Below are 138,752 nucleotides of genomic sequence, written 5' to 3'. Positions count from 1 at the left end.
ACGTGGCTGCGGGCAGGGAGGTGGCCGGAGAGGAGGCGGCTGGTGAGGTGGCGGCGGGCGAGGTGGCAGTGGGTGAGGTGGTGCCTGGTGAGGAGATGGATGGCGAGGAGGCGGCAGGCGCTGAGGCGGCGGGCGAGGTGGCTGCTGGCGAGGAGGCAGCCGGCGAGGTGGCGGCTGGAGAGGTGGCAGCTGGAGAGGAGGGGGTGGGCGAGGTGGCGGTGGGCGAGGAGGCGGCCGGCAAGGTGGCGGCGGGGGACGTGTCGGTGGGCAGCGAGGAGGCTGGAGAGGAGGCGGCGGGAGAGGAGGCGGCCGGTGAGGTGGCTGCCGGCGAGGTGGCTGCCGGCGAGGAGGCAGCCGGCAAGGTGGTGGCCAGAGAGGTGGCAGCCGGAGAGGAGGGGGCGGGCGAGGTGGCGGTGGGCGAGGAGGCAACTGGTGAGGTGGCAGCCGGAGAGGAGGGGGCGGGCGAGGTGGCGGTGGGCGAGGAGGCTGCCGGCGAGGTGGCGGCGGGGGACGTGTCGGCGGGCAGCGAAGCGGCCAGAGAGGAGGCGGCGGGCGAGGAGGCAACCGGCGAGGTGGCGGCTGGAGAGGTGGCAGCCGGAGAGGAGGGGGCGGGCGAGGTGGGGGTGGGCGAGGAGGTGGCTGGTGAGGTGGCAGCTGGAGAGGAGGGGGCGGGTGAGGTGGCGGTGGGCGAGGAGGCGTCCGGCGAGGTGGCAGCGGGGGACGTGGCGGCTGGCAGCGAGGCGGCCGGAGAGGAGGCAGCCGGCGAGGAGGCGGCAGGCGAAGTGGCAGTGGGAGAGGTGGTGCCTGGTGAGGAGACGGATGGCGAGGAGGAGGCAGGGGACGAGGCGGCCGGCGAGGTGGCGGCGGGGGACGTGTCAGCGGGCAGCGAGGCGGCCGGAGAGGAGGGGGCGGGCGAGGAGGTGGCCAGCGAGGAGGCGGCCAGCGAGGTGGCGGCGGGGAACGTGTCAGCGGGCAGTGAGGCAGCCGGAGAGGTGGCGGCAGGCGAGGAGGCTGTGGGCGAGGAGGCGGCCGGCGAGGTGGCAGTGGGGGACGTGGCTGCGGGCAGCGAGGCGGCCGGAGAGGAGGCGGCCTGCGAGGAGGCGGCGGGCGAGGTGGCAGTGGGTGTGGTGGTGCCTGGTGAGGAGACGGATGGCGAGGAGGCGGCAGGCGACGAGGCGGCCAGCGAGGTGGCTGCTGGCGAGGAGGCAGCCGGCGAGGTGGTGGCTGGAGAGGTGGCAGCCGGAGAGGAGGGGGTGGGCGAGGTGGCGGTGAGCGAGGAGGCGGCCGGCGAGGTGGAGGCGGGGGACGTGTCGGCGGGCAGCGAGGCGGCTGGAGAAGAGGCAGCGGGCGAGGAGGCGGCCAGCGACGTGGCGGCGGGGGACGTGTCGGCGGGCAGGGAGGTGGCCGGAGAGGAGGGGGCGGGCGAGGAGGCAGCCGGTGAGGTGGCTGCCGGCGAGGTGGCTGCCGGCGAGGAGGCAGCCGGCAAGGTGGTGGCCAGAGAGGTGGCAGCCGGAGAGGAGGGGGCGGGTGAGGTGGCGGTGGGCGAGGAGGTGGCCTGCGAGGAGGTGGCCTGCGAGGTGGCGGCGGGCGAGGAGGCGGCGGGCGAGGAGGCATCTAGCGAGGTGGCGTCGGGCGAGGAGGCGTCCGGCGAGGTGGCGGCCAATGAGGTGGCAGCCGGCGTGGAGACGGCCGGCGAGGAGGTGTCCGGCGAGGTGGCGTCCGGCGAGGAGGCGTCCGGCAAGGTGGTGTCCGGCAAGGAGACGGCCGGCGAGGAGGTGTCCGGCGAGGTGGCGTCCAGCGAGGAGGTGTCTAGCGAGGAGGCGTCTAGCAAGGTGGCGTCCGGCAAGGTGGTGTCCAGCAAGGAGGCGTCCGGCGAGGTGGCGGCCAACGAGGTGGCAGCCGGCGAGGAGGCAGCAGGGGACGAGGTGGCCGGCGAGGTGGTGGTGGGGGACGAGGCGGCGGGTGACAAAGTGGCCGGAGAGGAGGAAGCTGGCAAGGAGGTGGCGGGAGACGAGTCAGTGGAGGACGAGGCGTCCAGCAAGAAGGCGGCCAGCAAGGAGGCGGCCAGCGAGGTGGTGGCCGGAGAGGAGGCGGCTGGTGAGGAGGCGGCCAGTGAGCTCGCAGCAGGTGAGGAGGCGGCCAGCGAGATGCTGGCCAGCAAGGAGTTGCCTGTTTTGGCAAATGAAGTCTCAGAGGCCTTGGTATGTCCACCCTTGTGGTAATTGTTGGCCGAACGGCCACTGTCTTGGGTGGTGGAGGCCATAAAGGTCATAGCATTTATTGATGTTCCTTTTTTTTCTGGTGAAGACTCCACATGGATGTGTCCCTGATCTGTTACATTTGAAGGCAGCAATCTGTTTACGTAAGTTAGCTTTGCCACCTTTCTGTATTCTTCCATATTGGTTTTTGACACTGTTTTTGTTTGCATTGAGAAAATGTCCTCAAAAACTTGTTTTGAAGAATTTCCTTTCTTTGCATAATTTATTGTCTTCAATGTTTTTCTGTGTAGTGATCCTGTGTGTAGAGGAATGTTTGTGTCAGAATTCATTTTTAGACGTGTCCTGTAAATGGGTATCTACCTGCTAGGCTGATATAAGCCCAAATAATGTGGGTCCCTTCCATCCCCGAAGCATCTTTAAAGAGTTGGAACTGAAGGACTGTTGCACATAATGTGGTTCCCTGTTTCCCTCGCCCAGCTGTCATCCTTGTCATTTTGCAGAAGAGCCCCTTGCAGTAATCCCCAGGGTGCTATTGCCTCACCTGTAGAATTGCTCTCCGACCGCTGATCGCCCTGGGCATCTCGTTGGTCCTCTCTGGGGTCACACTCTCCCCCATCCCAAGTACACCTGTCCTCACTGAGGCCTGCAAGAGAGAAAGAGGGTTATTCTCCCACCTCCATGACTCTCCTTCCCACTCTGGGGCCTCTTCATTCTCTAAACCTCTGTGAGTTCCTGCTGGTTTCACAGCCCTGCCTGGAAAGGGCCTCTGCTCCTGAATGGTGTTTCTATTTCACTGGAAGCCGGGCATCAGGATCAAGTTCTCCATACAGAAGCCGGAAACCTGGGAGGTACGGCCTGAGGTCCTGCCAGTCTTGGGGGAGGAGTGGGGGGTATGTCAAATTGTGCTGGTGTCAGAATGGGGGCTCCTGTTCCATTTCAGGGCTCCCATTTTAGGACAGTACAGATTTACATGCCACTAAGTCCTCTCCAATGGAATGTGAACACAATTAAGGGTTGCCACTTCCACAGCTGGTCCATGAAACTTCCCTCGTGGTTATGTTCACTCTTCTCTTGTACTGTTGAAGGCAGAAGGGAAGAAGTCCCAAGGGTTTCAGTGAAGCTTCAAGAAGCTTCAGGAATGAAGAAACCTAGATCCCTGATATTCTAGTTTGCTAGCTGCCAGAATGCAACACACTGGATTGGCTTTTAATAAAAGGGGATTTATTTTGTTAGTTCTTCAGAGGAAAGGCACAGGGTCGTCTCTGCTTCAGAGGTTCTTTCTTACGTGGGAAGGCACAGGGTGGTCCCTGCTGGCCTTCTGTCCAGGCCTCTGGGTTCCAACAACTTTCCCCAGGGTGATTTCTTTCTGCATCTCCAAAGGCCTGGGCTGAGCTGCGAGTGCTGAGATGAGATAGGCTGAGCTGCTTGGGCTGTGCTACGTTGGGCTCTCTCATTTAAGCACCAGCTAATTAATTCAAACATCATTCATTGCAGCAGGCACGCTTCCTAGCTGACTGCAGATGTAATTAGCAACAGATGAGGTTCACGTACCATTGTCTCATGTCCACAGCAACAGAACTAGGTGCCTTCACCTGGCCGAGTTGACAACTGAATCTAACTACTACACCTGAGTCATCACTTGGAGGAAAATACCTTCCAACCAGGAACAAATTTGCCTGAACACTTAACACAACTTCTGTTGTGTTTGAGCCATTATACATTTTGTACCAACTTGTTGTAGCAGATATAAATATGCCCTAACTAACACAGTGGGAGCTTCAGTTAACACCAGCACTATGTAGAATTACTCCTGTCATCTTTAAGAAATTCAAACGAATATGATTCATAATTTTGAATTAAAGAATCTTTTCATATTGGTACGTACTATATTTGAGTTATTCAAGAAAATTTTACTTTTTAGACTAACATGCCAACCTTGTAGTTCTAATTTAAAATATATCATTGAATAATTGGTTTAGACTTGTGATTTCCCACAGAAATCTTGCTACGGTTGTAACAGTTGTAGAACACTTAAGAGAACTTAAGATTCACTACACTTACACATTTAATTAATTAGATTTATAGAATTACTTAGGATCCTGAAAAACTTCTTAAAAATGCCTTTATTTTATTAAATTCGTGGAGGGCTTTTTAGGTACTTGGAAAAGTTTTGTTTCTTACTCAGACAACCAAAGTCCTTAAACAGGAAATATAAATAATCTAATTTATAAATGTAGCTCAAAATGTTTATATGAATTTAATTAACCAAGTATGTAAACTAGATTAAACACTCATCAAAAGCCCTCATACACGTGAATGCTAGTAAAAAAAAGGGAATGTTGGACCTCTCCTTCCACTTGAGATGGAGTCACATGGTTCAGATTTCTCCCTTCTATCTGAAATAAAGCAACAGCAGCAGCAGCAGCAAAACACAACCACATAACCATACAAAAGATATGAAACAATGATTTTTTAATACGCTGGTTATCAGGCAATGAAGGACAGCGAGTCCTGAGAGATGGGAAATGAAGGAGATGAGCCCTCTCCCAGCTCCCAGTTTACTGACTTGAGTTTCAAGGTAGCAGTGCAGGGAGGGCAAACCCCGGAGAAGACCAGACGATTACCTGAGTTGATGAGGTGGAACTGAGAGTCTGGGGAGACCAAGGCAGCTAAAACTCACAGAAACAGAGTTTCTGGAGAGGAGAGAGGTGCACAGAGTTCCCCAGAAATCTGCAAAGGATCCTCTGTGAATATTAAGTATAGGAGTCATCAGGGCATGTTTATGAGAAAACTACGCAAGGCCAAGGAGAGACCATCTGAAGCTATTAGAGGGAACAGGGCATGACTTTCCCACAGGAATGGCAGCAGGGCCTATTCCTACCATCCAAACTGAAAAAACGCATAATTCACAGGTCATTGGGTAGAGTACCATAGTGGCTTGGAGCTGTGTACCCCAGAAAATACGTTCTTAAACTTAGTCCATTCCTCTGAGTATAAACACATTGTAAGTAGGATCTTTTGATGATGTTACTTTGGTTAAGGTGTGGCCCAACTCAGTCAGATGGGTCTAAGTCTTATTACTGGAGTCCTTGTAAGTAGAATGGAATTCAGGCAAATAGAGAGAAAGTCATGGGAAGCTAGATGCTGAAGGGCAGTGGAACTCAGAAGAGAAGGGAGAGGCCAGGAGAGGCCACCATGTGCATTTCCATGTGGCAGAGGAACCCAGGGCCAAGATCACCAGCAGGCAGCCCCAGAATGCCAGCCTTCAGGGAGACAGTGTTGCCTTGATGATGCCACAGTGTGGAATTCTCCTAGCCTCAGAACTGTGAATTAGTCAAGTCCCATTGTTTATGATGACCCATTGGTGGTATTTGACAGAGCAGCTATGGAAATTAAAACAAATACTCAGGAAGGTCTCATTTCAGTAGTGTCCTAGACTGAGCCTTTCCCTACCCCCCATCCAAGAAGTCATAAAAGAAAGACTGTTTTCGAGTAACCTAACGGCACCTCAGAACAAGGCTCGAGAAGATTTATGGGAATACAAAAATATCCAGCACCCACCAGAATAAAATTCTTCATGTGTAATTACAATCAAAGATTACCAATCAAAAAGAGGAAAGAAAACATGATCTGAAATTAGGAGAATAATCAATCAGTTAAAATCAACCCAGAACTGACACAGATATTAGAATTATTAAAGAAAGACATTAGAACAGCAATTATAATTGTATTCCATATATGGAAGAAGTTAAGTAGCATCGTGAAAGATATTCTAAAAGACCTAAATTGAACACCTAGAAAAAGAAAACACTAGAGGGGGTTAAGGACAAATTAGGCACTGAAAAAGAGAAAAATGATGAATTTCATGGCATAGCAATAGAAATTATCCTAACTGAAATGCAGAGAGAAGAAACTAAAAAAATAATAAAAAGATCATCAGTGAGCTTTGAGACAATATTAAGCAGCTTAATGTAAGGGCAACTATAGTCTCCAAAGGCAAGGAAAGAAGGGAAGCCAAAAATACACGAAAAAATAACGCCCCAAATTTTCCAAAAGATTAAACCTATCAATCTGCAGATTCAAGAAATTCAACAAACCCCAAACCTGAAAAGAAACTATAAGAAACCTGAAAAAAACTATACCAAACATAATATCAATGCTCAAATCCAGTGATAAAAAGAAAATCTTGAGACAGCCAGAGAAAAATATGTTCCATACAAAGGTACAAAGACAAAGATGGTGTGGTAGTTTGATTCAGTTGTCAACTTGGCCAGGTGAAGGCACCTAGTTCTGTTGCTGCGGATATGAGCCAATGGTACGTGGACCTCATCTGTTGCTAATAACGTCTGCAGTCGGCTAGGAGGTGTGCCTGCTGCAATGAATGAAGTTTGACATAATTGGCTGGTGCTTAAATGAGAGAGCTCAACGTAGCACAGCCTAAGCAGCTCCACATTCCTCATCTCAGCACTTGCAGCTCAGCCCAGGCTTTTGGAGATGCAGAAAGGAATCACCCTGGAGAAAGTCGTTGGAACCCAGAGGCCTGGAGAGAAGGCCAGCAGAGACCACCCTGTGCCTTCCCACATAAGAAAGAACCTCAGTGGAAAGTTAGCTGCCTTTCCTCTAAGGAACTAACAAAATAAATCCCCTTTTATTAAAAGCCAATCCATTTCTGGTCTGTTGCATTCTGGAAGCTAGCAAACTAGAACAGATTGTATCAAACTTCTTGTCAGAAACAATGAAAATGAGAAGACATCAGAGAAACTTAAAGTACTGAAGGCAAAAAAAAAAGCATAGAAAATGACCAGCAAAAATATTTTTTGAAACTTAAGGTGAAATAAATGTTTTCAAACATGCCAAAAGCTGAAAGAACACATCACCCACAATTTGAGAAATGATAAAGGAATACTTTCAGGCAGAAAGAAATTGAAAATGATGGAGATCAGGAGCAAACAAAGGAAGGAAGAACAGCAAAATTAATACCTATCTGGAAAATATACGAGATGTTTTTCTTATTTAAAACTTTTAAAAGGGGAATTGATTGTTTAAATGGAAATAATATATTATGGGATTTATTATGTATGTAAAATGCATGACTCAGCAATGGTATAAAGGCCAGAAGGGACAAGTGAAAGTGCACTATTTTAATGTTCTTATATTATTCATGAACTGGTTTAATACTACCTGAAGGTAGAATATGATTAGTTAAATGTGTTTACTATAAACTTGAAAGTAATTACTAATGTAGCAAAACAGTTTATATCTAATAATCCAATAAAGGAGATAAAATGGAATGATAAAAATACTCTATTAATCTAAACAGGGAAAATTCAACTTCCCCAAGTGGAGAATTCTTGATATTCTCACAAGCAGTGGGGACAACCAAAGCCTCAGTGGGGGCTGAGCCCCCAGTCTTGGGGTTTGTTCATATGAAACTTAAACCCACAAAGGATAGGTCAAGCCTACTTAAAATTAGGCCTAAGAGTCACCCCCAAGAGAACCTCATTTGTTGCTCAGATGTGGCCTCTCTCTCCAGCCAACACAACAAGCAACTCACCACCCTCCCCCTCTCTATGTGGGACATGACTCCCAGGGGTGTGGACCTTCCTGGCAACGTGGGACAGAAATCCTAGAATGAGCTTGGACTCAGCATCAAGGGATTGAGAAAAACTTCTCGACCAAAAGGGGGAAGAGACAAATGAGACAAAATAAAGTGTCAATGGCTGAGAGATTCCAGAGTCGAGAGGTTATCCTGAAGGTTATTCTTACACATTAAATAGATATCACCTTGTTATTCAAGATGTAATGGAGAGGCTGGAGGGAACTGCCTGGAAATGTAGAGCTGTGTTCCAGTGGCCATGTTTCTTGAAGATGATTGTATAATGATATAGCTTTCACAATGTGACTATGTGATTGTGAAAACCTTGTGTATGATGCTTGTCATGGTTAGGGACATGTGTCGACTTGGCCAAATTGTGGTAGCTGTTTATCTGATTGGGCAAGTACTGGCCTGTCTGTTGCAATGAGGACATTTCATAGGATTAGGCCATGATCACGTCAGCTGCATCCACAGCTGATTCCACTTGTAATCAGCCAAAGGGGAGTGTCTTCTACAATTACTGATGCTAAATCTAATCACCGGAAGCCTTTTAAGGAGGACTCAGAGGAGACAGGCCCCATTCCTGCTTGGGCTGATGAGCCTCTCCTGCGGCATTCATACAGACCCTCCATTGGAGTCGTTGGCTTCACAGCCTACCCTGTGGATTTGGACTCTGCGTTCCTGCAGTCACGTGAGACACTTTTATAAATTTTATATTTGCACGTGTTCCCTTTTGATTCTGTTTCTCTAGAGAACCCTAACTAATACAATGCTCCTTTTATCTACCTTATCAACAGACCAGTAAAGCATACGGAATAAAAATAAATAATGGGGGAACAAATGTTAAAATAAATTTAGATTGAAAAGCTAGTGATCAATGAAAGGAAGGGGTAAGGGGTATGGCATGTATGACTGTTTTTCTATTGTCTTTTTATTTCTTTTTCTGAATTGAAGCAGATCTTCTGGGAGGTGATCATGATGATGAATATGCAACTATGTGATGATATTGTGAATTACTGATTATATATGTAGAACAGAATGATCATAAGTTAAGAATGTTTGTGTTTGTTGTTATATTTTTAAAAAAAAAACGTATTTGAAAAGTCCCTCGAAGAATGGAAGAAACAGTATGGAACTATTAAACTTTACCAGTGGAGAAACCCCAGATACTGTGTCAAACATTAGGGACTCCCAAGTTAATAGGCCAAGCCCTTGATCTTGAGGCTTGCTCTCGTGAAGCTTATGTGCATAGCAGAGAAGCTTAGCCTACCTATAGGTATCTCTAACAGTCACCTGTGGAGGACCTCTTTTGTTGCTCAGATGTGGCCTCTCTCTCTCTAAACCCAACACTGCAAGTGAAACCATTGCCACCCCCCCCATATGGGCATGACGCCCAGGGGTGAAGGTCTCCCTGGTGGTGTGGGAGATGACCTGCAGGGATAAGTCTGCCCTGGCACCGTGGGATCAATAATGCCATCCTGACCAAAAAAGTATACCAAATAAGGTGTCAGTGGCTAAGAAAGTTCCAATAGAGTCAAGAGGCTACTCTGGAGGTGACTCTTACTCAAGCTTCAGTTAGACATTGCTATTATCATAACTTGCCAAACCTCAACCAAAACCATTCCTGCCAATCCTAAAGAATATCTAGGGCACTTTATAAGAGTCTACAAAGGCTCCATGCACTTGGGTAACTTTCCAGAAATCTACAACCTCCAGATGGGTCCCTGGACCAGATAAGTCCTGAAGTGCAGAGCGGCCAGCCTTTCAGAACATCAACTAGCTCCATTCCCCTATCCCATGTTGTTGACAGCCCCTTCCAATATGAAAAAGTTAGAATGGACATAGCCAAAAAAACCCCTAAAGAGTGAAAGAAAGATCAAAGATGATGGTGGAGTTACACAGAGATCAGATTTAACAAATGAGTATGAGTGCTGAATCAGTATATTGATATTTCTTTTAATCTCCAGAATGTTAGAGCACTTAGAAATAAAAACCTAAAATTGAGCAATTGTGACCCATACCAAGCTCTGAAATCTGTTCTACAACTACTTGTTGTGATGTACTTTGAAATTTATTGCTTTTTTGCATATATCTTATTTTTTCACAAAAAAGAAGAGTATAATAAAGAAGATAGAAATTAACAAATGAATATGACTACTGAATCAATATATTGATATTTCTTTTGGTCTCCAGTGTCTCAGAGCAGCTAGAAGAAAAACAAAAAATCATGGAATTGTAACCCACACCAAACTTAAAATCTGTTGTATAACTACTTGTTTAAAATGTACTTGGAAATTTATTGCTTTTTTGTACATATGTTATTTTTCACAATGAAAAAAGCTGAAAGGAAAAAAAAATACTCTATTAATCTAATAGAAGGTAGAAGAAGAAAATGGAGAACAAAAAACAGATGGAACGGGGGACTTCCGGGAAGACGGCCGACAAGAGTAGTTCGAGATTAGCCCTGCTCCACAGAAAAGTTAGAGAAGGGACAGAAGGGCGACTGAGGTGGCACCTCGGAAGTGCAACTGACCTGGGAGAGCCTTCTGCACCACAGCGGGCAGCCCTGGTTGCAGAGGCTGAGGAACTGAGAGGTAGAGAGGTAGGAAGTTGGAGCCTGGCACAGAGGCCTCAGGACTGCACGGACTGGAACACGGGACTAGGAAGTAAGCCAGGCCATGCTCCCTGGGCGTGCTACCCTCACCAGTGCAGCCGGTGACCGGCGATTCACCCCACACCCTACGCCCCTGAATCCCCTCACCCGCTCCCTTTCTCCATGCTCCAGGCGTCCCCACCCCACCAGCCCCCAGTGCACGTACCTGCCCCCCACCCCAACCCACCTCTCCTGTACCCTTCCCTGTTCCCTGCAGGCTGTTGGCGGCGCATAAAGGTTGCAGGCAGTAACCTCCATACCTAGGCTACCCCTGCCCCCGGCCTCTGCCTATAGAGTCTCACAACCTCACCCCACTCCCCACCCTTGGCTCTGCCCTTCCATTTACGGCACTCCCAGGCCCATGCATGCGCACAGACCCCAATCACATCATTCGGCTCTGGGAACCACACTTTACAGCAGTCCTAGAACCACGCATGCGCACGGAAGTGTTGACCTACGCAGCTGGGTCACATCAGCCCCCAATCCACGAAGGCATAACTCTGACCTGCTGCCACAGCTCTACACATGCGCACAGAGGGCCCCAAGCCTCAGAGCAGCGCACCCCAAGGTTATGGCCCCCAGACCGGTGCACTTGCACAGCTACATCCTCCCTGGCTGCTGGGTGCCCATGTTCACAAGCATCAGCGAAACATCCCCAACATGCACCTATACATGCCCTGAAACAAATCACCCTACTGAGTGCTCCACCCCATGCCCTGCTCTCTGTTTTACAACCATCCTGCAAACATAAGGCCTTAGACTACTGAAAGAACTTGACTCCCAAAGTAAATCAATCAAGATATTTATATTCTATGAAGACAGCAGAAGATCACTAAGCATATCACAATGAGACAGATATAGCCCTGCTAATGACCAAATTAAAACACCAGAGGAGACACAGGCATTGGAACAACTAATCAAAGGTGTTCATACAACTCTACTTGATAAAATAAGTGGCATAGCAAATGACATAAAGGAGATCAAAAAGAGCACAAAGAGGAATTTGAAAGAATAAATAGAAAAATAGTGGATATCACAGAGATTAAAGACTCTGTTGACCAAATAAAAAACATACTAGAGGCACACAACACCAGATTTGAAGAGACAGAAGAAAGAATAAGTGGTATAGAGGATAGGATAGTTGACTTCAAAACAGCAAATGGCAAAAAAGATGGGAAAAGTTGAATAGGAACTCAGGGAAATGATATGCAAAACAAAGCACATAAATATAAGAATCGCTGGTGTCCCAGAAGGAGAAGAGAGGAATAAAGGGCTAGGAAAAGTACTTGAGGATATAATAGGGGAAAACGTCCTAACCCACATAAAGGACATAAATATACAAGTCAAAGAAGCCAAACAAACTCAAAAGCAGCAAGAGAAAAACAATCTACTACATACAAGGGAAACCAAATAAGACTGAGTTCAGACTAATCAACTAACATGGGATGATATATTCAGTGGTATGATATATTCAAGATCCTGAAAGAGAAAGACTTCCACCAAGAATTCTGTACCCAGCTAAACTGTCCTTCAAAACTGAGGGAGAGGATAAAGTTGTCACAGGCAAAGAAGTCCTGAAAGAATTTGTCAACAAGAGACTGACCCTACAAGAAATACTGAAAGGAGTTCTGATGGCTGAAAAAAGAAAAAAAAAAAAAAAGACAGGAGAGGGAGGTCTAGAGGATGGCACAGAATTGAAGAGTACCCTATAGATATGACAAATAAAATTAAAAAGATAAGATGGTGGATTCAAGAAACACCTTTTCAGCAATAACACTAAATGTTAACAGACTAATTTTACCAATTAAAAGATACAGGTTGGCAGGATAGATTAAGAAACATAATCCAGCTATATGCTGCTTACAAGACTCATCTTAGACCCAAGGATACAAATAGATTGAAAGTGAAAGGATGGAAAAAGATTTTCCATGCAAGTGGTAACCAAAAGAAAGCAGGAGTAGCTATATATATCAGAAAAGATGGACTTTAAATGTAAAGACATCATAAGAGACAAAGAAGGACACTCTATACTAATTAAAGGGTCAATTCATCAAGAAGATATAACAATCATAAATGTGCATGCTCCAACCAAGGAGCTCCAGAGTTCATGAAACTGAAGGGAATGATAGATGCTTCAACAATAGTAGTAGGAGACTTCAATACATCATTCTCCTCTATAGATAGAACAACCAGACAGAAGATCAACAAGGAAATAAAGAAGTTAAATAACTTGGTAAATGAATTAGACCTAACAGACATATATATGTCATTGCATCCCAAAGCACAAGAATACACATTCTTTTCTAGTGCTCATGGAACATTCTCCAGGATGGATCATATGTTGGGGCACAGAACAGGTCTTTAAAAATTTAAAAACATTGAAATTATTCAAACCACTTTCTCTGATCACATGGGATGAAGCTAGATCTCAATAACCACCAAAGAATAATAACACTCACAAATATATGGAGATTAAATAACACAATCTTAAACAACCAGTGGGTCAAAGAATAAATTGGTAGAGAAATCAGTAGCTATCTGGAGATGAATGAAAATGAGAATACAACTTATCAGAACTTATGGGATGCAGCAAAGGCTGTGCTGAGAGGGAAATTTATTGCCCTAAATGCCTATATTAAAAAACCAGAAAGAGCAAAAATCGAGGCCTTAACAGCACACCTGGAGGAACTTGAGAAAGAACAGTAAACTAACCCCAAAGCAAATAGGAAAAAAAAAATAACAAAGATTAAAGCAGAGATAAATGAATGCTAGAACAATAGAAAGAATCAATAAAACCAAAAGATGGTTCTTTGAGAAAATCAATAAAATTTATGGGCCACTGGCAACAATGACAAAGAAAAAAGAGAGAGGATGCAAATAAACAAAATCAGAAATGAGAAGGGGTGTGTTACCACAGACCCTGAAGAAATAAAAGAAATCATAAGAAGATACTATGAACAACTGTATGCCAACAAACTAGACAACTTCAATGAAATGTACAAATTCCTGGAAACACACAAACAAGCTACACTGACTCAGGAAGAAATAGATCTCAACAAACCAATCACAAGTAAAGAGATTTAATCAGTCATTAAAAATCTTCCTACAAAGAAAAGCCCAGGGCCAGATGGCTTCACAGGGGAATTTTATCAAGCATTCCATAAAGAACTAACACCAATCCTGCTCAGGCTTTTCAAAAAAAAAAATGACGAAAAAGGAAATCTACCTAATTTATTTTATGAAGCTAATATCATTTTAATACCAAAACCGGGTAAAGATGCTGTAAGAAAGGAAAACTACAGGCCAATCTCCCTAATGAATATAGATGTGAAAATTACCAATAAAATATTAGCAAATCGAATCCAACAGCACATTAAAAGAATTATACACCATGACCAAGTGGAGTTTATACCAGGAATGCAAGGATGGTTCAGCACAAATAAATCAATTAATGTAATACAGCACATTAACAAATCGAAAAGGAAAAATCACATGATCATTTTAATTGATGCTGAAGAAGCATTCGACAAAATTTAGCATCCTTTTCTGATAAACACACTCCAAAAGGTAGGAACCAAAGGTAACTACCTCAATATGATAAAGTGAATAAATGAAAAACCGGTAGCCATATAGTATCATATCATCTGCAAACAATGAGAGTTTTACTTCTTCCTTTCCAATTTTGATGCCTTGTATTTCTTTTTCTTGTCTAATTGCTCTGGCTAGAACTTCCAACACAAACGTTGAATAAGAATGGTGATGGGGACATCCTTGTCTTGTTCCTGATGTTAGGGGGACAGTTTTCAGTTTTTCCCTATTGAGGATGATGCTAACTGTGGGTTTTTCATATATTCCCTTTATCATGTTGAGGAAGTTCCCTTCTAGTCCTATCCTTTGAAGTGTTTTCAACAGGAAAGGATGTTGAATTTTGTCAAATGCCCTTTCTGCATCAATCCAGCTGATCATGCAGTTTTCCTGCTTTGATTTCTTGATATGATGTATTACATTAATTGATTTTCTTATGTTGAACCCCCCCCTTGCATACCTGGGATGAATCCTACTTAGTAAAAGAATCCTTACTTCTTTTATCTACCTTTTGGACAGATAAGTAAAACATATGGATTAAAAATAAATAAATAATGGGGGAAACAAATGTTAAAATAAATTTAGTAGACTGAAATGCTAGTGATCAATGAAAGGAGGGATAAGGGGTATGGATGTATGAATTTTTTTCTGTTTTCTTTTTATTTTTGTTCTGAATTGAAGCAAATGTTCTAAGAAATGATCATGATGATGAATATACAACTATGTGATGGGGGAAAATTAAATAAAAAGCACCTGGATTGATAGAAAGCAAAAACCGATAACCAGCATTGTACCCAATGGAGAGAGACTGAAAGCTTTCCGCCTAAGATCAGGTACAAGACAAGGAGGCCCACTGCCACTACTATTATTCAACATTGTGCTAGAAGTTCTAGCTAGAGCAATTAGGCAGGAGAAAGAAATAAAAGGCATCCAAACTGGAAAGGAAGAAGTAAAACTCTCATTATTTGCAAATGATATGAGACTATACTTGGAAGATCCTGAGAAATCTACAGCAAAGTTACCTGAGCTAATAAACAAATTCAACAAGGTGACAGGATACAAGATTAATGTGCAAAAATCAGTAACACTTCTATTCATAAACAATGACCTCGCTGAGGAGTCAGTTAAGGAAAAAAATGCATTCAAAATAGCAACTAAAGGAATCAAGTACTTAGGAATGAAGTTAACTAGGGACATAAAGAACTTCTACATAGAAAATTGCATAGCATTGCTTTAAAGAAATCAAAGGAGATCCAAATAGGTGGAACGACATTCCTTGCTTATGGATAAGAAGGCTAAATATAGTTAAGATGTCAATTCTCCCCAAATTGATATACAGATTCAACACAGTAACAATCAAAATTCCAACAACCAACTTTGAAAATTTGGAAAAGCTAACTACCAAACTCATCTGGAAGGGAAAGAGACTCTAAATAGCTAAAAGCATCCTAAAAAAGAAGAACAAAGCGGGAGGATTAACACTCCTTGACTTTAAAACCTATTATAAAGCCACAGTGGTCAAAACACCATGGTATTACCACAAAGATAGAAGCATTGACCAATGGAATCAAATCAAGAGTGCAGAAATAGACTACCAAATCTATGGTCAACTGAATTTTGACAAGGCCTCCAAATCCTCTGAACTGGCACAAAATAGTCTTCTCAATAATTGGGCATGGAAGAACTGGATATCAATAGCCAAAAGAATGAATGAGGACCCCTATCTTACATCCTACACAAAAATTAACTCAAAGTGAATCAAACACCTAAATATAAAAACTGGCACCATAAAGTTTCTGGAAGAAAATGTAGGGAAGCATCTTCAAGACTTAGTAATAGGAGGTAGCTTCCTAAACTTTACACCCAAAGCACAAGCAATAACAACAACAAAAAAATAGATAAATGAGGGTGCACGGATAGTTCAGTGGTTAGAATGCGCACCTTTCATGCAGGAGACCCAGGTTCAATTCCTGGACCATGCACCACCACCACCCCCAAAAAATAGATAAATGAGAACTCCTCAAAATCAAATGCTTCTGCACTTCAAAAGACTTTGTTAAAAAGGTGAAAGAGGCAGTCAACTCAATGGGAGAAAATTTTTGGAAATCACATATTGGACAAAGGTTTGATTTCCTGTATATACAAAGAAATCATACAACTCAACAACAAAAGGACAAACATCTCAATTATAAAATGGGCTAAAAATATGAATAGGCATTTTTCTGAAGAGCAAATACAGATGGCTCAAAAGCACATAAAGAGATGCTCATTTTCACTGGCTATAAGGAAAATGTAGATCAAGACTACAATGAGATACCACCTCACACCTACAAGAAACTATAAATGTTGGAGAGGATGTGGAGAAATTAAGACACTTATGCGCTGCTGGTGGGAATATATAATGGTGCAGCCACTGTGGAAGATTGTTTGGCGGTTCCTCCGGAAACTAAGTATCAAGTTGCCCTATGACCCAGCCATAGCACTACTTGGTATATACCCAGAAGAGCTGAAAGCAATGACACAAACAGACATTTGCACACCAATGTTCATAGCAGCATTATCCACAATCGCCAAAAGATGGAAACAAACCAAATGCCCATCAACAGATGAGTGGATCAACAAAATGTGTTATATACATATGATGGAATATTATGCAGCAATGAGACAAAATGATGTCCTGAAGCACATGACAAAATGGATGAGCCTTGAGGACACAGTGCTGAGTGAAATTAGGCAGACCCAAAAGGGTAGATAGTGTGTGATTCCACTTTTATGACCAGCATAAAGGCATAATCAGAGGCTTATCATATAAGAGATGATATATAGAGATATATAGAAGCTAGAGATGGGTGAACCATTAGCTGATGAGGTTGAACTCCAATGTACAGGAATAGATAGGAGCAAAGGTGATTCTCTAGTAGGTCTGTAAGTAATAATACCACATTGAAGAGGAACAAGACTGAAAGAGGTTGAATAGATCTATGTGTCCCACTGATTAACACTAGAAATAGGAATTAGTTCTTGCAAGAATTACTTCAAAGATATGATTCTTATATAAAGAGTGTTTAAGTCCAGGGTACAAGGGGGAAAATTGCTATTGCATGCTATGAGCTATATTCAAAAGGAAACCATCAGCACTACCATAGCAACAGCAGAGGTAAATAATGGGGGAGGGACAAGAGTTAAGAGGAGGTTTAGACTTCCTATTTGGTGAGGGTGTGTTTATTGATTTTCTTTCTCTTGGGAACAATGAAATCATCTAACATTGAGAATGTTGATGGGCTGTGGACTTTGGACCCTCTACATGATGCCCGATGAATGCAGGTGGCTGAAGGATGCACTGTTGGAGAATTGGATTGGCCAACGATGGTGTATACTCATGAACAAAGGCTGGGCTGCTACAAAAAGGAACAAAGTCATGAGGCATGCAACGATGTGAATGAACATGTGAGACATTTGGTGAGACAACAAAAGCCAGAAACAAAAGAACAAGAATGGTATGATCACCTTTAGAAAATGCTTATAAGAAAACAGGGGCCTAGACTGTAAGCTTTTAGAGCAGACATATTAAGTCCACAGTGGTGATTATTATTTCTGGATTTTGAGCGGCTGTTTTATAAATATAGCCTGATATTTAGAGATAAGAATAAAACAGAACAGGTTGGGGTTAAAATAATTCAGAACATAGGGGTAAGGAAGACAGTGTCTATATTTTAGAACCACGCATAGTCTTTGAGACCAATGAAAGAAAGGTTTATTTGGTCTGGAACTGAAATTTTCTGTAGTCCATAATCTCATTCAATCTGTCTGTATAGCTAATTTGAACAATTGAAACACATTGAGCACAGAACAAGAAAGAGGTCCTTTAATACTGTATGGATTATTGTAATATGTGGATACATCCTAGAGTATATTAAGTAGATAATCAAAAAGTATTGGCAAAGTCCCCTGAGGGATGGGAGAAAAATATGGAACAATTAAACCTTACCATTAGGGAATCCCCTGATACTGTATCAAAATTTAGGGACACCCAAATCAATAGGCCATGCCCTCAATCAGGAAGCTTACTCTTGTAAAGCTTATGTAGGTAGCGAAGAAGTACCTAAGAGTTACTTCTGGAGGACCTCTTTTGTTGCTCAGATGTGGCCTCAGGCTCTCTAAGCCCAACTCTGCAAGTGAAATCATTTTCCTCCCCCCTACGTGGGATATGACATAGCTGCAAGAGATGACTCCCAGGGATGAGTCGAGACCTGGCACCATGGAATCAACAATTCCATCCTGACCAAAAAGGGGGAAAGAAGTGTAATTAATAAAGTATCAGTGGCAGAGAGAGTTCAAATAGAGTTGAGAGGCTACTCTGGAGTTTGCTCTTACACAAGCTTCAGGTAGACCTTGCTATCTATCATAACCTGAAAACCCCCAATCAGGACCATCCCAGCCAATCCTAAAGAACACTAGGGCAATATATAAGATTCCACAAGGGTTCCATGCACTAGAGTAACTTTCCAGAAACCTACAACCTCCAGATGGGTCCCTGGTCCAGATAAGTCCTGAACCTAGCCCAGCCTCTCCAGAACATCAGCTAGTTCCATCTCCCTACCCTATATTAGTGAAAGAACCTTCCAATATGAGAAATTTAGAATTGCTAGAGCCCAAACACCCCTAAAGAAAGGGATGGAAAGATCAAAGGTGACAATGGAGTTATACAGAAATGATAGGATTTAACAAATGAATATGAATGCTGAATCATTAATTCTTTTAGTCTCCAGTATTTTAGAGCAGCTAGAATTAAAAATCTAAAATTGTGGGATTGTAATCCACGTCAAATTCTGAAATATGTTCTACAACTGATTGTGGTGCTGTGCTTTGAAATTTATACCTTTTCTTGTATTTATGCTATTTTTCACAAAAAAAGAAGGAAAAAAAGTCAATTGTCATGATAAAAAATTACTTACACCCTCTAGCCTTCTATACTATGGAGCAGCTAGAAGGAAAAATATGAGAAGATCGTATGGCAGCCCATGACAAACTCTGGGATCTGTCCTCTAACTACTTGTTGGAGAGTGCTTTGAAAGCTATTGCTTTTTTTTTCTTTGCTTTGTATATATGTTCCTAGACAATAGGAAAAAAAAAAGGAACCACCTAGCTATTTCCCAGAGTAGCTATACGTAACCTGCTTTTTAAACTTAACAATATGTTGTCAACTATTTTCCTCACTGTTAGGCATTCCCTGTGTCATTAAATATTCTTCTAAGACATAAAAAAAGAAGAATGATGGAACAAAGAGAATATAAATAGTAAGATGACAAACTCAAGCTAAGCATATGAATAACCACATTAAATGTAAATGACTAAATACACCAAATAAAAGGCAGAGATTGTTGGACTGGATTTAAAAAGCAAGATCCAATATTATGCTACCTACAAGAAATGCACTTTAAATACAAGTACACAAATAGATTAAAAATATAAGAATGGGGAAAGATATACCATGCTAACAAAAATCAAAAGAAAGCTGGAGTGGCTATATTAATATAAGACAAAGTACATGTTAGAGTAAAGAATGTTAGTATTGCTAGAGAAGGTCATTTTATAATGATAGAGGAATCAATTCATCAAAAGAGTATACAAATCCCAAATATTTATACACCTAAAAGCAGAGCTTCAAAATAGATGCAGAAAAAATTGATAAAACTGAAAGGAGAAATAGACAAATACACAATTGTAGTAGGAGACTTCAATACCTCTCTCAATAACTGATAGAACAATTAGATAATCAGCAAAGATGTAGTAGACTTGAACAAGACCTATTTGACATTTGCAACAACAAAATAGACATTCTTCTTAAGTGCATATGGAACTTTCACCAAGATAGACCATATTCTAAACATAAAACAAGTTCTGAATAAATTTAAAATAATTAAGTCATACCAAGTGTGCTCCCAGACTACAGTGGATTTAAATTAAAAGTCAATAACAAATATCCCTGGAAAAACTCAAAAGAGTTGGAAACTAAATAACACACTTCTAAATAAGCCATAAACCAAAGAAGAAATAAGAAGAAAAATTAGGAAGCATTTTGAACTGAATAAAAATAAAAACCAGGGCCAGGACTAAAATGAGGCAAGACAGGTACCTAGGCTGCAAAATTTAAGGAGGCACTCACTCTCAGATCCCAACCCTGCACTAGCACAACCCTGAGAGTGTGTGTCTCCTTAAGAGTGAGATACTTTGGGCTAAAATTTAAGAAGGCATTCACTCTCAGGCCCTGATGGAATAAAAAAAAAGCCAAAATCTGTGAGATATTGCTAAAGCAGTACTTAGGGGAAATTTTATAGTACTAAATACCTGTATTAGAAAAGGAAAACACATCTCAATCAATGATCTGGGCTTCCATCTTAAGAAACCAGAAAAAAAAGAGCAAATCAAACCTAAATTCAGCAGAAGAAAGAAAATAAGACCAAAACAGAAATGAATGCACTGGAAAACCAAAAAAACAACAGAGAAACCAATAAAACCAAAAACTGTTCTTTGAGAAGATTACCCTCTAGCCAAACCTTCGAACAAGAAAGAGAGACAACACAAATGACCAGTCTCAGGAATTAAGGAGATAGCATCGATACAGGTTCTATAGATATTAAAGGAAATTTTATAACAACTTTTATCCAGTGAATCTGACAACTCTGATGAAATTAACAAATTCCCAAAAAGACACAAACTACCAAAGTTCTACTCAAAAAGAAATAGACTATCCAAACAACACTGTATTAAAGAAATTGAAATTGGAATCTAAAAATCTTCCCACATGTAATATTAGTCATCCCTAAGAGCAAATGAAGTTCTAATATATGCTTCAACGTAAATAAAACCTTCAAGACTTTATACTAAGTGAAATAAGCCAGTCATATAGGAATAAACATTGTCTGATTCTACTAATATGAAATAGCAAGAATACGTAAATTCAAAGAGGCAGAGAGTAGATTGTAATTACCAGGGGCTGGGGGGGAGGGAAATGGGGAGTTATTGCTTAGACAGATGAGTAAAGCATGTAGATTAAAAATAAATAAAAGTAGGGGGAACAAATGTTAAAATAAATTTAGTAGATTGGGAAAAAGAAAACCTTAGTGCATGAAACCTTTATAAAGTCTCAGTTCGAGCTCTAGGTATTCTTAAGAATCAACAGAAGCAATGTTGGTTGGGGTTTAGCAAGTTATGGCAATTAGTTCTATCTAACTGAAGTTGCATAAATGTAGCCTCCAGAGTAGCCTCTTGACTCCATTTGATCTCTCTTGGCCACTAATGCCTTATTTTATTACACTTCTTTTGCCTCTTTTGGTCCAGAAGGCATTGTCAACCTCACAGTGCTACGGCCAGACTCATCCTAAGGAGCCACGCCCCACACCACCAAGGAGACTTTCACCCCTGAAAGTCAAAGAACAGTTGATTTTTGAGTAAAGTACAAAAGGCAATGCAATGGCCAAGGGATAGATTTTTTAACAAATGGTGTGGGAATAACTAAATATCCACAGCAAAAACACACAAAAAAGAGTGAGTCATTATTTAGATCTGTACATAAAAACTAACTCAAAAAGGATCATAGACCTAAAAATAAGAGCGAGAATTATAAACATTTTTTTTCTTTCTTTTTTTTTTGCATGGGCAGGAACTGGGAATTGAACCTGGCTCTCCGGCATGGCAGGCGAGAACTCTGCCACTGAGCCGCCATGACCCGCCCTACTGTAAATATTTTAAAAGAAAACAGGAGAAAAATTTTGTGACCTTAGGTTACACAAATATTTCTAAAACGATAATGCATAACAGAACATATTGAGAAATTGGATTTTATCAAAACTTAAACCTTCTGCTCTTCAGAAGACACTGTTAAGAAGATGAAAAAACAAGCCACAGACAAGGAACTATCTTTGCAAAGCAGGTATCTAATAAAGGAGAGCTATATAAAGAGCTCTCAAAACTCAGCAATAAGGTGGTGCAACGGTGGCTCAGTGGCAGAATTCTCACCTGCAATGCTGGAGGCCTGGGTTCAATTTCCAGAGCCTGCCCATGAAAAAAAAAAAAAAAGCCTCAACAATAAGAAAACAAATATCTCATTTATTTTTTTAATGCTCAAAAGATTTGAAGAGACACTTGACCAAAATAGGTAAAACAATGGATGCTAAGTCCATGAAAAGATGCTCTACATCATTAGTCATTAGGGAAATGCAAATTAAAACCACAATAAGATACCACAATATGCCTATTAGAATGGTTAAAATAAAATAGACTGATCATACAAGCATTGATGAGGATTTGGAGAAATTGGAATTCTCATCCCACGCTTAGAGCTGGGTCAAATTTTTTTCAATTATGTAAACATCGAAAATGTCTTAGGTAAGTAATTTTTAAAAGTCCTTTTCTTGCAACTTTTTGGTAGTTTGACATTTTTCTAAGTAAAAAGTTGAAAAAAATTTAAATGTGCAAATAAAAACGGTAAAAGAAAGTCCCTCAACATCCCATGATTTTGACAGATAAAACTACTTAAACCGGTTTGATTCCAGGACCATGCACCCCCCAAAAAACAAACAAACAAATAAACAAAAAGCTGCTCAAAGGCACATTTAGCCATTTGCAAAGGTCCTTTCGTGGTGCACCCAAATGACCATCCAGTAGCGAAAAACCTATGGTCAGGAATGTATTTTTGGATCAATTTTGGAGGATTGCATTTAAAAGATCCAATTTGTTTTCAATCAAGTCCCTAGAGCCAGGGCCTGGTGCTCAGGAGGACTGCTTGCTCTGGTTTAAGGCTCTGCCCTTGTCTGGAAATTCTCAATCATCTCTGAGTAGGGATTCGTTTCGTTTTGCACCAGGCCCTGCGAATTAGGTAGCCCTGGAACGGGTGAGGAGGCTCCTGGCCTATCGTCTGGGCTGTTTTTTGTGGCCTGAGGTCGCTCGTTCGCGAGGCATGGGTGGCAGCTGGGGCAAAGCCGAGGGACAGAGCCCGGGAGTGCACCCAGAAGGACGCGGCAAGGACAGGCTTGTCCCGGGTTGCGCGCTTTCCTGCACCAGCCCAGCCCCGAGCACACCCGGCTCCAGGATGTAAATCGGGGCAGTTCTGGGAGTCCAAAGGGTTAAAGTCATCTGAACCAGAAAGTTCTACCCAGTGGGCCCTGCAGGACTGCAGGCAGGACGGGGCTATTTGTCCAAGTCCCCGAACCCCCTCCTCACCAGCTGGTCAACAGTCGCTGCCCCTCACTGCCCGCCCCTGCCGTCTCCTCTTGTACCCCCTGCACCTACCCATGTCCCAACAATAAAAGGGCCAGTGACCGGCCCAGCAGGGCCCCCATTCCCCGCACTGGCTCTCAGACCGGGTCCATCACCCTGAGACCGTGGTCCTGCTCAAAGGCTGGCGGGAGGTGGCCCCCGGGCCTTGGGACAGCGGGCGGGGCGGAGCAGGCAGGGCCTGGTGCCAGGGTGCGCAAACCACGTGACGTCACCACTGTCTCTAGCGCCGAGGGAGCGGCCGGATCTCTGCGGTGTGCCCCCAGCGCAGGTCAGCAGGAAGGGCGCTGGCACCTTCCTGCCTTGCGGGGTGGGGGTGGGGGGAGAGCCCACTACCCCCCATCCCCTTCTGCTGGAGAGCTCTCGCCCCAGTGGAGAAAGCTGGAAGTCCCACCACACACTCAGCATCCCCAAAGAAATGGCCGGGTCCCACCAACACCAGCAGCCCCCCAACAGGCTCTGGCCCCTCCGGCCCCCCCAGCCCCCCCTTCTCCACCGAGGAGTGGGAGAGGGTGCTTAAGAGTGAGAAGTGGGCTCTGGGGCTCTCCGGCAAGCAAGCCCTTCCGCAAAGTCCACCATGTAGCAAATTTTTCTGACTATTTTAATGATGGTTCTATTTTTTTCCCCACTTAATTTATTTCCCAAAAGAGATCGAAAGAATTCGTCTAGATCACAGAGCATTAGGGCTGTGGGGGGTAAGGAGCTGCCTTCCCACTTATGGCATGGCTCGGGGGTGGGGGGACAGGTAAGGGGGTGAGAAGGAGCAGCTGGGATCTCTTCCCTCCCACTTCTTTCTGGCTGGCAGCAATCACCAGTTTTGAGAAGCGAAGCCCTGCCCCTCCCTGTGGGATCTCCTTTAGGACAGCCCTCGCTTCCTGGTCTCCTGTGGTTGCAGGGGAAGGGAGGGTGCCAGGTGAGACGCTAGGCCCCACGCGGTGGGGGTGGGGGGAAGGGGCTCGCTGGGGGAGGACTTGAGGGGTGTGTTCCTTAGACACTGGGCGGGAGGAAGAGGAGCGTAGGGTGGGGGGAGGGGAGTGGAAAAGTTCCAGGACAGGTGTGTGTGTGTGTGTGTGTGTGTGTGTGTGTGTGGCTGGAGGTGAAAGGGCACAGGGACACATGTTCCAGCAGGTGACAGCTCCCGGGCCGGGGTCGCGTCGGGGCTGAGTGTGAGTGTGAGAGGGCACCAGCCAAGGCCGGGCGGGGCTGGGCAGGGCTGGGTCGCGGGGACACCACGTGCCACTGCTGCAATAGAACCAGGATATGTCGTGGGAGGGGCCCGTGGGCGGGAAAGGGCGGGCCTGCTGGGAAGAGCTGCTGCCCAGGTCGCCCGGCTCGTCCCCCAGGCCGGGGCCCTGGGTACCCGCTGAAGGGACGTGGGAGGGTCAGATGCGCCCCATGACCTCAGGGGCCTGGGGACCAGCCAAGACCAGGGCCGGGTGATGGGGTGACCACACTCCCCCGGGGAGGGACGAGAGTCTCAAACCCTGCACTTTACAGGCTAGAGATGAAGCGAGGCATGTGGTACAGAGCTGCGAGGAGAGAGGGAGAAGGAAGAGGTGGGAGAAGAAGAAAGGGGGATGGATGTGGTGGGTATAAGGGGGAGGGAAAGAGGCAGGACAGAAGGAGGATGAAGAGAGAAGGAGGCAGGAAGACAGAGAGCTGGGAAGACCCGACCCACCCACCCCCATGCTTAGGAAGTGCCTGGGAAGGGGTGTCATAATCAATAGAAATACTATGACCACTCGAGGTGACATCCCAAGTAACGGCAGGGTCGAGGTCAGCAAGCCTTCCCCAGCCCCACCCTTTAGACCTGGCCAGGCCGCCACCCCCGCACCCCTCCGAAGCCCCCGGCCCAAGGCTTAGGCTCAGTTGCAGTTTCCCGGCACACGCCACCCTTTCCCACAACACTTTCGTTCTGGCGTGAGCTGGCCAGGGCCTGGGGCCGAGCTGGGGAGGACAAAGGGCAGGGCATGCAGGCTTGCATGACGCCTGCAGGGCTGGGCAGGAGACCCCCACTCGGCCTCCAAGCCCCACTGCCCTCCCCACCTGGGCCATCCCTGGGCCAGCGTCTCAAGGGGGTGGGATTCCTGAAGGCTGGTGATGGGTTTAGCTTCTGCCTTTTTTCCGCCTCCCTCTTCCTCTGAGCTCGGGGGCAGGTGAGGGGCTGGGGGAGCTCCCGGAGGGCCCCGTCCCTTCCCGACCTGAGCTTGGTCCCCACGGCCGCGCAGCCTGGGCAGCTGAGTGGGAAGGAGCCCCGGGGCCCAGCCCCTGCTCTGACCAAGGCAGAGAAACAGATTCCGGCCACGGCTGGTTTGCAGCGGAATTCGAATCTGGGGCTCCCACAACCCGGTCTTGGTGCTCCAGAGGTGGCCCTTCTCCTGGTTCTGGGGTGCCCTGCGGCCTCTTCGGAGCACAGGGTGGGGCAGATGGCCAAGATGAGACTTAGAAAGGGCAAAGTTTGAGGGCCCTGCATTATTTGAGGCATGTGTCCCCCAGGTCAGAGAGGACCCCTGGGAAGGGGTGGGGGGCAGAGAAGAGGGGGCTGGGCTGGAGCATCCTTGGGGTAAGGACAGACCCACAGTGGGTGAGAGTGGGGGTCCCCCTTAACCCTAACAGCAACTTGGCGTCATTGAAACTGCGGCTGAGAGGCAGGGGGTTGGGGAGCCGGGATCGGAGGAGAAGGTGAGCGGGCACTCGGCTGAGCTCCTCGGTTCCAGGCGGGGGGGGCGGCAGGGGCAGTGGGGCTGGGGGTCACTCACCCCACTGGGCGGCAGCGTGGGGAGGCAGCAGCTGGAGCAGCAGGGCCAGCAGGCACAGCGCCACTGTCCCCGGCCGCGGCATGGATCTCGGAGGGCCGCGCGCCTGCCCTTCACCCTCGTGGCAGCTGGCAAACTGAGCCCCAGCCCAGGAACCCCAGAAATAAATGGGCCCCAGAGCCCTTTGATCCCTGAACTATTGGGGATCTGGGACCGGCCCAGTTCTGAGTCAGTCTGGGAGCTCCACTGCCATCATGGTGTTTAGGGCTTGTCCCAGGACAAAGGGCAGAGGGAACCCACAGCATGCAACCACATTTATCACCCCCATGGGTGGTAGTGGGGGGTGCCTGTGGAGAGGGAGGGGGCGAGAGGAGGTCCGGCCTGAGGGGGCACAGGAGCAGGTCTCCCTGCGTCTGGCCCCAGCCCCTGGCAAGCAGACCCCCCTTCTTCCCTCCTCTCAAGTTCCCCTTCTGGGAACCCTACCAGGATATGCGGTGCAGGGCACAGCCTCATCTGGGCCGTTGCCCGGTCTGGGGTTGGCTGGGGGTTCTTGGGTCGGTAGGCCCAGGGTTCAGTGGGTGCAGGGACCTCAGGCAGGGGCCGGGGGGCTCCGTCGGGGGCGGGGGGCAGGACAGGACGAGAACATCCCGCACCCAGAGCCAGCCCCCACCCCGGGAGGAAGGCACCCCGGAAAGAAGGCTCGGGCCCAGCAGCTGCAGGGGGAGGGGACAAAAGCCGCTGGCTTAGACTCTGTACTTTGACTTGTTCTTTTATTGGTGGGGAGATTCCAGAGCGGGGAGTCACTGCAGAGCACACAAGGATGCTGAGGTGTCGCTGCTCCGGGCCAGGGGGGCCCCCACAAGCCCCCTCGGCAGGCGACCCTCCGGGACAAAGGCAGGGATGTCCCCTGGGCCAGAGCCTGCCAGCCCCGGAGGGCCCTGGCTCGGGTCCCCTCCGGACTCAGGGGCCCACACCGGCTGCTCGCTCTGCCTCCATCCTCTCGCTCAGGTCCGGGTGGGGGAGACGGCTCACTGTGGGGTTGTCACCACGTGGGGCCTCCGAACCTGGAGCTGGGAGACAAGGGTGAGACCACGTCCTGCAAGCCCCAGCCCTGCCCCCTGCCTCGTGGACGCCCCGTGCAGGGGCTGGGACCGGGGGGCCCGCCCCAAGTCACCTGTGCAGCGGGGTCCACATTCTCTAGGGAGGGATGGAAGTGGCTGTAGACGGACTCAAGGCCAAACTTGTCCCCCTTCAGGTTCTGATCTGCAGGGAGAGGCTGGGAGTGAGCGGGCTGGGGCCGCCCTTGTGCTGGGGGACAGTTTTCTGGTCCAAGAAACAGGCTTGAAGAGCCCGTGTGGGATCTGCCCCAAAGGGTTCCCCCTCCGTCTTTCCTTGCCCTGTGGGACCTTCTTCAAGGCGGTCCAGGCCGTTTAGGGTGCCGTGGGAGCCAGGACCCGGCGAGAAGCGCTCGGGGGCCCAGAGTAGCCGCCCCCCGAGAAGCAGCGACCCCGGGATTGGTGGTGGGACCAGGGTGGAGCAGGCTGGCCACTGGGGACAGCCCTGCCCAGAAACCACGTCATGGGGGTGGGCCACGGTGGCTCAGCAGGCAAGAATGCTCACCTGCCATGCCCGAGGACCCGGGTTCGATTCCCGGTGCCTGCCCATGTGAAAAAAAAAAAAAGAAAGAAAAAAGAAACCACGTCGTGGCAACAGTAACCAAAGCAGCCCGGGGCCGGCTCTGCTGGCATTTTCCCTGGCCCGTGTCCCCCGCGGCCCCGGGGCTGCCCCCCGCCCTGCAGAACCCCCGTCCTCAGCCTCCATGGGCCCCCGGGCTCTCTCGGCACCCCCGAGACATCCTGGTCCTGTCTCCTACAGGGCCCGGGGCCTCTGCCCACCCCCCTGCAGCGGCTCCCCCACCCCCACCCCCACCCGACCCTCTACGGGGGGCCCGATTGTGTCCCGCCAAAAGGTATTTCCGAAATACTAGTGGTCAGTGGGAGGGAGGGGTAAGGGGTACGGGATGTATGAGTTTTTTCCTTTTGTTTCTTTTTGTGGAGTGATGCAAATGTTCTAAAAATGATGATGGTGATGAATACAAAATTATGTGATGATAACGTGAGCCACTGATTGTACACCATGAACGTACTGTATGTGTATGAAGATTTGTCAATTAAAAATTTTTTTAAAAAAAGGTATTTCCGAGACCTGAACCCCTGTCCTGTGAATGGGACCTGATTCGGAAACAGGGTGTTTGAAGATGTGATGGGTTTAGATGAGGCCAAACGGGAGGAGAGCGGGAGCTGACCCACAGTGGCGGGCATCCTTTAGAGAAGAGGGGAATCTGGACATCGGACAGACGGACAGGAGGGGCAAGAAGGCCAGGTGACAACAGGGCAGAGATTGGAGGGAGGCGACTGCCAGCCCCCACCAGGAGCTGGGAGGGGCCAGCACGGTTGCAGCCTTAGAGACTGAGAGGGGAGAGGCTGTCCGTGGTTTTAAGCCATCCGGTGTATGGCACTGGGGCACCAGGACCCACCACGCCCCATCTCCTGCGGCCCCCGGTTTGTGGGGAGGCCCCTCTGCTGAGCTGGCTGGGGGCCTCATGGGGCTGGACCTGGGTCTCTGGGTAGGGCCGCGCCCAGCGTGGCTGCCCCATGGGGGTATGGGATGGGGGGACAGAGGTGAACAGGCAAGGCTTGGGGCTTAAGGTTTGTCTAGGGAGAGATGGGATGTAAAGTGGCAATTCTCCAAAGCAGGAAGGACGCAGGGCCTAAGGAGGGCCCCGGGGGGTGGCCTCGGGGAAAGCTCAGAGATGCATAGGCCTGGAAACTAGGGTGCGAGAGGAACATTCCAGACAGTGGCCCCGAGATGTCTCAGAGGTGTGGAGGGGGCGAGGTGGTGAGCCTGGGGGCCCCACTGGGTGCTGAGGCTTGAAGGGGAGGGGCTGAGAAGGGCCTGGAGGGTCAGCGGGGCTGCTTGAAGCGTGGGCGAGGGGTGGGGCTGCAGGCCTGGGACAGTCACCCTGTCGGCCCTGGACACTGGGGCACCTCAGCGGACAGCTAAGCAGAGGGTGGGCTGTCAGGACGCCCGTGTCACCCACGGCGCATTGGGGGCCCAGGCTGCCTTCCCTGCTTCTCCCCACCCTCCAGCTCTGTCCCCCCACTCCCTGTCCCTGGTACCTTCCCATATGCGCGTGTTCTGAAAGCTGCTGGGGATTTCCTCTCCTTGCCACTCACCAGCCAGATCGTACTCTCGCCTGCTGACAGAAACGCCGTGAGACCCACGGGCTGGTGGAGACAGGATGGGCCCCCCAGGAGGGGACCACCTGGACGGGGCGGGGGTGAGGGCCCTGCCCTTGGGGGGCCTCTCCCCTGCACCTCCATTTCCTTTAGCCGGGGCTGGAGGCTCTGGGCTTGGCGCCCACTGAGCGGCTGGGGGTGGGGGTGGGGGGCGGGGGGTGAGAAGCCAATGACTCCTGCCCCGCCATGACAATTTCTGTGGTCACCCAGGCGATGACACATTCTGGGAGGGGCAGCCGGCAGAGACTCCACTATTGCATTACATTACTTTCTGCTTCCATGTCTCCACCAAATGGGTCTGTTAGAGTGCAGGGAAAGGCTGTCCTTGGCTGCACCCAGCTCCAGGAGGGGCCGCCCACCCCGGACTGGCCTGGGCCGGCCTCTCCACCTGGTGAGGGGCGGGGCCTGCTGGGCCACCCGAAGAGGCCACGTGCCCTCTCTGTGCCTTCACCTTGCAGGCCTGGTGTGAGGGCAGCCGAGGGTAAGGAGGGGGATGCACAGGGCTGGGCTGGCACCTGGCAGGGAGGGCGGCCTCTGAGCAGCTCCTCCTCCTCGTGTGCCTCCCCATGTGGTTTCTGGGCTGGGGCAGTTCGCATGTTCCGGCAGGGAGGGGCCTTAGGCCCACCTCGAAATGGGGACTCTTTCCAGGGGCCCGCCTGGGGTCCCCGCTTCCCGCCCCCTCTCTGGGGCCGTGGGGCGGGTGGTCACCTGTGCAGTTGTCTGTGGGATCGGCCCAGGCAGATGGCCAGGGTGGCCAGCACGACCCCCAGCAGCGCGGCCACGGCCCCCAGGCTGCCGTACACCAGCGCCTTGCTGGTGCTCCGCTCACAGGCCTTCCCCCACCTCCAGTGCACGTCCGACCTCGGGCACCTGGGGGCACAGCGAGCTCAGGGCGGGGCCGCGGCAGCCGCTCCCCCCCCCCCCCCCCCCCGCCTCCCGAAGGGCCCCCGGAGCGTCCGAGGCCCAAGGAACCGGCCCTCAGCCGAGGGCAGGCACAGGGAGTCCGGGGCAGGGTCCCTGCCTCCCTAAGGCCAGTGGGGAGGTGGGGAAGCGGAGAGGAACCCCCCAGAGCAGGAATCTGGAATAACAGCGACTCAGAGGGGCCCAAGGGTGCCGGATGCCTCATCCAAGGCACATCGTGTGTGGCTGTTTGGAAACGGGTACCTCGAAGGGTCTCGATGATGGTTCATGTTTTGTATTTGAATTTATTTATGGCCTCCTGAACTTAGTGTCCAGGCTATAATTAGAGGTGATAATGCACTGTGATTGGGGTGACGCAAGGGAAAATAAAGATATGGGCTTAAATATAGAAACAGAGATAAGGAACTAGGTATACATGCAGATGAAGATTTGGAAATTGATGACTCCTTCTCGGGAAGGAGCTGGCTCGGCGCTAGGCTGGGCATGTCTAGTGCGCTGCTGGACTCACACTCGGGGCACCCTTTGGGGGGGCGGGGACACGGGCGATCCAGGGAGAGGAGAGAGGGATGCACGAGACAGACAGAGGACACCTGGACAGGTGTGGGGAGGGGCACGGGGGAGGGGCACCTTCTGAGCTCAGCGAGGAATGAGCACTGGGCTCGGGGGGCGTGGCACTCACAGGCAGTGGGGACCTGTGGTCTGCAGCTGGCACGCCCCGCCGTGACAGTCCAGTTGCGTCTTCGTCCCCGGGGTGCAGTTGTTCACACAGGCCAGCTTCCCCTCCAGCTCGCCCACAAAGTAAAACTGGGCAAAGTCCTTGGCGGCCTTCCTGGTGCATTGCTCTGGGGGGGAGGGGCGGGGAGCTGGTTAAAGCACCCCGGAGCCCCCACACTTCCTCCCCGGCCGCACACTCTGCCGCGTTCCGCGCCCACCAGTCCCCCACCCCCACCCCCACCCCCGACGGTTGCTCACCCTCGGGGTCAAAGCTCAGCGTGGCGCTGACACTCACTCTAAGGTCCTTCTCACTGTAGCAGAGGATGGAGGAGTCAACTGAGAGTGGATGGGAAAGAACAGATCAGAAATGCGTCCCTCGGTCTCCCGGGGTGTGGCCAGGGCCCCCCTTCTAGCCCATGCCCTCCATGATGGCCCAAGACCAGCTCGGCCCATCCTGCCATCAGGAGACCTGGGTGGTGGAGGGGCTGCCGGAGTCTGGGGCAAGGCACCTGGGGCCTGGGTTCTGGGTGCCACCTCCGGAGTTCCAGAAGAGAGGAGGAGACACAGATGAGGGGGCAGAGGAGCCCGAGACCTCCCTCAGGGGCCCTCCATCCCTTCCCACCCACACCAAGGGGTTTGTGGTAGGGGCCTACTTGGGCAGTTTTCTGGATCCAATAGATTTTTTATTTCATTGGTGATCTTGACCTTCACAAGCTTGGTGAGGTTGGCAAATAATTCCCTAAACTCCGGGATGTAGTTCGCCTCCAGGAGCACGTCGTGTTCCACCACCACGCTGCCGTTCCTGGAAAATGAAGAAAAAATGAGGCCGACTCTAGAAATGTAGGATTCCAACCCAGAAGCTTTTTGTCAGCCCACTGAGTCGAGGAAAGTCACATGTCTCGGTCAGAAGGACTCCGGCCAACCCAGTCCTGAGGAGCCCAAAATGGAGAGGGAGATAATGGCACTGAGACTGGGGTGCAGGACGCTGAGCTATGGAAACTTTGCCGGAAGCTCAACATGTCAAAGGACGCTGACAGCTTTGATCGTCCTCCTGCCTGAAGTTTCTCTCCCCCTGGCTAATGGGACATGAACCGCCTGGGTTCCTCTCCCACGTCTCTGTCTACTGCTGTTCACTCTCTTTGGGGGCTCTGTTTCCCCTGCCTACTGCTGAAATGCTGGTACTTCCCATGACCCTTTCCTGGAGCCCCCCATCTTCTGTGCTAGGACGGCTCCCCAAGCCACCTGGGTCCCTCTCTGGGCTTCTATCCATCCAGGGATGCACAGCCCACACCAAACCCATCTTCTTCCCCAGCCCTGCTGCTCCTTATGCTCCTTATCTCAGCCAAGGGATCCCACACACTCAGCAGCCCAGAAATCTGGATGCCATTCTCCTCCCCCCTCTCCCCTCACTTCCAAGGGTTTCCCCATGACTTGCCTCCTAAAGAACTTTTTCTCTCTTCTTTTGCACGGTCACCTCTCTAGTTTTCCATCCAGAGACTGGGAAAGGCTCCTGCATTGTCTCCAGTTTAGACTCCTTCCCACCCACTCTCCACCCTGCAGCCACACTCCCCTGTCGGCAGCACCCATCAGATTGTTGTCCTCATGAGCTGAAAGTGCTGAGATCCTAATGTCTAAACAACCTCGGCGTGGTCGTCTTTCCAACCTCCTCTCCCACAGTGGCCACCAACCCTTCTGAACATCTTTAGGCGTCTGGAATTTGTCCCCCTCTCTCTGGCCTCACTTGTCATGCTCTTCCCTCTGCTATCACCTTCCTCCTCTCCCTTCTCTCTACCTCGTTCATTCCTCCTCATTCTTCAAGCTTTGGCTGTTGTTTCCCCCAGGAAGTATTCTCTCCGCCCCATCAAGTCCACATTAGGGACCTCTCCATTGCATCTTTTTTTTTTTTTTTTTGCTGAATTAAGAGATTATATGTGTCAAAAAGCACCACAAACCAAATTTGAAAGCAAAGCATTTGGGAAGCACACTTGGAGTATTTTTGGACAAAAATAATATTCTTAATACAAGTAATCATAGGGATAGACATACCTATATCAAATAAACAGAAATTTCACAAAGGAAGAAATACAGATGGTCAATAAGCATATGAAAATGCTATTCACTAATAAAGAAGTACAACTTAAAACACTTGAAATATTATTATTTTGCTTATCGAATTGGTTAAGATGAGGTGATAAGACCCAGTGTTAACGAAGATGCAGGAAACAGGACACCCTCGACACTGCAAACAGGAGATGGTTTTGGTACAAACTTTCCAGAAGGCAATTGACAACGTGTATCAAAATTCTTAAAAATAGTCAGGCAATTTTCCTTCTTGGATTTTATTCTAAAGATATAGTCATAGCTGTGTGCAAATATTTAGCTATAAGAATGTCCATTGCAACATTATTTACGATAAAAATTGAGAGCCCAGGAAATAATCACTATTAGAGAATTGGTTACCAAATGAAGGCACATCTTTGTAATGAGGATGTGGCTGAAAAAGTTTGAGACCTGCAGAAAACGTTCATGATAGATTCGGTGAATTAACGGGTGGGGCAATGTGTGTCCAATATGCTACTATTTGCACATATCCATTGCATCTTGTTCATTCCTTTCCCTTACTCCAACCAGATTGTACAGCTGTTTTGCTGTATTTGTTCTCCATGAAGGCAGGCGCCACTGTGTGCCCAGCACCTAGCACAGGGCTGGCACAGGGTAGGCTTTTAAAAACTGTTTGCAGAATGAATGAATGAATGAATGAATGAGTAAATAGTGTCAGAACCCACAGGTGGAACGTCAGGGCTGAGGGCTCCTCTGATTCAGCCAGGCACCGAGAGGCAGGAGAGTAGGAATCCAGAGAGAGTCCTTCAGCCCATCAATCTGTCTTCCAACATACTCACAGCAGATTCCTAATGTTCACGCCTCTGTACTGGGGAAAGTCTTCATTCGCATAAATTTTATCCATCTGAAAGAAATGAGGCAGCTGAGCTATTTCCTCATCCAGGGCTGGAGCTTGGTTTGGGGATAGCCTCAGAATCCCTTCCATGAAACCCATGTATAAGCCCATAAGAAAGAAAGAAGATGCTCTCTCTGCTCAGGGTGTGGGTGAGTGGACTGAAGGACAGAAGGCCTCAGAGGATCACCGCTTGAGACTTGGGGAGATTAAGGGGCCCCTTGAGTTGAAAAACTCAGATGCATAAGCAAGAGGAGATCTGCAACCCCTCTCCCATTTGACGACCTTACTGGGGAATCTGGACTTCCTCTGCTCTCACCTGATGTTTGAATAGTTCAGTGAAATTCCTGTATGCCAGGGAGGATGTGTTTTGCAAGTCTTCTGTGAAAATCCTGTTAGTCACTTTCACTGTCACACCTAATGTGGCATTGATTTTTTCTGGGATGTCTGTGGGAACAGGTCACATTATGCATGAGACAGTGACCTCCCTGGAACGTCTTCAGGGACTGGTCAGCTCTCTGCCTGCTGGTCTCGTGGAGGCAGAGGAAGTGGGTAGGAGGGAGGACGGAAACTCAAGAGGCAGGTGGGCATCACTGAGACCTCTTCCCCTTGTCTCTGAATAATGCAGGCCAAGATCAAGACCTGGCTAAATTGAGGTCTCCAGAAAGGGTTGGGAGAGTGATGCCCCAACGAAGAGGGCCCTGGAAGGTGGGGGGTGGGGGTGGGCAGAAGGTCCATGTTCTCACTGCAGTATGGCTTGGGACAAAGCTCACACCATCTCCTCTAAACAAAACAAGAGGCCAGTACCGGGTGCTCCCTTCCATCACTACCATATTATTTTAAGTGATTAAGGGGCCTGGGGAAGATCCACAGGTCTCAAAAGAGGTCATTACCTATGGAGATGGAGTCCAAGAGGGACTGGCAAGAGTAACCAAAGAAGCCTTGTAGACATTGACACTGTTTTCCATCCCAGGTGCCCCCATTCTGGCACAGCCCTGTGGAGAGGTAGGATTTGCAGTGGTCACCATGGGAGTTCAAGGAACGCAGGCACTGGCTCCTGTTCTGAGTCCCATTATTCAGACAATTGCATTGAAAGAGGGAGGCAGGGGATCATATGGTCATACAGAAAGTAAGGCCCCTGCGCCTCTACCCCAATCCCCAGCAGACAGTGAGGAAAGAGGAGGGAAGGATCAGGGAAAGGAAATATTGAGAGAGAAAACCAAGGCTGTGGATACAAGAGAAGCAAAGATAAAGGAGCCCTACAAATCAAAAGAGGTTACCCATCAGTGTGGATGATGTGCACTGGTGATAAGAGGAAGCAGGAGAGATGGATCTAGAAGGTCCTGCACAGACTGGGGAGGATTAGGCTGCTGAAGAAAGAGGGGAAGGGAAAAGGCCATAAAGTGACATACAAAGAGAACTTACTTGGTGTCACAACTGGAGAGTGTGTCATCGTCACAGTTCTGTGGGTGCTAATGATTGGGGAATGGAGAGATGAAGTAGTATTGAGCCCAAGACCTGGAGAATGGGTAGAGCCAGTTAAAGTGGAGGACAGAGCAGTATAGTTTGTAATGGCCGAAGAAGAGTCATAGACCTCTGAGCTGGTGGCGTAGAAAGTCAATCCTGGAGGAATAGATGTGGTTGTTTCTCCATCACCACCAGAAGTGGTAAAGGAGTCACCAGCCACTGATGTGTGACCAGACAGTCCATCCTCTTTGGTAAAGGTTGTGTGGGAAGTCATTGTAGGATTCGAGGAATCAGGGCTGCCTGTGGAGACAGAGGATCCCTCAGTGATGGGGTCAGGTGTCTTTCCTGATACATCAGGGGTGGAGGAGAACTGGCCGGGACTTGAACGGGACACAACACTTCCATCGTCGCTGGTATAGGATGTGCCAGAGACAACAGTTGGTGTGGGCAAATCAGAAACATTTGCATGGAGAGTTGTCTCTTTTGTGAAAGTTGTAACTGTTTGTTCTGAGACCAGGGGAGTGGTAGTCAGTTCACCAGGACCAGGTGGGGATGAAGGACTTGCATTGTCAGTAGATTGGATAGTGTCAGATGAAACTGTAGGATATGATGAATCTGAGAGGGTGGTAGACAGAGTAGATTCCACAGTGATGGTCATGGCCGAGGTCGCATAACCACCGGAAGTGGAAAAGGATTCACGAGGACTTGATGTGGGACCAGAAAACTCAGGCTCTTGGGTTACGGTGGCTTCCAAGGTGTCTGTAGGTTTGGGTGAATCAGGGCTACCTGAAGAGAGAGTAGACCCTTCGGTGAAGGTGTTGGGTGTCTGTCCTGACACATCAGGGCTGGTATAGAGCTGGCCTTGGCTTGAAGAGGACACAGCACTTCCATCATCGCTGGTATAGGATGTGCCAGAGGAAATGGTTGATTGAGAAAAATCAGAGCCAGTAGCATGGACAGGTAGCTCCCCTGTGTGAGTCATGACTGTTTGCTCTGAGACCACAGTGGTGGTGGGTCCTTCACCAGGTCCTGATGGGGACACAGGACTTGCACTGCCTGTGCCAGAGGACAAATCTGTGCCAAATGTTGATGTGGAAACTTCTGAGCTGGTGGTGTAGAAAGTCAGTCCTGGAGGATTAGATGTGGTTGCTTCTCCATCACCACCAGAAGTGGGAAAGGAGTCACCAGCCACTGATGTGTGACCAGACAGTCCATCCTCTTTGGTAAAGGTTGTGTGGGAAGTCATTGTAGGATTCAAGGAATCAGGGCTGCCTGTGGAGACAGAGGATCCCTCAGTGATGGGGTCAGGTGTCTTTCCTGATACATCAGGGGTGGAGGAGAGCTGGTCAGGACTTGAACGGGACACAGCACTTCCATCGTCACTGGTATAGGAAGTGCCAGAGACAGTGGTTAGTGTGGACAAATCAGAAACATTTGCATGGAGAGTTGTCTCTTTTGTGAAAGTTGTAACTGTTTGTCCTGAGATTAGGGGAGTGGTAGTCAGTTCACCAGGACCAGGTGAGGATGAAGGATTTGCATTGTCAGTAGATTGGATAGTGTCAGATGAAACTGTAGGATATGATGAATCTGAGAGGGTGGTGGACAGAGTAGATTCCACAGTGACGGTCATGGCTGAGGTCACATAACCACTGGAAGTGAAAAAGGATTCACGAGGACTTGATGTGGGACCAGAAAACTCAGGCTCTTGGGTTACGGTGGCTTCCAAGGTGTCTGTAGATTTCAGTGAATTGGGGCTACCTGTGTTGAGAGGAGACACTTCAGTGAAGGTGTTGGGTGTCTGTCCTGACACATCAGGGCTGGTATAGAGCTGGCCTTGGCTTGAAGAGGACACAGCACTTCCATCATCGTTGGTATAGGATGTGCCAGAGGAAATGGTTGATTGAGAAAAATCAGAGCCAGTAGCATGGACAGGTAGCTCCCCTGTGTGAGTCATGACTGTTTGCTCTGAGACCACAGTGTTGGTGTGTCCTTCACCAGGTCCTGATGGGGACACAGGACTTGCACTGCCTGTGCCAGAGGACAAATCTGTGCCAAATATTGATGTGGAAACCTCTGAGCTGGTGGCGTAGAAAGTCAATCCGGGAGGAATAGATGAAGTTGTTTCTCCGTCACCACCAGAAGTGGTAGAGGAGTCACCAGCCACTGATGTGTGACCAGACAGTCCATCCTCTTTGGTAAAGGTTGTGTGGGAAGTCATTGTAGGATTCGAGGAATCAGGGCTGCCTGTGGAGACAGAGGATCCCTCAGTGATGGGGTCAGGTGTCTTTCCTGATACATCAGGGGTGGAGGAGAGCTGGCCGGGACTTGAAAGGGACACAGCACTTCCATTGTCGCTGGTGTAGGAGGTACCAGAGACAACAGGTAGTGTGGACAAATCAGAAACATTTGCATGGAGAGTTGTCTCTTTTGTGAAAGTTGTAACTGTTTGTCCTGAGATTAGGGGAGTGGTAGTCAGTTCACCAGGACCAGGTGGGGATGAAGGACTTGCATTGTCGGGAGCTCGGGTGGTGTTAGATAAAACTGTAGGATATGATGAACCTGAGAGGGTGGTAGACAGAGTAGATTCTACAATGACGGTCATGTCTGAGGTCACATAACCACCGGAAGTGGGAAAGGATTCGCGAGGACTTGATGTGGGACCAGAAAACTCAGGCTCTTGGGTTATGGTGGCTTCCAAGGTGTCTGTAGGTTTTGGTGAATCAGGGCTACCTGAAGAGAGAGTAGACCCTTCGGTGAAGGTGTTGGGTGTCTGTCCTGACACATCAGGGCTGGTATAGAGCTGGCCTTGGCTTGAAGAGGACACAGCACTTCCATCATCACTGGTATAGGATGTGCCAGAGGAAATGGTTGATTGAGAAAACTCAGAGCCAGTAGCATGGACAGGTAGCTCCCCTGTGTGAGTCATGGCTGTTTGCTCTGAGACCACAGTGGTGGTGTGTCCTTCACCAAGTCCTGATGGGGACACAGGACTTGCACTGCCTGTGCCAGAGGATGAATCTGTGCCAAATGTTGATGTGGAAACTTCTGAGCTGGTGGTGTAGAAAGTCAGTCTGGGAGGAATAGATGTGGTTGCTTCTCCATCACCACCAGAAGTGGGAAAGGAGTCACCAGCCACTGATGTGTGACCAGACAGTCCATCCTCTTTGGTAAAGGTTGTGTGGGAAGTCATTGTAGGTTTCAAGGAATCAGGGCTGCCTGTGGAGACAGAGGATCCCTCAGTGATGGGGTCAGGTGTCTTTCCTGATACATCAGGGGTGGAGGAGAGCTGGCCGGGACTTGAAAGGGACACAGCTCTTCCATTGTCGCTGGTGTAGGAGGTACCAGAGACAACAGGTAGTGTGGACAAATCAGAAACATTTGCATGGAGAGTTGTCTCTTTTGTGGAAGTTGTAACTGTTTGTCCTGAGACCAGGGGAGTAGTAGTCAGTTCACCAGGACCAGGTGAGGATGAAGGACTTGCATTGTCAGGAGCTCGGGTGGTGTTAGATAAAACTGTAGGATATGATGAATCTGAGAGGGTGGTGGGCAGAGTGGATCCCACAGTATCAGATGTAGGTGGTTCTTTATAACCACCGGAAGTGGTAGAGGATTCATCAGAGCTTGATGTGTTACCAGGATATTCAGTTCTTTCAGTGAGGCTGGTTTCTGAGGTGCCTAAAGTTTTGAATGAATCACGACTACCTGTGGAAACAGAAGATCCTTCAATCAGGGTTTTGTTTTCTTGTCTCAACACCTCAAGGCTGGTTTAGAGCTCATTATCACTTGGCTTACCCTTTAACTGTTTCCCACTGACCCCGTGGGGAAGGGAGAACTCAGGCAATCACCTTGATATCATGGAGAATTCCTTTCATGTCCTTTCTCTCCAGATACCTTTTCATAAGGGCCAGCCACCCTACCTGAAACACTTGCCCCTCCATTGGCCATCCTGTGGCCCTCACAATCTGCCCGGGGGGGGCTCCTCCTCCACCCTGGGCCCCTCAGCCCATTCAGGGGGCTACAGTTGTCTGGTGATGAGCAGGCTTGAGTCCCTGGGACCGGAGTGCTTAGTCTGTCTTTGATCCTCTCTGCTATTTTGCACAGGTGACTGCAGGTATGTGACACTCCGTGTTCCTAGTGTAAAATGGGAATCTAATCCCTGGCCCCTCTTCATTTTGCCTATGAAAGGAATTGGATCACGTATGAAAAGAATCTTAGTGGTGGCAGTGCTGCCAACGTAGGAGTTACTAGAGATTCTGTCGGATGGTCTATCGGGGTCTTCCTTGAGAGGACAGGACATGGGTCCTCTCATCCAAAGTGTTCTTGAACCCCACCAGTTCTCCTTTCTCGCCCCCAAGAATGCTGCGGGACCACAACTCCTCTCACCTTTCAGGGAGGCCAACTTCTGCCGCTGCCAGAGGGGACCCTCGAAGCCCTGTGGACAGACGCACCCTCCACTGTCCCATATGCCCCCATTTTCACAGGGTTGTGAAAAGAAAAGAATGGTCATGTGGAGAGGCCAGACCAGTGGAGACCAGGGCAGGGGGATGGACAGAAAGTCTAGATAAGCCATTACAATCAAAAGTTCTGGCTCCCCGGCTTTGTGGGTGCTGTCAGAACATTACGGGGGCCAAATCGTTAATGAACGCAGCTCAGGTCAGAGTTGCAATGATGCCTACAATTTTCGAAATTCTAGATTTATGAGGAATAACTTAAAAGATTTAAAAGATGGTTGGTTTGGGTTTTGTTTGTTTGCTTGTTTGTTTTGGCACCAGTCGTTATGTTTGCTTGTGCCCTGTTCCCTTGCCTACAAAGCAGGTTTTGTTGAATTCTGAGCTCGGGAGGCTGCAGCGGGGTGGAGGTGTGGGCATCCCCAGAGCAGCGGGCACCAGGAAGTCCGAGAGAGAGTGTGGGGATTCTGGTCTACCCAAGCATAGGGTGGCAGGCTCGGAGTAAAACCAGGCCTCTGCCATCAGGCTGCCTTCCTCCTGCCCCTGTTTCCCATCAGTGGGGTTCCCTCTGCCTCCTGGCCTCTGAGGGCACCCATCTGCTCCCCGTGGGGAGGTTCCCTCTGCATCTCACCCTTAGCCTCTCATGCACCCCCAGGAAAACCACTTCTCAGCTCCATAGACTACTTAATCATGACTCAACGAGCAATCCCTGCACACCCATTTTGCCCTCCCAGTGCCATGCTAGGCTCTGGGGAGCAAAGACAAATCAAGCCCACCCCTCTCCAGGGCTCACGGGCGGCCCAAGGTGATGAGGGAGATGTAGAGGCCCATGGAAAGGTAGCGGCAGCCAGAGGCGCCATCAAGGAAGGTTTCAGGAAGGAAGTCAGACTCGAGCCATCTTTTTCCTTCTTCTGCCTTAAAAAAAGGAGTTTCTTTGGTTTACTCATTACAAATTTGACTGGAATTTTAAGTTCTAAAAGTAAAGTATGTTTGTTGTGGCAAGTCAAACAATAAGAAAGCAAAGAAAGACAGTTTATGACCTCCCTCTGTGAATCACAGTTCGGGGCAGGGAGGGGTGGCGTTTATTGACTATTTCTCGAATTCCTGCACTGGCGCCGCTGGAGGACACAGCCCAGTGGTAACTCAGCGGCTGTTTATGTGACTGCCAGAGAAATACCCTTGCCCTCCAGGCTGCAACTCTGGAAGAGGAGAAAACACTTCCGCCCTATTCACCCAACCCAGACCAGGAGCCAAACAAGTCTTTCCCAAGCAAATGAGCAGACGAGGGCTGAGAAGTTCTCCAGAAAAGTAAGCCTTCTCTTACTTATTTCATTTAATCGTCATGACAACTGTGTGATGCAGATACTAATATTTCTGTTTTACACAGGAATTGAGGTGCTGAGGGTGAAATGCTTTCCAAGGTCGCCCAGCTAGGATGAGAGAAGTGAAGCACGGTCAAGAGCTGGCTTTTACTTTTATCAGAAGGAAAGCATCTGCGGAGTAGAGAAGAAGAAGGAAAAGGTTTTCAAGTTAAAGGAACAGAAGCCCAGAGGGGATTGAGGGCATGGCATGTCCGGGAGGACGAGAGGCAGAGCGGAGGCTGCTGAGGGGAGCAGACCCAGCCTGGAAAAGAGGTTTGGACAAAGCTAAGGAATATGCAGCCACAGGCGAGGGTCCAAATTGTGCCTCGGGAGCCGGGCACCAGGGGCAGTATGCAGGGGCTGGAGACTCACAAGGACACCCCTGTGGCAGCACTGGGACACCCGACAGAGGCCAGACATGCGTTGGAATGGAGGGAGTGAGTCCAGAGACACCTTCTCTCTTTCATCTTCATTCCTGAATTCACACCGATTTACTCCGTTTTGTTCCATTCAGCCTGTCCTTACCCACTCACATTTCTACTCAAGCTGCCCCCTCAGGTCAGGATCTAAAAGAACCAGGTGACGGAACCCTCGTGGCTTGCACAGTTCCGCCTTTCCTCCTTCTTGGATCGCTCATCTCCTTCAGTTTCCAAGACACCACTGCCTCCTACTCGCCCTTCTACCTTCTTCTCAGCTCTCTCCTGCCCACTCTCTAGATGGAAGCTCCAAGGTACAGGTTTTGGGCAGCCACCTTCCTCCTTGCCCAATTCCATCGCTCCTCCGGGCAACAAGGAAACAGTGCGCTGGGGAAAGAGACACAGAGCCCCCCCCCCCCCCCACCGTGGCAACACGTCCCCAAGGCATGTGACAGAGCAGAAGAGGCTGTCCTTCCCAGCACCCCAGGGTCAGGGGTGCGCCCAAAGAAACTCTGATGGTTGGGAAAAGAGAAAAGTCAACGGATTTCACTGGGGAGCAAAGAAATTCACAACAAAGCAAGATATTATCTATTTTTACCTATCAGTTTGACCCCTGCATGATGTCAGATGATAATAATAGCTGGTGTTGGAGGGCATGAGAAGGGGATATTCTCACATAATGCCAAGGGATAGGAACATGCTTTCATATTTCTAAATGCTAATTTAAAAATGTGTGTCAAGGGTCATAAAAATAGTCACCCTGTTTTAATTATTCCATTTCTAGTTATTTGAGCCTAAAAAAAAGTAATCCGGTGCAGAAGAAAAGTTTTTACACAAGAATGTTTATGACGTCGTTATTTATTACAGCAAAAAAAAAAAATTGGGAATATCATGTCTGAGAATAGGGCACTGGTTAGATGACTGCGGTTTTCCATAGAATTGACTTTTGATCATCCAATTAAAATATAAATTGCCTGTAGAAGGAATCTAAATATATATATGGAAATAGGCCAAAAATGTTAATAATGCTTATCTGAGTGGTAAACTTAAGGCAGATTTTTCTTCCTTTTGTCTATATTTTCCAAATGTTTTACTGTAAATATACATTTGTGTTCCAGTTTTAAAACATGATAAATGCATATACTTTTTAATGCTGTTCTTTTAAGATATATTCACACACCATACAAACCAGCCGCAGTGTACAATCACTGGCTCGCAGTGTCATCACACAGTTGGGCACACATCCTCATCATCGATTTTAGAACATTTTCATTACTCCATAAAAGAAATAAAAATGAAAAAGGAAACCCAAATCCTCCCATACCCCTTATCCCTGCCCCCACATTACTGACCCATAGTATTGGTGCAATATATCTGTTACTGTTGATTAAAGAGTATTAGAATATTACTATTAACTATAGTCCATAATTTGTGATAGGGCCTTTTCCCACAGACCCCTCTATTATAACTCTTTGTAAGAGTGTCATATGTTTGTTGTAGTTCATGAGAGAACTTTTTATGTTTGTACAGTTAATCTCAGACATTGCTCACTGCCAGATTCACTGTGTTCTACATTCCCAAGTTTTAAGCTCCAACTTCCTTCCTGGTGACAATACATGACCCTAACTTCCCCTTCCCACCACACTCACACACTGTACAGCACTGACAATTATTCTCGCAATAACGCGCTGCCGTCACCTCTGTCCATTTCCATACTTTTCAGTTCACCCTATTTAAACATTCTGCACATAATAAGCAACTGCTCCCCATTCTTTAGCCTCATTCTAAATCCTGGCAACCTATAGTCTATATTTTATATTTATGAGTTTGCATATAATAATTAGTTCATGTGCTGGTTTGAAAGGATGTATGTACCCTAGAAAAGCCATGTTTTAATCCTAATCCCATTTTGTAAAGGCAGCCACTTCTTCTAATCCCTATTCAGTACTGTATATTGAAACTGTAATTAGATCATCTCCCTGGAGATGTGACTCAGTCAAGAGTGGTTGTTAAGCTGGATTAGGTAGAGACGTGTCTCTACCCATTCAGGTGGATCTTGATTAGTTTATTGGAATCCTATAAAAGAGGAAATACTTTGGAGAAAGTGAGAGACTGGGAGAGAGCAGAGAATGCTGCAGCACCACAAAGCAGAGTCCACCAGCCAGTGACCTTTGGAGATGAAGAAGGAAAACACCTCCCAGGGAGTTTCATGAAACAGGAAGCCAGGAGAGAAAGCTAGCAGATGACTCCATGTTCACCATGTGCCCTTCCAGATGAGAGAGGAACCCTGACTGTGTTCACCATGTGCCTTCTCACTTGAGATGGAAACCCTGAACTTCATCGGCCTTCTTGAACCAAGGTATCTTTCCCTGGATGCCTTGATTGGACATTTCTATAGACTTGTTTTAATTGGGACATTTTCTTGGTCTTAGAACTGTAAACTAGTAACTTATTAAATTCCCCTTTAAAAAAGCCATTCCATTTCTGGTATATTGCATTCCGGCAGCTAGCAAACTAGAACAGTTCATATCAGTGAGACCATAAATGTATATACTTTTTTAAAAAGTACCACTTCACACCCACAATGATGGCTACTATTTTAAAAATGGGAATAAGTGTTAGAGCAGTTGCAGAGACATTGGAATTCCCATGTGATGCTGGTGGGAATGTAAAATGGTGCAGATGCAGTGGAAAGCATTATGGAGGTGTGTTGGTTTGAAGGTGTAATGTACCCCAGAAAAGCCGTGTTTTAAGCCTGACTCAGTCTTGTTGAGGCAGCCATTTCTTTTAATCCTGATTCAGCACTGTTGGTTGGAAACTTTTGATTAGATTGTCTCCACAGAGATGTGACACACCCAATTGTGGGTGTGATATGCGATTAAATGGAGATGTACCTCCACCCATTCAAGGTGGGTTTTGATTAGTTCACTGGAATCCTTTAAAAGAGGAAACACTTTGGAGAGAGTCAGAAATGACAGAAACAACAGAGCCGACAGAGTGAGCAGAGACATCGATGTCTGGAGATGGTTAGAGCTCAACAGATGTCACCATGAAATGTTAAGCAAGCCAGAACCTAGAGAGAGCCAAGGGAAGCCAAGAGATAAAAGCCAGCCCTGGAGAAGCAAAGTGAGGAACCCCCACAGGAACAAAGGCTGAAAGCAATGTTACCCAGGAGCTAGGGACCAGCAGATGCCAGCCACGTGACCACCCAGCTGACAGCTGTTCCAGATGCATCAACCTATCTTGAATTAAGGTATCTTTCCCTGGATGCCTTAGTTTGGACATTTTCACAACCTTGGAACTGTAAAAACTTGCAACTTTTTAAATTGCCCTTTTTGAAAACCATTCCAGTTCTGGAATATCGCATTCCAGAAGCTTGTAAACTAACACAGGTAGTTCTTTGGAAAGTTAAACAGACCCAGAAATTCTACTCCTAGGAATATACTAGGTATAAAGGAAGTGAAAACAGTGTCTCAGGCAGACGTGTGTGCACCAACATTCACAGCAACATTATTCACGATATCCAAAAGGTAGAAAGGACCCTTTGTCATTTCATTGACAAATGAATGGCTAAACAAAATGTGGTGTAAACATACAATGGAACATTATTTGGCCGTAAGAAAGAATGAAGTTCTAAAATATGCTGCAACATGCAAGAACCTCGAAAACATTATGCCAGGTGAAATAAGTAAGGCAGATAAGGACAAATACTGTTTATGTCACTTATATGCAATAACTAGAATTAGCAAATTCGCAGAGACATTGGGTAGATTAGAGGTTACCATGGGAAGGGTGGAGGGGGGTGAAGCAGAAGTCTTTGCCTGGTGGGTGTTCTAGTTTGCCAGAATGCAATATACCAGAAATGGAATAGCTTTTAAAAATGGAAATTTATTAAGTTGCAAGTTGACAGTTCTATGGTTGTGAAAATGTCCCAATTAAAACAAATCTATAAAAATGTCCAAATTAAGGCACCAACAAGAGGTTACCGTCACTCAAGAAAGGCCGATGAAGTTTAGGGTTTCTCTCTCAACTGGAAGTGCACATGGCGAACATGGCAACATCTGCTTAGCTTCCTCTCTAAACTTCTTGTTTCACGAAGCTCCCCTAGGGGTGTTTTCCTTCTTCATCTCCAAAGGTCTCTGGCTGTGTGGGCTCTGATGCTCTATCATTCTGAAGCTTTCTCCAAAATGCTTCCTCTTTTAAAGGATTCCGGTAAAAGAATCAAGACCCACTTGGAATCACAGGTCCTTCTAATCCAAGATTAATACCCACAATTGGGTGAGTCCCATCTCCATGGAGGTAACCTACTCAACTTTCCGACATCCAGAATTGAATAGGGGTTAAAAGAAGTGGTTGTTCCCACAAGATTGGATCAGAATTAAAACGTGGCTTTTCTAGGGTACATAAATCCTTTCAAACCAGCACAGTGGATATACGGTGTTTGTAAATAAAACGTAATAAAATAAGGGTGCATGGGTGGTTCAGTGGGAGAATGCTCGCCTTTCATGCAGGAGACCCCATTTGATTCCCAGACCATGCACCCCGCCTCCCCCCCCCCCCAAAAAAAATTAACAAAACTTAAAAATCTGTAAGCAAATGAAAATAAAGTTTTCAGAGTTAGGTGTGTATAGCACCAATCCTTGGAGAACCCAGGAAAAAAATCACTCAATTGTTTCCAAGCTGGGATTCCCCAAAAACTCTGTGGTCAAAACACGGCACAAACAGTATACATTCACCTGTGTCATTGTCACCCTGGACGTTAGAGGCGTGAGCTCTCCCATTAGACCTGCTTGAGTTCAGCTCAGCACTTCCTTGCCCTGTTTACACTTTTTATGGCTTCTCTATAACATCTGAATTTTTCTTCCAAAGGTTATCATTTAACTAAGGCAGGTGATTTGCCAGACAGGGCTTCCCCATCGTGGAGTCCTAGGGGAGTGTGCTAGGAGGCACCTACGTGACAAGTAGTCTGAAGACAGCCACCGAGCCAAGCCACTGCCCCCCACGCCCATCCCAAGTACATTTTTGCTTGTAGGGAAATCAGGCAGCGGGGCCAGCAGAGCCGCCAGTCTTCTTGCTCCCTGCCATCCTGAAGCGAAAACTACCTGGTTGCAACCAAAGCACGGTGGAGCGGGGGGACTTGTGTCCCCCTAAAATGATACGCCTGGGCCCTAACCCCCAGAGCTTGTGACCATGACCTTATTTGCCAACAGGCATTCTGTGGATGTGATCACCTTAATGATCTCAAGGAGAGATCATCCTGGGTCTTGGGCGGACCCCGAGTCCCATATCTGGTGCCTCTATAAGAGAAAAGAAAGGGGCATTGACAAGCCAGGGAGATGACATATGCAGACAGAGGCAGAGCTGGGAGGGATGTGGCCAAAAGCCAAGGTGCCAGGAGCCACCAGAAACTGGCAGGGACAAGGAAAGATTCGCCCCTTCTTTGAGAGTGTGACCCTGCCAATACCTTGATTTCAGACTTCCAGAATCAGGACTACGGGACAATAAATTCCCTTTCATTGTTTAAGCTGCCCGGTTTATGCAGTTTGTTGTAGCAGCCCGACGAAACTAACGCGCACAGGCGTTTCCCAGAGACAATAAGTGGTAAACAACACTTGGGTTCAAATCCCGGCTCTTCCACTTCCTGCCATTTGCCTTGAACAAATGGATTTAACACCTCTGTGCCTTGGTTTCCCCCTGTGTAAAACTGACATCAATATGGAAACTTTTTATGAAAATAAACACTCACTGTTTTTCAATAAACACTGTTCACAACAGCTTCTAGCACATAGCAAATCCTCAAAGAACATGCACCTTTTTTTATGACTCATCTAACACCCAGACCACAGAGTCAGTGTGGTTTCCCCAATCTGCAGAACCCCAGGGAATATTTTAATAAATTTTCCAGTTATCTCCACAGCTATGTGTGGCTCTGTCGGTTCTGAATTTGCCGGCCTGTGAGTATCTATTAATATCTCCTCCCTGTACTCTTCCTCAAAAGCCAACAAACTCAGATTTTTGCAGCCAACCAGGTGACCCCAGAAAGAGGTGGCCCCTGAGACCTCCTCTACACTCCTCCAGCCCTTTTGCCCCCCTCATAGCGTGGCCACCAGCCCAGCTGTGGTTCTTCCCCATCTCGGTGCTCCAGCTATAAACCAGTTGATTCATCCTGCCTGGTCCAGAGCCAGCCCTGGGTGTTTGCTGAATGAGTAAGTTTATTACTCTGTATAAAGCAACACTTCCTTTTCATTGCTCTAAATCTACATCACACAAGTTTCAAAGGTTGCCCCTTTGTCTACTGTGAATGAGTCTGTTCTCACCTTAGCCACCGTCTTGGTGATTTTATAGATTTTATAGCCTTCCCAGGCTAAAGAGCTCAGGTCCCTTCTGCCGGGGGCCGGCTCTGCACCCCTTACCACCCAGGCCTCACTGCGGACACTTCGCAGCCAAGCAGGCCCTCTGCACAAAGTAGGATTCAGGCTCCAGCCCTCATCTCGATGTCCCCAGCATTTTCTGGTACCTGCAACGCATAAGGAATGTAGGATTCTAGACTGTGTCCCCTCTTCCCTGAGCCCCAGGCCTGCAGGAGCACTCCCCCCAGAAACTGCAGGGTCGCCCCAAACTCCAAGCTCCCAGAAAGAGGCTCTTGTCCTCCAGGTGGTGCAGGTGCCAGGACCCTGTCACCAAGCGGACCTCCTCTCCGTTCCCAGGCCACTGTCCTACCCCGGGCCCTCAGGCCGGAAGGGATCTCAGTGCCCCTCGCAGGTCCCCTCTGACACCGGTCTGCCCCTGCCAGGGACATCCTCGCCCTGCTTCGCCCAGGAGGTTCTCTGAGACTTACAGCTGGAGCTGGGCTCGGCGCCACTGTCACCCTGAGACGTGCTTTTCCACGGGACTCCATGCCCGCCTGCACACGGCACCTCGCGTCCAGGCCCACCGCCGCTGCCTGGGCAGCCGCACGCATCTATACCCAGGTCTTCCCTCCTTTCCCGGGTTGGAATCCCTTCTTCTAAGTGTTTGCTTGCCCAAAGCCTCATCGGTCCTGGCGATGAACTGGAGAGCCCAGAGGAGGCCCCGCGTAGGAAGGAGAAGAAACTCCAGATGCCAGCAGTGGTCTCAGACCTGATATCCAGAATCCGTGAGTACACAGGGCTAGAAGGAGGAGTGCTGGGGCAAGGGGGGGGGGGGGTACGAGGGCAAACCCAGTGTCAGAGAGGAGACACCATATTGAGCACTTGCTGTGTGGCTCCAGGTAAGTCAGTCAACCTCTCTGAACCTCAACTTCCTCATAATTCCTGACTTCCTTACAAAGCCTTGCTTGGGAGAATCAAATGAGCCACCTGCTGGATAATGGCTTTGTAAATGGCAGAGCCATCGTGGGGGGGTGGGGGGGTTAGGGAGGGTACCATAAGATCTTCTGGGGTCCCCGTAAACGGCCCCACGTGCCTGGCCTGGCCCCCTTCTTGACTGTGCTCTGCACGTACAGATGCTTCTCCAACTCTTCTGTACACTCAGTCTCTCGTGTCAGGTTATCTTTTCCACACAGTTACAAGTGTCTTGGGGACGGGGCCCTTTGCTGGGGTGGCTGGCTGGCTCCCCACGGCAATACTGGGGACTTCGTTCTCGTTGTCACCACCACCACCAGCCTCTCCCCAGATGCACCCCTGCCCGTGGCTTCCTGCTCTCTGGGTATTATCCGTTAGTAACGTGCCCTTGTCATACTCCCAAATGCCCCCCCCCAGTTCATCACCCCCAGCCTGTGCCCCCCTCTCCCTCCGCACCCCCAGCATACCCGGGTTGGGGTGGGGGGTGGGGGAAGGAGGCAGGTCAGGGCCTGACACTCCATGGGGGCCTTTGAGGGCCCACGTTCAGGGCTGGGACGCAGGATGCAGCCTCCCCTGCCCTCTCGGCCCCTCCTCTGCCTGGCCCTGGGCGCCTGCCCCAGCCCCCCTCACCCTGCCTGCCCCTTCCCCCCATCTTCCTGGCCCCAGGGAAACCCACCGGGCGGCAGCTTGTAAGCCGGCGGAGCAATGGAGCTAACATCGGTGACGAGAGCCAGAGAGGCCCTCCCCATGGGATGTCTTTCCGGGGCTAGCTAGAGGGGCTCTCGAGGCACGCCGGAGTCTCTCCCCAAGAAGGGGGGGGGGGGGCTGCCTGGCACCCCTGTGGGCCCCTTCCCTGTCCAGCCAGGCCCGGCAGCCACCCTGATGCCTCGGTGATGTGTGAGGATGAGGGAGCAGGCAGAGGAAGGTGGCGGGAAGGAAAGGCCCCACTCGCTCTGGGGAGGGTCCGGCCAAGGGTCCGGCCAGGCTGGGGGCAGGGAGATCGGCCCCACTCTTGGTCCCTTTATGTGCTCCCTAAACCACACGAGCACAGGCCGCACCCCGGGGCCCCCAGCCTTGCCCACCTGCCACCCCGGGTCCACTGGGGAGGGCCGGCAGCCGGGCCGCACTCACCCTGCGCCTCTGTGGCCGAGAGGTGAGTCCAGAGCCGGAGGGCCAGCAGCACCGCCCAGGGGGCCAGCATCTCCAGGCGGCAGGCTCCGGGGGCTACGTGTCTCCTCTCCGGGAGGGATCAAGAAGTGAGAGCGCCCCAGGGAGGTCCCACTATAAAAAGGACCTCAGAGACCTTTGCCTTAGGGAAGGACGGGGCTTGGCCCAGGGTGGGTGCGGCGATGGCGCTGGGTGGGTGGCGCGTGGTGACCACAGGGGATGGGCCAATGGGCGACCTGTCAACCCTCCTCCCTGCTAACTCCTGGAGCGCCGGTCACTCAGAGCCAGGGTCCCTGCAGTGGGGGTCCCGGAGAGGCCGGAGGTGTGAGCGTCTGCGAAGACTGCCAAGGAGCTGGGGCCAAGAAATGCCGGGGAGGGGCTACCCAGGGCGGGAGAGGCTGCCCAGGGTGGGAAGCCGGCAGCACCCCAGGTGAAGGGCGCTGAGTGGTGCCCCTTCTCCTGCAGGTTCCCACTTCCCTCCCCATCTCCCACTCAGGCTCACCCCTTGCAAATTCCCTCCTGCGGGCCCCCAACCAGGAGACTGCTCCCAGGTGAGGCCCCCACCTATCCTGAGGCTTTATGGTCCTTTTCTCCACCCTGGCCACTGCCAGGACTTCCCCTGCCCAGGGCAAAAGTCCCCGGAGCCTCTCCCAAACCCTCACCCCAAGAAGCTCACTTGGTCTGCCGAGGCGCCGATGATTTCCAGCCATCCTCAGCTCGGGGCAGGCCTGGCAGCCCACAAGAATGGGGACAAGAGGGTCCAACCCCCAGAGCATGTGTGTATGTGTGCACGCACATGTGCATGTGTGCATATGTGTGTGTGCGTGTGCGTGCATGTGCGTGGCTGGGACCCAGGCTTGGGGAGACCAGCCTCACCCATCTGTGCAATGGGCAGCTGACTCAAGAGACCCAGCCAGACCCCCCGCCTCCCAGCCCATCCCCGTGGGTCCGTTTCCTCCGAAGCCCCAGGCCTGAGCAAGCATCACGGAGGGAGGACCCAGGGGGCAGCCCCCACGGGAACCCACCTAACAAAACGGACCCCTTGATGTTTGTGTTCTCTAAAGAGAGAATTGGGGACCCCAAAAGGCTGCCTTGAGACTCTTTCCTTCCTCTCTGGGAAGAGCAGGTGACTCCCCAGCCCCCCTACAGTGCCTCCTCCAGAAGACACTCTCCCACCCGGCAGAGACCACCGTGGGGTGGGGAGGAGAAGGACGCGCAGCAGCTTCCTTGACAAAGCGTGCTATGTCGTGTGTGCTTCAGAAAACCGGAGATGCATCCATTTCCTGTCCCCAAGCCAGATCTTCTTGGCAAAGGAGGTGGACGGCTGTGGCCTCAGGGGACAGAGGTGGCCCCAGGGAGAGGAAGGGAAGGGTATGGAGGGGGCGGGAAGGGAGGTGTGGCAGCAAGGGAGGGAGGGGGCATTGGGGACCCAGCCCCCTTCATCCCTAGGGATCTTGGGGAGCACACAGCCCTGACCCCCCCCCCAACCCCCACAGAGGGCAAGGACACTCAGCTACACCAGGAGCCTTGGGAGTGAAAGGGAGGGGTGGGGCCACAGAATGGGAGGGTCAGGGTCTGGAGGACACCAGCTGCGGATCCTAAGAAGAGGTGGGTGTCAAGCTAGGGACGAGGGCGAGGGGGACTTAGTACTGGAGCATGGGGTGGGGGGAGTAAGGATTTAGGGCTGCTGGTACAAGACGGGGAGGAGAAAATATGGAAACTGGAGGAGGCATAGGGCTGGGATGGCAATTTAAGGGATGGGAGCAAGAGGCACAGGGCAGACGATGGGGGCGGGGCTAGGAACAGGATGCAGAGATGCCAACAGAGAATGGGGGGCTGAGGCCTGAGACCAGGGGAGGGCGTGGGCAGCGGGCAGCGGAGACAGATGACGTCAGCGGGAGGCTGAGCCAGGTGGCTGGCTGGGGGCAGGGAAGTGAACGCCAGGCCATCTGCTGGCTTTCACAATTGCACGGGGTATGGAGCCGAGTAGGTTATCCCCATTTTACAGGTGAGGAAACTGAGATCTGGAGACATTAGCGGATTTGCCCCAGGTCTCAGAGAGGAAGAGCCGGGATTCAAACTGGGTTTTCAGGTGGGTTTGCCAATGTAGGAAGAAGGATGGGGGTCAGAGGAGCTGTAATTGTGCCCGAGGACACGGGGAGCCCGGCTGTCCCGTTCTCGGGCCAACTCTTGGCATGGGTGCAGAGCGGCACCTCCCTCCTGCTGTCCCGGGCCGGGTGGAGGGGGTGGCGAAGAGACCCCAGCAGGGCTCACAGCCGGGTGGGGGCCACCTCAGGTCTCTGGGTCTGCACCTGTCAGAGTGGGTGAGGGCAGGAAGTAAAGAGAGGCTGGAGACCCCGGGCTGGCTGAAGGTCATGGCCAGGGAGGCATCTGACCCTTCCCCCAGGAGGCAGGGCTCCCTCATCTGTTGTTTCCGAAGCCTGCATTTGAAAAAGTCCCCGTGATGTCCTTGCCCCCGAACTGGAACCATTTCCTGCGCTCGCTCGTCCCTGAGCCTGGGTCAGGTTAGGGCTGCTGGGTCCTGCCCCCCGCGCCACCCTCAGCCCTCCCAGCCTGCTCACCTGCTGCGCGGGGTACCCACCCTCACGCCTCCCCATCCCACTGATGCCACCCCATCCCACCCAGGCCTCCCGAAGAGGGCAACAAGCGCCGCGGCCCGGGCCAGGCCCCAGCGCAGCGCCTTACAACCCACCGCACCTCTCAGCCCAAGCGTAATAAGTGGGCGGGGCCGCGGGGCCTCTCCGGCGTGTGGGCGGGGCCTCGCCGGCACGTGGGACAGCTCCTGTCCAGAATGTTCAGCCGCTGTTGGCAGTGGATGGCGCTGTGCACGCTCGACGTGCATTTGGCGGCGAAGCAAAGCCGGTTCCCCTCCACCCAGGGGCAGTAGAATCCTCAGAGCCTTTGGCAGCGTGGCGGTGGCGCATGACTGGAAATTTGGTTAGGGGTTTGCGGAGAGAGGCCCCTCTACAGTGGGGCCTGGGTACAGTGACTCTGCATCTGGGTGGGGAGGACTCCATTTCTGAGAGCGGGCTGTTGTGGGGTGGGCCCCCAGGACCTTGTCTGTGCCTTGCCTTCCCTACCGGTCTTTAGGTAGAAGTTTCCAGCAAGGGTTGGGAGGGACAGCCCTGGGCCATGCTCAGTCCCACCTTGGCTGTGGTCCTGGCGTCCTGGAACCCCTCCTTCAAGCGCTGTCTTCACCTTCTGGGACTCGCCCTCCAGCTTGAGGCAAAAGGACAGCCCAAGCAGCACCAGGTGGCCTGCCACAATGCCACCACCCCTGGGGGGTGTCAGGAGCTCAGGGGCACCCAGGCCTGGGCGACTAGGTCCTTGGAGGGGCACCTCTGAGATCAGCCACTAGCATCTCGGGGTGGGAGTGGGGTGGGGTAGCAGAACAGTGAGCTGGGAAGTCAGACACCCTCGTTTCAGAAGGCGCCACCAGCATCCCTAACTTGGCCAGCTGGGAAGGCCACACGAAGAATGAGTCACATCATCGTTGCCTTGTGGGAGTCTCTGGCTCTCTCATGCTGGCCCACCCAACAGAGCAGGTGCCAGCCAGGGAATGGACAGTCCACACACCACCCAGCTCCCCCGCAGCCCTCATGCCCCAGGCAGGTATGAGTTCTGGAGACCTGAAGGTTTACGGGCGAGTGTTAATAGTGAATAGATGTATTTTCTCACACCTGCCTTGTTTCGGCCACTGGATTAGTTAGTGTGCAAGCATGGACCCTTTCACAAAATGGTGGGACTAAAGGGCAATGACACTCAGACACTTGGAGGCGAGTTGCAGGGAAACAAGCAGGCAGCACCCCCAGCCTCCTGCCTGCCCAGCTTTAGCCTCCTCCTCACTCCAGGCGCAGAGCTGGGGTTTCACGTCGCAACCCGGCTGGGGGTGTCAGTTCCTGGGCTGAGGGTTATGAAGATTCCAGGGCTAGAGCCCTTGGAACCAGGATGTGGCCCTGGAGGTGAGTGGCAGGATGACCTGCAGGGCCGTAGGTGGGGTGCAGGAACAGATACTGGGAGGCAGAGGGAAAGCCCAGGACCCCACACAGGTCTTCTCGGGCCCGTCCTTTGAGAACAAAGTTGACTTTTCCCTGGGAAAACAGCTGTGTGTGTGCAGAGACCCAGGCCCTGGTGGGGGCCAGGAGAGCTGGCAGCAGACTGGGAGATGGGGTAAAGGGGGTACAAAGCCCAAAGGAGAAGAAGGAGGCCAGAGCAGGCAGGGACCCTCGGGATGGCAAAAGGGGGGGCTGATGGAAGGACAGAGGGGGATATATTTCAATGTGGAGGGAACTCAGGGGCTGGGGGAGGCTGGGGGACAGAAGAGGAATGGGGAGACTTGAAAACCGAGTTAAAGGGAAGAAGAGATGATTCCCACCCTCCTGGATGTGGACACAGACCCTGTGACCTGCTCAGTCTTGAGTTGAGAGTGCCAGCTGAGGCCAGCTTCCTTCTCCTCCTCTCTACCATCCCCAGAGCTCTGAGGGACCCCTTCTCAGCCTCCCTTCATTCTCAGAGCCATCCTATAACCCTTGCCTGGGGTAGCAGGAGGTTCTCTCCAGTCCCAGCCTCCACTTCCCTTCTCATGTCTCCTCCTCACCTGCAGGCCCTGGGGAAGCCCCGAGCATCTGGAGAAGGCTGAAGGACCTGGGCAGGGGCACGAAGCTGAGGCAGGTTAGATTAGGTCACCCAGAGCCAGAGGTGCCTCTTGGTTCAGGTACGGAGCAGAGAATGCCCAAATAACTTCGAAGCTGCACCAGAAACTAGAGCACAGTAGGAAACAGCTTCACCGCAAGGCACAAAACAACCATTTCTGAGAACCCTTCACCCTCCTTCTTGAGAAAAGATTGAGACAAACAGAAAGAGAAAGAAAGGAGGAGTGAGTAAGAAATGGGAAAGTGTAATTTTCCACACCTTGCCTTATCTTAAGGTATAGCAATAAGCCATTGTATCAAAACTCTAACATGGCTCAATTGGGCTTATGTTTCTCTCTTGAGCATGCCTGTGCTAATTCCTTCAGTGTATACTATCTCAATAAACTTTACTGCTTACTGTTAGTGGGTTTCTCATCCCTGTGTTCTTTCTTATGGTGAAACTCTGAGCCTGGAGTAGAGCTCAGCTCTGGTGCCAGAAGAGCTCCAGTAACATCTTTGTGGCGAGCCAGCCAGGAGAGTGGCATCTTCCATGTAAGACACTGGCCTTCGAAATCTGCACTCTATAAATTATGCCAATCAACAGTAAGTCTTGTCAGTCCTCTAGGCCATTTCTTCTTATCTTTCATTTACTTACCTCCATTATACTAATCCTTGCTTTCCTCACTGCCTTTTGTGTGCCATGCTGTAAGAAATGAACTCTCCAACCATCTCTCCCTCACTTTCCAAAGCACCCGGTTCCAGATGGAGACTCACAAGAAATCTCCACACCTTCTATCCTTCTCTGACTCACAGCATCTTTTTCTCCAACTCCTTCACTGTCAGTCTTTTCCTTTTCCACTTTCTGCTGGGTTTATTCCAAGACTCTTACACATAAGACTTCCTGTAGACAAGTAGACAGAGATTCCCCCAGGGAACTTTCCTTACTGGCTGGCTCTGGCCCTGCTCACTCTTATTTCCTTGCTTCTCCCCTGATACCCTTCTTCAAGGACTCCTTTCACACCATCTTCTTTGCAATTGGCCTCTCAGTCAGTCTAGACAAGCTCCTCTATTCACCTTGAACCTCATCCATTTCCTACTCCCTAGAGAGGCATCAGGCCTTAACCAAGTGGGATCTCTACCTCTGCAACTTCTTTGCTTATGGTGGTTCCATGATGTGGCCCTGAAGGATGGGTTTCACAGAGTGCCCCGGGCTTCTCACTCAGGTCTGATCTAGAGGATTTTGAGATGGGTCCAGGTACTTTGATGCCTAGTCCTGCCACCCATCTTGAAAATCTCCTCTGTGTTTTCTGTCCTTCCCTTCTGTCTGTTCTAATGAATGAACTCTCTCAAATCATGTCTTCCTAGTCTTGTTTTGGTCTTTAGCTTAAAGCATCCCTTGTTAGATATGTTGGAGAACTCTAAATCTTAAGACTGCCCGTGGAGTAATCTTGCTAAGTCCACTGGTTGGCTCCTACATACCCACTGTGCCATTTGAAAGAAATATCTACCCTAGAAAAGCCATGTTTTAATCCTGATCCATCTTGTGGAAGCAGCCATTATTTTTAATCCCTATTCAGTACTGTAGGTTGGAAAATTGATTAGATTATCTCCACAGAGATGTGGCGTGCCCAACTGTGGGTCTAACCAACTGCGGGTATAACCTTTGATTAGGGGGAGCTGTAACTCCACCCATTCCAGGGGGATCTTGATTAATTTACAGGAATCCTTTAAAAGAGGAAACATTTTGAGGAAAGCTTCAGAGCCACAAGAAGCATGAGAGCCCATGTAGCCAGATATCTTTAGAGATGAAGAAAGAAAACACTCCCAAGGGAGCTTCAAGAAACACGAAGCCTGGAGAGAAAGCTAGCAGATGTTGCCATATTTGCCATGTGCCTTTCCAGTTGAGAGAGAAGCCCGGAAATTCAGTGGCTTTTCTTGAGTGAAGATAACCTCTTGTTAGTGCCTTAATTTGTATATTTTTATAGACTTGTTTTAATATGGACATTTTCACAGCCTTAGAACTATAAACTTGCAACTTAATATATAATTATCCTTTATAAAAGCCCTTCTGTTCCTGGTACATTGCATTCCGGCAGCTTGCAACCTATAACACCCATACTGAACTCCACCTGTGCCCCAGATAATGCCTGCCTCACCCAATTTCAAATACATCAAGCTAGTCCCTTTTTACAGCTAGGGAAACCTGTGGAGCAGCGACTACCCAGGCTGTAACAACTATGACACCATACTGCTCAAACCTTGACACTAGGTCTTGGATCTCTCCCAGTCATCTCTGGGAATAAACACACCAGTACCTTACCCAGGGAAACTGTGCCTCAGGAAAGGGCTCATGTTCCTAGGTATCAAGAAGAAAGGACTTGTAATCACTACCCAATGCCTGAACACCAATAAGATGATTGGCATATGGATGGTAGGCTATGTAATCCCCTCCCCCCCAAAAAAGCCCACCTTTATTCTAATGTGTCTGTCATACAAGAGAGCCAAACCGAGCCTCATCACAGGAACAAGGGAAGATAGGGCTAATTATCCTAAGGATCTCTCTACTTGTAGGCTCTCTCTCCAGCCTAGCTGGAGGTATCATCCATAATGCCATGGCAACTCAGAATATTATTATCACCATGGATGACCTAGCACAAGAAACAGATCAAGACATCCAGCTACTAAAAAAAACACTAGACTCATTCACAAAAATGGTATTAGATCATCGCATTGCCCTAGATTATCTCCTAGCAGAGCAAGGACGAGTTTGTGCCTTAGCCAATACCTCCTATTATTTCTGTATCAATACCACCAGCCAAGTTGAAACCAGTGTTGAAAACATCCTCGATCACACTACCTGGCTCAAAGGTCAAGCCAAGAAGGGTCAGTCCATAGCACATGTCTGGAACTTGGTAAAGAAAGCAATCCGTAATTTTATCTGGTTTCTCCCTTTCTTAGGACCCATCATAGCAATCCCCCTGCTTCTTATATTTGCTCCATGCTTGTTTAACCTCCTTGTCAAATTTATCTCTAATAGGATGCAAGTATTTCAAGCTCAACTCATGCAGACTCACAAGTATATTACTCTTCTGGGACAAGACAGGCCCCTCCCTACCTTTAATAGAATAGAAAGAGAGTTCTGTACCCTGGCAGGCAGGAACTACTGCCCCTGATCAGCAGGAAGGAGCTCTAAAAGCAGGACCTTCCCTCCTCAGTCTCTCCTAACATTAAGGGTGTAAAACTCTTTCAAGGGGGAGCTGAGGCAGGCTACAGTAGGTCACCCAGAGCCAGGGGAGCCTCTTGGTCCAGGTGCAGACCAGAGAAACCCAAATAACATTAAAGCTACAGCAGAAACTTGGGTACAATAGGAAACAATTTAACAGCAAGACACAAAACAACCATTTCTGAGAACAGCTCACCCAACTTCTTGAGAAAATCATGAGACAAACAGAAAGGAAGAAGGCAGGGGACAGCAAGAAAGGGGAAAGTGGAATTTTCCACACCTTGCTTTAGCTTAAGGCATAGCAACAAGTCAGCATATAAAAAGCCTAACGTAACTCGATGAGGCACACATCAGCGCAGGGTAGGCACCAGCACAAATGAGAGCACTTGCTGGACGTGGGAATGAGCACAGCCTCACCTTGGCACTGCTCACGTCACCCCTCTTCCCCCTTCTTCCTGTGTGCCAGTTTGAAATGGTCATGTACCCCAGAAGAGCCATGTTCTTTCATCTTCATTCAGTATTGCTGGGTGGGATTGTTTTTATTGTTTCCATGGAGATGTGACCCACCCAGTCGTGGGTGGTAACTTTTGATTAGTTGGTATCATGGAGATGTGTCTCCACCCATTCAAGGTGGAGTTGCTTATGGAGCCCTTTAAGAGGGAACCATTTTGGAAAAAGCCAGAGAGTCAACAGAGCCCACACAGCCAGAGACCTTTGGAGATGCAGAAGGAAAATGCCTCCCAGAGATGTCCTTTGAAACGAGAATCCAGAGACCTCAACAGATGCCAGCCATGTGCCTTCCCAGCTGACAGAGGTGTTCTGGACTCTTTGGCCTTTCTTGAATCAAGGTATCTTTCTCTGGATGCCTTAGTTTGGACATTTTAATGGACTTAGAACTGTAAACTTGCAATTTAATAAACTCCCTTTTATAAAAGTCAACCCAGCTTGCCCGTGCAGAAAAAAAAAGTCAACCCATTTCTGGTATAATGCATTCTGGCAGCTTTAGCAAACTAAAACACCCTGGATCCAGACTTCAGCACTGTGGGGAGGAGAGGCACCCAGAAACAAGGACAGGCCAAGCTCAGGGTCATCAGGCAGAGAAGGCTGCTGATGACTGCACCCCCACATGTGGAGGGCCCCCATGGAACAGTACCCATTTCAGGATCTAGCAAAATTGGGTGAAGATGGGCTTGACCGAAGCCTTGGACACTGGCGCCTGTCCCTGCCACCTGCCCCCAATTCCTGGTTCCTTAGCTTTTGTCCCATTGGGAAGTAAAAACCTCTCCTGACTTCATTCCCCATCTATCCCTCACTCTTGTTTCTTGCCACCCAGCTATTAGCCAGACTCTGGGACGTGAGCCCTAGGGCCCCAGAAAGCTGTGGGAGCCATGCAGAATTCAGCCAGAAATCTTTTTACTATCTCAAGAGTCAGGGCAATTCTCAGAAAAGGAAATAGAGATGGGTGATGGGCACAAAAGAACAAAAATACAATTTTTTTGACCCATGCATCAGCAAATGTTAAAAAGTTGGATTCCACCAAGTGTTGGCGTAGGTGGGAAGAATAAATGCCCCTGCCCTGCAGGGGAGTAGGAGTGGATTGAGTTGCTTTAAAAAGGCAATTTGTATATGGTGTGTGAGTGTATCTCAATAAAACTGTATTTTAAAATAAATAAATAAAGGCAATTTGGTGATGTATTAGCTAAGGTTCTTTAGAGAAACAGAATCGGCAGGAGATATCTATAAATATAAAATTTATAAAAGTGTCTCACATAACTGTGGGGATGTAGAGTCCAAGGTCTGTGGGGTAGGCCATGAGCTGGCAGCTCTAGTGAAGGTCCTCAGCAAACTCTCAGGAGAGGCTGGCTGAAGCAGGTAGAGTGATGGTCTCTTCTGAATCCTCCTTGAAAGCCTTCCGGTGATTAGATCAAGCGTCACTCATTGCAGAAGACACTCCCTTTAGCTGATTACCAATGCAATCAGCTGTGGATATGGCCAACATGGTCATGATTTAAGTCCATGAAATGTTGTCATAACAACAGACAGACCAGTGCTTGCCTGACCAGATGACTGGACACCACTACCTGGCCAAGTTGACACATGGACCTGACTATGACAGGAGGCATCTATTAATATTTTCTCTCTCTTTTTTTTTTTTGTTGTTGTTAGAGAAGCTGTGGATTTACAGAACATGCATAGAATACAGGATTCACCTTATCATTAATGGCTTGCCTTGGTGTGGGATTGCTGGAGACGGCTCTCTGAAGGCTCCAGCGGTTGACTGTCAGCTGAGGGCATGAGCACAGGGACACCATGCTCGGCTGATGTGGAAAACCACTGCAGCAAATGTTCTCATGGACGCTGACTCAAGAGCCAGTAGAGACCTGAATAGAGAACACACTGATAAGAAATAAACAGTTCCTGAGACAAGGAGCTGGGAACCGAACTTTGTAGCTTTGCAGGCATGACAGATGTTCAAAAATAATCTTGCTTTGATTATCCTCCCTAAAGTAGTTCCCATGTAAGACAATAAATATGTGGATGTCAGTTTATTTGGGGCTCTTGTTCCTGATGAGCTTGAGTCCCCTGACCCCACTTAACTAACTTCTTGCGTCTGTCATTTCTTAATCCTGCGTGGCGCCCCTTCTTCTCCCCTGTTCCCCAGGGAAATCCCAGCAACTGGTGCCCGAACAGAAGAAGGGACGGCTCCAACCGATTGGAGAGGATTTTGTCACATCGCCAGGACCCAGAAGAAGGGAGAGTCCAGACTCCAAGAACTTGGTAAAAAGTTTTGTTCTGGGAATGTGTTAGTCAGGGTTACAATGGGGCAATATACTTCTTTGCATGCTGAATATAAAACCTTGTTGTATACTTTTGTTAAAGGCAAATGGGGTGAAAGTAAAAAAGGATAAAACCACATGGTCATTTTGCATTGCTCAGAGATATTGTCACTGGTTGCCAGAAAGAGTTTTCGTGGCTTTCATGGCAGTAATAAAAGCAATTGTAAGTAACTCTCTTTTTCTCTTATGTTTAATTTTTTATTTTCCATATACCTAGCACGTATGCAAAAAATTATACCTATTGGGCATATTACCTAATCCTCCACTGTTAAGACCTGTCACATGGCAAGATAACTCTGTAGCTATTTATACTAATGATTCAACTTATCTTCCTGGACCAGCTGATTCTTGTCTCCCTTACTTCCAAGAGTAAGGGAGTGAATATCTCTATGATGGCATTTCAAGGTTTTCCTTTATGTCTCTCAAGCCATGATAATATGCCTTGTTTGAAATTAGAACTTCAAAGATGGCTAGGTTATACTCCTAAGAAAAATAATTCTCTGGCTAAATTGCATTTGCTTCCTGGAATGCACTTTGCATATAAAGAAAAATCCATTTCTGAACCTGTTCCTGATAAGCTGCCTTTATGCAAAAATTCATCTACAAGGACACCTGAGTCAAAGCATATCCAATGGGAACAGTGCTGTGGTAGTTAGATTCAGTTGTCGACTTGGCCAGGTGAGCATACCTAGTCTTGTTGCTGCGGACATAAGCCAATGGTACGTGAATCTCATCTGTTGCTAATTACATCTGCAGTCAGCTAGGAGGTGTGCCTGCTGCAATGAGTGACGTTTGACTTAATTGCCTGGTGCTTAAATGAGAGAACGCAACATAGCACATCCCAAGCAGCTCAGTACCTCATCTCAGCACTTGCAGCTCAGCCCAGGCCTTTGGAGATGCAGAAAGAAGTCACCCCGGGGAAAGTGGTTGGAACCCAGGGGCCTGGAGAGAAGACCAGCAGAGACCATTCTGTGCCTTCCACGTAAGAAAGAACCTCAGTGGAAAGTCAGCTGCCTTTCCTCTGAAGAACTAACAAAATAAATCCCCTTTTATTAAAAGCCAATCTGTCTCTGGTGTGTTGCATTCTGGCAGCTAGCAAACTAGAACAAATGCCATGCCAAACAAAAGTCAGTACTTGTTAATGGTTCCCATGGAATTGTAACGATTGGTGCCCTAAGGGGAATGCAATTCAGAATTGTAGTTCTGACTCGAAGTGTTCGGTTAAGTTACCTTGGTTTACTCTGAATATTTATTCTGCTGAGATTTATACCAATGCTACAAATAAAACCTTGTGTCATGGGATGGGAATGGTAGCCCCATCTCTTTTTGTTAGCTCAGGAAACAAAATAGCAATTTGGAAACCGGCCATGAGTTAAGCCACTATTCATATTTGGAAAGGAAATTACGCTTTAATAAATTCAATCGACTCTCTTAAATTTAAAATTAACCAAACTGGTTATATTCAAGCTTGTGTGATTAATCCTTATGCTATTTTAGCTGGAACAGTTGCTTTTAATTCACGCTTGTTCAGAAATACAATGTTCTGATTGCCGATTATTTACCTGCCTTAATTCTTCTACTTCTGAAAATCAGACTTTTTTTCTTTTAAGAAGGCGCCTTGGAGTTTTGGATCCTGTGAACCAAACTCGACCACGGGAATCTTCGCCTGATATACAGTTTTTATTCAAGACTTTGCAATATGTGCTTAAATGCACCGAAAGATTTATTGGTACTTTAATCACTGTAAACTTGGGAATCATAGCCTTCACTATCACAGCTGCAGTAGCTGGAGTGGCTTTAACACAAGAAATTCAAAATGCACATTATGTGCAAAAATGGCATGAAAATGCAAGTAAGATATGAACTCAACAGGTTAAAATAGATAAGGAAATTAATCTGCATATAGATGACAGAACAAACTGTAATATGTTAGGAGATGAAATTCAATCTCATGAAATGCAACAGTCTTGGTTGTGTGATTGGAATATCACATCTTTCTGTATCTCTCCATACCTGTAAAATGAAAGTGAACCTAAGTGCGAAAAAATTAAAAGACATTTATTAGGGCATCAAGATACTTTAACTCTAAATATTAATGAACTTCAAGCAGGAGTAATAGAAATGCAAAAGAACGTTCCAAAATTATTAGAAGGCGCTGATGTTATGGATGGGATTACTCAAGGGCTGCAAGCTCTAATGCACTAACAAAACATCAGGAGGGGGTGGGCCACAGTGGCTCAGCAGGTAAGAGTGCTTGCCTGCCATGCCCGAGGACCCAGGTTTGAGTCCCAGTGCCTGCCCATGTTAAAAAAAAAAAAAAAAAAAAACATCAGGAGGATTTACTATCAGTTTAATAGTGATGCTAATTCTTCTCTTTTGTCTTTCACGCATGGTCTGCTGCCTTGACCTCTGTCACACTAGCGCTACAAAAATAGAAAGGGGGAGATGTCAGAGACGGCTCTCTGAAGGCTCGAGCAGTTGGCTGTCAGCCGAGGGCATGAGCACAGGGACACCATGCTCGGCTGATGTGGAAAACCACTGAAGCAAATGTTCTCAAGGCCGCTGACTCAAGAGGCAGTAGAGACCTGAATAGAGAGCACACTGATAAGAAATAAACAGTTCCTGAGACAAGGAGCTGGGAACCGAACTTTGTAGCTTTGCAGGCCTGACAGATGTTCAAAAATAATCTTGCTTTGATTATCTTCCCTGAAGCAGTTCCCACGTAAGAACACAATAAATATGTGGATATCAGTTTATTTGGGGCTCTTGTTCCTGATGAGCTTGAGTCCCCTGACCCCGCTTTGACTTCTTGTGTCTGTCATTTCTTAATCCTGCGTGGCATCCCCTTCTTCTCCCCTGTTCCCCAGGGAAATCCCGGCATGGGACATTTGCTAAAATTGATGAGAGCACATTTTCATAATTGCACCATTAATTACAGTCCATGATTTAACTTAGGGTTCACTTTGGGTTGTGCACTTCCATGGACTTTTCAAAAAATTTTTTTTATTCTAGTACCACATATACAACCTAACATTTACCCTTTTAAGCACATTCAGATATATATTTCAGTGCTGTTAAGTTCACAATGTAGTGCCACCATCACCACCATCCATTACCAAAACATTCCATCATTCCCCAGTAGGGATGCTGTACATTGTAAGCCTTAACTTCCCATTTGCTATCCCCACCCCATCCCTGGTGACCTATATTCTAGATTCTTCCTCTATGAATTTGCTTATTCTAATTATTTCGAATTAGTAAGCTCATGCACCCAAGAACCCAGCAATTCCACTGCCCCTCTCTGCATTCATGAATCACTTCGGGGAGGCATTCCCGAAGGTGTCTATCATAGACCAATTTTTTTTTTTTGCATGGGCAGGCACCAGGAATTGAACCCGGGTCTCCGGCACGGCAGGCAAGAACTCTGAACAGATCAACTTTTATCTTGAAAATTGAGAGCAATCTCCAGAGGGTTCCTATGTTAGACAAGCCCCAAAACCCAGAAGGGCCAGCCTTTCCAAGAATATCAACTAATTCCACCCCCTACCCTATATTATCATCACCCCTTTTCAACATGAAAAAGTTAGAAAGGGTATAGCTCAAACATCCTTATAGAGTGGGAGAAGAATCAAAGGAGAAGGAGGAGTTATAACAAAGAAGATAGGATTTAACAAATGAATATGACTGCTGAATCATTATATTGCTATTTCTTTTAACCTCCATTATTTGGTAGCAGCTAGAAGGAAAACTCTGAAACTGTGGAATGATAACCCATATCAAACTATGATATTTGTCTGGTAGCTGCTTATTGGAGTGTACTATGAAAATTATTGCTTTTTCTCTTTTTGTATATATATGTGTGTGAAGCAATCCATATAGCCTCCCATAGGAGATTAGAAAGACTACTGAATCATCATTCTATAGAATAATAGGCTCCCACCCAAAAGACCGAGGGGCTATCATGGAAAGAACATCTGGTTGAGTGAAAGCTGTAGACAGAGCTTTGTTAAAACACAAACACACCCCAGTGGGCCATCGTGGCTTACTGGCAGAGTTCTTGCCTGCCATGCCAGAGACCTGGGTTCGATTCCCGGTGCCTGCCCATGCAAGAAAATAAATAAATAAAAATTAAAACACACACACACACACACACACCCAAGAATATATTTCCTATGTACACACACACACCATGCTAATGCATTCACAAAACTCTGCTACCAGGGCTCAGGTTGGCTCTGGGACGCATGAAGGAACTTAATACTTTCCTTAATAGGGTTGGGGAACTTAATACTTTCATTTTCTGCTTGTAAACCATGGCATGTGTTTGGAGATCATTTTTAAATAATTGAAAATCTAGGGTCATTCCAGTTGGCGCTCAGGGAGCTGTTGTCTACCCTGGAGGTGTGTTCGGCTAAGAGATGATTTTCATGTGCATTTAGACAGGGAGGTGAGAATATCAGCTGCCCAAGGGCGGTGCCTCTGTCCCAGGTAACCCGAAGAGGGTCACCGAGGTCCAGAGAGCTCTCGGGGGCAGAGCTGAGTGCCAGATTGGTGCTGCGGTAGAGACTAGGGTCCTGGGCAGGGAATACTATTTGAAGGCATACCTAGAAGTGCCAACCTGGTCACAACTGGGGGGCTGATCCAGGATTGGGGAACCTGAAGCTTACACAATTCGGCAGTTTCTCTTTCAAACAAAGAATACCAAAGTAGAAACATGAAATTAGGTAGGACTGTCCCTAAGGCCTTGGGATGAGTCTTTGTAAAGCGGGACCCTGTACATCGCCCTCTGCTCAGGAGAGGACAAAAGGGTTACAAAGCAGAAGCCACAGAAGCCATCTCGGACAGGGGAGCTCCTGCACAGTATGTGCTTCTCCCAGGCTGCACTGAAATCTGGGGGTACCTTAGATATTGCCCTACCTGGGGGGTGTCCGAGATATTGCCCTGGCCTCAGGGGTATGTGGTCAAGTTGGAGAAGTGAGTATGGGAATAAAAAGACAAAGCCTCCAGGTGAGGTGGTGCCCAGAGTAGGACGATTTAGCAGGTGCAAATGAGGGGAGGGAGTAGACAGGGGCCCAGCCCACCCTTGGGGTCCTCCACCTCCGTTTCCTAACACATCTGGCCAATTCACACAGCATTAAAATATTGGTTTTCAAGCAATGTTTTTGTGGTTTCAGCAGTGTCTCCATGAACTGGGGTTCTGTAGTCAAGCACTGGAGGTTGGGGAGCTTTTAATATTAAAAAAAAAAAAAGTAGAAGAATTTTCTCCCTATCAACCTCAACTTCTTTTTACTATGGAGAATGCAAAAGGCAAGGAGTACAGGGAGCCCAGAATAAGAAAAGTGTCCTCATCCTGTATAGATTAATGTAATGCCTGAATACATCCTAGAGTATATTAAGCAGATAGTTAAAGAGCACTGGCAAAGTCCCTTGAAAGAAGGGGAGAAAAAAATATGGAACTATTAAACCTGACCATCAGGGAATCCCCTGATAATGTGTCAAACTTTAGGGACACCCAAACCAATAGGCCATGCTTACTCTTGTGAAGCTTATGTAGGTAGTAGAGAAGCTTAGATTACCTATAGGCATGCCTAAGAGCTACTTCTGGAGGACCTCTTTTGTTGCTCAAATGTTGGCCTCACTCTCTCTAAGCCCAACTCTGCAAGTGGAATCACTGTCCTTCCCCCTGGGTGGGACATGACATCACAGGGGTGAAAGTTTCCCTGGTGACATGGGAGATGACTCCCAGGGATGGATCTGGCCTTGGCACCATGGAATCAACAATGCCATCCTGACCAAAAGGGGGAAAAGAAGTGTAACTAACAAGGTATCAGTGGCAGAGAGAGTTCAAATAGAGTCAAGAGGCTACTCTGGAGGTTGCTGTTATATAAGCTTCAGGTAGACCTTGCGACCTATCATAACCTGCCAAACCCCAACCAGGACCATTCCAGCCAATCCTAAAGAATGCCTAGGGCAATATGTAAGATTCCACAAGGGTTCCATACACTAGAGTAACTTTCCAGAAACCTACAACCTCCAGATGGGTCCCTGGACCTGATAAGTCCTGAAACCTAGAGAGCCCAGCCTCTCCAGAACATCAGATAGTTCAATCTCCCCACCCCATATTAGTGACAGCCCCTTCCAACATGAAAAAGTTAAAACGGCCATAGTCCAAACACCCCTAAAGAGAGGGATGGAAAGATCAAAGGTGATGGTGGAGTTACACAGAGAAGATAGGATTAACAGATGAATATGATTGCTTAATCATTAAATTGATATTTCTTTTAGTCTCCAGTATCTTAGAGCAGCTAGAAGTAAAAACCTAAAATTATGGAATTTTAACCCATGTCAAACTCTGAAATATGTTCTACAACTAATTGTGGTGCTGTGCTTTGAAATGTGTTGCTTTTTTGTATATATGCTGTTTTCACAAACTCAGGGGAAAAAAGTCGATTGTGATGATTAAAAAAAAAAATCTAAGGCTTCTACCCTTCTAAATTCTGGTGCAGCTAAAAGGAAAACTCTGATAGGATGGTATGGTAGCCCATGACAAACTCTGCGATCTGTCCTACAACCACTTGTTAAGAGTGCTTTAAAAACTATTGCTTTTTTGTTTCCTTGCTTTGTATATATATTATACTATACAATTAGAAAGTAAAAAAAAAGAACAAAAAACACCCATGTAAGTGTAGAATTCAGTAAATTAAAAAAAAAAAGGAAAGGAGTAGAATTCTACAGAGACGTCGGGGGAAGAATGCGTGACTGTCAAATCTGAATCTGTGTCAGTAGAGATGAAAGAAGAGCAGCAGGCTTCCCGCAAACCAAGCACATGAGGTTTACCAAAAACCTCAGCTAAGGGAACCAAGCAAAAAAAACATCCAAGAAAGGCGACAAAGCTTCCTGTTCCCAAGAGAAGGCACCAGGCAACCACAGCCCGAAACCTCAGGAAAAGAGAGCGATTCCTCTATCACTGCCTAAATCACGCCCCCCCCCCCCGTCAGTCTGCTTCATTGAGACATCCTGCGACCCTGTGCTGAGCACCAAAGGACAGAAAGTAGAAGCTTATAGGCGAACCTGGGAACATGCTGACCCAAATCAAAAGGATATTCCTGTCACAGTGAAGGAGGCCAAGATACTGATGCAGGTTCAAAGAAAATCAATGGGGGGAATGCCCCTGGAACTATCGGAGGAAAGAAAGATGTCTTCTGAGGACACCAATGCTTCAGAAGTGACTTCTCCACCAGAGAAGGGGGAATCTGCCCTTGAAGAATCTAGTCTTCATTTTTTTAAAATGATCTGGGATCTTTCTATTCTTGGTAGTACATACACAAAACATTTTGAATCAAGGAATTAAATGTCAACTGAGCTGGTATCTTGAAAGGGTATCTCCAAAATATTTGAAAGGCAGAACCAAAGGGCAGGTTATCTCAGTCCTTGCTTATTAGCAAAACCGCAACATCCTGTCCACATTAAATGTCAACTAAATTGATATCTTGATGGAGCATTTCCAACATTTTAAATGCAGAGTTGGGGAACAGATTATCTATTTCTTCAGTTTTTTTTTTAAGTTTCTATCACTGCTTAAATGCTGGTCCTCACTTGAAATGGCAAAGGATGTTGACCACCTTGGCTTGCTTTGTTCCTGCCTTGAGCTCAGCCTGTACTGGATGGGCAGTTACAGCTGTTCCCCGAGTGCCAGGTGAAAATACCTCAGAGGTGACATGTCTGAGTACGTGAGTTAGTACTGGTTCCTTTTCAAGTTCTTCGGTTCGTAAAAAGGCAGCCTGAATCTAATCTTCTTGAGGGAGTAAATACAGTTGGGGTGACAACTTCTGCCCAGGAAGCTGCGTTCGTCTCCTGGATGAGAACTGCAGCCTGGGAGGCTGAGAGGACGGAGGCAGTGGCATCGCCACAAGAGGCCTATGGCGTCAGGTGGTGGGTGATCCATGGAGGAAGCCTCCGTGCAAACACAGATGGTTGGGTTCGTTTGCAATTTCATGCGGGACAAGCCTGGGTCCCTGAACAACAGGGGAGAGTCAAGTGCACTCTTCTTCTTACCTGCCTGCAATTTTCCACCCCCACTCCCGGAGGACAGTATGTTGTGCCCCAGCTGTGTTCAAAGGACAAAGTCTTACTGAAGAGAAAATGGTACTTCCATGATCGCAGTTAACGGTGGGGAAGGTCCACGGTGGACTGTGCAGTGCCAATGACCGCTGAACCCTGGGACCTCACCAAGCTCTCCATGGTCCCTGCTTACAGGGCACACCCACTAGTGCATTGCAGATTGTGCCTCAGGTCCCAGGGGAGACTTCTCCTGCATGGGTTGGGATATAGGAGACTCTGATGTTTGTTGCAAATCACTATTCATTCCAGTGGAATAAGACGACAGAGTTAAAAAGTTGTCTATACTCCCAAATATCTACCCTCCTGAAACAGAACTGACTAAAACAGCTCTTAAGTGCTGTGCAGTGGAGCACGGCGGCACTGAGTTCTGCACAGATGTTGACGTGGTATAAAAAGACATTTCCTCCTGTATTGGATTTTCCACCTTAGAAGGCTGCTTTGGAGACTGTTCCTCTGTCGTTGGAACTTCAGTGACTTCAAATCGTAGAATACTTTTAAGCTGATGGGAAAGCTGTTATATTTCCCCCTCTCCACCACGAGTCTTAATACACAAAACAGCATTTTTCAAAAAAGTGATTCTTCAAGCTCTGGGATCAATCTTCATATACTGAATTCAAAATGTAGATATAAGAATGGAATGATAGCTTAATGTTTTGTTTGTTAATTTTTTTTAATTAATAAAAAAGAAAAAAACAAAAACAAAAAATAAATAAATAAAAATGTAGATATAAAATAATTCGTCACCCAACTCTATTTAGTAGGCCACAATCATTGCGGGCAAATGATTAATGTTCTTAGCTCAAAGGAGCATTAAGGCAAAAAGCATGATTTTATTTTTTGTTCATGATCCATTTTTAATTTTTTCTGTACTAACTAAATTTATGGTCACGGGAATTTTGGAAAAGAGCCAATGCTTTTCATTTGTCCTATGCTTTTTAGGACAGTTTGGCAGTCTCCCCCATGTTTCATTACTGTGAGTAGGGGAGGCGTATTTTTACTTTATGCCAGTGAAGGCGTAAAAAGTAATACGGTGGAAGAAGTGGTGGGGCTGGAAAGTTTGTACCCATCATTTTATAGACTGGTTTGGGTGAGAAGCCTCAATAAGTGTGAAAGGTAGAGGGAAAAGTTTGTGGAGGGGCAGGATATTTTCACAGTCACAACAGTAAATCCTCACAAATTGCTCTCTGGCCATCAGAAGAAAAAGAAATGTAACAGCCCAGCAAGGAAGATAAGGGGCTCAAGCGACCTCATCCGAGCACCACCACCTCACCAGGCCTTCAGGAGGTACAATTTACTAAACTCTTCTGTGTTTGTTAAAAAAAAAAAAACTTTTTTGTTTTACAAACAAAACAAAAAAAGATACACTGGTAGCATCCAGGACTGATGTGAGGATTAAACGAAAACACAACTGAATGACATCTCAGTTCTTATATCTATACAATGTGACTAATTTCAATACCCACTTTTGAGGGGTTTGGTGAGGATAAATCATTACTTTATGTGAACTAGTACTGTGCATGGCACAGAATTATGTTCTTCAAATGCTATCAGTATTGTCTGGCACATAATGAGGACTCCACAAATGTTGACATGTATAAAAAGAAAACGTGTGTTATATATTTGCATAAAGTCTCAAAGTATTAATAAATCATTGTGGATCCACTTGTATCTTCACACACACACACACAAAAAGTCGATCAAACACCATAAAATGCCAGTTGCTGTGCTGGGTTAAGGAACGCCCAGGCTCTTGGAAAACTGCAATCCAGCCTCCTTCCCCTGTCCACCCCACTTCAGCTTCCTTTCCCACCTCACCTTCTGCTCCAGCCAAACAGGCCTCCCTGCCCCAGGCTTTGTCCATGCCTGGCCTTTGTCTAAACTGCTTCCGCCCAGGACTGCCCTCCCTGTCCCTTTCTCTCAGCCTCTGAAAATCCTGCCCACTCTTTCTCACTCCCACCGGGAAGCGTTAAGTCACTAGGAATGACTGTAATTGTGTTTATTACCTGTATCTCTCCCAGGACACTACGTATCACCTACCGGCAGGCCCTGCCCCGCTCCACTCGGGAAGGAGATGGGTGAGCCAAGAGGCTGGAGCCCTCTTGTGGCTGTGCCTGACTCCCCCAGCCCCTCCTTGGGCCCAGCCGCCGGGGGAAGGCTGGAAGGGCTGGAGGAGGAGATGAGACACAGCTGCCAGCGCCTCATCTGTTTGTTACGTGAGGAATATCACACGCGACAGGGACCCAGAGATGACTCCAGAAGTGAGCATGGTCCCGGCCACCTGCTGGGGTTCCAGGTGGACAAGAGGCTGCTGGGGAGAAGGAGCAGGGTTGGGGAGCCATGGATGAGGAGGACGGGGTGACACCCGCCTTTGGGCGCCTTCCCCTCCTGCCATAGGCTAAAGCGGGGTCCATGGGAGGTCACAGAGGGATCCTGGCCTCTCTCCAAGGTCTCACCATTGCCATGACTTTCCAGGGGAAGAAAGGAAAGCACAGGCTGGGACCTGACCCTTGGCCCCCCCATCCCCCAATGTCAGGATTGGGGACCCCTTGTTGAGGACAGGGTTGGGGGTCCAGAATTTTAGGTTGGGCGGTGTTCTAGTTTGCTAGCTGCCGAAACGCAATGTACCAGGAATGGAAAGGCTTTTAAAAGGGGGGAATTTAATAAGTTACAAGTTTACAGTTCTAAGGCTGTGAAAATGTCCCAATTAGAGCAAGGATATAGAAATGTCCAATCTAAGGCATCCAGGGAAAGATACCTTGGTTCAATGGACTGATGACTTTCAGAGTTTCTCTCCCAGCTGGAAGGGCACATGGCAAGCATGGTGGTGTCTGCTGGCTTCCTCTCCGGGCCGCTGCTTCATCAAGCTCCCCGGGTGGCATTTTCCTTTTTCATCTCCAAAGGCTGGTGGACTCTGGTTCTCTTGTCCTTCTGTGGTGGTTCAGTGGCTCTCTCCATGTTCTCAAAAAGAAGGGACTGTCTCCGAAATATCTCATTTATAGGATTCCAGTAAACTAACAAGACCCACATAGAATGGGTAGAGACACGTCTCCATCTAATCAAGTTTAATACCCACAATTGATTGAGTCACATCTCCATGGAGATTACCTAATCAAGTTTCTAACCCAGAATACTGAATAGGGATTAGAAAAAACCTTTGCTCTCCTCACAAAATAGATTAGGATTAGAACATGGCTTTTCTAGGATACAGAAATACTTTCAGACCGGCACAGGTGAGGAAGAAGAGTTAGGGCAGGGGAAAACAAAACATGGGGGAAGGAGAAGGTGATATTGAAGTGAAGTCAATCAATCTAAGAGTGTGGTCAGCTTTTAATACACATGGTGTTTGAGTATTCACAATAAATAGCACCTTTCTCCTCATTTGTCTTTTGAGTCAGTTGAGAAATAATATTATTGAGTCAGGCTAAGGGAAGACTCAACCGTCCTTCTCATGACTCAGAAAGCTGAATTTTTGGCAATGGAGATTCCCAATACTGGCCTCATGACTAGACAAACTCACCCATTGCCTTCCAGGTGGATTCCACCCGGGATCTCCCCACAGGGAAGTTTGCCCCGGAATCCTTAAACACAGAGGAGCAGAGAAGCACAGCTGCTCGGGCTGGCAGCTCCTCTCCAAGGGAAGGGTCTAGCTATGCTTGCCCAGTTTCTGCTTCTAAATTTGAGTGGAGCACTCAACTTCTAAATTTAAGAGTGGAGCACTCCTTCTTGCCCGAGGGATGAGGGAGGAGTGGAAGAGGTTGGGAATATCAGGCCAGAGTGCTCCCCATCCCCTCCACCATGTGATTGTCTGAATCGTGAGTGTACTTGTCTGCTGATGGTGTCAGGAGGTGGGAGTTGAGGTGCTGGCCTGACTTGTACTGACGTCACGGTGGTGGGTGGACTATGCGGGGTGTGGCTGACACTCAGCTTGGAGGAAGTAGAAGCCAATGAGTCTATCAGTCAGGAGACCCCAGGTTATGCTGAGGTAACAAGCAGCCATAACGTCTCAGTGGTTTGCCACGGCAAAGGTTTATTGCCCACTCACATGACACTCTCTGGGCCGTCCTCCATGCTGTCTTCACTCTGGGACAGAGGCTGCTGGCACAGCCCTTACCTGGGACACTGCCAATGTCACAGGTGGGAAAAGACAACATCATCACCATCACAGCTGGCTCGGAACGCTTCTCTCCAGAGATGACGTGCATCTCTTCCACCCGTGTTTTATTGCCCCTGACTTGGACCCGGCAGATGTAAACTCCTTCATTAAGGGGAGGCACCCAAGTCAGGCGGCCAAGCCTGGTGACCATGTCCGGGCGGGGATACATAATCCACTCCAGGGAGAGAGGGCAAGTGTTTTGAGCAATCTACCCCAGCTGGGATCGTGGGAGCGACCAGGGTTGGTGCTCATCAAGAACCCATCAGCTCCATTAGCAGGTGGGCTCGAAGCCCTGGTGGAGCTTCGCCTGCTCGTCAGAACTGCACTGAAGGAGACCCTGGTGACAGAGCTAGGAAGACCAGCCGGGGTCAGAACAGAAGGCAAGTACTGGGGTCAGTACAGAAGGCAAGCACATGGGAGAACCACCCACAGCTGAAGGAGGAGAAAGTCCTATGCTGGAGACATTGGACATTCTGGTTGGGTTAGAAAGGAGGAATCTGTGTGGAACTGAGAGAGTCTGACGACGTCCTCATGGACTTATTAGAAGGAATTATTATCCGTGGGAAGGAGGGAACTTCAATATTGGATCCCGTGTCAATATATGGAATAGGGTGAGAGGCAGAGATGGTGAAGACTGGGGCCATTTCTGGACACCTTCTAGAAGAGGTGATAGCATTAATCGTTCTGTGTATTTGGATACTTTGGGAGATGGTTGAGCACACGTTTCACATCTGAAAATCAAGAAATAGGGTAATATTGGGTGGGCCACGGTGACTCAGCAGGTAGACTTCTCGCCTGCCGTGCTGGAGACCCGGGTTCGATTCCCGGTACCTGCCCATGTGGAAAAAAAAAAAAAAGAAATATGGTAATATTAAGCATAAGCGTCAATTCACAGAAGAATATATGCAGAACAACTCTGTGAATTTTTTTAAGACAAACACTATTTTGATTAGGACTATATATATGTATAGTAATACTATAAAGAAAATCAAAGTAATTATTAATACAAAATCTAGGATAGCAGCTATCTTGGCAGAGACAGGGGTAGGCGATTGGTGAGAAGTATACAGTGGTTTCTAAAGTATGTGATGTTCATTTTCCTAAATTGAGTAGTGGGTATATGGATGTTCTTTTATTATTATTCTTTTGTATGCATGTATATTTCTCAATACAAAAAAACACATTCTAAATAATCAAACACTCAAGCTATTTTTTTTTTTTTTTTTGCATGGGCAGGCTCCGGGAATCGAACTCGGGTCTTCAGTTCAGCAGGCAAGAATTCTTGCCACCGAGCCACCATCGCACTGCCCTCAAACTACTTCTATTGAAATCAAAAACAAGACAGGGATGTTGGCTACTGCCATTACTATTTCAACACTGTTGGGGACATTTTGATAATGTAATGAGGCAAAAAATAAAAATAAATATTTGGCATAAACAATAGGAAAAAAGTTAGATGTTCCCATTTTTGCTGATGAAATTGTTGTGTAATTACAAATTCCAAAAGATGCTTGTGGAAGAAATAAATATTGCATTAGTGAGAGTCCTTGATGAGGTGCCTGGATATAATACAAAATAAATCCACTCCTCCATTCTAGAAATAAGCAGCTGGAGACAGAAACTGGAAGAAATGTTCCATTCACAATAGCCACTCAAATGGAAAATAATTTCGGAATAAATTTAACAAGAAGGAACACATACAAGGAAATCTATAACATTTTATTCAAGGGCATAAAGCAAGACCTAAATGAATGAAAAGGCTGTACCACATATAGGGATATAAAGACCTTTACAACACAGATATGTCGTCTACCAAAATTAAAGTATACATTTAATGCAATATTAACTAAAATCCCAACAAGATTGAAGCTTCTAATGGATGCAACTGCTTTCAAACTCATGTGGATGAATAAATGCCAATCCAAACAGTCTGGTGTTGGCATGTGAATAAACCACGGATCCCATTACTTTAGTCTGCAACAAAGGTGGAATTAATTTAGAGGAAAGAATGGTTTATTTGCTAGCATAATTGACTATGCCCCGTAAATGAAAATAAAGCTGAATCTTTCTCTTACAATATTAAACTGTAAAGCAAAGTAAGTGAAAAAACATAAGGAAGGGCAGGCCACGGTGAGTTCTCGCCTGCCATGCTGGAGACCCGGGTTCGATTCCCAGTGCCTACCCATGCAAATAAAAAAAAAAAAATCTGTAAATATCCTAGAGGAAAATTTAGGAGACTTGGTAGCAGAGGAGACAATTATAATCAAGACAAGAAACCCAAGAGCTATAAAAATAAAGCTAGACACATCCTTCTACATAGAAAATGTTAACACTTTTGCAGGGAAAAAATACAGAAACAAGAAAAAGTAGACAAAGAATACAATGGAAGAAAGTATTTCCTATGCAAATGACAGATAAAGGGTTATAAAAATACAAAGAGCATTTACAAATTCATATTTTAAAAGCCCAAATTCTTCAACTCTATTCCCATGTTACTACATATTTAATTTATTGTCTCCAAAGATACTTTCAGAAGTGACTTAGTATGATTTTGTTGGTTACTGAAGAGTCTTACAGTATGTTTATGATATACGAATGCCACAGGTAAAATTATTTTCAGTGTATTTTTTAAAACTTCTGTTTTCATGTGAAATTTTTTCTTTAGTTTTCCACCTGCCCTCCCTCCCTCTCCCTGTCTCCTCCTGCCCTTCTCCCTCGCTTTTCTTCCTTGCTTGTTTCTTTTATCCACACGTGTGGAGTCCCAGGAAAATTTTCACATAAATATATACTGCACACAGATATCTTGAGAACATATTACACATAGCAGTGTCCTCTCCTTTCTTCTGGGATCAGTTGACCTCCAGCTTCCAGGTCCCCCTCCCCCACCCCCCATGGCTTTCTCCAACTCTGGCTTCTGGGTCCTTTCTCTTTGAAAGGCCTCCACTAATCCAGATTAAGACCCAATCTCATTCAGTTGGGGCACACCTTAACTAAAAAATATCATCAAGAGATCTTATTTATAGTGGGTTCTCACCCACAGGAATACAGATGAAGAACATGTCTACGACAGGGTACATAATTGAACCTATCACAACTACATACCCACTACAGTGGCTAAAGTTAAAAAGACTGCGTGCAACTGGAATTCCATGCATTAGTGGTGGAGATGCAAAATGGAGGTGACTTAGGACATCGTTATGGCAACTTAAACGCACCATTATCATCTGACATGGCACTCCTGCTCTAGATGTTTACACATGACAAATGGCAAGTTAGAGCCACACAAAATCTCGCGTGCAAATATTCACTTCAGTATTAATTATAACAGCAAAAAACTGGGTGTGGGGATATCTATCAACTGGTGACGAGATAAACAAATCACAGTGTGGCCATATAATATTGCATGGCAATAAAATGGAATGAGCTCAACATGCGACAACTTGGACGAGTGTCAAAAATATTATACTTAGGAAAAGGAATCAAATACAATAGACTACAAAATTGATTTCATTTATATAAAACTCGAGAAAAGGCAAAACCATAGTGACGGCCATAGTGACGGAAAACAAAGTAGCAATTTCCTGGAGCCAGAGATCAAAGGAGGGAATTGTCTACAAAGAGACAGGAGGAAAGTTTTAGTGTGGGGGGAGGGGTGGTGAAAATGCCCTCTGAACTGTGGTAGTGATCACACGACTGTACACATTCACCAAAACCATCAAACTATAGACTAAAAATGTATCAATCTTATTTTTTATATGTATTATATAGATTGTATTTATGTAAATTATACCTCTGTAAAGCCGGAGGGGAAATTTGGCATGTGGGGAGTAGAGAAGCCTCTTTAGAAAAAGGAGCCCTGGAAATGGAAGGGAAGGGAAGGGAAAATGTTGGTTGTTATAATCAACTTGTAGAACTATTTGACCGGGTATATATCTGATTTTAAAAGGGGGGGAAAAAAGAAAGAAAGATTTGATGGGAGTTGGGAGCAGAGAGCATTTATCAGTTACCAGAAGACTGAGCCACAGGATGCACTGCCTGGAGGAGGGGGCGGCCCAGGGAAATCCCTGGTTAGTGCTCACTGACTGAGAAGACAGTTCATCCTGAAAGCAGGAGTGAGCTGAATTCCAGAAAGCCAGGCCTGAACTTAGTACCATCTTCCCAGAGACTAACTTGATAATATGTAACAAGAGACATAAAACCCATCACAGCTTTTGATGGGAAGGTGATATAAGGAAATCACTTCAACAGAGAGGGACAATGTGTAAGGAATTTACTGCACAGAATCATTTATAATGGGGAAAACCTCAAGGTAACCAAAATGCTCCATGATTAGAGAATACATATGCCAGCTGTGGTGAATTAATGTAGTGCCAAACGGTGGATATGTGGGCGCCTCAGATATGGAGGAATGATTCCCAGAAAATAACGTGGAATGGAAAAACAGCTGGGTTACATTTGTATGTCTGGCAGAGTGGGTGACACCGGCTGCCTGGGAGCTCAAACAACAAGTGCTAACATTTCCTGGGCACATGCATTGTGCCAGGATTAAATGGCATACTCACTGCTCAGAATAAGCAACCCCCTCGATGAAGGTTCTGTAACCAGACCTGATTTTCAGTCTTGCCCAGGTAGGGGACAGGAAAGCTGACACCAGATGCAGGTGCCTCACCTTCCTGTTATGACTGTGGTTTTCACTACACTTGGCTTCTTCGCTGCTCTGACTTGACATGGCAAAGTTCCCAGACATGGAGGGATAGAAACTCCGGGACAAATCCCAGGCAGACAGCAGGGAGGGAACACTACTCTATTCTCCATCACTATGGTTTTGCCTTTTCTAGAATCTTATACAAATGAAATAAAACATGTGGTTTATTGTTTCTGACACCTGGAAGGAATGGGCAAGCCACCGACACTCTGGAGAAGCCAGCTGAAGCCAGTCAACAGTCAACAGCTTTGAAATCTGAAAGCTTTAGGGACCCCAGGAGAGCTAAGGCAGGCCTCGTGGAAGGCTCTAGAAAAGTCCAGTTCAAGGAGTCTGGCATGAGCAGTTCCTAACAGCAGGCAGGGATGTCTGTCCCCACCTCTCACTTCCATCCTTTCTCCCTCTACACCCCACTAGATCTGATTTTGCAAAATGCAAGAGAGTGGCATGGTCCCCTGTATTAGTTAGGGTTCTCTAGAGAAACAGAATCAACAGGGAACACTTGCAAATATAAAATTTATGAAAGTGTCTCACGTGACCGTAGGCACAGAGTCCAAAATCCATAGGGCAGGCTGCGAAGCCGATGACTCCAATGGATGGCCTGGATGAACTCCACAGGAGAGGCTCACCAGCCAAAGCAGGAATGCAACCTGTCTCCTCTGAGTCCTCCTTAAAAGGCTTCCCATGATTGGATTTAGCATCACTAATTGCAGAAGACACTCCCCTTTGGCTGATTACAAATGGAATCAGCTGTGGATGTAGCTGATGTGATCATGACCTAATCCTATGAAATGTCCTCATTGCAACAGACAGGCCAGTGCTTGCCCAATCAGATGAACAGGTACCACAACTTGGCCAAGTTGACACCTGTCCCTAACCATGACATCCCCTTTTTAAAATGATACATTTATTAGTTGCCGGTAGGGAGGAATACTGGAATAATGCATCCCAGGTAGTTCACCAACTCTACTGACTGCCAAGGGAGCACATCCAAGGAATACTTACCTTCTCTGCTGAACTGTGGCCCTAGTTTTGATTTTTTACTTCTAAAACTGCAGTTATCTCTGGTGATTGGATAATGATTGCTTTTCAATTTGTTCCTTATTCTTACAAGTTTCTTTATTTTCCTGTTGTTTTCACCATGCACGGTCTATTTAGTTTCAACTCTAACAGTTTCTCTTTTTTTCTTTTAACTTTATATTGTAGTAACATCTAAACGATTCGAAATTTCCCATGTAACCACTTTCAAGTGCATGGTTCGGCGATATTAATTACAATCAAAACACTGTGTTGTTCCCATCACCCCCATCCATTTCCCCACCTTCCTCATCACCCCAAGCAGAGACTTTGCCCCCACTAAGTACTAACTCCCTCTTACCCCCCAACCCCTGGTAACCTCTAATTTACCATCTGTCTCTCTGAACTTTGCTGATTCTGGGCATTTCACACAAGCGAGATCTGACAGTGTCTGTCATTCACTGGCGAGCTGACCTCTTCATGGCTGCAGCACAACAGTCTCTGAGGTGCGAGCCGTGCCCCCACGAGCCCCTCCTGCATATGCCACCCGGCCTCTCCCAGCGCGGGGCAAGCTGGGCATGGCCACCCATGGCAGCTGTCACTTTCATTAGAAGAACAAGAACTACACCAGATTTTACAAAATTTTAAAAGAGAAATGGGGTGAGATGGAGCTAAGAGGAGGCAGCAAGGAGAGGGGACGGGCAGGGTGGAGTTGATTCATGTTTAAGGCCAGGCTCGAGTCCCCCTCCATCTGCCTCTGGCCAGTTGCCGCGGACCCACCCCGAGGCACTTTCTGTTGCATTTCTCCTCCCACGGTTCTCAAACCACCTTCCTGGCCATCCTGAGGACTTGCTAACAAACGCAGACTCGGGAACCCCATCTGGCGTGGGAAAAGCTTTGGTACTGGACGGTGGAGATGACCACATAATGCTGTGAATGCAATCGATACCACTGACTTGTGAACTCAAAAATGGTTTTGAAATGAGAAATGTTACATTGTACATATGTTACTGTCATAATTGGAAAAAAAAAAAACCTCAGACCAAATGGATCAGCCTGTCTGAGTGGCCCCTGTGATTCTGATCTACGCTCAAATGCCATCTGCCATTTTACAGATGGGGAAATGGAGGCCCAGACAAAGTGTGTGGCTCTCCAGAGGCCTCACCGCCTGCCAGCGGCAGCATCGGGCAAGAACCCAGGAATTAGGACCTGCAGCCCAGGTCTTGCTCCGAAGCCCTGTGCCCACGCTGCACCTGCACTCTCTATCCTGGTTCCTCTCCGCTGGGCCCCCTGCTAATGGAAAAGCTCTCCCAGACAGGGACAGAACCTGCAGGGTTCCCCTCATCCTCGCTGCCTAGGACAAAGTGCAGGTCAAGGGTGCACCCAGGCCCCTTAAGCCTTCTCCCAAAGGTGCTGGCAGCTACAGAACCCCGGGTCTCCCCCTGCAACACCCACTCACAGGTCCTAGACTCCATGTAGACCCGCAGTCAACTGACGGGACTTGCAGCTGATCTCTTCTCTGACCCCAAGACCCAGAGCAGCACTGGGGGCTCCAGGAGCAGGTAACCCTTCTCTGACCGCGACCCACCCCCCTGCAGGGCCTGCCTGCCCTTCCTCCCTTTCCCCTGTGCAGCTGCCCCTGATCTCCCCAGACCTGGGAAGGGAAACACGTATGGACATAAATGGCCATATCCCTTCCCTGCTCCAGACTCAACAAGCATCATCAGAAACTCCATGTCTCCTTCCCTCTCCTGCTCACTGGCCTCCCACCACCCCCAAGGAAAGAATAAAGTACTGCTCAGCTTCAGAAAGCTCCACAACCCCTCCTTGCCCTCACCTCCCATGGATTTCCCCCCAAATACTGAAGCACTGCTACCACCCCCAGCAGGCAGGAACTGCCCCTGTTCTCAGTTGCAGCAGACACACCCGGGCTGCCCTCCCCAGGGCTAAATCCACTCACCCCAACCCAGCTGAAAATAGGATCTGCCTCCCTAGGAGTTCCAGCCCACCCTGGGCACCCTGGCATCGACTTCAGCCTCGGGGCGGGCTGGGGTCGGCACCGTCCTCTCCCAGGAGGTCCCTACTGGGCCAGCCCCTAGAACACACCCCAGCCTTTCCCTTTCTAAGCACGTTCCTGGTTCACACGTTGGTGCTAACCCGGCGCTGCCCTCGCCATCCATCTCCGCTGCATGCTTTGAGTATTAGGTGATGTGTGCGTGGCACAGCCCGTTTTGCAGCGCGACTGGGGTGGGGCGGGGGGGGAGGGAGACTCACGACCTGGGCATTTACAGACCAAAAAGCCCTACAGCTGTAGGGCCGGGGAAGCCTCTGCTCCCTTGTTCATGGTTTATTTCCATCATCCCAATAAATCACAGTTACCACGCCCCAAACCTGCTCGGATCTTTTTCTCCCGTAGCAACACCGACCGCCCGGTCTTTCCTCCCCTACCTCGACCCTCAGCCCTTACTCCTGTTCTTCCGAAAACCCGACGCCGGGAAGAGGGCTCACTATTGGGGGGCCCGCAGCCAGGACGCTGCACGCCCCTGAAGGGGAGGTACCCGAAGAGGCGAGAGCGGACAGCCAGAGACTGAGTCCCGCCGCCCCCGCCGCCCCGCGTCTCAAGGCCGGAGCGGCTGCCTCGGGCGCCACCTGGCGGTCGCCGCGGATTCCGGGGCTGCAGGGGCCGGTTCCCGCGGGGCGGGCCGGGCTGGGCCGCGCCCCGCCTGGAGAACCGGGAACCGCGTCGCCCGGAGCAGGGCACGTCTCCTGACGCGGGAGGGGCCCCGCGACCCCCCCCCCAGCGAGACCCCGAGACCCGGTACCCTCCGCCCTTCGTGGCTGTGGACGAGGGCCCGTGGCGCCGCGGGGAGCGCGGCGATCACTGGCGGCCGAGCGAACGAGCGTGCGTGCGCGTCCGCTCACGCACGTCCCCGCACAGCCGCGCGCGCGCACGCTCGCCCCCACGCTCGCCCGCGCCGGCGGGTCTCCCGCGCTTCGGTGTCCGGGTTCACGAGCCAGGCGCCCCGGGAGAGGACCCCTGAGCGCGACGGACTCGTGTGTCACCCCGGCCCCCGCCTCCCCCAGCCCCAGCTCGGGCGCGGGGACGCCGCCGCCACCGCACCTTTCCCCTCGGTGCCCCCGGGAGGGCCCCGGCCCCTCGGAGCAGGCTGGGGGCAGCGCGGCCAGGCCGCTCCCACCTGCCGGGCGCGGCGGCCAATGGGAACGTGGCCTGGTGATGTCATGGCCCGGCCGGACTCTGGTGACGAAAGTCCGAGGTCACCCGTCAGGGAACCAGCGCAAACCCACCCGCGGGGGTTCCGGAAGTTTCCACTGCGGCAGCCGGAGCGCGGCCTCGCCCGGCAGCCTTGCGCGTGCCACCCGGCGGCCTTCCCTCTCGGGTGTCCCCGAGTCTCCTCGTTCTCCCCACTGGGGTCTTTTTCCTCCATGGGGGTCCCCTCCTTTTCCACTCGCGATCGCATGCTCACATCCTCATTCTCACCGATGTCCCTTCACCCCCCAGGGGTTTCCCACGTCACCTTTTCCCCACCAGCGCCACCCCAGCCCCTGTGGGGGACCCAGCCACACTCTCACGTGCAGCTCCTCCCACGCCACCCCCGGCTGTGTCGCGGCCAAGAATGCTCTCTTTGGTCTCAAGGACCCGCGCGGCCTTGGGCCCTGCCGCAGCCTCCCCGCCTCCATCGAGGCTGTCCGTGTGTGCGGGTGGCTGCGTCCGTCTGTGGGTGTCCGTCACTGAGTCTGTCTCTGTCTGTCGCTGCATGAGACCATCCGCCTGCGTATGTCTGTCACCGTGGGTGTCTGTTCCGCCGCTGCAGGTCGTTCTGTCGTGTCTGTCACCGCGTGTCCATCCGTCTGCCGGCGTCTGCCACTGGAGTCCGTCGGGGGCCCCCACCCCCACCCCGGGTCCCCGGGTCTTGGGCTTCGACGGAGGGAGAGGGAGGGGAGGTGGCAGCCCAGCCCGGGGCAGCGGGGAGGGGCGGGGGCGGAGACAGTGGGCGGGGGCGGGCGGGGGCGCCGAGCGGCCCGGAGGGGGTGTGTGCGGGGGGCCGGAGGCGGCGGCTGTCAGAGTCGGCTCAGCCAGCGCCGGGGAACAGCGGCCGCCTCCAGCTCCCGGCGCGGCCCGGCCCGGCCCGGCTCGGCCGCCTCAGGTGAGTCTCCGACTCCTCCCGGGACCCTCCCCCGGTCCCGGGGCCCATCCCGCGTCCGGAGAACTGTGCGCTCCCGGAGGGACCCCCGCGCCCCCGGACCTGCCCAGCGACCACCCCCACCCACCCGGCGCCCCCCTCCCACTCACCCTTAACTCTTCCCTCGCCGCCGTGTACTTACGGACGTCGGCGGGCAAGCAGGCACCCCGCAGGCCTGGCCAACGCCTCTCCTCTGAAATTCCTGCGGGGTCCCCCGAGCACCCCTTTCCCCTTTCGCCCCCAAGTCTGGGCTTCTGGAAGACGACCCCTGCCAGGGGCGGAACCCGAGCTGCGCCGGTTCCTGGCGCCCGACTGGCCCCCCACTTCCCGAGGGCTGGGACCCCAGTGCCCCTGCGCAGCGCCCAGCCGAGGCCCCCGCGAGGCCCAGGCGCCCCCCTTCCTTGGGAACTCCGTCTCTGTTTTTTTGGGAAGGGGAGACTCAGCGGAAGCCCCGAACTATAATTAGCTCCGCTCGGGTTTCCTAGTTAATCTCCGGCATCACCAGCCCCACCCCCAGCTCCGGGCGACAAGGACTGAGGGGTGGCCGCCGGGAGAAGGGGGGAGTTCCGACCCGGGGAATTTTGATCCCTTGGCTGGAAAGGCCGGAACAGCTAGCAGCTGCTGCCCCAAAATAGCGCCCCCGCGTCGGCAGCCGGGGATCTCGGGAGCCCCGGTGACACAGGCGTCCGACTCGCCCTTCAGGCCCCTCCGAAATACCCGCGAGCCCATAGACCCCCGCCCCGAGTTCCCGGCTCCCAGGATCCGGGCGGGGAGCGCGGTCCTTTTCGCGGTCTCTACTGCCCCCCATTGGCGGCGGCGCGCACCGCAGCATCGGACGCATCGAGGGCCCGCGATCCTGGGGGGCGAGGGCGCGCGAGCCTGTCGGCTGGGGCTGGGCGGGGGACGGCGGGGTTGGCGAGCACGGGCGCGCTGGGCCAGAGAGAGGGTGGGGTGGGGAAGGGCGGGGCCAGCAGGCAGGATTTGGGGTGCCCCTGAATGCCCGACCCACCGTCCAGGGCCCCGGCCCTGACCAGCCTCGGAGACGCTCGGGCTGCACGGTCATGCCGCGGGGCGGTGCAGGCCCCGCCCCTGTCGCGATGCCTGTGCGTGGACTGTGGCCTCTGGTGCCCGCACTGCACGCACTGGGCCCAGCTCTGTCCGCCGCGCGCGGGGAGGGAGGTGAGGAACAGTAGGCCCTCGGCGGGGCAGGGGGAAGGGGAATCCCAGGCCGCGCTCCTCCCTCTTCTCTTCCCCATATTTGACTGTCTGGGTGTGTGACGGCCTGGCCTCTGTCCCCTCTTGCTTGGCCCGGTCTGCCCGTGTCCTTGTCTCTGTTTCCCTCCCTCCTTCCCTCCACGCCTCTCCTCCTCGCGGCCAACTTGCCCCACCTGCTCGGCAGCTCAGCGATAACCCCGCGGCGAGAGAGTTACCTGACCTCCTCCCTCCCGCCGCCTCCCGCCTTCACCCTGTGCCTTTCTTCCTCCCAGCAGACGCCCTCCCTGGCAGCCATGGGGCCCCGGCGGCGACCCCCGCCCACACCCTCCCTGATGCCCCCACTCCTTCTCCTCCTCTTCCTCCTGGGAGGAGGGGCCGAGGGCGCCGAGGACCCGGAGCTGCTGGTGGCCGTGCGCGGGGGCCAGCTGCGGGGCATCCGCCTCCTGGCCCCCGGGGGCCCTGTCTCTGCCTTCCTGGGCATCCCCTACGCGGAGCCACCTGTGGGCCCCCGTCGCTTTCTGCCCCCGGAGCCCAAGCGACCCTGGTCAGGGGTGCTGGACGCCACGGCCTTCCAGAGTGTCTGCTACCAATACGTGGACACCCTGTACCCCGGCTTTGAAGGCACCGAGATGTGGAACCCCAACCGCGAGCTGAGCGAGGACTGCCTCTACCTCAACGTATGGACGCCGTACCCTCGGCCCAGGTCCTCCGCCCCGGTCCTCGTCTGGATCTACGGGGGCGGCTTCTACAGCGGGGCCTCCTCCCTGGACGTGTACGACGGCCGCTTCCTGACGCAGGCGCAGGGCACGGTGCTGGTGTCCATGAACTACCGGGTGGGAGCCTTTGGTTTCCTGGCCCTGCCGGGGAGCCGGGAGGCCCCGGGCAACGTCGGTCTGTTGGACCAGAGGCTGGCGCTGCAGTGGGTGCGGGAGAATGTGGCGGCCTTTGGGGGAGACCCGACGTCAGTGACGCTGTTTGGGGAGAGCGCGGGCGCCGCCTCTGTGGGCATGCACCTGCTGTCCCCGCCCAGCCGGGGCCTGTTCCACAGGGCCGTCCTGCAGAGCGGGGCGCCCAACGGGCCCTGGGCCACCGTGGGCGTGGGGGAGGCCCGCCGCAGGGCCACGCTGCTGGCCCGCCTGGTGGGTTGTCCCCCGGGCGGTGCCGGGGGCAATGACACAGAGCTGGTGGCCTGCCTGCGGACGCGGCCGGCCCAGGACCTGGTGGACCATGAGTGGCATGTGCTGCCCCAGGAAAGCGTCTTCCGCTTCTCTTTCGTGCCTGTGGTGGACGGCGACTTCCTCAGTGACACGCCCGAAGCCCTCATCAACGCTGGAGACTTCCATGGCCTGCAGGTGACTGGTGGCCGGGAGGGGTGGCACTGGTTCCTCCTGGCCCATTGTCCTTCTCTGGGAACTCAAGACCCATACCAAAGGCCCAGGCTTCTGGACCCCGTGGCCGCCCTCTTCTCCCTAAGGGTACAAACCCCCTTCAGTTCCCAGGGGAGTCAGTGGGGTGGAGAGGATTGGAAATACAATTCTATTTTCTCTCTCTCTCCATCCCTTCCCGAACCTCATACTCTCCTTCTCCGTGGTTCCGGGTCTGTTCACCTTTCTGGATCTTTGTCTGTCTCTGTCTGCCTGTCTGTCTGTGCTCCCATCCCTCCATCCTGTCCCCCCAACCCCCACCCAGGTGCTGGTGGGTGTGGTGAAGGATGAGGGCTCCTATTTTCTGATTTATGGGGCCCCAGGCTTCAGCAAAGACAACGAGTCTCTCATCAGCCGAGCCCAGTTCCTGGCCGGGGTGCGGGTCGGAGTTCCCCAGGTGAGTGACCTGGCAGCCGAGGCCGTGGTCCTGCATTACACAGACTGGCTGCACCCCGAGGACCCGGCGCGGCTGCGGGAGTCCCTGAGCAACGTGGTGGGCGACCACAACGTGGTGTGCCCCGTGGCCCAGCTGGCCGGGCGACTGGCCGCCCAGGGGGCCCGCGTCTACGCCTACGTCTTTAACCACCGGGCCTCCACGCTCCCCTGGCCCCTCTGGATGGGGGTGCCCCACGGCTACGAGATTGAGTTCATCTTTGGGCTCCCCCTGGAACCCTCACTGAACTACACGGCCGAGGAGAGACTCTTTGCCCAGCGGCTGATGAGATACTGGGCCAACTTCGCCCGCACAGGGTCAGCAGTGCTGGGGGAGGTGGGGGGGCCTCTGGGGAGGAGGGAGGCAAGGGGGGAGCAGAGAGAGACAGAGAGAGAGCGGGAGGAAAGGAAGGCAAGGTGCTAGATCCTAAAGGGTGGGGATGGGAGAGTGCGGCAGTGGGGGCGGGGGGCCGTGGGAAGGCAACAAGATGGACAAAAAGAGACACAGGCAAAGAAGTCCACATAGTAGTTCGGAGCACGAACCTTCCAGCTGGGTCATATCGGTCCAGTGATGATTTATTAGCTGGGTGACACCACCCCTCCCCCAGCATGAGGTTACCTGTCTGAAGAAGGGACAATCAATTCGCCATCAAAGGAGTGTCATAAAAGTAAACCTGGTGTTGGTAGAGATAGGACATAGTGAGTCGGGAAATCGTAGCAACTGTTTTAATGGGAGAAAGTGATACAGATGGAGTGGGGAAACTGAGGGAGAGACAGAAGGAGGGAGACTTTGGCTGGTGCGGGACCCCGGAAAAGAGAAAGAAGGGTTAAGGAAGGGGTGAGAGGGAGGGGAATGGAGTTTGTCAAGAGCTAAGGGTCAGGAAGTGTCCCGCCTCTCAGGCCCCAGCCCCACCCCACCCCCCATCCCCGGGACGGGCAGGCTCGCCTGAAGCTGAGCCGTCCCCCTTCCTCTCGCAGAGACCCCAACGACCCCCGGGACCCCAAGTCCCCGCAGTGGCCGCCATACACGGCGGGAGCGCAGCAATATGTGAGTCTGACCCTGCGGCCGCTGGAGGTGCGGCGGGGGCTGCGCGCGCAGGCCTGCGCCTTCTGGAACCGCTTCCTGCCCAAACTGCTCAGCGCCACCGGTACGCGGGGCCCGGTGGGGCGGGGACGGGCGGCGGCGGGCGCGGAGCGATGGGGACCGCGGAAGCCGGCGGGGCGTAACCCCTCTCTTCTCCCACCAGCTCCCTGCAGCTGCGCGGGCCCCGCCCACGGGGAGGCCGCCCCGAGGCCCAGGCCCGGCCCCCCCTGCCCCTCCTCCTCCTCCTCCGCGCCCCCTCCCGGCTCCTGCGGCTATGACCTCGGCCCCTTCCCCTCCCGCCTCAGAGGCCCCTTCCCCTCCCGCCTCAGAGGCCCCCGCTATTGAGCGGGCGGACGTGGGAAGGGCCCCACTTAGGGACCTCGGAGCCCGCGCCCACTCCCTCCTCAAATCGAAAGACTCAAACTGGAAAGGGGTGGGGGAGAGGGGAGACCCAAGACCCCGTCTCAAGGACCCGACACGTCTTTGTTGTTCAAATGGAAATGGAAAAGCCACATTTTTTTTTACATATATAAAAGTATCCTTTGGAGCCTGAGCCTGCTGTTGGGGGGTGGGGGGGAGTGAGGACGCGAGGCTGGAATGCACCCCCACCGGGGCTATAACCGCCAACCATTTCTGTCTCTTCTCTTTCCCCACCGACCCACGGGCCCTTCTCCTCTTGGTCCCCTCCGTGTCCCTGTGCCCTCTGGTCATCCCATACCACCCCCTTCTGCCATCCTCCCTCTCGTCTCGTCTTCCGCATGTTCTCCCGATCCTCTTTCCACCCCTTCGCCCCCGTGGCCTCCCACCTTCTCGCGTGTCCTCCTGGCCCTCCCGCGCCCCCCGCCCTCATGTCCGTGGCCGCCGTTCCCCGTGTCTTCCCCCCCACCCCCGGCCGCTCGCCGGCGCTCCGGCCGCAGACACGCTGGACGAGGCCGAGCGGCAGTGGAAGGCCGAGTTCCACCGCTGGAGCTCCTACATGGTGCACTGGAAGAACCAGTTCGACCATTACAGCAAGCAGGATCGCTGCTCAGACCTGTGACCAGGGCGGGTCCCCAGAGCCCGCTGCCCTGCCCGCCCGCCCGGCCCCCTAGCTGTATATACTATTTATTTAAGGGCTGGGATGTAATCCCGAGGAGCCCTAGATCCTGCCCCGCACCCCAACTTTCCCCGAGGGCTCCCCAACCTCTGCATGTCTCGGGCCGAGCTCCCTCCCCCGCGGTGCCTTCGCCCCTCTGGGCTGCTAATAAACTGTTATAGCTACAGGAGTGTGCGCGACTCAGGAGGCGGAGGTAGGGACGGAATGCCTGAATCACTGGGCGTAATAACCTGAGACGTGGGGGGCAGAGGCCGTGGGGCTCAAGGCTGGACGCGATGGGGCGCACGGCGCCTGCGCCTGACAGCGGCCGCGGAGACGAGTCTCGCCCCGCGCCGCGTAGTGGAGATCGCGCCTGCGCTGTAAGGCCGGCGGCGCCGCCGCGTTGGGGAGCGCAGCGGAGGGGCGGGGCCGGGCCGGGCCGAGCGGTGCATTGTGGGAGTCCGCGGCGTACTGCGCTTGGTTCGTTTGGCTGCTCTCTGGTGCTGGGGGTCCCAAGAGCCCGCGCATGTGCCCTGCCCACAGCCAACCTAAGACTCGGGGGCCCAGAGGACGCGTCGGAGCCCGGAGTCTCTCTGGAGTTCGTTTCGTGCCTCTAGGAGGACGCATCTGCCTAGCCTCAGCGACCGCCGCTCCCGCCGCGCGTCCTGGAGCTGCTAAAGGACGTCCACCTGGGCTTGGCCCCGCCATGCCGCTGCCCTGCACGCTTGGCTCTCCTCTCGGGCCACTACCTCTACTACCATTATGGCTGCGACGGGCTGGACGACCGGGGCTGGGGCTGCGGCTACCGCACCCTGCAGACGCTGTTCTCGTGGCCAGAGGGTCAGTCTGCGGGAGTGCCCGAGCTGGCAGCCGTACAGGCGGCCCTGGAGGACATGGGCGACAAGCCCCCCGGGTTCCGGGGCTCCCGGAGCTGGATTGGCTGTGTAGAGGCCAGTCTCTGCCTCGCCCACTTCGGAGGGCCCCAGGGGCGCCTATGCCACGTGCCCCGTGGAACGGGTCTTCAGGGGGAACTGGAGAGGCTTTACTCCCACTTCGCAGGGGGCGGGGGGCCTGTAATGGCAGGGGGCGATGCGGATTCCCAGGCCAAGGCCTTGCTGGGAGTTTGCCTGGGGCCAGGCAAGGATGCGTATGTCCTGGTACTGGACCCTCACTGCTGGGACACCCCTAAAAACGCCAGTGAACTACAGGCTTCCGGATGGGTGGGCTGGCGAGAGATAAGCACAGCCTTTGACACCAACTCTTTCTACAACCTGTGCTTAACCAGCCATAACCTGGAAAAGCAGCAGCACACCCTGGACTGTGGGTCGTCCCCAAACTAACTCTGGCCCCATGTGTGCACACCTTGCACCTTCCAAAGGCAGAGAGGGCTGCCTGATGTCAGGCCCCCAAGAAGTCCCGGCAGAACTTGGGGCCTCTGACGTCAATAAAGTTTCAAGTCCTAAGCTATCTATGGCCCCAGTGGATCTTTGGGATAACTAGAGAAGGTGTATACAATACACTCAGTCAGGAGTCAATGGAGAAGTGCTTTTATTGGCAGTAGGGCTGTACGTACAAAAAATTCTCAAAGCTAGATGGGACAAGACAATCACAAGTATAGATACTAGGAAAGAGGAAAATCAGATGGCTCAAAAGAAATCAACATCATCTGGGGCATCTAGGTCACGATATTCCACAATGGCCCTTGGGTCTCCACGAACCATCCTATGGGATAGAAATAAAATGAGATGAGAGCAAAGGGTCCCAGAAGGGGAATTTGAAAAAGTCAGGATGAGTCAGAAAAGTTGGACATCTTAGCTTATTGTTACCTGTTGCGGGGTTTTCCAGGATAACCCCCTTGGCCTCGAAAGGCATCATAGTTCCCCCGGCCAGCACCATACGGAGCATGGGGGTAAGGAGGTCCTCCTGTGGGGACTGCGGGACGGACAGCACCAGCTGTAGAAAGGGTAGATATAAGGTCAAAAACTATGACCATAACTATGTCCTAGCCAAGTTTTCTTTCTCCCAGTCCCACATAACCAACCAGCCCTTTCCTACCTCCTCTGCTTACCTCCATAGCCCAAGATGGGGGGCCGAGGCTGGCCATAGGGCATCAGGCCCTGGGGTGTCTGGTGTGGGTAGGGGAGTCCCGGGGTCAAGCCTGGGGGGAGTACAATACGGACAGGGACATGAATTACTGCGTTGGGGATGGAGAGGACAGAACACACAACACAAATGGCTTTACAAATATGGCCTGAGAGTGGAGCAGAAATTTCTTAGGGGGTGATGAATTAATGAGAAACAGGCATCCCTGGATAGCCAAGGAAGAGGGAATGTGACAGACCCTCATGGATCGTATCTTACTCTGGGCAGGGCCAGGTGGCTGGGCTGGCTTGATCTCAGGCAGAGCCGGGCGCTTTGCATCAGTGAGGAAATTGTTGAAAAATGCCACTTCCTTCTTTACTTCCTCAATTTTCTCTGCATGCTTGTTGAAGATATGTTTGCGTACAAATTCAGGGCCCTGGGTGAAAAATAGAGTGGATCGGGACAAAACAATGAACACGGGTCGCTGAGCCCTCTTCTCATACCCAATCCGGAATGATTATCAACCTCCTTTCCTACCAGCCTCCACTGAACACTAATTTGCTAATTTCTTCCCCAGGCCTTTAGGGAGCAGCCCCCTCCTCCAACCGTTCTAAGAAACCAACTCTAGCATCGCAGACCTTGAATTTCTTGCCACTGAGAGGGCACAGCCACTTATCCTTGCCCAGTTCCTGGGTGTTAGAGGTGACAAATTTTTCCACTTCCTGCTCAGGGTCTTTGCGACCCATCTTCTGGGCCTCTTCCTCTGAAAGGGATTCCCGCACACTCAGCAGTGGAGTCAGCTTCTCCTCAAATGTTTTCTGCCACTCTAGCACTGTGGTTGCAAAGAGAGATGGAAAGCAGGTTAGAGGAGGAAGCCAGAGCCAGGGAGGGGTGGAGGAGATGGAAGAGAGGAAATCAGGAAAGGAGGCCCTGGGGGCTTACCTTCTCCATGGCTGATGCGGTTGGGGGGCATGGGTCCCCGAACATGGATGATGCCACAGCGATTAGGCATTTCATCCTCATTGGGGTACTCGCATGTGTTGTAATAATCCAGGGAATGTACGATGCGCAAATAAAGAAGAAGTTTATCCAAAACCTAAGGGAAAATGTGAAGGCATGTCAAAACCTGTCTTGTCTGTTGCCCATTTTCTGCCCTGAGACACACACTCTACTGCCCCCACACTGCTATAGCTGCACCTTGATCAGCTTCTCATCCCGTTCCACGTTGATCTCAGCCGGGTTCCCTTCTTTAGGAGGCTCCTCAGGTGGGACACCCCCACTGCTCCCCAGTAGTTCTTCCTCCTCAGCACTCACTTCCTCAATCAGGTAGTCAGTGATGTTCTTCAAAATTGGGTTCTGAGAGGGCAGACTCTAGTGGGGAGAGAGGGGAGAAGGTGGGAATGATGAACAGGGCAGGTGAGGCAAAAAAAAACCCTTCAGGTAGATAAGCTAGGAGGATTTTAACTTTAAAAGGCAACGTGAAGTCTCACGCTATCACTGTTTTCCCTGCCTCCTTACTACTTGTCCTCATTTTCATCTTGTACCCTAACTCAGAAATGATCACTAACACTAATCAGTTCTGTTGGAAACTGGAAGAAGTACCATCCACACTGCAGGGGCGGGGGTGGGATGGATGGGTGGGTTAGGGTTGAGGGAGAGCTAGGAGTTCAGTCAGAAGTGGAATGGTAACAAGAAGTCAATGCTCTAGATCAAGTAAGATCAGAAAGGTCCACAGGTGAGGTAGGTGGGCTGCTTTAGAAAGTCCAGTGGGGAGTCACTGACTGTTGGCAGAGGAGGTGTCCCTGGCTCAGCAGCCCAGAGCTGGGTCCTGTCATCCAGGGTGTGGATCAGCTTGGCTGCCAGCTTGATGTCATTGCGCACTATCTGCTTGTGCTGGGTGATGCCGTTGATGTTGCGGACGCGCCGGGTGAGGTCTCTGTTAACACCAGGACTCAGCTCGCACTCCCGGAGCTGGAAGGACGGATATTTAGTAAGGCCTGCCCACCCACCACCACTTGCTTAAGCTGCAGCAGCTCAAAGACTGTGGGTGGCCCTGTTGGCTGCTGTATTTGTAGGGCTAAATCCTCCAGTTCTCGATTCACTGATAGTAAACACTATGAAAAAGAACTTCCAGAACTGTTTTGGGTTGCATGAGACTTGTTCAGGAGACATCTGTGTCTTGTTTGTGAAAATACAGAAGAAGCTGCCAGAAGGATTAAAAAAAAAAACTGGAATCGTGGTGGATGCAAGGGCAGGACCCAGTCTAAAAACTACACTGAAACCAAAGAAAGTGAAAATTTCTGTCTGGAAACAGGATAAAAGCAACCACATTAGTAAACAGCAGAAAGACTTTAAACATCACAATTCTGATGCTCACAGTACCACCTCAAGTGCCTCCCCAGCCCAATCTCCTTGTTACAGCAACCAGGCAGATACCAAGATAGCTTCAGATCTACTAGAACACTAGTCTTTTTCTTTTTAGATCTCACATACTGGAAATGAGAAAATATGTTGTGGAGTTACCTCTAAAGGCCTTTGGGGGGAAGTCCTCAATGACACACAACTATTCAAGCCTTGCTGCAGCAATAAGAAAAAAGCTGCTGGAAGCGGCAGGAGCAGGGGCCAGAGCCTCTACCCATGTCCACTCGGGAGTGCTGACTGAGGTTTATGTAGAAGGGGAACAAAGGAAAAAAAATTTTTGGAAAGACAACAAAGCAACAAAGTGAACCTCCTAATTTTAACTTGGATACTTGCTATCCTGCCAAAAGACAATTTCTAGAACGGTTTTGAATGGGTTATTTCCTCCCCCAGTTTCACAAACTCTGAAGCTTACTAGAAGAAAGAAGTGTATATAATATTTAAGATGCTGAGTATTTTCACAGGGAAGCTGAATGCTGCTGTAAAGTGCTCTTTAAGTCTTTTTGCAAATCCCCTTCTCATGAATGAAATTAGGTAAATTTCAGGGGATAGAGATGGGATTTGCTGCATGATAAACCATACATAGTTTTAGTCTTTTCTATATTGAGCAGCAGTGGTTGGGGCATTTTTTAAGATGGCTGGCTATACTTGTTTTCCCTCATGATACTAAATTTGTCATAATTCAATAATATGTACTTGCCCCTAGAGGAATTTGTTAATAATTTTGAAATAGTAAGACCTTCCCAAGGTTCTGATGATTGAAACCCAAACTACTGAATATTAAGCTGGACAGACTAAGCTTTCTGGTACAAATACCTTGAAAAAAAAAGTAATTACTAAATATACAAAGAGGTAACTTGACTGTATATGTTGCATCCTGTGTCACCTCCATATTAATATTTGATAGACTAATTTATATGAAACTTCTAAAACAGAATCAAAGTTCCTCTTGGGGAAATGGCAAGGCTTCAGGAGAAGTGATCCTATATGAATAGTACTGAAGCATCACCGCACACTAGAAAAAAAAATCACTTTCCATGAGGGGAGGGACATTTTTGCCTACCTTATAACAATAACATGACTCGGCTTATTTTTAAAACTGGATTTTAAAAACTAGAGATACAACAAGGAGTGAGCCACTTTTTATAGGCACTCTTCTTATCTAAACTTAAGATTCTATATTTCTTCCTTTTGGAAAAACCTATAGGCTCCATGCCACCAAATGCAGACAATACTGTGAGTTGGGTTGGCACTCCCACAGCCTTTGAGGTATATTACTAGAGTCCCAGCCATTACCATCTTCCTCCTGAGTTATTTTTTTTCGGTACATTTAACTGCAGTATTGGTGATAGCAGATGCTATAATATGGATCATCTCTTAAAAAAAAAATGGCCCTGTTTGGAGCTCCAGGGATTAAAATTTGAGCTCCCTGAGGACAGTGGCCAGATGGGTCTTACAGAAGGTCACTGCCCCACAGCCTAACCCACAGACAATAATGAGCCAGTTCCTGTGAGCAGACGGAATGGCTAGACCATGACGCAGCAGGAATGAATCAATGAACGAACACTGGAGGTTGTCTGGAACAGGCAGAGGCAAGATCTCTTCCCCAAAACAGTCTCACTCCTAATACTCACTCGGATATTCTGCAGGTTCCAACAGATCTCTTTGATGTTGACACTACGGTCAAAGGTCACCCAGCCACGACGGAAAAATCTAAATAAGAGAGAAATGGAAGAAAACCTCAGCATCATCTTGCGCTAGGGATGGGGGTAGCATAGGCCATTCATTGACCTTCCTGCACCTCTCTGCCAGGTATCCAGGGTCATGCTGTTCTCAATTCTTACCTCCTCTCTGGCTGAGGCTCCGAAAGTGCCACACGCATAAAGCCTGGGTATCTTTTACAAAGCTGGAAGAGCAGAACAGAAATCCCATTTAGTGATAAAAGGATTAATTTCTTTCTCCAATCACCAAGTCCCAAAAACCCTGGGGAACTGCCTTTTAATCTTTCCCCTCCTCAAGCAAGGAAAAACCAATAAAGGGCTTAACAATGTCAGTACTTGACAGCAAATGGTGCAATCCAGGGCCAGCAGTATAAGGGTTATTAGCTCATGGAAGGAGCTTTTTCTAACTAAAGAACAAAGACACATGTCCAAAGGTGCCTTCTCCCTCCCTAAGCAACAGAGCCTGGGTGTCACCCCTGCTCCCAATACCATTTTCCCCACTTACAGAAATGATCTCAGCCCGGGAGATGTTGGGTGCAATATTACGCATGAAGAGAGAACATGTTTTATGCAGGGGCCGTGGTTTACATTCCAGCCCTGGAGCCTCCTTAGGCTTTTCCCTTTCTTCTTCTTTGGGCTTCTCCTTTTCCTTGAGTGTTTCTTCTGTGAGGGAAGTGGTGGGAATTTGTGGATTTTATTGTTGATTTTGGAGGGGACAGTGGAGAAGTGAGCTGTCACTGCCCCCAGAGAAGTCTCCCCACACAGGCCACCGGCCCCCCTCAACTTCCCCAACCTCTCACTTCTCCCCACATTTTGCTGGAAGAGAATATCCTGCAAATAGAGAATGAAACCTACCCGTCTCCTCCTTTTCCTCCTCAGCATGGCCGCTCTCGGACTCCGACTCGGACTCCGACACGCTGCCTTCATCAAAGCTGTCATCACCACTGTGCTTCCTGTTCCGCTTCTTGCTGTTCTAGGGGCACCAGAGCAGGAAGGGATGAGTCAACACAGCCAGGACCCCAGCCCTGAGGTTCTACCCCACCTGAGAGACAGCCTACCTTTTTGGCTTCCTTCTCAGGATCTTCTTTCTTCTCCTCCTTGTCCCCATCACCCTCAGATTTCTTAGTTTTCTCATCATTAGAACAGTCGTTTTCAGCCTTCAGGGAGAGATAATCTTCAGGATGTCAAATCTCCCCTTCAACTTTTCCTACCCACCACAGCTGAGCCCAGAAATCCTCTATTCCCACCCACCCAAAAAAACACAACCCCACTAGATTCCACCTCCTTTGACTCCCACCACTTTCAAAAAAGCTCCAATTCTGCCCTTCTCCCCAGGCCGTCAGAAGACCCATCACTCAGACCTGTTTGCCATCTTCCTTCTTGTCATCCTTATCATTGGCCTTGCGTTCTCCATCCCCGAGCCCTGGTACAGCCCGGCCTTCCTCTTTCTTGCTGGGCTCCCCAGGCTTTCCTGCCTGTTCCTCCTCTTCCTCCTGCTCCAGGATGCGTAGATCATTCTCTGTACCTCCTTCCATCTTAATCACAGCTACCAACAAAGGGGAGACATATCACAATCCAAGAGCCCTGGCCTTCAGGCTCTGGCATCCTGTCAACCTGCTCCTGACTCCCAACCAACAAGACCCTGGTCGCCAGACACCCCCCCTACCCTCACAGGGCTCAGCTGTCTGCATCCCTGCCACCCTCCATACCCACGCACCTGCATCCAGCATCTTGACAATGGCATCAGCTTTGTCTATGTCCAGGAGAAGATTATCAAACCAGCTACTCTCCATGAGGGACAGGAAAACCCTCAGCCGGTTCTGCAGGGCCCCCCGGGCCTCCTGCCGACGCTTCCCCACCTCATCTGGGTGGTACTTAGACCGAAACCTGGGAAGGAATGTGGGGCAAGGACAAAACAGTCACTGGAGGCCAAGTCCAAGATGAGGGGAGGGGCCCAGGAAAGTCAGGGCATAGCCCCCATCCTCTCATACCCACAAAAGCTCATGAAAACAGAGATTAGAGAAAGGGGGCACTAGGACCACCCAATCACCCCACGGGAATCTAGAGGTTGTGCTCTGAAAAGAAGTGGGGGAGAACTAGGAACTGAGAGCTCTGGATTTGGGAAGAGCAATGGCTATAGGGGAAGGCCAGGGTTGGAGGGGCAGATTAATTGCCCCAAGTCTCTGGGAAACACTAACTTAACAAGTGTAATTTCCCAGACTTCAGAGAGGAAGGCTAGGGAAATATTAGGACCCAAAGAGCCTCCCTCTCCTTGCCAATCCCAAACTACAGTCATCTAAAAGGACTATTCCCACCAACTCCCTCCAACCCTAGGGGCAAGACAGGGCAATCTGAAACGCACTGGGGAGGAAAAGCCAAAAAAAGGCAGGATATCCTTCTCCCCCCTTGGGAATGGAAGACAAGCAAGAATTTGAGGGGACAGGGTAAGACCAAAGGGAGAAATCCAAGTGCCCTTTTAACCTCAAGTATTGCCCACGGGGACAGAAAAAGGTGAGGGGTGGAGGGTTAGGATGGGGCATGAAAAAAGAAAACATTTAAAATAGGACCTTGAGGGAAAAACAGAAAAAATTAGGATAATGAGAGAATGGAGAAAAGGGGTGGGGAGTATGAGAAAGCCCCAAAAACGAAAGGAAAAACTGAAGAGCAGACAGAGAGAAACTGAAAAACCAGAAAGAAGTGTTAGGCAGGAGAGAGGGGAAGAACAGGGACAGATAAGAACAAAGGGAACATAGAAACTGAGACAAAGACATATAGAGAAAAAAAGAAGAGGACAGAGAAAAACAGAACAGAACCACAGTTCAGCAGAAGAGAAAAGGAAAAGCCGCAGGCATCACCTCCAGGATCTTTACCTTGGCTGCTTGGTCAAACAGAGCTCAAGATTTAACTAGCCGCGCCCAGGGCCCATGCTGGCTGGTGGGCCACCGGCTGGCTCCTGGCTGGGCGGCCCGGCCCAGATGCCCCACCCCCGCGGGACTCCGCGGTGGGGGCCCTGACTGACTAACTGCCTGAGCAATCACATTCAGCTAAACCGCTGCATTGTGCACAGCAGTGCCCTGCCTGTCTGCCTGGCCGGGGCAGCGCGGCTCAGCCCAGGGGGCTCATGTATGGGCTGGGTATGGTGGGGGTGGAGGTGGGTTTGCTCCGAGCTCCGTCGATGGGCGGGTGTAGTTCCCAGTTCTGGCTCTTTTCAAGGAGGAGGAGCAGAAAGAGGATGAGGAGGAGGAGCAGGAAGGGGGGAAAAGATGGTTGATTAAAATTAAAACATCCACAAAAGGAAAAAAAAATTAAAATTCTTTTTCTGTCAAACGACCCTGAGGATCTTTGTTTTTCTTGTCTGGATTCACTCGCCGCTTTTGGGAGGATGCCACAGCCACACAGGGTCCCGGCGATCGGGGACGACAACGACCCAATGTCAGCAAGTGGGAAGCAGTCTGTCTGCTGCCCCAAGGGGCCAGGTGGCTCCAGCCAGCTGCCTGGAGGTGTCCCACTCACTGAGAACAGTGGGGAAGGGAGTTGGGGTGGGGGCCGTGGCAGCCACTGATTTGAGGAGACCCCATCAGCCAATGCTGGTATACGTCCCATCCCCCACCCCCAGGAAATTCTGGATTGGGGAAAATGGGAAGAGGACAGGGCTGCAGGCTCCACTGGCTAGGCCAGGAGAAACATGCCAGGTAAGAAGTGGCAGAAAAATAGGGGCACTCACCACTCCTCATCTTTATGAGCCAGGAAGAAATCCTGCATCTGCTGCCTTCGAAAGTCCAGCTTGTAGTCATTGTAGCGTTTCACTGCCTCTGTCTCATCCACAGAGTCATCCAACGACAGGAGAAACTCCTTGAAGGTCTTCATCACTGGTGGTGGCACACCCAAGTCGATCTCTGCGATGCTGCCCAGCCTGAGGGGGGCCCGGTCAGGAGGTCTTGGTTGTGGGGGAAGAGGGTGGGGGGATGGGGGTGCCAAGGTAGCCAGCTGCCCCCTTTCTTTGCCCACCACGGACATCAGCCCAGGCACCAACTGCTACCACCCCCCCCAGGCACTGTTCTGTATTCCTGACCAGCTCCAGCCATGACCTTCAGCAACCCCAATCCAACCCCAAAGCCTTCCAACTCCCTTCTTCCAAGAACCCCAGGTCTTTACCTGGCCTGGATAGGCAGTACATGATGCTGCATGATGTGGACGTCTGGGTGGCCCCAGGGCTGAGGGGGGCCATAAGTTGGGCCCCCACCCCCCCCAGCATAGGGCATCTCATAGCCACTGTGGTATGGGTCAGAGCTGTGCTCATCCCTGAGGGTGGGGGACACAAAAGTCAGAAAGAGAAGGGAACCACCTCTCCAGAGCATGACGGAAGGACAGAGGGGAGGACATCTAGGGAATGTGGTCTCTCACCCAAGGGTTTAAAAAGAACAAAGAAGCGATGGGATTATGGAACATTAGAGACAAGGAAATGACAAAGAAAATTTTCGGAAGAGGTGAGGGAAGAGAGCTGAGAGGTCCAGGTGGAACTGAACTAAGGAGAGGAAACAGCAACTCTTGCCATCTCACCAGTCTCGCCTCATGCGCTTCTGCGGGGGACTGAGCTCATGGCGGGGAGGAGAGAAGCGCTCTCGCCGATTCCGGTCGTAGTCCCGGTATTCACCCCGACTGCGACGCTCCCGGCCACGGTCCCACTCTCTAAAGTAAAAACAAGTAAAAGTGATTCAAGAGATAGCTGGGTACACCAAGGCCACCCTCCTGAACAGGTTATCGTATCCTAAGACACTTGATTAAACACCTAAAATTATTAAGCTACATTCTGAACAGAAAAAGACTCATCTTCTTTCCTACCACTTCAGCCGTTACCCATACACTGACGACTCTCCGACCCTACCTACAGCCTGGCATTCTTCCTGAGCTACAGACCCCTGTGGATAACCCTCCATAAGACATCCAATGTCACCTCAAATTCTACCTGTCAGAATTGAGCCTGTCAGTCCTACCATCAGACACCCACACTTGATTCTCTCCGCCTGCTTCCCAGTCTATCACAGCCACACAGCCCCATCTCCCCACTTAGCATCACCCTCGCCAACCTCACACTGTCAGTCCCCTGCCTCAAAACCTATCAATGCTGTCCTCTTCTCGACCATCCTCACAAACTGCCCTGGTTGCTTCTACTGTTTATCTGCCTCTTGTCTCTCTCCCCAGCTCCTCTGCTCTGTTCAGTGATTTCTCTCAAAACAAATCTCATCGTGCCACACCCTTGCTTAAATGAAACGCCAGTCAACACACTGTTTAAAACTCTGGTTCCTAGATATCATTTCTTCCTCTACTTGGTCACCAGCCACACCCATCCCATCTCACATAACCCCCTTCCCTCACATACCAAAAATAAAAGAAAATCTTTGCACTAACCAAGCTGTTTTCAAGCTTTCTGGCCTCAGGACCTCCTTACACTCTTAAAAATTTTTGAGGACATTATGAAGATTTTGTCGAAGTGGGTTTTATCTATCAATACTTAGCATATTCACACCCTGGCACATGCTCTCTGCCACCCCTGTCCACTCAGCTCTGGCTACCCCCATCAGCACCATGGTCAGGAAAGCACTGCTTTTCTCCCATTTGCCTCGACTGTGGCTTTCCCCACCCCAGCCCCAGACTTCTTTCTTGTTATAGTGTCAACCACCTCCAGCTTGGAAGACAAAGTCACTGAGGCCACAGAGTCAATCACTGAAGGGCAAGACACCAAGACGTCTGATTTCTTTCCTGATGTGAAGAAAACAACTTCAAGCTTTGAGGACAAAGCACTGAGGCCAGAAAGTCAACTAGGGAAAAGCCTCTGAAGGACACCAAAGATGGTGATTATTTACTGAGGCACAGTCAATCATCTTAAGGCCCTAAGGCTAGAGGAAAAGGAGTAAATGTTCTCTTAGCTGTGGCTGCCATCACTCTGCTACCTGCCACTTTTTTTTTTTAACTTTTTTTTGGTAAAATATAAGATATATACAAAAAAAAAAATCAATAAATTTCCAAGTACATTTTAACAAGTAGTTACAGAACAGATTTTAAAGTGTGGTATGGGTTACAGTTACAAGATTTTTAGTTTTTTCTTCTAGCTGCTCCAAGACACTTGAACACCAACAGAAATATTAATATAATAATTCAGCAGTCTACACATTTGTTAAATCCTATCTTCTCTGTTATGCTCCTCCTTCTCTTTAAACAACATATATACATTAAAGCAATAAATTTCAAAGTACATCACAATAATTAGTTGTAGAATATGTTAGGTCGGGGGAATGGGGAAGGGCACTGCAACTGGAGCTGCGGAAGCTGTGTCGCCCCTCCCAGCCTGACTTTCAGAACTAATGAACCACCCCTTCCAGACGTCACCTGACCTCCATCCTTAAAAGCTGCCCATGACGAAGCCCACATGCACACTCACCTCCCTCCATCTTGGGTTTGGTGAGCTCTGCCTGGGAGCGCAGAAATACCCCCCCCACACACACACACTTTAAATTTCCTGGTGTACCTTTCTTCTTTCTCACCCTTTTGCCTCCTAAACCTTTCATCTGGTGCTGAAACCCGGGAGAGGATCACGGGTGCTGCCTGCCTGGCCAGAGGCGCCCTGGCTTCCTCTCTCCTCCTTTCTCCACACGGCCAGCAACAAGGGATCCTTCAGCCCACCGCTGCATCCACCAGATTGGGTAAGTCCCTTCTCTCCTGGCCCTGCTGCCGGGTCTCACGGTTCCGAGAGAGCCTGTCCGTTAATTACTCTCCGAAAATCGTGAATTCACGTCAGGTTCTCTTCAGAGGGCTGAGGTGAACGGGGACGCCAGCAAGCCTCATACCCTTTTTCTGGGACTCGAAAAGCTGTGGGGACACCCCGCTTCTCGGCTCCCTCCCAAATTCAGGTCCAGGACCTGAAAGGGCCTCAAACCAAGGTGAGACATCCCCCGGGGAGACGAGCCCCCGCTCATAAGAGCTCCAAGGACTCTCTCAGGGCGTTAGGACACCAACACCCCCTGGGCCAGTCCTTTCTCCTTTGAGACCCATCAGTAAGGCAACAGGTCCTCTCTCAGGGGCCTGAGGATGGGACTTTCAATTTTAATATCCTTATGAACCTCTGCAACCTTTGCCAGAGGAACGACAAATGGGCCGAAATTCCTCATGTCCAGACTTTTTTCCTTCTGCGCTCCCGCCGCTCCCTTTGTATTCTCTTCTCCCTCACTCTACCCTCCCCTCCCTCCAGCGGCGCTCCAGTCGCCATCTTGCCTTTCCCTCCCCCCTTCTGCTTTGGCAACATCTCAGTCGCCATCTTCTCCTTCTCTTCCTCCTTCTGTTCCGGTGACGTCCCAGCCGCCATCTTGCCCTCCTCTCTCCCCTTCTGCGCAGGTGGCACTCCCGCTGCCATCTTGCCTTTCTCTTCCTCCTCCGCTGGCGGAGCTCCAGCCGCCATCTTATCCCCCTCTTCCTCCCCCCGCTCCGGCAGCATTCCAGCTGCCATCTTATCCTCCCCTTCCATCACCATCCAGTCCCCCACTGTCCTCAACAGCCTTGCCCTCCTCACCTATAAGCTCTCATACCCACTCAAAGAACCCTTTACTGTCCACTATGGGAAGTTGCGGGACCTGACGGGTTAGTTCGAGTACACACCCCTTTCTCCCTAGCTGACCTCTCTAATATTGAGGAACGGCTAGGCTCATTCTCCAGCGACCCAACCGCCTATACTAAGGAATTTCAATATCTAGCTAATGACTAGGATTTAACCTGGCATGACATTCATGTAATCTGCTCTTCTTCCCTAACTACAGATGAAATGGACCGCATTTTCAATGCAGGCAGGGCTCATGCTAACCAGGTGCATATAACCGACCACACCATGCTGGTAGGGGCCGAGGCAGTACCAGACCAGAAGCCAGGGTGGAAATATCAGATTGACAATCCAGCGGGGAGGAACGGGCAAACTAGATGGGACAAAATGCTTACATGCCTCATAGTAGGCATGCAGAAAGCTTCACATAAAGTAGTAAACTTCCATAAGCTAACGGAAATTACCCAGGGTCCTGATGAAAACCTGGCCGCTTTTCTACACCGGCTCATAGAAGCCCTCTCCCAATATACCCGCCTAGACCCCGACTTGGAGGCTGGTAAAACTGTTTTAGCCACACACTTCATATCCCAATCGGCTCCAGACATAAGGCGTAAACTTAGAAAAACTGAGGATGGTCCTCAGGCCCCACCCTATCCGTGACCTGGTAAACATGGCCTTTAAAATTTTTAATACTCGTGATGAACTAGAGAGGGCAGAAAAGGAATCCCGGGACCGCTGAAGGGCGAATTTACAAACCCAATCCCTGATTGCGTCTCTGCGGCTCACTTCAACGGAGAAAAAGCCGGCTATGACTAATCCACCACCAGGAAAGTGCTTCAAATGTGGCCTCGACAGACACTGGTCCTGCCAGTGCCCCAATCCTCGACCACCCAAGGGACCATGCCCTCTCTGTGGTACAAAGGGACATTGGAAAAGTGACTGCCCCTCGGCGCCTGGCCGTGGAGAGGCCGTCCTTCCAACCCTAACCCACCGCTAACAGTCCTGGGCCTGGCCACCGACGACTGACAACGCCCGGCCTCAGCGACCCCAATCACCCTCATCGAGCCCAGGGTAACAATCAAGGTAGTGGGTAAGTCCACCTCCTTTTTAGTGGACACAGGGGCTACCTTTTCTGTCCTCCCCTCTTACTCAGGTCAACTCCTTCCTTCTCAGGTCACAATTATGGGCATAGACGGCCATCCTTCACACCCCTTAACTACTGGACCACTTACATGTTAATAGAAGGGTACCCCATTATACATTCTTTCTTAATAATGCCTTCTTGCCCCAGCCCGCTAATGGGGCAAGATCTTCTTGCCAAATTAAGAGCCTCACTACACTGGATAAAAAAACCCTCAAACAAAACTTCATAGCAAGTGCCAAACTAACGTCACTATCCACACCACCACCCATGCGCCCAAAGGACAATATTCCTGGTGCAATGGAACTCTTACCAAGTGCCTTAACTCCACTGCCCCAGGACCATGCTTCCTGGTAACTACTGTTCCTCAATTAACCCTCTATGGGGAGTCCGAACTAACTTGGCTACTGCCCCTTCCTTGCTCAAAAAGGGCTGTCTTTCTTCCTATCCTAGTAGGCATCAGCCTAACCGCTTCAGTCGCAGCCTCAGCCACAGCAGGAGGGGCGCTGGGACATAGTACTTTAACCTCTCAAAACTTCGAGACTCGACTACAGGTAGCCCTGGGATCGACATCAGAATCCCTTTCCTCTCTACAATGCCAACTCACCTCACTAGCCCAGGTAACTCTTCAAAATCGACGGGCCTTAAACTTGCTGACAGCCGAAAAAGGAGGAACGTGTATATTCCTCCAAGAGGAATACTGCTATTATATCAACGAGTCAGGTCTGGTGGAACAAAATATTCAAACCCTAAACAAACTAAAAGATGATCTCTGCCACAGAAAACAAGGAACCAACTCTGCCTTAAGCTGGTTTTCTTCTCCTCTGGAGACATGGCTCCTCCTGCTACTAGGACCAGTTATCCTAATCTGTCTTTTTTCTCCTAGCTCCCTGCCTCCTCAGCTTCCTTCAGGAACACATAAAGGAACTATCCCAGGTAGCAGTCAACCAAATGCCCCTGCATCATTATCATCACCTGCCTTCCTCACCAGATTCCTACAGCCAGCCTCCCCACTCCCCTGGCCATGACGGTTCCAGCCTATAACCCCACGCCGCCCCATTACAGCAGGAAGTAGCCAGAAAGATCTCAGCGCCCCATTATCACAAAAAGGCTGGAATGTTAGGTCGGGGGAACCGGGAAGGGCACTGCAACTGGAGCTGCGGAAGCTGTGTCGCCCCTCCCAGCCTGACTTTCAGAACTAATGAACCACCCCTTCCAGACGTCACCTGACCTCCATCCTTAAAAGCTGCCAACGAAGCCCATATGCGCACTCACCTCCCTCCATCTTGGGTTTGGTAAGCTCTGCCCGGGAGCGCAGAAATAACACCACCCCACACACTTTAAATTTCCTGGTGTACCTTTCTTCTTTCTCACCCTTTTGCCTCCTAAACCTTTCAGAATAGATTTCAGAGTTTGGTATAGGTTACAATTCCACAGTTTTAGGTTTTTACTTCTAGCTGCTCCAAGGTACTGGAAAGTAAAAGAAATGTCAGAATAATGATTCAACACTGATATTCATTATGAGTGAAGGTAGTAAACCCTACCTTCTCTGCATAACTCCACCATCACCTTTGATCTTTCTCCCACTCTTTAGAGGTATTTAGGCTATGCCCATTCTAACTTTTTCATGTTGGAAGGGACTGTAGATAATCTGGGAGTGGGGATGAAACTAGCTAATGTTTTGGAAAGGCTGGCCGCTCTACATATTAGGATTTATCTGGTCCAAGGACCCATCTGCAGGTTGTCAGTTTTGAAGAGTCACCCTAGCGCATGGAACCTTTGCAGAACCTTGCGTAATGCCCTAAGAGTTCTTTGGGACTGGCAGGAATGGTTTTGGTTGGGGTTTGGCAAGTTATGATAGGTAGTAATGCCCAACTGAAGCATGCATGAGAGTGACCTCCAGTGTAGCCTCCCAACTCTATTTGAACTCTCTCAGCTACTGTACTTTGTTACACTTCTTTTCCCCCTTATGGTCAGGCATTGTCAACCTCACAGTGCCAGGACCAGGCTCATTCCTGGGGGTCATCTCCTGTGGAGAGCCGCCTCCCGGGTCAGGCCTAGTGGACACGCTGCGGCCTGCTCTAGAGTTCCCCCCGCCCATCGAGTGAGTCAAGATGGCGCCCGCATCCTGTTTCCGCGTATGACGCACGCGCCCACCAACCCTATCTTCCAATCACCTCTGTATACGTGGCACTAACCTATTGGGTTTGGGCACAGTATATAAGAGGTTACCTGGACAGGGTGGGGGGAGACGACCCATAGGGAGCCGTACCTGACGGCCGCATAGAGGTTGTTCCCCCGCGGGGTATTCTGTCCCGCGCGGAATTTGTAACAGAGCTTGCAAGCTTAGCTCCAGTAAAGGTCTGTGCTCACAACTGCAGCGTGTCTCGAACCCGTGTCTGTCACTTGAGTCGGTTTGTCTGCGTCCGTCTCTCTCTCCCTCCTGTTCCCTCCGCCGGCCGGGGACCAGAAGCTGAGCGAGACGGTGCCGGACAAGTGGTGGCCCGTACGGGGACCCTCCTCTCTCGACACCTCTTCTGCAAGGAGAGCCGTACTGTCTCTTCTTGAACTGAGAAGGACGTGCATCCTGAGCGCGCCTGATCACCGCGAGAAGGTGAGTACTTCTTATTACGTGAGAGTTAAGGCCCGCGGGCTTTCAGGTAGCCCCGGGGACTCGGAAGAGCTCTCCGAGTGATTAAAGTACAGTGCCGACTGCAAACATGGGGCAGTCCGGAAGTTTACCTTTGTTAGCTCCCTTAAAGACCCTTTTAGCGGACGGCTCCTGTGAAAGTGAGCCGCCCACTTGTAAGCCGCCAGAGTCTGGCGCTAGTTCAGACGACTCTGACTCAGAGTCAGATGGTGACGAGGCCGAGAGTGCAGGCGCACCTCTGCTGATCGATCTGGGGGGGCTCCCGGTCTCGCCCCCGCTGCCCTCCGCCCCGCCCGCGCCTACCGCTGCGCCCCTAGAGACGCGGCGCCTTCCGGTGGATGGTAGGCAAGGGCTCCCTCGAGTGGCAGCATCAGGTAATTCCGTCTGCCCTCCATTGCGAGATCCGGAGCCCCCTGCAGGCTGGTCCGAGTGCAGTGGAAGTTACAACTAATTGATTACAGTCAGTTACAGATTACTTTGTTCATTCTCCAAAAAAGATTTTAGAGCATTACCCTACCGCAGTTGCAGAACTAGCCCTAGAAGCCATCAAGAAGGCCATACAACATTTTGGCCAACCACCCAAAAACCTCAGGGTGCCTTACTCTCTCCAGCAAATTGAAGTACTTACCGGGTGCATAGATCAATGGGCTGTTCTCCGGTGCACCTTTTTGGGATGTATTGACAGTCAATACCCTAAAGACCCCCTCTTACAATTTGTTACCCGACATCCAGTGATCTTTCCCAAAGTGACTTCGCCTAAGCCACTAGCGAGCGCCCTCACCGTGTACACGGATGGCTCCAGCTCCGGTACAGGGGCGTATTGTGTGGAAGGGGACACTCCCAAAACAGTATTTTTTCAACCACAAAAACCTCAGTGGGTTGAATTGCAAGTCATTATTACAGTCCTGAAAGAGTTTCCTGGCCCCCTGAATATTATCTCTGATTCCATTTATGTCGTAAATTCTCTACAAATTTTAGAAACTGTGGGCATTATAAAATGTTCCTCCACAGTGAGCACATTCTTTCTCGAGCTTCAAGAGACAATACGTGCTAGACAACATCCCTTTTACACAACTCATATTAGGGCCCATACAGGCCTGCCTGGTCCCATGACACAAGGAAATCACATAGTAGATGTGGCCACTCGACAGCCACACGTCTTCCCCGCGCTGACACCATATCAGCAAGCCCGAGAGTTCCATGCCAAATTTCATATCAATGCAGGTACCCTAGCTAAGCGGTTTAGTATTCCGCGTGCAGCGGCTAGAGATATAGTCCGAGCCTGCAGGGATTGTGCAGAACAAAGAGCAGTCCCTTCGGTTGGAGTTAACCCTAAGGGCCTCATCCCAGGAGACATTTGGCAAATGGATGTCACTCATCATTCAGAGTATGGTAAAATTAAGTACCTGCATGTGTCAGTAGACACATGTTCTCAGATATTATTTGCCTCTGCTGAGACAGGAGAAAAAGTCCACCAAGTCATTGCACACTGCCTTGCCGCTTGGGCAGCGTGGGGTAAGCCAAAAATATTAAAGACAGATAATGGACCTGCTTACACCAGTAGAACCTTCCAAAAATTTTGTGATAATATGGAAGTACAATTAAAACATGGCATCCCTTACAACCCTCAAGGACAAGGAGTCATTGAGAGAGCTCACAGGTCTCTCAAAGACTTACTAAAGAAACAGAAAGGGGGAATAGGTCACGGCCTGTCCCCAAAGGCTCAACTGTCTATAGCCTTGTTTACGTACAATTTTTTAAATGAAAATTCACAGGGAATGACACCTGCCCTTCAACACACCACTCCGAGTCCTCCACATAGAGGTCTAGTCCGATGGAAGGATGTCCTGTCGGGACAATGGCAAGGCCCTGACCCCGTGCTCAGCTGGGCCAGAGGCTCTGTTTGTGTTTTTCCCCAGGAGCCAGGACGTCAACCAGTGTGGGTTCCGGAAAGACTGGTGAGAACCGTGACATCGCCCGAGGAGGCCACGGAGCTGTTGCCCAAAAAACCAACAAGCCTTCAACCTGAACCATCAGATCAGGCCTCCAACTCTGCTGATGACGGCGGCGACTGACGAGATGGCAACGAAAACACCGGTCACCCTTCGACTGTTTAGAAGGGGGGACCAGTTTTAATACCCCCCGCTCTCCCAACAGGTGGAATCAGACCTTAAAGTGCTTGGGAAGATCAAGTTAACCCCCGTTGCCTTCGACCTTTCCAAACTGGGCGAGACTGTACAAAGTCTGTGGAACCGAGTCACCTCTTGGTTCTCTTGGCCCAATTTGACTACTTGGATTCTCGTAGCGGTGGGACTATTAGTGGGATTAGTCACTGTTAAATGCTTGTTAGAACGCTTGTTCCAGACACAGCAGCAATTGCGTGTTACTACCATGTTGGCTATGTCACTCGCCCCTGGTGCTCCTGACAACGACCGCCCTGCTGCCCAGTCCCCCATTTCACCGTATGACCCATTCCGGCCACTCAGGGCGGGACGCTCGAAAGCAAGACCCGCTGCAAGGCCCATGGCTGTGTCCCGGGTATAAAAGGCGGCACCAGCAGTCATAATTTTGGTTGTAGGCTGATCTCTTAGGCGAAGTCGCAGTCCTGGCCAGACTAGACTCCAGCCATTGCACAGAGACACCTAGCGACACTCTCGATTCTGGTTGCCGCTCTCCTGCCCCCCCTCATAACCCAGTTGCGAGGCGAAGCACTGCAGGGAGAGTCACGTGGTTTCCAGCTCACGGGCTCTCCGGTCTCTATATGAGGTGGCATTCTGGTTGGTGCCTAGCAAGCCTAGTCCAGACTCCCCAAAGCACCAAAACATGTAGTGGGCCACTCAGGCCCACGGGAGCACACTCATCAATGGAGACACTGGGTCAAAATAAATAAAAAAAGGGGAGAATGTGGAGAGCCGCCTCCCGGGTCAGGCCTAGTGGACACGCTGCGGCCTGCTCTAGAGTTCCCCCCGCCCATCGAGTGAGTCAAGATGGCGCCCGCATCCTGTTTCCGCGTATGACGCACGCGCCCACCAACCCTATCTTCCAATCACCTCTGTATACGTGGCACTAACCTATTGGGTTTGGGCACAGTATATAAGAGGTTACCCGGACAGGGTGGGGGGAGACGACCCATAGGGAGCCGTACCTGACGGCCGCATAGAGGTTGTTCCCCCGCGGGGTATTCTGTCCCGCGCGGAATTTGTAACAGAGCTTGCAAGCTTAGCTCCAGTAAAGGTCTGTGCTCACAACTGCAGCGTGTCTCGAACCCGTGTCTGTCACTTGAGTCGGTTTGTCTGCGTCTGTCTCTCTCTCCCTCCTGTTCCCTCCGCCGGCCGGGGACCAGAAGCTGAGCGAGACGGCACCGGACAATCTCCCATGACACAAGGGAGACTTTCTTTCCTGGATGTCACATCGCACATAAGGGAAAGGGCAATGGTTTCACTTGCAGAGTTGGGTTTAGAGAGAGAAAGGCCACATCTGAGCAACAAAAGTACCTACCACTTTTTAAGAAGATTCTAAGCTTCAGAAAAAGCCTACCACTATACTATCGGGTTCTCAACCTGAGAGAAACACAGCATGGCATCAATTCTGGGGTGGGAGGAGGGAATTGAATACTTAAATTGGGAGAGGAACATTTCTTAACATGTTGCATTTTTCATGTCAGCTCAATAAATCTTCCTTTCAATTGAAATCTGGCAGCAATAGGTTTACAGAAAAACTATGCAGAATTCCCCTAGGTCCACACCTCATCCCCAAAGTTTTCTCTTAGTGTGGTGCATGTGTTAAAACTGAAGAATCAATACTATTATACTTATATTACAGATCACTGTTGTATAATTCTATGGATTTTTTTCTTTTGCTGTGGTACTATACATGGACCATAAAATTTCCCATTTTATAATCTGGTGTTCTAATTTGTTAGCTGCCAGAATGCAATATACCAGAAACGGGATGGCTTTTAAAAAGGGGAATTTAATAAGTTACAATTTACAGTTCTAAGGCCAAGAAAATGTCCCAATTATAACAAGTCTATAGAAATGTCCAATCAAAAGCATCCAAGGAAAGATACCTTGGTTCAAGAAGGCTGATGAAGTTCAGGATTTCTCTCTCTAGTAAGAAGGCACATGGCAAACTCAGTCACAGTTGCTCTTGGCTGGAAGGGCACGAGGCAAGCAAGGCATCATCTGCTAGCTTCTTCTCTCCTGGCTTTCTGTTTCACAAAGCTCCCTGGGAGGCATTTTTCTTCTTCATCTCCAAAGGTCACTGGGACTAATGGGCTCTCTGCTTCTCGTGGCTATGTCATTCTTCTCTGGCTCTCTCTGAATCTCTTTCATTCTCCAAAATTTTTCCTCTTTTAGAGGACTCCAGAAACTTCCCAAGACCCACCCACATGAGTGGAGACATGTCATCATCTAATTCAGCTTAAGAACCACTCTTGATTAAATCACATCTCCAGAGATGATCTGATTACAGTTTCAGACAGACAGTATTGAATAGGGATTATTTTATCTTTATGAAATGGAATTTTGATTAAAACATGACTTTTCTAGGGTTCATACATCCTTTCAAACCAGCACAATTGGGTAGAGGCAAATACTACATTGCTTCAATGAGAGGGAGGGGTAAGGGGTATGGTATGTATGAGTTTCTTTTTATTTCTTTTTCTGGAGTGATGCAAATGTTCTAAGAAATGATCATGGTGATAAATATACAACTACGTGATGATATTGTGAACCACTGATTGCACACCAAGTATGGAATGTTCATATGTTAAGAATGTTCGTGTTTGTATGTTGTTTGGTTTTATCAATGAAAACTGAAAAAAAAATTTTTTTCCCATTTTATCCACTTTTAAGTATATATCTCAGTATATGGCCATCACTGTTATCCATTACCAAAATGCATCCATTGTCTCAAAAGAAACTGCAACGCTTAAGCACTGACTCACATTTCTCCTCCACCCACATCCCTGGTAATCTGTAATTTACTTTCTATGAATTTGTATAATCTAGCTATTTCTCCTAAGTCATACAAAATCTGTTCTTTTGTGTCAGACTTATTTCATTCACCATTGTATCTTCAAGGTTCATGGTGTAGCATATGCAGGTATTCCATTCCTTTTATGGATGAATAATCTATTAAATATACATTTTGCTTATCCACTCCTCTGCTGATGGACAGTTGGGTTGCTGTTGTCTTTAGACAACATTGATTAATTCTGAATATCACTTTCTAAATCTGTTTGAATTCCTGTTTTTTATTCTCTTGAATATATACTTAGAAGAGGTATAGGAGGGTCATACGGTAGTTCTATGTTTAACACTTTGGGGAACCACCGAACACCACAGTAGTTGTACCATTTTACATTCCACTGACAATATATGAAGAAGGTTCCTATTCCTCCACATCCTTATCAGTACTCGTTATTTTTAAAAGATAATAACCATCCCAGTTGTATCTGTGTGGTCTTGATTTGCATTTCCCTGATGGTTAATGAGGTGGACCGTCTTTACATGTGTTCATTATCTATTAGTTTCATCTTGGAGAAATGTCTAAATGTGCTTGTACCATTTTCTTTTTCTGTCTTTTTGTTGCTGAATTATAGGAATTCTTTATATATTCTTGATTAAAAATAAATCCTTTCCAGTTAAACAGTTTCCAAATATTTTCTCCCATTCTGTAGGCTGTCTTTTTACTTTCTTTACAATGTCCTCTGATACACAGGTTTTGAAGTTTAGAATATTTTTTCTTTTGTTTTCATAATTCCATTATAAAGTCTAAGAATCCACTGCCTATTACAAGATCTTGAAGATACTTTCCCACGTATTCCTTTAAGAATTTTATAGCACTCATATTTAGTTATCTGTATATGATGTGAGACAGGGATTATTTCATTCTCTTGTGGATATCCAGCTTTCCCAGCACCTGGGAAGAGACTGTTCTTTCTCCTGAGTGGACCTGGCACCGTTGTTAAAAACCAATTTGCCTTATGGCTTTACTAATATGAACTAATCGTAATGAGCAAACTCTGCAAGCTAAATTCAAGAGCATAGGTTACCAGAACTAGAGAGTGGAGACTGGGCAAAAGATACTTAAGGAGTACAGAATGTTTAACAGGTTGATTGGAAATAATTGGAAATGGATAGCATAATACTATGTGATAACAAAAAACTGTAAGTGTAGTTAACAATGCTGAGTTTAAGTATGGTAGAAATGGGAAGACTAGGGTCAAGTATGTCACTAGAAGGAAACCTGGAGGATAAAACCTGGCACTGTATAACAACGAAACCCATAGTGGACAACAACTGGTTAACTGTACAAATGAGATAGTTCTTACAGGAACTGGAAGAAACAGGCATCACTATTACAAGATGCTAATGATAGAGAGGTTGTGATGATTAGGTTCTGGCATCAACTTGGCCAAGTGATGAGGCCCAGTTGTCTAGTCAGGCAAGACTAGCCTGACCGTTGCTGCAAGTATATTTTGTGGCTTGTTGATAAACCAGAAGGCTGGTGTATTAAATCATCAGTCGGTTGGTTGCATCTGTGACTGATTACATCTGTGATCAACTAAGGCACGCTTCCCACAAAAGATAATCCAATCAGTTGAAGGCTTTTAAGGAAGAAGAGAGACTTTCACTGCTTCAGCCAGCCAGCCCTTCCTGTGGTGTTCCTCCTGGAGCCGCCAATTTCACAGCCTGCCCTACAGATTTTGGATTCTTTTATTTCCACAGTTGTGTCAGACACCTTTAAAAATCTCAGATTTATAATGTGTTGGTTCTGTTTCTCTAGAGAACCCCAACTAACACAGTACTATATGGGGAAAAAGGTCAGAGTTAACAGTAGGCTCCCTAGACCAGGTAAGTCCTGAAACCAGAGGGACCAGCCTTTCCAGAACATCAGCTAGTTCCATTTCCCTACCCCTTATTATTGGCAACCCCTTCCAACATGAAAATGTTAGAATGGGCATAGCTCAAATACTCTTAAAGAATGGGAGAAACATCAAAGATGTTGGTGGAGTTATATAGAGAAGGTAGGGTTTAACAAACAAGTATGACTAATGAATCATTATATTGATATTTCTTTTAGTCTGTAGTATCTTAGGAGCAGCTAGAAGTAAAATTGTGGAATTGTAACCCATAACAAACTCTATCTGTTCTACAACTAATTATTGCGCTGTGCTTGTATATATGTTATTTTTCACAAAAACAAAAAAAAAGTTGATTGTGATAAGAAAATATTTAGGCCTTCGTGTCTCCAATGTTCTGGAGCAGCTAGAAGGAAAAATCTGAGATGATGGTATGTGGTAGCCCATGACAAACTCTGGGACCTGCCCTGTAACCACTTGTTGAAGAGTGCTTTGAAAACTATTGCTTTTTTCTTTCTTTGCTTTGTATATATATTATACAATTTTAAAAGTTAAAAAATAAATAAATAAATAAAATGAAAAAAAAATCGATTGTACTCATACAGATATTCGCACTCGCCTCTATGAATAACAAGGGAATGCTTTTGTACAGATTTCAGGCCTCTGTTTCTATCAACTTCATGATTTTCCACATCAATTTTCTTTCCAATTAGCATCTTTACTGTGTCATTTCTCATGCTGTATGTTTCCAATGTATGTAACCAATGACCCAGGTTAACAAAGGTGTCTCGTCTTGTGACATCAGAAACTAATGTAATGTCCTGTGCACCTCCGTAACAGCTGGGAGTTAACGTTCTTCTTTTGACCAGCAGTATCCCATATTACAAGCTGAGCCTCATTTCCATCACTGAAATTGTTTTCACCTTAAAGTCTCCTCTGTGAACGTCAAGAACAAGCTGGACATACCCACCCCACTCTCACCATGATGAGACTCTTAACAGAGGTCAGTACATACTCATCCATCCTGACCCTCAAAGCTACAAGCCCAGGTGGCCACCCCAAAGCTCGGCTCTCAAACATTCTCCCAGGACAACTGCCATGCAAGCACAGCACTCTGTGCTACCACCCCTTACATGCATGGCTCAAGTTGCCCAAACAATACCTATTAATTTTTAAGTTACAAATACTATAAATTATGTATTTTTGTGGAAAATGACTATTTTTCAAAACAGATTTACTAGAAAAGTGCCACTGCTTTATATTTTTGCAAATCTTTAAAGGTATGGCTTAAGAGAAGACCACTGGATTCTCACATTTGCTTCTACATTCAATCTATTGTGACATGTTGCTTTGGTTGCAACGTATTTAGAAAATTCAGCCTCTTTGTTTTAGTTGGAAAAGGAAGAAATTTAATTTAAATGCCTCTTCAGAAAACTGTGGATATTCTTCTTTGATCCCAACTCAACAAGTAGCAGTTTCCTAAAGGTTAACTGCAATGTGGGATCTGCAATGTTATCAATGAACATTTTGTACTATGCAATATTAAAATCCACTGTTTTATCTTACTTCTTACACATTTCATTACACAGTATCAAATTCATTAAAATTACCACCTATTTTATTATTTAAGTATTGGGGATCTGTTAAGCTCACAGTGATGAATACAAGTGGACCGAAATTTTAATTTTCACTTGAAAGTTCCACTTCATCATTGGCAACGAATTGTTTTCCTTGAACAAGTTCTTAGTTCCTTTTCATTACCCAACCTAAAAAACCACGCTTCACATTCATTCAAGTAAAAATGGCGTCCCATGATAAAAAGCAGCCAGTTCAGCTCACAAGTCAGTCAGTCACACAAGTGCACTTCCTCAAGAGAACTACGGCTATGGTTTATACACTTTCCCATTTCATTGCAGGTATTTTAAAGGCATACTCAAGAATCTGATTTAATCAACTTAATTTTCATAGTTTCATCAAGCACATTCGTAAGTGAAAATGGTGCCACTGCCTCATTTGTGCTAAGGTGCCTGCATGCCTGCACGCTTTATCCTCAGCAGTGCTACAGCACCATCAGTGCCAGTGTCAATATAGTGAAAGTGGTAATATTTTATTATTACTCGGAAAATAGCTTTCACCTCACAGGCCCCCTCTCTCAAAGGGTTTTCCAAGACCTCTAAAGCTCACTGGAACAAATACTGAGAACCGCTACTCTAAACATGAGATATCTTCTTCACACAACCTACACCCACAACTCCAAGCTGCCCACTCCACCTGTGCCTGGGGAATTCCCACTCACTGATCCAAGTCTAGCTAAGTGTCATTTTCCAGGAGCTCTCCTTGACACACCTCCACAACTCCTTCCTCCCTTAGAACTATTCCTTTAAACACTTTAACTCAAAAACACTCCAGTAAACTAATAGCTTGCAGACTCAAAGGTAATCAATGAACTCAACTAGCACCACTCAAAGAACTCATTTGGAGGTTTCTGACAAAACAATAACAAAGTTTAATATCAGATGAATGAATGCTATTACAATAAGTCATCTCAAACTCTTTATACCAATAGATTTCCAAACTAAACCACTGTTTTAAGTGTTTGTGAAGCCCCTCAAATAAAAAGTCCTTCCATATTTCCTCCTCATTACTTTATTTGAAATCCTTTAAGAAGTTTCTTAAGGGAGACACCTAAATAGCTCACAAACACTCTAGTAAACTAATCACTTGCTGACTGGAATCTAATCAATAAATTCAACTGGTACTGCCAAAATAACTCATACAGAGATTTTGGGGGGAACAATTTCAAAAAAATTAATCACATCCAGCCAAGGAATTGGTCTTTCAAACAGTCCAGTGAAGTCAATTCAATAATAGTAATTTTGTGAAGCAAACTCTTAGAAGTATATTCCAACAATAAAATGCATACACTGGGCAGGCCACGGTGGCTCGGCAGGCAAGAATACTTGCCTGCCATGCCAGAGGACCCGGGTTTGTTTCCCGGTGCCTGCCCATGTAAAACAAACAACAAAAAAATTAAAATGCATACACTTTAAGTGCAGGCATAAATATTATCTTTTCAAACTCAACCTCTTAGTTTCACTGCTTTGATCTTCACAGCCTTCCTATTATCAAGCCATACATAACAGTTCTATGATCAACAGCAAGTAGCCTGCACCATATGAAATTGCCCTTTCTGTGCAATAAATGGCCAAATGCCGGCGGTTTCATATGGTTCACTCTAATAAAATCATGTTAAGAGAAAAGCAACGAGGATTGAATACAACAGAATGAGTCAGGAAGGAATGGAAGGTGTCTCACCGGTCATTCCAATCGTCCCCTCGACGTCTTTCATCTCTTTCCCGGGAACGGTCATAGTCGCTGCGCTCTCTTCTAAACTTGTCCCTGCGCCTTCGATCATATTCGTCATCGCTGTCACCCATAGCGCAGTCTGAAGGGGCCTGGAGCCCGGGGAGAGAGGGTCAGGGCGGCAACGAACAATGACAGGAAGTCGAAGGGATCGTCCCTCAGGAGGTGCACGCCCACCTCCCTCCCGCAAAAGCCGGCCGGCCGGCCACTGTCCCCACCATCCTAACTGCTCTTCTCTGGCAGGTGGACGGCCGCGACACTTCCACTCGCCCCCAAGGGTCTCCCTGCTCCTGCCCCAGACCCGTCGGCCCCGACTTGACAATGGCCTCCAGCGCGCTCCCCATCGGCCCCGGCTCAGGTCCCCCAGCTTCTCAAGGGCCAGCCGGAGACCCCGGCTCCCACCCCTCCCCCACCTGGAAGCGGTCGCGGCGGTTGGCCTCCCACTCGTGCAGGCCTGTTCTCCGGGAGACTCTGGCCCGCGCCCTGGCACGACAAGGCAGGAGAGAGGTAGATGCGGGGCCCTAGGTGGAAGGGGCCAATAAACAAGGAGGGAGCGGGCCTGCCAGAGATGGACTGTCGGCGGGCGCGAACTGCTCTCACCGCGCCTGCGTCACCCGCGGACCGACGCCCGGAACAGCGGAATCCTCCCCGCGCGCGCCGAACGAGAACTCAAAGAACTAAAGGATGATGGGAAGGGGTGAGGAAATCTCGCGCGCGCTCCCGTACGAGAACTGCACACGCGAGAGAAACTACGGAAGCCGGGCAGGATCAAGACTATCCTCGCGAAGGTAGTGGCACCCCTGGGCGTGAAGCGGAGTTGTCCTCCACTGTCGCGTAGTGTCACGCTCTGCCAGCTGTGTCCGGGCCCTAAGTCAGTTCGTATCCAGCCATCGCGCTTGACTCTTCGCTTGGGGTTTCTTCTGACCTAAGGATGGTTTCGACCCTCTCCTTCGGCAGGTCAAGGGCTTGGGGCGTGAGGGGTTGTTGAGGGGAAAAGAGCAACCATTTTAAATCGCCCCCTCCCACCATTTTGTGCTCCCACCAGAGAGCAGCCGTGATTGGCATCACAGCGTGTGCTGTCTTCAAAACCCAGTGGTCCTGCTTCTCGACAAAGGCGCCCCATCTTTAAACAAAATTGGCCAATGCCATCTTTATCCCCAACCAATACTCAACCAACAGGCAGAATCTTGCCTGCCCCGGGCTTACATGCAAGCTTAAAAGCTCCTTGGAGCTTGCTGCACCTTTGCTCCCGGCACGGAGAGATGTCTGTACACCAAGCTACGCTAAAGACTGTAGTCGAGTTGCAAAAACATATATATATGGACCAGGGAGAGCTAAGAAGACCCAGGTTCAAATCTTGATTCTGCCATTTGGGAACCACTGCAATCTGGGGAAGTGGCTTCTCAGCTCTGGTGTTCTCATATGTAAAAATAACCATTGTGTGTGTTTGGGTTAGGGGCTGCTGTGACAATCAGATGAGACAGTAGACTTGAAAGTGTTCTGTAAACTCTTGAGGGATTATTATTTCATGATCAGAAGAGGGGACAGCATTTGGTGACACAGATGTAAAGGCAGATGTCAGGAGGGTGGCTGATGGGAGCTGAGAGCGCAGCTAATGCTTCTGGGAAGACTCAGCAGTCTGTGGTGACGGTGGCTGAGAGTTCCTGGATGCGCCAGGCACTGCAGGCCTTGCACAGGATGTGCCCATCCAGCGGGTAGCAGCCCTGACACTCACCCTCAGAGGAGAGCAGCAATCCGCACTCCTGTTAGGAAAGAAGCCACAGTTTTCTGTCAGCTCCTGGCCCTATCATGGATCACTCTGCCATCCCCAGCACCCCAGACTCTGCAAACCCCTTTTCCCCCTTGCCCAGGCCCTCTGACCTCACACTTGTAACAGCCAATGTGAAAACTGCGATCCAGAGCCACGATCCGCACAGTCTCCTCCTGACCTGGCTCAGGCATGATGGCCCCGCCACACACTGAGCACCGTGGGGCAAACTTCCTAGGATGGAAGGGAACCAAAGAGGCTGTTAAGCCCCAGGGATGGAGGGTCCTACCAATGGAGCCAGAGAAAGTGGGATATAGGAGGGAATGGGAGAAGCCAGAGATATGGACAGGGGTCTTAGGGAAAAGAGTGAGGCCAAAGAACAGGGCCAGGGATTAGAAACAGGACTGGTGCTGGGCAAACAGCAGAGGTGAGGGAGATGGGAAGAGCCGGGCATCCTGAGAGAAAGGGCAGGGCAGGGCCTGACCTATGGAAGTCTTCAATACAGTGGATCTGGCTGGTGGCATCCACAGTGAAGGGGATGCCATCAAGGCCACGGTGGCACACCACACAGGTGAAACAACCAGGGTGGTAGGCCTTCCCCATGGCCCGCAGGATCCGGTCCAGGATAGGCTGGGAACACGTGGAGCACTTCTCCAGGGTGGCCTGTGGGGAAGAGAGCAGGATGGTCAGGGGGCCCCGTGGCAGCTCTCCAGTCATTCTGTCAGCCCACCATCTATTTATCTAGCCCACTGCCAGTGATTCAGTGAACAATCATTGCAAAGGACCTGAGTTCAAGTCTCAGCACTGCAGGTTACTGGACAAGTCATTTCATGTCTCTGAGCTATATAAATGGGAAGCAATAGGAATACCTGCCTGGCAGGGGCATGGTGGGAATTTAAGGCAGCTCCTTAATTCATCTGCCTTGCTCTTGAAAGGAATGTTGTCCTTCCCCACCAGCAGCCCAGATCTTTAGCTATTACCTAACTCTTCCTTTCTTCTCCTGTCTCAGTCTCAATTCTCCCAGCTTTGAACCTGTTCCTTTTTTAGGCTTGGACAGCTAGTTCTTGCATTAGAGAGAAGCCCCCTGCCTCCTGCTGCCAATGCCAGCCTCCCAGCCACTCACCACGTAGCAGCTCTCACAATATGCCCTCCTCTCCACAGCATAGAAATGCTGGCCCCGGAGCTGGGCCCGACATGTGGAACAGACAAAGCAGCCCACGTGGAAGACTCGGTCGAGGGCCACCACCCCGGCCCCATCCCCGACCACATCTTCTCCACAGCCCCCACACCGGCCTAGGGTCAGAGAAGAAACAGGTCAGCCTGCACAGACCCAGGAAGACAGGCCCACCGTCCCTCTGACTCTCTAGTACCCCCTGCCCCTTCCCACCACCCTGCTCACCAAAGTACTCCCCGCTGGGTGGGTGGTTCATGTCGTGCACCAACTTCTTGGTCAGCCTCTCCAGCTCCTCCTCCGGAGGCTGGCTCAGGGGGACCTGGGAGGCAAGAATCGGGGTTTCAGTCCTACCTCTGGCAACTACTCCTGACAGTGACAGGTCAACCCAGAAAACCCATCTGAGAACAGTTCAGCCCTAGGTACAGGAGTGCTTCACAGAGCCAATGGCAGCCCTCTCCCTCCTGTTTCCCAGGCTGCCCACATCCCTCAGGGATCCAGAGCTCTGAGGCCCGGGCCCTCAGACTCTGATTTAAAACCAGGACACTAAACTCCACCCTGTACCCCGTACCATCAGCATCTAGTTGTCCATGAGGACGCAAAATCCCAGTGCCTCAGGCTTACCTGGGCCCCATATCCGCCTCCTCTTCCTCCTCCGACTGAACCAGAAACCCCAGCAGCCTCCTCTTTACCCCCTGGCTCCCGGTGGCTTCGATAGCCAGCCCCCCAGACTTCCCCTCGGCCTAGGAGAGGAATGTGGGGGCCAGGGAGAGGCCCAGCGGCCTGAGAGGCCCCCCGCCTCGGTGGCCCACAGCCCCTCACTGGCTGAGCCACCTTCACTTGCACAGGGAAGGCCGGGCCAGCTGGGGTGCTGGCAGTGGCGTAGGAGGCCGGAGTGGGACCCCCATAGGAGGATGCTGGGAGCTGCAGGGCTGGAACACCCCCTCTGTTCGGCTTCAGGGAACTGGAGCGGTAGGCAGGGGGCTGAGGGGACTCATAAGCCTGGGGGGAAACACAGACCACAATGACCAAGGCCCATTCCAGACCATGTGTTCATGGAACCATGTGTTTCCACGTGTTTGAGGCGGCCCTGCCCTTGAGTCACAGACAATTAGTAAGAGCTCCCGTTCCCACGCTTTTCAATATGGGTGTGTATGGGGTAGGAAGGGGAAGGGGACTGGATTTGGATTGAGAACCGAGGGAAAGGGACAGGTTGGGGAGGATGGGCAGGCTGGGGGCAGGAGGGGGCCGGACAGGGGTTCACCTGTTGGTCTGGTCGCCGTAAGACATGACCACGACCCCCATCCAGTTCAGCCAGCATGCAGGTCAGAGAATCTATCTCAGCGTCCAGACTTCCTGGGCGTAAGCCCCCCCTATCTGGGGGGAGTCCCTGGGGATGGAATAAAAGCAGAGAGAATGCAAATCACATCTCCTCTCCCATCTTGGGTCCGGCTCACACTCAGCTCCGAGGGCCCCACGCACCCTGCCCCCCAATCCCAGTTCTCACCTGTGAGCGCTGGGGCGCTCCATAGGACCCCACCCAGGCTGGCCCCGGATCCTCCGGTACCGCGGGGGCCTGGTAACACTGCTCAGATGGGAGGGGGCAAAAATTGACCCTGGGGTGGGGCTGGAGGGCTGGGATGAGGGGAAGAGAGACCAAAGGTGGGGATGAGGGAGGGGAGGAGGAGTACACCTGGGGTCCGAGTTGGCAGGGAGGGCTGCAGGGCGGGGAGAGAGGGGGACCCTGGCCGCCAGCCCCAGCCCGGCCTGGGGGAGGGGGCGGCAGGAAGCAGGCGCCGGCGGGAGGGAGGGCGCTGGGCCGCGGTGGTCCCGTCCCGCCGCACGCGCGGCGCAGGGCTGCCCTACCTGCTCCGGGGGCTGGCGGTGGCCCCGGGGAGCCTCGGGAGGACGCTCTCCCCTGAGGGGCTCGGACAGACTCCGGCTGCTTCGGGGGGAGCCAGGTGGGCCCCGACATGGCCTGGGATGGGGGAGGAGGCTCCAGCGAGTGGTCCCCTGACCGCGGAGGGTCCTCCAGCCGTGGCCTGCTCTGTCGTTCCACGCTTCGTTCGGGACTCCAGGAAAGAAACTTTTCTGGCTTTTTTTTTTTCCCTTCCTCCCCAATTTGGGGGACGGCCACGCCTCCGATGACGTCACCGCATTCCTGGGGGAGGGTCACGTGGCCCCCTAGGCCCCAAACTGCCGTCCCTCCCCGACTTGGCCCCCTTTTGCCGAGTGGGAAGGGCTCCACCCGCGTCCGCCCGGGACGGGATGGGGCCCGCGCCAGCCCCCAGCCCCCACGAACTCCCCACCCCAAACTAGCCTCCACGGCCCTCACCGCCCCTGGCTCCCACCCCCGACTCCGCACGTGGACCTCTGCAGGGACCGCTCGGCTCTCTGTCCCACTCCCCCCCGCCCCCGCAGATGTCCCCGTTCCCCGCCCCCTCCCCGACCCCACCAGGCAATGCTCAGCCAGCCGAGTTTTTGGGTCTTTTATTCACGTTCAGCAGAGTTAGAAAAATAAAACAGAACAAAAACATCACAACCTCAGGAGTCAGTGAGTCTGTCAGCCACGAAGGAGTAAACTGAGGTAGCCTAGAGTCACAAGAGGAGAACCAGCCCCTCCTGTCAAGGCACCGGTCCGAGGAGAGGACAGCGGCCCGTCCGTCCCCGGGCTCAGGGGGGTGGGCAGCGGTGCACGAGGGGGAGGGGGGCTTCCCGGTCCTGGTTCTGGCCGCCCGGAGCGTCTCCATCCGGCTCCAGGGCAGCGGGAGGAGGCGCCTGCCCTCGTCCCCCTTCCCCACTCGCCGAGGCGGCCGCCCCCTCGAGGAAAGGGCTGCCTGGGCCATCAGAGATCCGTGCAAGTGACGGGGGTGACGCCGTGGACCAGCAGCGTGGGGCCCAGGTCCCGGCTCAGCACCTCCAGCAGCGCCAGGTAGCGCGGGTAGCGGGCGGGGTCGGCTGGTGGCCGAGGCAGGTACAGGAAGGTGAGGGCGGTGGCGGGCCCCGCGTCCCAGTCCCCGCCCTCGGGCCCCCCGGGCCCCCCGGCTCCGCCGCGCCCCTGCTGGGCCCGAACCAGGGAGTTAGCGCTGCCCGCCAGGGCCTCGGCCTCCGCGTCCCCCCGCCCGCCGTTCACGAAGTCCCCCTCCTCCCCCTCGTCGGCCGCCTCCGGCTGCCCCGCCCCGGCGCCCTCGCCCCACACCACCTCCTGCACCTCGGCCCGGATCCTCAGCTGGCTCAGCAGCGCCCGGAGCCGCCCCTCGGCCGCCCCGGGGGCCTCCCGGGGCCCCAGGCACAGGAAGATCCGGAGCCGGGCGCTGTGCCACGCAGGCACCATGCCCAAGATGGTCGCCATCTGCAGCAGGAAGAGGCCGCAGACGTCCACGTAGCCGGGTCCACCCCGGGGCCGCAGCAGGTTGAGGGGCCACACGTCCACGTGGTGCGGCTGCGGGGGGCCGCCCGGGCGCCGGCCGAGCCGCTCCGGGGGCAGCGCCCCACAGGCCCGGGCCAGCACCACGTTCTTGTTCATCTTCAGGGCGTCCGCCACGGTGGCCACGTAGTCCTGGGGGCTGAGGGCCCGGGGGCTCCCCGGAGCCCGGGGCGGCGGGAACAGGGCGCTCAGGGCCGGGGCGCCACTCTCCCCGGCGGCGGCGTCGGCCGGCTCGGAGAAGGCCGGGTCGCTCAGGAAGTGGTCCTGCGGCGGCGCGTCGTCGTAGAAGCCCAGGACGAGCGTGTTGGGTTTCATGCCGCCTGCGGGCAGGGGGAGGCGGGGAGAAGGGCTCTGCATCAGCGGTGCGCGCTCACCGGATAGCACCTTCAAGCCAGTGGTTTGGCCTCTTAAGGCCTCATAATGCGCATCTGCATCTTGACTTCTAGTTCTTCCTCAGCATTTTCAGGCGCATTTGTTTGATCAACACTACTGATCGCTGCTTAAATAGACAAAGTCTGCCTTAGGATTCTTTTAACTAAGGAGCAGTCCTGGTCGGAAGCAAGGACCCGGCTGCCATTCACTCCAAGCTTTGAAGCAGCACATCTTTTTGCCAGCGGGAGATGAGAAGCAGACCCCACTGGGCAGAACAAACACCCCAATTGATTAGTCAAGCTCACAGCCTCAGTGGCCAGGAAACTCAGCTCCAGACCCTGCCTCAAGGGGAAGAGAACGTGGAGCTGTGCGGCCTGTTTCCCCTCTAGCACCGCCCCAAGGATAGTTCCCCACAATCCTGGGAGAAGACAGAGCTAACATCTCCATGCTTACCAGGGCCCAGGGCCTGCTGGAAGCCCTTCATATTTTAACTTTTTAATACTTGGAACAATCTCCGGGGTGGGGACTCCGTGCTCCCCCTTTTACAGACAACGAAAATGAGCACAGAGCCGTGAAATCACCAGCCCAAAGTCTCAAGGCCAGTAAGTGGCCGGGCCAGTGTGAGAACACAGGCTGCCAGGCACCACAGCCGAGTATTTGGCACCCCTAAGCTGATGTGTGCACAAACCACAGCGTCCCTGCTGAGGGCTTGAGTTTTAACTTTTGAACAGCAGTGGGGAATCAGGCAATTCTCCCCCTTAGAAAGGGCTGAATTTGCAAGAAAATTCTGAGACCTCTCCTAAGTCCCTTTCTTGGAAAGGAACTGGGTTGCTAAAAATTTACCACTAAGTCAAATTCTATGTGCCGGGAGAATTTCCTAATTAGAAGAGATCCCTTCCCTTTTACTTAAATCAAGATGCACTTTGTGAAAGCAGGGGTCTCTGCACAGGTATCCTCACAAAGGGCAGCTCTCAGGAGGTATGAACTAAAGCCGATCTTGCAAGTTCAACCAGACATACCCCCTCCTGAGCATTTTCTAGGGTTCTGACTGGTACCAAATAGGGCCATGTCCAACACTGATGAACCTGAGCCAGGTTCTAAATGGGGGAGGTGGGTTGCCCTCATAGGAGACAGACACCAGCCCAGGGATGAAGGGCAGAGAAGGCAGCTGAGCATGGATCTGGCAGGACGTGTGGTACAAGGCCAGAAGCCACAGCTCCAAGATACATTTGCAAAGCTGGGAACCTTCCCCCCATCCCAGAGCATCAACCCCACGTGCCCCCAGCGTGCTTTGTGGTCTCTGGACTGCACTGCACCATGCCTGCCTTCACCCCCTAAGGCCCGGCTCAGATGCCGTCCCTTCACACTCTTTACTGGCCACCTCCGTGCATGGTAGTCTTCCTTTTTCTCAACTCTGGTGGTGAGAAACCATCTGCGCTACTTCAGATGGGGCAGCTCCAGACTCAAATCATTCTTCCACTGTCCCCAGATAACCTACTTAATCAGAGCTTGTGCCCCGTTTTTTTTTTTTTTTTGGCTCAGGGGTTAAAAAAAAAAAAAAAAGCAGTATCACCCCATTTTTAGTCCTTTGCATCTCTGAGGAAACCTTATCATCCACTGTCTGAGGCTGTTATCTTTGAGCACTGCCTCTTAGCTGTACTAGATCATGATTTCCTTTTGGGGTTTGCAGTTTATGGTTTACTCTCTGGGGCGGGAGCTGAGATTTAAAGGGTGGGGCAGGGAGGAGAGGCTCACCAAGGCCTGAGATTCGCAGCAGATGCTGTGCCCCCTGGCGCACGGAGGGCGAGAGGGTGAGGTCCACAAAGGCTTTCACTTGGGCCCGGTCCACCAGACTCAGCCACGCCCCGTACTGCGGCTGCACGGGGTCCGAGGGCAGAGAGTCTGCAGGGAAAGGGAGGTGGCCAGTGTCGGACAAACTCATTTACTTTCTCGTAGAGACCAAACCCTTAATGGGCAGAGGGAAAAAGCCTGGGTGGCTGGTCAGCTGGGTCATGTGGGAAGAAGGACAAGGCGCTTGGGACACACAGAATGCCTGAGACCAAGCAGAAAGGAAGGGTGGGGATGTGGGCAGCTCACCCAGGTCCCCCAGGGTGACGTGGCCCAGCACGTAGAGGCCGCCCTTCTTAAGCTGGTTGGCCAACCGCAGCAGAGGTAGGGCCCCCCGGGGGTTCCCCACCAGGAGCAGCAGCTGGGGTCGCCAGAACTTCACGTGATCCTTCCGGACGTCCAGCCGGAGCAGGTACTTGCGAACCTGGGGACAGGGAGGAGGGGGTGGGAGGGAGGGCCGGAAGGGGCAGTCCCCACGCTGTGCCACAGGAATGCGAACCCCAACCCCCGAGGGAGGAGGCTGGCTTTCACAGACTGCCTCCCTCCCACTCTCCTCCAGGCTCCTCCAACCTGGTGGAAGAGCAGGGCCTGGCTGACGTAGCCCCAGCTGCTGGGGCCTCCTCGGGCTGTGAGCAGGGCAGCAAGCAGACCCATGAGAAGCAGGGAGCCGCCGGCGGCCCCGGGACTGATGAGAAACATCATGAGCAGGCAGGAGGCCACCCCCAGCAGGCAGGTGTGCCAGGAGAACAGGCTGAAGGTGGGGCTGGGGGAGGACACGGAGAAGGAAGGAAATTCAGGGCCTGTCCTGAAGACCTTGGCCATGCCATGCGCAGCCCCAGCCCTGCCCTCCAGGGTCCAAGGCCCTCGGGTTCCTCCCTGCTTTCCTTTGGGCTCACAGGCGTGTTATTCTCTCACCGGAAGTTGGGGGCTGAGGCCCATTCCAGACTCAGGCAGGACAGGTCCACCGCAGCATAGGCCACCAAGTAGAAGATGGTGACGACGGCGGCCAGCGTGTTCAGCTTCCCAGCCAGGAGCACCAGCTGGGCAAGAACCGGGAGCCTGGGCGTTGACCCGACATGCCAACACGCCCCCACTCCCATCCCCAAAATGCCAATATGTCTGCCTTTTAATTCACACCCCATAGCCTGCACCCAACCCCCTCCTGCTTCTGAGATCGGGCACCCCCAGCGGTAGGGGTGTGTGACCGGGAGCTGGAGGAGGAATGCTTACCTGCACTAGGCCCCAAGAAGACAGCACAGCCCCCCAGGGGTTTCCCCCCCGGGACACAACCTTTGCTGGCGTCAAGATCACTCCTGGAGAGATAGAAACAGGGCAGAGGCCTCAGCCTGGGCCAAGCAGGGGCCGAGGCGGACGCAGGCGGGCACAGAGGGAGCTGGCGAGGAGGCAGGGGAGTACTCACCGAAGAGATCATCCTGGGCCAGGGCATGGAGGATGCGGGAGGCGCCGATGAGCGAGCTCATAGAAGCCGAGAGCGACGCGGCGTAGACGCCGATCAGCACCAGTGGGGGCCACAGGCTGATGGCTCGGAAGAACCCATAGTCTTCCTGCAGCAGGGTCCTAGAGAAGAGGGCGAGGCGGAGGACACGAGTAACAAGTGGGCCTACCGCCCAGGGCTCTTGGTGGTCGTTCCCAGCCGTCTGTGCACAAGATGCCAAATATGTGGACATGCAAAATGACTGGAAAGCCATCTCCCCTCCAAAAAATAATAATGATAACGTTAAGTATTTACACCAGAACCAGGGAGGCGGCAAATGCTGGCTAAAGATGACCCGTCACCATCGGGCCGGCCCTCCCATCAGCGTCCATCTCTCTCCAATTGGGAGAGACGGTCCCCATTTCTTTCCACCCCAAAATGTGGGTATCTGCTCCCCAGCCTGTGCTACCCTTGGTGACCCAGGGGGACCCACCTTGCTCAGAGACCTCACACCTCCCCCCCGCCCCGGGGTCTGGTCACCCCCTCCGCAGGCACCTGTCACAGGTGAAGCCGGAGAGGAAGAAAAGCAGGGCGTAAATGAAGAAGGTATAGGCGAGGGCAATAATGGTCCCCAGGGGAATCGCCCGGCTAGGGTCCTTCAGCTCCCCTGGAGGGAAGGGAGCAGAGGGAGAGAAGTCAGTCCTCTCCACCCACCCCACGCTCCGAGGAGGCGGCAGGCAGGGCCTCCTACCTGACATGTTGGCCCCGGCCATGATTCCCGTGCAGCCGTTGAAGAGGACGGCGAAGACGCTGGCGAAGGTCATCATGGCCCCCGTGGTATAGTCCCGGGCATAGCCAGCTGAGGGATTGTTCCCAGGCAGGACAGGACATCAGCAGCCCTCTCGGGGAGCCAGATGTCTTGGTCCCGCCACCTTCTCTTCACATTCTACACGCGCCCCTGCACCCTCGTCAAGGACCCAGCCCTGACCCCCCTCGCTGGCCCCCTCTTAGCTGAGTGATCGCCTCCCACTTCCTCCAGAGGCTTCTGGTCCCCCCTGCGGGCCTTAATGCACTCCTCACCAAATGCACTGACACCTCTCGGCCTTCCCCCAGCTGCCCCTGCTCCCCAGCCCGCCACCAGCTGCCCCCGCTCTGCACGCTGCCGCTGACTCTTGTCAGCTTGAATCACTCCATCTTAATTCTGCTGTTTACTGGTTTCATGAATGGGTTTCTTATCTTTCCGGCTAGAACACGAGTTCCTCTCCTGCGGGGACCGTCTTGTGGTCTCTCTCATGCCCCTCCAGGCCAGACAGCCAGCGATAAACACACACCAGGCAGGTTTCATCAAACCACGGCTCTGAGGTCCAGGCATCCTGCCCTTAGGTCTCCCTGCCATCTGTTCCCACGGGCCCCACCCCACCCCAAGGACCCCTGGCACCGCAGTGCCCAGCTCACCGCCCAGGTTGGCCCTCAGGGTGCTGCTGTTGAAGCCGGTGAAGTGGCCAGTGAGGGGCGGCAGGGAGGAGCCATTGGGGCCAGGCCGCGGAGTCAGGGGGATGTCCCTGGGCCCCACAACCACGAAGCTGAGCAGCACCGAGGCCAGGGAGCCGGAGACCAGCAGGAAGGTGAGAAAGGAGGCCCGCGCGTACAGGCCGGCTCCCAGCGTACAGACCCCACCCACAAGGCCCAGCAGCAGGGAGCCGTACAGGAGGTTCCAGCCGTAGCCCTGGGGCAGGACCCGGAGCCCACTGGGCCCCGTGGCATCTGGAGAGAGGCAGCGATAGAGTTAGAAGGGACGCGACCCCAACCAGGACTTCAGGCAGGCCATCTCCCTGCTTCCCGGTCTCGGCTTTACCCCAGGCTCCTCGCCTTCCCACTGGTCTTGCTCTGTCAATTTTAGGAGCAGCAGCCTGCACCCCCCACTGGACGGTAAGCTCCCTGGGGGCAAGACGATTCTCTGAGGTCTACACCTCCTGTGTCCGGCTGAGCTCACTGTGGGGACCTGAGAAAGCCTAGCTCATGAGTCACTTTGCTGGTCTGCTAAGAGTGCCTCCCTCCCTCGGATCCCAGACCCTGCAAACCCAGCCTGGGGTGGGGAGCTCACAGACCAGCCCCAAAGACATCGAGCACAGCCTCCACCAGCCCCAGCATGTAGACAGCACAGCCACAGACGTTGGCCAGGTAGAACATGAGGCCGATGCTGCCCCCCACCTCCGGCCCCAGCGTGCGGCTGATCATGACTGCAAATGGGAGGAGGGGGTGAGCGTTAAGGGAAAAGAAATGAATGGAGGAGGGCGAGGGCGGAATCAAAGGAACAAAACCTTCTCCCCGCACACACCAGGACTGCTCCCAGCCCCAGCCGCGTCCTAGCCTGGTGGCTTTGCATAGGCCCCTGAAACTCTCTCTGAGCTCCAGGTTCCTCATCTGTAATGTGGGGGCGGGGAGGGGGGGACACTATCTAACTGCCATCTGTCAGGGAGGATCAGGAGAAGAGCTGGGGATACACCTGGTAGATCAGAGAGTGGCTCCAACACAAAAGGGGCTTTCGGTGGCCCCCACCACGCCCACCCGTCTGATGGTCATTTGGTAGAACTCGCCTCCCTGTTGCTCCCCCCGCCCCCACACAGGGTGGTCTCTGGCCCCTTCCACACCCTCCCTAGAAGACAGAGCAGCCTGGAGCTCAGCCCCCCACGGGTGGAGGATACAGTAGGCTCCGCCGCCCCGCACTGCTCCATTGGTGGCGATGGCACAGACGGAGAGGACGGTGAGCGCCAGGATGAAGTAGGCCACCAGGAGCATGGCCAACGCCTGCAGCAGCCCCGCATGGCCCACCACAAACCCTGGGACACAAGTGGCAAAAGCCAGACACGCGGTGGGAAACACGCCACGCCCACCATCCCCGAGTTCAGCCTCTACCCCAGGCCCTTCACCCACCGGCTTCTCCCTGGGCCCTTCCCCACCCTCCTCCATGCTCGCCTCTCCTCCACTGCAGGTGGCTCTCCTGCCAGCCACCCCCAAGGGCCTCCCCGTCCACTCACCGATCCTCATGAAGATGACTATACTGAACATGGACAGAACCGTGGGTACCACCACACCCAGGAAGGTAGAGAGCTTCCGGGAAGACGCCCCTCCAGGACCCCCAGCCCCATTAGCAGGGAAGGTGACTCCCTCCTCCCCCAGGAGCCGATAGGCCAGCAGGGGAGAGTTCTCGCTGGCCATGGCTGAGCGTGGGCAGAGGAAGCCACGGAGGGGTGTGGAGGCCTGCAAAAGACACGGTGCCAGTGCAAAGCAGTTTCTCGGGCCCCACCGCCCCCCCAAAAATCCCTTACTCGAACACCCAGCAGCCTCCCCAAAAGGCAAGGAAATACAAGCATGCCTACCAGCAACACTCAAAAGAGTTGGTAAGTCCTAGCCACTGAGCTGACAATGGTGGGCGCAAAACCCCTCAGCACCCAGATGTAGGGCTCCGCCCGGCTCCTGGGGCCACCCCTTGCCCAGACGGCTGAAACTAAGGAAGACACTGGTTCTGGAAAGTGGCAAAGATGCTCTGGCCACAAAGACTCCTCCGACCTCTCCTCCTTGAATAGCAGTACAAGAGGAAGCAACCCACCAAAAGGGAAGTGAGTTCTGGAAAGGAAGCCCTTCACGCCCTCTCCTCCTGGGCCCCAGACCTCCTTCTAAGCCACCCACCCCCTCCCGTGCCTACACCTCGCTCTCGGGACAAGAAACTTCCACATCTTCCCAAACCCCACCCCACCCCCACAGCCCTCCCCTTAACCCGTCTCAGACCTCCTCCTCCCCTCTTCAGTCCCATCAGATTCCTCCCATCCACACGAGGCGCCCCCGAACGCTCCTACCCACCTACACCCACCGCCCGCAACTACGAAGCCCAGAGCTGTCAGGCATCCCGCAGGCCCCGGGCCTCGGGCTCCCCCTGCCCCCACCCAGCCAGCCCACTTTCTCCCCCAGCTGGCCGCAGGTGCCGACAGCACCCACTTCCCGGCCAGGCCCGCCGACAGCGCGGGGGCGGCAGGGCGCCCACTCACCCGGGCCCGGGGGACGCAGCCCGTCGGGGGTGATCCGAGAGACCGGAGGGTCCGCGCGGGCGGAGGGGGGGGCGGGTGCCGGAAAAGACAGCGGCGGCTACCGGGATGCCAGGCCGGGAGCCCGCCCCCCAGCGCAGGCTCCCCATTGGCTCCCAGGCATGCCCCCGCCCCGTGGGCGGGCCCAAAAGAACCCCGCCCCTCCACGGCTCCCGCTGAGGGCGTAGCTTGAGTTCCAGGTGCACCCCTTAAGGCTGCCCCAGGTCGCCCCTCGGACGTGCGTCCCCGACGGGGTGTAGGTGACGGTCCCCACAGTCCCCCCTAAACCTGGTGCGGGTCAGCGTCACCACTCCGAGCTCGGAGGCCCCGGGACGAGTGGACCACAGAAGGGCGGCGGGGAGGTGGGCGGGGCCCCGGCACCTGGCCCAGGTGAGTCACCGAGACACTGGGCTACGACGGGCGGCGCCTGGAGGGCCTCAGCCCTCCAGCCTGGCCCTGGTTGTCCCAGAATGCCCGCCCGGCCCCGGCCTCGCCCCTCCCTCCCGCTGGGACTTCCCGCCGCGCGGGCTCCAGGGCCCCCTGCGCTCCTCGCGTCGGCCACCGGAGGGAGCCATTGGCCGCCAATCCCCCCCTCCCCCGGCGCAGGCCAGCGCCGGCCCGCACCTTCCGCCGCCGGCTCTCGGTGTCTCACTCCCGGTGTTCTCACCTCCGGCCCAGATCACAGAGGACAGAGCTGGAACCCCCTCCTCACTCTTACAAGTGCCATCAACCAGCGGCATCTCCTCGGCGCCGTCTCCTCACCTACAAAATGAGAATTAACTAAAACGTACCTTGTAAGGTTGCTGAGAGAGCTCAGTCAGCTAAATACACATAAAGCACTTTAGAATGCCTAAATGTTCAATAAATTATTTGTATACAGTACTCCATTAAATATGCATAACCACTCTGAAACAAATCAGGAAATTGATGCTTCTGTTCAATTCGAGGAGCTTCAGTGATAAATTCCTAAGTTTTATATGGTCTTTTATGGTTACTTTTATGGTTGAGGCTCTATAAATCAACACAGCTTTTTCCTGCCACTGTTGTTTGGCTGTGGGTTAGCTGCAACATTTCCCTGGGAGAGGAAGGGGCTCAAACCAGCCCAAATATGGTTTTGCCAGGGAGAGGTTTTATGAGTGGTCACAATCTGGAATTTTCAGTGGCCACGATCTGGAATTTTCAGTGGTCATCTCTGCTGTTCATGCCACAGAGCTCCGGGACCTCTACAACACCACCGCGGCCATCATTTTTGGTGATTTCAATATCAACACTGATGATGATATCTATCAAATGGGGTGGGTTCTCTGCCCAATGCACTCACATGACCAATTCCTGAGACATTGGGGTTTCAAAGAGAGTTGATTGCTAGATTGCTAGGCACAAAGCAGGAGAGCAGATGGCCTATTGGCCTAAAAATCTGTCTCCCCGAACTGCAGTAATTCTGATAGATTTATAGTACGAAAGATGGGCAGGTTTTAGGTAAATGAGCACAGTGGCTCCAGATGAGGTAGGTAGAGGTAATCTAATTAATGCGCATGTTGATTACATGCTTAGTCACAGATAGTAAGAAAATGGCGGCCTTAAAATGACATGGGTGTGATTTTTAGTATTATCATGAGGTATAAGTTATTTATAGGTTAAAGTTTAAGCCACAGCACATGTCAGGCAGGCCCATTTTGGTTAAATCCAGCTTCGATTATCAAAATAGCTGTGGACTTGGGGTGGGTTAGTACTGGGCTGACTCAAGTCCCTTCACCGAGAAACATTAGGGGCTATTTTTAGTGATCATAAGACTCTAAAGTTGAAAAGCCAGATCAAATGATACAAGTTAGGGTCAGTCACAAGGTTTTCACAATTACAGGGGCACAAGATGAAGGCTGCACAATCATTATCAGAGCTCAAGGCAGGTGGATTACAGTTCAGAGATTTCAGGTATTTCCCTCTCTCTACTCTAATATGACAGAAGGTTAAAAAGGAGTATCTGTAGGGTGGGCCACAGTGGCTCAGCAGGCAGAGTTCTTGCCTGCCATGCCAGAGACCTGGGTTCGATTTCTGGTGCCTGCCCATGCAAAAAAAGGATTTTATTTTTATCTGTATATGTATATAAATTATCTGTATTATAATGCAGTAATCATAATCACCCCCCTAAATCTTAACTTCTCAGTGACAATGAGATTTCCACCATTCCGGACTGTCAGCTTCTCCAAAGATCTCACCCCCCACCCTATCCAGACAGTCACCCCAAGGGCTGTGCCCGAGGTCTTGTCCTTCCCACTAATAGCAGCCCCTTCCCAATCTCTTCTCTTTCAGCTCACCTCTTCTAGTATGCCCGGACCCCAACAGCTCTCCACCTCACTGGACCCCCGCCACTGCCTCTACACTCTTCCCTCTGTCCCCCTCCATTTCTGCACTTTCCTTTGTACCCAGCTTAAATTCCACTGTCAATTATAGGCATGCCCTTGCATACTCCCTCCACTCCCTTGTCCTCTCTCTTTATTACACCTGCCTGGCAAAACTACAGCCCAGTAAGCCCAACTCTCCACCTCCCTTGAGCCTACCCCAAGCACCTGAATGTGGCTGGAGAAAACTCCCCACCCCGGCAACCATCACATTTCAAATTCATGACCATGAACTTTGAGTGAGCTCTCCATGCTGCCCAGCACTCTGACATTTCTCTAGTCCATTCACTCTCCCACGCTCCCAGATGACTATTCAAATTTTTACGCCTCTCTCTTTAACCCTCTGCTGATGGCCTTATTTCCCATTTCACTGAGAAAACAGAAGCCATCAGAAGAGACTCTAAGAGCTGCCATCCCTGCAACCGCCCACCTTCCTGCATCAGGGTCCTCCACTCTGCCTTCCCTCCCCTTGCTAGGGATGAAGTGATCATGCCCACCTGCCGCTGTACACTCATTCCCACCTCATCGTCACGTTTTCCCTTCTCATTGGATCATTCTCATCAGTATACAAATGCACCATTATTTCTCTTGCTTTAAAATTTGTTTTCTTGATTTCACTCCCCGTACCCAGCTATCAACCCATTTCTTTTTTTTTTTTTTTTTTTTGAGAGAGGGAGGAAGGGAAGGAAAGACAGAGAAGGAAGGAAGGATAGAAGGAAGGAAGGGAAACATCTTTAAACATTTTCTTGTTTTATTATATTTTGTTTGTTTGTTTGTTTTTTACATGGGCTAGGGCCGGGAATCGAACCGGGGTCCTCCGGCATGGCAGGCAAGCACTCTTGCCCGCTGAGCCACCGCGGCCCGCCCTCAACCCATTTCTTTGTTGTTCTTCTTTGTAGCAAAATTCCTTATAGGGCGGGCAATGGTGGCTCAGTGGCAGAGTTCTGGCCTGCCATGCCAGAGACGCAGGTTTGATTCCTGCTACCTGCCCATACCAAAAAAAAAAAAAAAATTCCTCATACAAGTTGTCTATCCTAGCTACCTTCAATTCCCTCCTCTCATTCTTTCTTAACCCCATTACACTTGGGCTTTTGCCCCTCACACTCCACAGAAACTATGCAAGTTATCGATGATGTCCAGTTGGTTATCCAATGGTCATTTCTCAGTCCTCATTTTACAATGCCGTCAGCATCATTTGACAAAATGCAACACCATCTTCTTCTTAGAACACTTGTGCCGTTTGGATTCTAGGACACCAACTCTAGTGAAGTTCCTTCTGCTCAGACTCTTCTGCTGGCTCTTCCTCTGTCATCCTAACTTTGGAGCATCCCTAGGGCTCAGTCCTCAGACTTCTTTCCACTATTTACGCACACTCCCTTGTAGGTTTAAATCTCTTCATGTTAAAGACCATGTATATGCTAATGCCCCAAAGGTATATCTCCAACCAAGATATCTACTCTGAACTTCAGATAGTATGTCCAACAATCTACTAATATCTCTGCTTGGCCATCAAACAGGCAACTCAAGCTCGATATATTCAAAATCAAAACCTAAGTTTACCCCCACAACTACTCCTCCTGTGATCTCCACATCTCTGCAGTTGTGCAGGACAAAAACCTGGAAATCATATTTGAATACTCTCTTTCACAGGCCACATGAAATCCATCAGCAATTCCTTTCATCTCGACTTTTAAAATCTAACCAGTACTCAACCACGTCTCATCACCCTAGTCCAAGCCATCCTCATCTCTGACCTAAGTTCCTGCAACTGGCTCTTAACTGATTTTTCTGCTCCAACCCCTGACCCCTACCATCCATTATCAACGTAGCAGCTAGAGTGATGCTGTTGAAGCAAATATCAGTTCAAGACACTTCTCTTTCGCGAACTCCCCAGTGACTTTCCATGTTCCTCAGAGTAAAAGCCAACTACCTGTGAGTAGGGTGACCGTAGGTGGCTGCTGACTCACCGCCTGCAGCCCGGGTTTATGCCTGCGCTGGCTTAACCACATTCCCCCTCCCTATCCCCCTTTCCCATCCGCGCCCCCCCCACCCCCACCCCGCCACCCAACACAGACCGTTCACTGCCTACTCCCAATACAAAGTTAAGTTCCAAGACAGGAGCTTTAGTTTTCTTCCCTGCAGTAGCTACGGTGCCTGGAGAGGCTCCCTGGCTCATGGTGAGCCCTCAATCACTATTCATGGGAGGTGACTGAAGGGATCGTCCGGGGCCCTCCCGGCACCCCGCAGCCCGCGACCCCAGCGCTCACTCTCACGTGACCCCAGCAGCTCGCCCCGCCCGTGGAAGGTAAGATGGCGGCGCCCACGGTGGCCTCAGGGTAAGGGCAACCAACGAGAGGGCGCCTGCCCGCCAGAGCGTCCAGGCCGCCGCTTTTTCTGCGGTTGCGTACTGGGAAGGCGCGAATTCAGGGGCTACGTGCCAGGCCTTTCCCCACCATTTTCTAATGGAAAAAAAAAAAAATTAGTTAAGCCTCAGAGTGCTTAGTTTTTGGTACATGGCCCCTTGTGTTCCCCGGGATCCGAGGTGTTGAGGACAGAATTGTGCGATTCAGTGTCTGGGTTTTTCTCCGCCGGCTTCTGCTCTCCTGTCAACATTTTAAGTGACCCCGGGGTGTCCGTCCAGCCTCCAGTCCCTGGGATCCCCGAACACACACGCCCCAAGGATGTCCTACACAGCCAGCTCCCGAGTGCCCCAGTCCGAATTCAGGCTTAAGTGCTAATTCCCCGGGGGGCTCTCCCCTCTGAGCTCCCCAGGATGAAGTCCCGTGAATCCAGGTCCCCCGCCCCCTAGGCCCCAGGGGCAGATGAGCCCTTGGCCACCGCCCCTCCAATTTCCTGCAGACCCAGCAAACAAAAGGCTCGGGAAGGGAGGTGAGGCCGAGCAGGGCGTCCTTCCTGCTGGAACAGCTGATGGAGCAAAATGGCCCAGGGGTGAGAGGAGGGCTGAAATTCCAGGGTTTCTGGAGGACAGCAGAGGGAGACCACATTCCTGGATCCTGGAGAGGGAGTTCAGGGAATTGGATGTGGGGAACCTGGGCAGGACACCTGGGTTTGCTGGGCTCTACCAGATCCCTTCTGCCCCACAGGAGTGATGTCAGCCTCAGGGAATGGAGGGGGCGGTGGGGGGCAGCCAGCTTCAGGTGAGCTGTCTGCACCATCCCGACCCCGCGACCCCAATAATGGGGGCTGAGAGAGGCCTGAAGCCCTGCGTCATCTCCTCTGGGGCCCAGGTTACCGCCCCTGGCCTGACCTGCTACCCTCTTGTGCTGGCCCCACCCAAGGTTGGCTTCCTGCTCCTCCCCAGACTGAATCTTTTGCTGCCAAATCCCCTCACCAGCCTGGGGCTTCTTGTCTCTTTAGAAACCTGGGTACCCAGCTCCCAGCCATTACTAGTCCTTCTATTCCCTCCTGGAGTCAGTCTCCTGCTTACCCCTTCCCCCATCCCTGTCAAGGATACAATGGCAAGGAAAGGACCACGTCCATGGGTGGGGGGGATCCTGGCATGGGGGGGGCTTGGCCTCATATCCTGTCAGGCTGCCAGGGGAAGAGAGGAAACAAAAGACTTCCCCCTGCTGGGACAATGAGCCTCCCACCACCACTCCCCCACCCTCCAACTCCCCTCACCCCACCATTCCTTCTTAGCTCTGGCCCCCAGGCCCTTTGCCTCCGTTCTCTCCACCTCCAGGCCCTCCCGCATCCCTGGCCCCTGCTGTGAGCCCTGCCCTTCCCCTTCCCTCAGTCCTATCAACCCCATCGACTCTGCCTCCCTTGTCCCAGCTGTTTCTCTCAGTTCCCTGCTATTCCATCAGCACACAGAGTCCCCTCCTCTACCCCCAGCACCTGGGTTGGAGGGGGTGGGGAGGCTCCATGGAATGTTAGGGGCTAAATCACCCTCCTTTCCTGATGAATGGAAAGGAGAGGGTCAGCAAGAGAAAGACTCCAGGGCAAAGGGAGGGAAAGGCCTTCTCCTGGTCTTGGCCCTGTGGATTGGGGGAGGAAGAGAAGGACCTTAGGGGGTCCCACAGGTCTTTGGAGGTGGGGCTGGAAGGCCAAGGCCATACAGAGGCTGAGTGCGGTGGAAGGATTGATTACAACAGGGGAGCCTGGCAGGCCTGGTTGACACCAGCTGAGTGCATTTTGGGAGGTCACTTTGCCTTCTGCGCATTTAACCCACCTGTAAAGTGAGTTTCATAATACCTAACCTGGCTCTCTAACAAGGTTCTTAGGATGATTTGAATATGAAGTTTGTTAAAATAGTAATAAAAGAAGAAATGAGGTTGCAAAGCTCTCCTGCATCTGTACAGTCTCCTTCCTGCCCCCTATTCCCACCCCCCCAACAGCCTCAATCGCCATCACGTAATGATAACTCCCAAACCTGTATGTCTAGCCAAAAGAGCCACCTTTGGATTCCAGACACAAACTTCTTATTGCCTTCTGGTCCTGCTGCCTGCAGGGTGCACGAGGATCTCAAACTCAGCCTGTCCGTCACCATCCTCCCCCATGTGTCCTGTTTCACTAGGTCTTAACTAGCTGTCCAAATCTGAACCTGAGTCATCCTTGGTCTTCCTCTCCCTCACCCCCACAGGGCTCCAATCCCACAGCCCTCCCCTACTGTCCCTCCTTAACATCTCTGGGATTCTCTCCCCACTCCCCCACACATATGCATACACCCCTGCTTGGCCAGCCCTCGCTGTCATTTGACTAACTGCAATTGGTTTCTCTACCTTCAATCTTGAACCCTTTCAATACATTCTCCAAAGTTATACCGGTAGGATATTTCTGTACAAATCTGATGATGGCATTTCTTTGCCTGAAACTGTCTGCTGGGTCCCCAAGGCACCCAGGTCACATCTAGTGTCTTGGAAGTGTCCTGCAAATGATGGAAGCTGACCCTTGCTCTCCAGCCCATCCACTGTCACTGTCCAAGCACTCTGTGCTCTTGTGTCATGAACTCTGGCAGTGTTCAAAATGGGACAAACCACCATCTCCATGTTTTTATATTTGCTGCCCCTACCTCTAAAGCTCTTTCCTGTCAGTTCCCTGGTGGGGGGGGCAGTGGCATCTCTTACAGAAAGTTCTCGTGAAACCCCAGGGTGGCTTAGATCTGCTCCCTCCATGATCCCACAGGCCCCTTGGTCTGCTCTCCGTATGTTTAGCACTCAGCCCATTGGGGTCTGCTGAGGTTCAAGACTGTCCCTACCCCAGGGCTGTCTAAAGGCAAAAAAATGACTTTGGCTCTGCAGTCCTGGCCCATAGTAAGTGCTCAATAAATGATTGCTGAATAAATTAAAGAATAACTGGTTTATAAAAGAATAACTAGTCAATTCTTGATTGAGCACTTATTATGGGCCAGCCCTGCCCCGAACTCACAGCAGCAAGCAAAACACATGTTGTGCCTCCTTTCATGAGACTTAGAGCCACACATAAGTAATTATGCAATCACTAGTGAATTAATAAAGCCTTCTGCAGATACGTCTTCTATAGCTTTGTATATGAGTTCAGGAGGGTTTGTGGTCATCAGACAGGAGTGGATTCAGGTTGTTTTTTCTTTTTTTTTGCATGGGCGGGCACCAGGAATCGAACCTGGGTCTCCAGCACAGGGATTCAGGTTTTTGACACAATTTAGGGAACTCTCTTTGAGGAAATGGATACAAGTTATAAGTTAGGGTACCAAAGTTAATGTTTATTTAGATGAAGAACAGAACCCACAATCAGTTGCAAATGATTAAAAGATGACAAATACCATAAATATTTTAAAAAATCTAGAAAAATAAGCTAACACTGGTCATAAATGACTGCCCAACACACCTCTAAAACATAGCCTACATTTTCTTAGTTATATACTCTTTTATCACCTTTCCATACATTCATGATTCTATAATATTATTTTCTATTCTCTATCTCCATCTCTCCTCTAGTATGGCTGAATGAATTATTTTATCACTGAGAGCTAATAAAAATTTCTTTGACAGTGGAAATGTCAAAACCTCTATATGTCCCTTTCACGTAAAAGCTGTCAGATTTCAGGCCATTGCTAGTGTAGTAGAGCTGTAAACCAAAACTCGTTTCATACTAGAAACTGTTTAAATTTGTGGCTCTCACTCATCACGG

General features: G+C 50.6%; 6 protein-coding genes, 1 long non-coding RNA gene and 2 pseudogenes across 17 annotated transcripts; 5 read left to right on the top strand and 4 right to left on the bottom strand.

The window, feature by feature from the left end:
• Positions 1-27,113: 27,113 nt before the first annotated feature.
• MUC12 (mucin 12, cell surface associated) lies at positions 27,114-48,625 on the bottom strand. The gene is made up of 11 exons (XM_077140276.1): positions 48,503-48,625; positions 34,866-35,034; positions 34,292-34,419; positions 33,920-33,984; positions 31,673-31,821; positions 31,278-31,355; positions 30,985-31,147; positions 30,093-30,254; positions 29,265-29,344; positions 27,260-27,348; positions 27,114-27,155 (listed from the first exon to the last, which is right to left on the bottom strand). The coding sequence occupies exons 1-11, from the start codon at positions 48,623-48,625 to the stop codon at positions 27,114-27,116; spliced, it is 1,248 nt and encodes a 415-aa protein (XP_076996391.1).
• Positions 48,626-60,555: 11,930 nt separating this feature from the next.
• On the top strand, positions 60,556-61,880 carry LOC143666473 (uncharacterized). Its single transcript, XR_013167653.1, has 3 exons — positions 60,556-60,806; positions 60,909-61,028; positions 61,622-61,880. It is a non-coding gene; the product is annotated as an uncharacterized LOC143666473 (long non-coding RNA).
• Positions 61,881-66,156: 4,276 nt separating this feature from the next.
• On the top strand, positions 66,157-69,000 carry LOC143666662 (developmental pluripotency-associated protein 4-like; annotated as a pseudogene).
• A 15,019-nt stretch (positions 69,001-84,019) lies between these two features.
• ACHE (acetylcholinesterase (Yt blood group)) lies at positions 84,020-88,477 on the top strand. 2 transcript variants are annotated; one of them, XM_077140838.1, is made up of 5 exons: positions 84,020-84,239; positions 84,551-85,627; positions 85,965-86,449; positions 87,110-87,279; positions 88,133-88,477. In XM_077140838.1, the coding sequence occupies exons 1-5, from the start codon at positions 84,057-84,059 to the stop codon at positions 88,252-88,254; spliced, it is 2,037 nt and encodes a 678-aa protein (XP_076996953.1). In that variant the 5' UTR covers positions 84,020-84,056; the 3' UTR covers positions 88,255-88,477. The 2 variants fall into 2 exon arrangements, with proteins under 2 accessions (XP_076996953.1, XP_076996954.1); XM_077140839.1 differs by having other exon boundaries at positions 84,107-84,248; positions 84,552-85,627.
• A 600-nt stretch (positions 88,478-89,077) lies between these two features.
• UFSP1 (UFM1 specific peptidase 1) lies at positions 89,078-91,771 on the top strand. Its single transcript, XM_077140837.1, has one exon. The coding sequence runs from the start codon at positions 89,184-89,186 to the stop codon at positions 89,628-89,630; it is 447 nt and encodes a 148-aa protein (XP_076996952.1). The 5' UTR covers positions 89,078-89,183; the 3' UTR covers positions 89,631-91,771.
• On the bottom strand, positions 89,822-116,802 carry SRRT (serrate, RNA effector molecule). Of its 7 annotated transcripts, XM_077140833.1 has the most exons (21): positions 116,722-116,802; positions 116,535-116,604; positions 116,074-116,213; positions 99,072-99,200; positions 98,667-98,813; positions 98,236-98,448; positions 96,229-96,398; positions 95,873-96,057; positions 95,570-95,668; positions 95,367-95,484; positions 95,017-95,174; positions 94,635-94,696; positions 94,425-94,503; positions 92,155-92,343; positions 91,570-91,743; positions 91,315-91,468; positions 91,011-91,204; positions 90,652-90,808; positions 90,359-90,460; positions 90,117-90,243; positions 89,822-90,012 (listed from the first exon to the last, which is right to left on the bottom strand). In XM_077140833.1, the coding sequence occupies exons 3-21, from the start codon at positions 116,193-116,195 to the stop codon at positions 89,937-89,939; spliced, it is 2,655 nt and encodes an 884-aa protein (XP_076996948.1). In that variant the 5' UTR covers positions 116,196-116,213; positions 116,535-116,604; positions 116,722-116,802; the 3' UTR covers positions 89,822-89,936. The 7 variants fall into 7 exon arrangements, with proteins under 7 accessions (XP_076996948.1, XP_076996949.1, XP_076996944.1 ...); XM_077140834.1 differs by lacking the exon at positions 116,535-116,604 and having other exon boundaries at positions 116,722-116,796; XM_077140829.1 differs by lacking the exons at positions 116,535-116,604; positions 116,722-116,802 and adding an exon at positions 116,340-116,526.
• LOC143667064 (SIN3-HDAC complex-associated factor pseudogene) lies at positions 92,437-93,396 on the top strand (annotated as a pseudogene).
• An 815-nt stretch (positions 116,803-117,617) lies between the features above and the next one.
• TRIP6 (thyroid hormone receptor interactor 6) lies at positions 117,618-121,245 on the bottom strand. Its single transcript, XM_077140836.1, has 9 exons — positions 120,927-121,245; positions 120,568-120,695; positions 120,325-120,450; positions 119,685-120,062; positions 119,289-119,382; positions 119,013-119,182; positions 118,374-118,552; positions 118,003-118,123; positions 117,618-117,884 (listed from the first exon to the last, which is right to left on the bottom strand). The coding sequence occupies exons 1-9, from the start codon at positions 121,033-121,035 to the stop codon at positions 117,753-117,755; spliced, it is 1,437 nt and encodes a 478-aa protein (XP_076996951.1). The 5' UTR covers positions 121,036-121,245; the 3' UTR covers positions 117,618-117,752.
• A 288-nt stretch (positions 121,246-121,533) lies between these two features.
• On the bottom strand, positions 121,534-137,268 carry SLC12A9 (solute carrier family 12 member 9). Of its 4 annotated transcripts, none has more exons than XM_077140828.1 (15): positions 134,891-137,268; positions 130,892-130,986; positions 129,181-129,403; positions 128,848-128,982; positions 128,251-128,382; positions 127,598-127,906; positions 126,894-127,001; positions 126,698-126,809; positions 126,128-126,285; positions 125,938-126,020; positions 125,623-125,747; positions 125,278-125,470; positions 124,957-125,131; positions 124,615-124,761; positions 121,534-122,807 (listed from the first exon to the last, which is right to left on the bottom strand). In XM_077140828.1, the coding sequence occupies exons 3-15, from the start codon at positions 129,359-129,361 to the stop codon at positions 121,906-121,908; spliced, it is 2,760 nt and encodes a 919-aa protein (XP_076996943.1). In that variant the 5' UTR covers positions 129,362-129,403; positions 130,892-130,986; positions 134,891-137,268; the 3' UTR covers positions 121,534-121,905. The 4 variants fall into 4 exon arrangements, with proteins under 4 accessions (XP_076996943.1, XP_076996939.1, XP_076996940.1 ...); XM_077140824.1 differs by lacking the exons at positions 130,892-130,986; positions 134,891-137,268 and adding exons at positions 129,523-129,720; positions 130,189-130,681; XM_077140825.1 differs by lacking the exons at positions 130,892-130,986; positions 134,891-137,268 and adding an exon at positions 130,189-130,681 and having other exon boundaries at positions 129,181-129,650.
• Positions 137,269-138,752: the final 1,484 nt, after the last annotated feature.

This window comes from Tamandua tetradactyla, chromosome 23, assembly GCF_023851605.1.
Source record: "Tamandua tetradactyla isolate mTamTet1 chromosome 23, mTamTet1.pri, whole genome shotgun sequence".
Taxonomy (NCBI): Eukaryota; Metazoa; Chordata; class Mammalia; order Pilosa; family Myrmecophagidae; genus Tamandua; species Tamandua tetradactyla.
Note: the sequence above shows the minus strand (reverse complement) of the source record. Positions and strands in the feature narration are given on the sequence as shown.

Excerpts from the sequence above, each read along its gene's own strand:
- MUC12 (XM_077140276.1), bottom strand. The coding sequence starts at position 48,625 with ATGCGTGCGGCTGCCCAGGCAGCGGCGGTGGGCCTGGACGCGAGGTGC. Across the intron at positions 35,035-48,502 it reads CGCCGAGCCCAGCTCCAGCT|AACAGGAGCCAGTGCCTGCG; the intron begins GTAAGTCTCAGA and ends AATGGGACTCAG. Across the intron at positions 34,420-34,865 it reads CTTGGACTCCATCTCCATAG|ACATCCCAGAAAAAATCAAT; the intron begins GTAATGACCTCT and ends CTGTTCCCACAG.
- ACHE (XM_077140838.1), top strand. The coding sequence starts at position 84,057 with ATGCCCGACCCACCGTCCAGGGCCCCGGCCCTGACCAGCCTCGGAGAC. Across the intron at positions 84,240-84,550 it reads CGCCGCGCGCGGGGAGGGAG|ACGCCCTCCCTGGCAGCCAT; the intron begins GTGAGGAACAGT and ends TCCTCCCAGCAG. Across the intron at positions 85,628-85,964 it reads GAGACTTCCATGGCCTGCAG|GTGCTGGTGGGTGTGGTGAA; the intron begins GTGACTGGTGGC and ends ACCCCCACCCAG.
- UFSP1 (XM_077140837.1), top strand. The coding sequence starts at position 89,184 with ATGGGCGACAAGCCCCCCGGGTTCCGGGGCTCCCGGAGCTGGATTGGC.
- SRRT (XM_077140829.1), bottom strand. The coding sequence starts at position 116,465 with ATGGGGAGCGCGCTGGAGGCCATTGTCAAGTCGGGGCCGACGGGTCTG. Across the intron at positions 91,469-91,569 it reads GGGATGAGAAGCTGATCAAG|GTTTTGGATAAACTTCTTCT; the intron begins GTGCAGCTATAG and ends ATTTTCCCTTAG. Across the intron at positions 90,244-90,358 it reads CCCCATCTTGGGCTATGGAG|CTGGTGCTGTCCGTCCCGCA; the intron begins GTAAGCAGAGGA and ends CCCTTTCTACAG.
- TRIP6 (XM_077140836.1), bottom strand. The coding sequence starts at position 121,035 with ATGTCGGGGCCCACCTGGCTCCCCCCGAAGCAGCCGGAGTCTGTCCGA. Across the intron at positions 119,383-119,684 it reads GAGGCGGATATGGGGCCCAG|GTCCCCCTGAGCCAGCCTCC; the intron begins GTAAGCCTGAGG and ends CTTGCCTCCCAG. Across the intron at positions 119,183-119,288 it reads ACCCAGCGGGGAGTACTTTG|GCCGGTGTGGGGGCTGTGGA; the intron begins GTGAGCAGGGTG and ends CTCTGACCCTAG.
- SLC12A9 (XM_077140828.1), bottom strand. The coding sequence starts at position 129,361 with ATGGCCAGCGAGAACTCTCCCCTGCTGGCCTATCGGCTCCTGGGGGAG. Across the intron at positions 125,471-125,622 it reads GCCTCAGCCCCCAACTTCCG|CCCCACCTTCAGCCTGTTCT; the intron begins GTGAGAGAATAA and ends GTCCTCCCCCAG. Across the intron at positions 124,762-124,956 it reads CGTCACCCTGGGGGACCTGG|ACTCTCTGCCCTCGGACCCC; the intron begins GTGAGCTGCCCA and ends CTTTCCCTGCAG.